Here is a 144,179-nt window from a genome sequence, read left to right on the forward strand (position 1 = left end):
CACGGGATCTCACTTTACTGGGCAAATTATGCAAGAAATATGTAAAGCCCTGCAGATTCGAGAGAACTTTCACTGCCCTTATCACCCACAGTCAAGAGGTGCTGTAGAGAGACAAAACGGGATACTGAAAAATAAACTAGCAAAAATCTGTGCTGAGACTGGTTTAAAATGGCCAGACGCTCTACTATTAGCATTAATGAGCATGAGATCCACCCCTAATCGGAAGACTGGACTCAGCCCACTTGAAGTCCTGATGGGGAGACCTATGCAACTTCCATCCTCCCTACCCTTACCACCTTCTCAGATTAACATCCACTTAGCTGATGATCTTGTATTACAATATTGTCAAGCATTAATGAAATGTGTTAAGGCCTTTCGTTCACAGGCCCAAGAAGCTTTACCCAGACAGCCTAAAGAAGCCTGCCATTCCTTACAGCCAGGAAATTAGGTTAATGTAAAAATCTACCAAAGCAAATCAGTTTTAGAACCTCGCTGGAAAGGTCCGTTCCAAGTTCTTCTCACCACAAACACTGCAGTAAAGTGTCAGAGACTATCTACTTGGATCCATGCATTACACTGCAAAAAGACTGTTCCTCCTGACGAAACCAAGTATTAAAGATTAAGACTCCAAGAAAAGAGTCCATTAATAACCGAACATGGAGTCCCTCCTGCTAACTATTTGTATTGGACTTCTAAACCTGGCCTATGGAAATTTTTTTGGTCTTTAGTCAACCAAATTAGGATAGACTTAAATGTCTCTTGTTGTTTGATATGTAGTCATGTCTCTACCCATTCTACCGGAGGGATACCCATGATACCAGTACCCTTGAATGCAACCCAAATGTCAGCTCCTTATTCACCCTTTCATGGGAACAAAACTTGGCAAGATATAAATTGTAACCAAGCTGACTATGTATGACTAGCTTATGCCACCCCTGGAAAGTTTTGTTGGACCTGTAATAGATCTCATATTGCAGTAGGAGTCAGTAAGTGTGAAGAAGAATTTAAGGTAAATGGTGCTTGGCTCTCTAACGGTTCCTGGATACCCAGTTATCTCCCATTTCAGCTGGATATTTAGGTTATTATTCAGTATGGATGTTAAAACCAGTTTGTAACTTTTCGTTTACTGCACTAGCTGGTCACTATTTTGTATGTGGAGATAAGGCCTATAAAAATCTTCCTTCTGGTTGGGGAGGAACATGCTATGTCTCGGCAGCATATCCTGCCTTTACTATTAGATCTCGCTTACCTAAAGGAAGAATTCGCAATGTTCGTGAACTCACAGAAAATCAAAGGTTTTGGGGTATAATGTTCCCCAACTATGGCGCAGGCTTAGCTACGTCTGAAATAAAGAAAGTTGCAGTATCCCTAGAGAAAATAGCTAATGCTACTGCCATTGGTTTTCATGAAATAAGTAAAGAAATGAAAGAAATGAGACAAATGACTCTACAAAACAGACTCGCCTTACATTATATATTAGCTAGCAAAAGAGGTGTGTGTCCTTTGATAAAAACAGAATGCTGCATTTATATACCAGATGCTTCTAGTGCTATTGAGAACCAGGCCAAAATTATTGAGAAAGAAGCTGCTAAACTACAACAAACCGATCAATGGAGTCTTTGGGACTGGTTTGGCAGACTTGGAGCCAAATTATTTTATATCACAATCATGGTCCTCAGGTTTGTTCTCTTCCTACAAGTATTCCTTTTGTTGCTACGCAATTGTAACCTTAGTGCATCCCACAAAAGACGCAACAGATATGTCTAACGTGATGCAGGGTCAATTGAGATTAGTTTCAGTTGTTCTGAAAGGAGCACTGGAAGATACTCTACCTAAGAGCAAGTTTCACTGTGCCTCGAAGGATGCATAAGTCAGACTGTTCTCCCATTAGCTCACTTGCAGTCTGTTGCCCAACACACGGTTACAAAATCTCATCGGTTGTACTGTAAGTACAAAATGGGGGAATGTGGAAGAAGAAAACCCTAGGCCTTAATTTCTGCTGACTTCTTTCAGCTAGTGCTTGCCTTTTCCTGGCTATTTTGCAATCTGCTCTTTCTCCCGCCCTTTTCCCTTGTTGAGCTGAGTAGGCCTATGAGGTCAATAGGTCAAACCACAGTTTATGCCCTCTTGCAGCTTTCTGGTCCAAAGCAGTTTTTTGTTTGACTTGTAATATCTTGCATCATGTGACCTGAATTGAAACATAAAAGCTTGCTTTAACTGTCTGTTGGGGGGGCATGAGGAACTGATAAGAGGAAGCTCTGTCTGTTCAATGTCCTCCCCTGCAGCTGCTTGTATAATAAAAAGTCTCTGACAACTTCAAAACCAAACAACAAAGTGAAGCTTGTTTCTTCCACACCAGGAGCAATAAACTCTGAAGTGATATGCACCGGTGTTTATTATGTCTCATTAATTGCATGTATAGATGTGCCCACTGACTTCAAAAAGAACAGAAGCAGACTGTCTATACAGCTTCTAAAAATCTTACATTTGAACAGCTCACAGGGCAGGTGAGGTTGTCTGGAATCTCTCTGCTTTCAATCCAAAAAATGCACCTGGAGGAGTCTGAGGCATGACAGTCTTTTCCAGTACTCTGTATGAAATACTCTCTCTTCAGCCTGCCCTTCTGAAGCCCTCAGCTGCTGTGTTCTGCATATGGTACAGGGCCTTTCTTAATAGACAATTTCCATTCTTCCCAAATTTTCCCTTCTCTCCTCCCTCTTCTATCACCTACTCTGTTGTTTGGCTCATTTTTTCCTGCGTTTTGCACCTGGGTCAGCCTAGTTTGAAAGCAAAAGAATTGTTTCATATTGTTAACCCTGTCCAAGATATATGAGACTAGGAGATGGAGTCTTAACCAAAACAAAAACTGAAGCAAACACAGTATATACCTGGGATGTCAGCTTTACTACAAAGCAGATGGAGGTTCTGCCACAATCACAGCTCATACCTTCCCCTCACTATGCGAGGTAGCAGGCAGAGTGCATGTGATCAATGTGCTGGATGCCAAAGAAGGAAAAAGAGAAAGTTGAATCCTTGTACTTGAACTGCAGGAAAACTAGAGTCCTAACTGTATTACATTTGGGTCACTTACCTCAGCAGCTGTAATTTTCAGATGAATGCAGCCTTCATTCAAGAGGGCTGATAATGAGGCAAATCCAGGTACGAAGACTGGATTTTCAACAGACTGGCTGCAGGAAGATTTGGGAGTCTGAGCTGAGATTCTGTATCCTTGAATACCATGAAATCCATCCCCAGAGGAGCTCTGTTCATTCTCTCTCGAGATTTGGAAGAAAAGCTGGGCTTGACCTTCCTCTATTTACAACAACCAGCCATAGCCCATCAGAGAACAGGGTCCCAACAGCCACAGCTTCTACAGTATCAAGGCTGAAGTAGCACTGAGTGGCCTGGGAAAGCTGCAATGTCCTTTTCCCCATTCTAACCCCAGGAAGCACCTTGCTTATTTCAGGTAGGGTGTGGGGAGGAAGATTTGTCTTGACCTGTTTTTATGAGACTGAGAGGACTCACGTGCCAGGCCAACAAATTTAACCAATGTCCCATTCAAGTGAGCAGACACTTTAAGAGCAGCATCCCAAATTCTGCAGATAAAAGCTGGGACTCCGACACAGTACACATTTTATTGTTAAAAAAGCATAAAAACTAATGACATGCTTCCAAGAATTAGATTCTATATTTACATCTGCCCTCCCCAGGAGGCTGCACGGAGTTTAGCCTTCAGCCCTTACAACAAATACATGCACCCCTGCACGGGCTTTGTGGTAAAACAATACTCCTTGTTACATGTTATTTTTTCACCTATGCCCTGGGTTTTCTTGTAAACTGGATTTAAAAATTGAGATTATCTGGTGTATAAGATGATGCACGTCATACTAATGACTGAGTTACTGTTCAATACTTCTGGGAGGCATCGCTAGGGCATCGTTACTTTTGGGCTTCAGTTTAAGTAGATTTAAAAATATGACACAGAAAAGCTCCAGCCAAACCCTCAGATCCAAACTACCCCAAGCTTTGAGTGCTCTAAACCAGGGGTTGTCAACCGGGTGTATGCATACCTCCAGGGGTACTTGAGAAGGCCCAGAGGGTACACGCGGATGGGCAGGGACAGAGCACCACCATGCATCATCCTGCACTGTCGTGCAGGCACCACCCACCCAGCTGGACACAGGGGGCAAGGGAAGCTCACATGCAGCAGCTGCTGCTGCTCCGCATTCGGCCACGGGCAACCCGACCTCCTTCCCCCCCGGCATCTGGCTGCCAGGGGTACATTGCTCCATGTCTGGCCGCTGGGGATACACTGATCCAAAAAGGTCGAAAACCCCTGCTCTAAACCAGCAGTCAGCAATGTTTCAGAAATGCAGGCCAGAATGACCTGGCGTGCGTCTGAAGTGGGCTGCTGTTCCCACCTGATCAATGCCATTGCTTTTCCCCAACACCTTACTGTGGCACTGGTGCAGGTCCCAGCTGCCCAACCCCAGTGCAGCTCCCTGCTGCCTGGTCCCAGCATGCCGCTGAAGCCCCCTGGATTCGTGGACTATATGTTGCTGATCCCTGCTCTAAAAATTGATTCAAAGTAGATCCAAATTTTGGAGTCTATCCCCATCTTTACAATGGGCTGAATGAAAATCTCGGACACCAAAGTTTGGACTGTTCACTTTCTAGATCTGCATTCAAATTATGCATCTTGCTTCCACCATTATCAAGTCATTAAAAATATAAACTGAATTTTGCAGCATTCATTCCCAGGGAAGAGCAACGTAGAACCTTAAGTCGCATGAACCTGTGGAAGTCTTCAGAATGCAGGAAATTAAGAGAAAAAAATCAAGGCCTAGTAAACATTCAGATAACCCGGGTAAGGTGTACTGCAATTTCCCTGCAAGTATTGGGAAATGCTGCACAAAAACACTCACTGATTTACATTAAAATATTAAATTATTAAAAACATACATAAACCCTTCGCAGTTATAATGATCAGACATGCCAATTTGAGGGAAGAAAACCTCATAGTCAAAATACAACTTTCTCCCTGCCTTGATGTTTGCAGTGATACTTGTGAATGCTCCAGTGTCAGGCTGATCTTTTACAAGACGCCAGAAGTCAGGAACGCCAGTGGTTCTCAAATATTTTTCATACTGAGGACTACTTTTTAGATAGAGCTCTCCCCCTTGTTGGCCCCTTTCCCACCAACATTGATCCCACACCTACTCTTCTGTGCCTTCAGTGTTTGGTGATGTGAAAAAATAATCAGGCAGTTAAAAAGAAGATATTTATCTATTCTCCTTTAAAAGCAAATGCTGGAGCCTGCTCCTACTGAAGTCCACACTTGCTTACAGACCCTCATTCTCTCTTTCCACCGTTTCTTTCCTCATCCTGAGTGTAACACTTTATATTCATTAGTACCGTTTCCCCCACTGCTGCCAGCCCCACTCTGCACTACTCTCATTAGATTCCTTTGCAGTTGGATTCTGTTGTCATGCATGTCAGACCCCCAACTTCCATTTTTAATCTCAGCTGAAAGTTTGATCAGGGCTAAAATTAACAGGCGCACTGGGTAGAGAAAGGGGCTGGCTTTTTGTTGGTTTCAATTTAGTTGCTCACAAATGCGCCAGGAAAATCTTAGAGAGCCCTGGACTGGGCTGTGTCTAGCAACAAGTGTCACTGCTCGAAAATGCCAGATGTTTAATGTCTTGGCTGGATAGAAACAGCTCTGCAGAACACAGTTTGAGAACCACTGAGGTAGGTGACAGGTCTAGACAGTACTGCTGAGTGAACACAAGGGGGCTTTTCTTCCCTTATGTCCTGAATGACCGTGTAAATTGCTAGTGCTTCTAGATGTACCAGTCCCAAACTCACACACCTGGAGTGGAAAAAAAACACCCACAAAGTAGTGAGCACTGGTTGACTAGCAGGTACAGTACACTCTGTTCCAGCAGCCAATGAGAATTAGCTGAGCACAAGCTCTCATTGGCTGCCATTGCTCTGAAACCACTCCCATCTGATGTGATCAACCTTTAATCCTACCCCCACATAACCAGAGGGTGAGTATGATTTGTGATCTTCCTGAGCTGTCCACAACTACAGCTCAAACAGATACTGGCAACTTGTGCTCCTTAGAAGCATCCCACCACTGGCTTTATAAAGCAGTGCAACATGGTAATACAGCTGCATACATCCCTTCTTGGGGAAATGGAGTGTCTTTTTTTTTTTTTTTTTTTTTTTTTTTTACAGGCTAACAACTCTTTTCTCCTTCCAACTCCAGCTCATGCAGAAGGCTCCTGGCCTCCCCTTCAGCTGCATCTGAATGTCTTTCACCTTCAGCATCATTCCCAAGGCACAGAGGGCTCATGATGTAACGGTAGTTACTAGTGACAGCAGCAGCTGCTCCAGCAACATTCTCTTCATTGTCCAAATCTCCAAATGAAGTGTGCAGGGCAGGGTCACACCCAGAAGCCTCTTTGTCTGTCCCAATGTTGACATACAGAGGATCTTGACTGGAAGAGAGTGTAGACATTCTCCCCCGAATCATTTCCAGCTGTAATTTCAGCATTGCAAAGCTAGGTCTGAACTTGGGCTCAGGATGCCAGCATCTGCACATAAGATCATAGCTGCAATGCAAACAAAATAAAAGAGAGCTGAAAAGTATAGAAGCCATCTGCCTCCATTCTTAAAGAGAGTCTGTGTTCAATGTAGACTGCCCACTAGTAGAGATTAGGAGCACTATCAGCAAACAAACACAATCCAATTCTTCACTCAGTGGCAGGTATGCAAATACAGTTTAGGGCTTCATCACACTTCTAATGCACTGGACCATGGTAGAGTGATACAATTCTGCCTTATCTCCATGAAAGCCCTGAGGAGAATTCTGATATACAACCAAAAATCTCTGTAGGCAAAATGAATCCCCAAGCAGCCAGATCTACAGAGGAGCCACTCAAAATTCGAAAGAGAAGGTTCACAGAATTTCTCTGGGCAGAGTTTGGGTTAAGTGGATCAAAGACAGGGTGATGATGAAGAAGGGGATATTTTAGTTTTGGTGTGTTAAGAATCTTAGTATGGTTATTTGTTCAATTTGAATCATAGGTATTTTTTAAAAACTAGGCTGGATGTGCCACTACAGCACTGGAGCTATTTAGACACATGCATTTTTGTCAATTGACAACTACAATTAAAACAAAAAAACCCCACAAAACACTGTTCTCCAGAATCTAATCACAAAGGTCATTCTGCTCAAGTTTTGTACAGGGTAAGAGAACATGGCTTCTAATTTGAGGAAGAAAATCAAATTCTAAGTCTCCTGACCTGTTCCAAATTGTTTGCGTTTTAAATAAAACAATTGCTGAGAAGAAGTGGGTTATTTATGGTGCTTAAAACAAAATGAAAAAGGCCAATCAGACATAGGTGTTTTTTAATTAAAGTTTCATTTACTGATACTGATTGGCACAAACTAAATGGAACAGTTAGTAACATATTTTTTATCTGTTAATCTGTTCATTAAAATGGGCATGTTTTATTATCTCAGCAATGGATAAGAAACATTATCATTCCAAATTCTGATCTAATGCAGATGAAACTGTGAGAAAACAACAGAAGCCATGCTTTTAGAAGGCATGAGTTATTTCTAGTAAGAATAATAGAAGGTTCTCTCTAAATGCAGGATGTAGTCATGAAGGCCAGAGCACAATTGGAGTTGCAACTAGCAAGGGATGCAAAGGGTAATGAGAGGTTTCTACAAGTATGTCAGTAACAAGAAGACTATCGGGGAAAGTGAGAGTCCCTTACTGAATGGGGGAGGTAACCTTGTGACAGAGGATACAGAAAAAGCTGTAGTACTCAATGCCTTTTTCACCCTAGTCTTCACAGGCAAGGTCAGCTCCTACACTATTGCAACTGGCAGCAGAGTTTAGGGAGGAGGTAAGCAACCCTCAGTGGTGAAAGAACAGGTTAGGGACTACTTAGAAAAGCTGGACACATGCAAGTCCATGGGGCTGAATGGGATGCACCTGAGGGTGCTGAGGGAGTTGGCTGATGTGACTGGAGAGCCACTGGCCATCATCTTTGAAAACTCATGGCTATCAGGAGAGATCCCAGATGACTGGAAAAGGGCAAACATAGTGCCCATATTTAAGAAAGGGAAAAAGGAGAATCCAGGGAACTACAGACCAGTCAGCCTCACCTCAGTCCCTGGAAAAATCATGGAGCAGATCCTCAAGGAATCCATTTCTAAGCAGTTGGAGAAGATAATGATTAGGAACAGTCAGCATGGATTCACCATGGGCAAGTCATGCCTGACCAACCTAATTGTCTTCTATGATCAGACAACTGGCTCTGTGGATGCGGAGAGACCACTGGATATGCTATACCTTGACTTCAGCAACGTTTTTGATATGGTCTCCCACAACATTCTCGCAGGCAAGATGAGGAAGTATGGGCTGGATGAATGGACTGTAAGGTGGATAGAAAATTGACTGGATCATTGGGTTCAGAAGGTAGTAATCAATGACTTTATGTCTAGTTGGCAGCTGGTATCAAATGGAGCGCCCCAGGGGTTGTTCCTGGGGCTGGTTCTGTTCACTGTCTTCATCAATGACCTGGAAGATGGCATAGAGTGCACCCTCAGTAAGTTTGCAGATGATACCATGCTAGGGGGAGTACTAGATACACTGAAGGGTAGTGCTAGGATTCAGAGAGTCCTAGACAAATTGGAAGATTGGGCCAAAAGGAATCTCATAAGGTTCAACAAAGACAAGTGCAAGGTCCTACACTTAGGATGAAAGAATCCCATTCACCAGTTCAGGGTGGGGACTAACTGGCTAGGCAGCAGCTCTGCAGAAACAGACTTGGGGGTTATAGTGGATAATAACCTGAATATCAGCCAGCGGTGTGCCCTTATTGCCAAGAAGGCTAATGGCATACTGGGCTGCATTGGTAGGAGTCGACAACTAGATCTCAACAGGTTACAGAGATGGGTGGATGAAAATAGGATGGGTTTCAATACAGACAAGTGCAAGGTGTTGCACCAGGGGAGGAAGAACCAGCAGCATACCTACAGGCTGGGGAACCCCCTTCTTGTCAGCACAGAGGCAGAGAAGGATCTTGGAATTGCTACTGATTCCAAGATGAACATGGGCCACCAATGTGGGGATGTGGTCAGGAAGGTTAACCGCACTTTGTCATGCATCCATTGATGCAACACGAGCAGGTCCAAGGAGGTGATCCTCCCCCTCTATGCGACAGTGGTCAGGCCACAGTTGGAGTACTGCGTCCAGTTCTGGGAGCCGCACTTCAGGAGGGATGTGGACAACATCAAGAGGGTCCAAAGGAGGGCCATTCACATGATAAAGGGGCAGCAGGGCAGGCCCTACGAGGAGAGGCTACGGGACCTGAACCTGTTCAGCCTCCACAAAAGAAGGCTGAGAGGGGATCTGGTGGCCACCTATAAACTTGCCAAGGGGGACCAGCAGGCAATGGGAGAGTCCCTGTTCCCCCAAGCACTACCGTGGGTAACAAGGAACAAAGGCCATAAGTTGACTGCGAGTAGATTCAGGTTAGATATCAGGAGGCACTACTTCACTGTCAGGGCAGCTAGGAGATGGAACCAATTTCCAAATGAAGTGGTGCTTGCCCCTACACTGGGGGTCTTCAAAAGGAGGCTAGACAGCCACCTAGCTGGGGTCATTTGACCCCAACATCCTTTCCTACCAATGGCAGGGGGTCGGATAAGATGATCTGCTTAGGTCCCTTCCGACCCTACCAACTATGAAACTACGAGTGCTGCCAGCAGGGTGAGGAAAGTGCTCTATTTGGGACTGATGAGGCCAAATCTGGAGTAGTGTGTTCAATTTGGGGCTCCCCACTACAGAAAGGATGTGGACAAATTGGAGAGAATCCAGTGGAGGGCAACTAAAATAGTGAGGGGGCTGGAGGACATGACTTATGAGGAGAGGCTGAGGGAACTGGGCTTAGTCTAGAGAAGAGAAGACTGAGAGGGGATTTAATAGCTGCCTTCAACTACGTGATGAGGGGTTCAAAAGAGGATGGAACTAGACTGTTCTCAGTGGTGGCAGATGACAGAACAAGGAGCAACGGTCTCAAGTTGCAGCAAGGGAAGTTTATATTAGATATTAGGAAGAATTTTCTCACTAGGAGGGTAGTAAAACATTGGAACAGATTATCCAGAGAGGTGGTGGAGCCTCCATCCTTGGAGGTTTTTAAGACCCAGCTAGACAAAGCCTTGGCTGAGATGATCTAGCTGGGGATGGTCCTGGCTTTGAGCAGGGGGTTGATCTAGATGACCCCCCTGAGGTCCCTTCCAACCCTAATTTTCTATGATTTTGTTTCAGAGGGATGTGAAGAAATCAGCAGAGTCCTTACTGTTGGAATAACCAAGCTGAAAATGGCCTTTCTATTCTAGACACTCTGCAACTACAAAGAGAAGTTCCTCAAGTCATTTATCAGCCACAGTAGCACTCATGATTTTTTGAAGTTGAATGTGGATTAAACTTCAGTTACTGCAGCCAAAGTCATTTGAATATTGGTGTGGATTAAAGTCATTGGCACAATAATTGGGGAGTGGGAGCTATCAGCTCTACTCTAACTTCTGCTTCAGCAGGCAAATCTCTGACAGTTCACTAGCTGAATTACCATATGTTTGCCCTCCATCCTGCTATGCCTCTCCTGGCACTCATTTAGCTAGAGTACAGCCAATTCTATTGTTCTCTTTTCTCCCTGTGCATCATACACAAAATTGGCATTTAAATTTCTATCCCTTTATTGTTGCCAATCCTGCAGGAAAAGGGAACAAAGTGTTATCTTAAAGTGCTGGCAGTGAAAGCCGACACAAACACAAACCAACCTAGTTTAGAGCTGCAGACTGAGCAAATTTGATAGCGTGTTCATCGAGGAAAAAGGACCTAGCATTGTCTGAAGCATGGCAATTTTTACTTGACCAAATCCTGACTACTTTTTATTGTTCTTTATTCTGTAGCACCAGATTATGTATATTTTCTGGCTTTGTTGTCTAAGTTAAACAATGGTATCTACAAAGGTGAAACAATGCATGGAAAGAATTTTAAAAAAGTAATCTGCCAAGAGGACTAGGAAGAATGACTTGTTCATTAACAAGTGCCTAGAGCCTTATGTGGAAAAGACAGATCCCATTAGATCTGTATGAGGGGGTAGGTTTCACAAGCACCATCAAAATATCTTCTGATTTGGGGTTCGTGATGGGCTGGTCCATCAAAAAGATATGGATAAGTAAAGGGGTAGCTGGCAAAGGGATTTAATGGCTGCATAACTATTTATAAAGCACAAATGGGGAAATAAAAAACAACTTTGGGAATTACTCAGCAGAGAGGGTTTCTTATTTCCTTTTCTTAAATGCTTTTCTTCTGAATTAATAGGCAATTATCTTTGGAAAAATACTGGAGGAATTCAAGCTGCAGAGAAAGACAGCTGTGCTTGTGGTCAGCTGTTAGACTAGTTTGAGTGAGGTGGAAGGTACTAAATTTTAGGGGTGAAGCACTGCTCCAATGTTGAATACCCAACCCAACTTGTTATACATTAGGTCTGCTCGTAGACTCACTTCCCCCAATGCTCTGCCTGATTATTATCTAGCCAAACTTTAGGGCATGGCTGGAGGCCCACATTGTTTCTTAGCCATTGACAAAGAGGAGGTAAGGAGGAGTGAGTTTCTGAGACCATAGCTAGTTTCTCAAGAAGTCAGAGACCTCATTAGAGGTCTGAAACTGTGGTCAGAGACTACAGTTTCACAAGAGATCTGAATATTTTGCAAGAGGAACAGAATATCAGCATATTAGAGTGCTGATATTGTTTAAGCTCTTGGGCCAAAGTAGGTGTCAATGTATATACCCTGATCTCAGTTGAGTTATACAAGTAGGAAAACTGGTGCCTTGCTTTTATGGTAGCAGCAACCTAAGTAACTTTCTAGTGGGTGCCATTAAATATTAAAAAATAAATAAAATCTGATCAGAAGCCCAGCCAGCTGCCTCCGTCTGTCTGCCTGTCTCCATTAAGCATGGCTTATTTGGCTCTATCTTTTATTGGACCAACTACAGAGTGGGAAACATGTTAGACAAGCTTTTGGGCACAAAATGCCCTTCTTCTGGTCTGGAAAAGAAGCAAATAGGCTGTATCTACTGTCTGACATATCTCCCAACTCTATAGTTGGTCCAGTAAAAAAGGATAGTACCAAACACACCTTACTTCTCACATATTGCCCAGGCCATCATGGCTATAACAACACTATGGCCCTACTCCCATCACTATTCAGACAAAATCCACTATGGGAATCAAAAGAAAGCATGGGGAAAATTACTCACACATCTTCCAGGCACTCTGGGGGCTGCTTCAGCCTGTTTCCGCTGATGAGGTAGTTGTAGATTTCTGCATTCTCAATGCCTGCATATGGAGTCTGTCCTCGGGTCACAATCTCCCACATGGTCACACCAAATGCCCACTGAAATGGAACAGCAAGCAAAGCTAGCAAACAAACTTCTCTGTTTGCCAAAGCAGGGAACCTTCCTTTTCAAATTATTATTTTTATTACTTAATTAGCTTAATGTCCTGAGCCAGATCCTGGAGAGAGACAGGTATAAATGGAAACAGAATTTGGCCCACAAGCTGAAGATGATGCAGGTAACAAGGCATTTTTGGCTCGTGTTAGCTTGCCCTTAACAGCATAACACATGCCAATGAAAACAGGGGAGCAGTAGTATATCATCTCCCATGCACTCTTCACACGTGGTAGTAGGCACACACTTCCAGTATGATTTTCATACACTGCAGTACATGTATGCAGGGAAGAAAGAGCTAAGTCTAAACTAAAGATACTGGAGGCAGAGGTGTAACTGGAAAGGTTTACACCGTGGGCCAAACCTACTGTAGGGATCAGAGTTGAGGGCAGCAGGGTTCAAGGCAGACCTATCTACTGCAGGGCGGCGTGGGGGGGTGTCAGTGTGGTCAGCAGCTAGATAGTTAAAAGAGCAACTGCTGAGCAAGAGACCCTCTTGTGGCTGCCACCAAATTTTGTCATCAGTGCTGATCACCAAAGGCAAACTGAGCTGCAAAAAACCTGACAGCTGGAGTAGGGCTAACGCAACACCTGGCAGCTGGTCTGTTAACCCCCACACTGTCCCCCATGCCAACACCTCCTGCCATCAGCATTCTGGTGCCCCCTCTAAGTCTGTGCCTGGGGCTCTGCTTGCCGATGCCAAGTTATGCTGACTGGACATATCATCTTAATTATCTAATTAAGTTAATTAGATATGTTGTGTCTAATGAGGTATGTTCCTCAGGAGAAATATCCCATTCAGATGTGTCTGAGCATCAATCATTGTACAATGTATGTGTGGGCTGCACCTTGCACCATGCAATTTTGTAGCCAGACTTCAAGGTACTGTATTTACTCAAATCCAAGATGAGGTTTTTTCCTCCAACCAGCATGGGGAAAAATGCCTCATCTTGAATTCTAGTACCAGCCTGCAATAAGCAGCAGCTCAGCTTGGGGCTGAAGCCAGAGCTGAGAACAAGGGAGACTGAGGGGGATGGGGAGAGGGAGGAATGGGGGAGACAGCATGTGTGGCTGGGGGGAGCATAGAGAAGACCATGCAGCCTGCCTGCCCTTACCTTCTGCTCCAGCTGTGGTTCCTCCAGGCCTAACCCAGTCCAGCTGGGAGCTACCACTGCTTCTCCCTGGCCAGGCTAGGATGGGGCTGAGCTGGGGCTATTACTGCTGCTGACTGCCCCAAAGCCAGACTCCCTCCCCCTCCCCCCCCCCCCCCCCCCCCCCCACACACACAGTTGCTGTCCCTGCCACAGCAGTAGAGGGACAAATTTAAGATGATCTTCCAGTAATTAGATTCTATACATGGAAAATTATACATTTATAATCTTCCTTGTATAGAATCAAATTATTGGGAGGTCATTTTAAATTTTAAGTTTTTGGATTGAGGTAAATACAGTATTGTTAGCCTTCTCTTAAGAGGCAGGGTGAAGAACTGGTAATTAGGAGTGCAAGTTCACAAGCCAAAGCAGAAAACAGTAGGAATCCAAATCAGAGGGGATCTAGGGAGAGAAAGGAGAGAACCAGAAGATAGGTCCAGAGGAAAGGGAGATGAGTTCCAGATGAACATGCTTGTCCTAACCTGCTCAGTGAAATGGAATGAGGATGAGTATCTCTAGAACAAGATGACTTTTTGGGCTGTATTCTATTTGAATTAGGTGCCTAATTGTGATTCTATTCTACCTTGCCTGAGACCCTGAAAATCCATTAGTGCATCTTCTTTTCTAATAATTGCTATCTTAGCTTTAAGATGAGTCACAAAAAAGGCAGCAATAAGTATTGTGATAGCCCTTCCCAACATTGCCCTCTGAAGGGTGAACTATTATTGGCACACTTGCTCAAGTGTGTATGTGTGTGTGTGCATATGAGAGAGAATGAGAATGAGAGAAATTACTTCACCTTCCTGTCACAATGGAAGACAGAAAAAATGGAAAAGAACAACAGTGTGAAAGAAACAGAGAAGAGAAGGAAGGCAAAGAAAGAAAGACAAAAGGTTGGGAAGAAGACAAAGGATGAGAAATAAAGTTATGTAAAAGTATCAGATGACAAAAAGATTCATGACATGCATATATGCAGAATAAACTACTCCCCCTCCAATTTAGAAATATCTCTTGCATTTCTCAAGTTTGGAGAGCATCTCAGCCACAATGCAAAGAAGGACCTGTCCCTTCATACAAAGAGTTGTCACATTCACACAATGCTCTCTCATCAAGGCGCCCCCGGGGGTTACAAGAAACAATGGCCACAAGCTAGCAGAGAGCAGATTTAGATTGGACATTAGGAAGAACTTCTTCACAGTTCGAGTGGCCAAGGTCTGGAATGGGCTCCCAAGGGAGGTGGTGCTCTCCCCTACCCTGGGGGTCTTCAAGAGGAGGTTAGATGAGTATCTAGCTGGGGTCATCTAGACCCAGCACTCTTTCCTGCTTATGCAGGGGGTCGGACTCGATGATCTATTGAGGTCCCTTCCGATCCTAACATCTATGAAACTATCACCAAGGACCTGACCCAATGCACGATAAAGTCAACTGTAAGATTCCCACTGGCTTTTAGAGGACACCCAAAATCAAAACTCACCACGTCACTGTGTGTTGTGTAAAGATTATCCGCGAGGCTCTCCAGTGCAAGCCACTTCACAGGCAGCTTGGAGGCACAGCCTTGGCGGTAATAGTCTCCACTGTAAATTTTCTTGGACAGTCCAAAGTCTGCAACACTTACATTCATATTTTCATCCAACCTAAGAGAAAATGCAAACAAGTAAACTGGAATCTGCGGGTCATACCAAGCAACTGGGCACTGGATGGCTCAGGGAAGTAACAATAAGATCAGGGGCAGACAAAATATGGCCCACCAGGCCATTCTATCCAGCCCGCAAGGCCCCTCAAAATTTTAATAAATTAATATGTATTACCTCCCGGCTCTGTGTGAAAGCAGACAGGAGCCAGAGGCAGTAGGACCCAGAGGGAGCCTGAGCAGGCTTGAATAGCCCAGCCCCGCCCTACCCACAGCCAGTTCCCTGCTTTCCTTCCCCAGCCCTGCTCCAGCACCAGGTGGCTCCCAGCTGCATCGCTGAACTGTGAAGCATGGGACCGCGCTGTTAAGTGCCCGTGCAGGCTGAGAGGGGAACGTCTGTGCGTGCAGGCTCAGGGCAGAGTCTGTGTGCACGTGTTCATAGGGCGAGTCCCACATGTACACCTCACCATACACATGCACCCACACCCCCCTTGCACTGCCATACACAAACCCCAGCTACCCTCCCCTACATACAGCCCTCTGCAGACCCATACGCACCCACACCCCACATATCCACACACACCCATATGCTCCCTCACCCCACATGCACACACCCCACAGCCCCCCACAAACCTATACCCCCCCAACATACAAGAGTAAGACTTCGTTTTAAGCTATTGTGCAATCATCTCTATGTACACTACACAAGCAGATGTAAATCAGGAGAAAAATATTTTTTGAAATCAAATTCATGAATGCTGTAGATGTTCGCTTTTTAGAAGATACAGCAAAAGCTTTGTTATCTAGCACCCATGGGGAATGGGGGGTGCTGGATAACAAAATATGCCAGTTAATTGAGAAGCCTGAACAAGCATCTTTGCCTGTTCAGGCAGCTGCTTCTCCCGCCGTGTCCGGGGCGTCACTGCCCCTCCCACCGCGTTGCCTACCCTCCCACGGGCCCTGAGGGACAGGAAGGTGGGCCTCATGTAGCCTGCTTTGCCCCGGGCTGTGGGGGCTCAGCAAAACCAGAAGTGCCACAGTGGGCGCCTCCAGTTTCGCTTTTCCCTTACAAGCTGGCATGCCAGTTAATAGAACATGCCAGCCTGTAAGGGGCCAGTTAAGGCAGCTTTTACTGTAATATGGTATTTTTCTGATTCCGAGATGGCAAAACACCTTGCCGAAAGAAGTACTTCTGGAGGCAAGGCGAGGGACTTCTGGTGGCAAAGGTCAGGGTTTAGGGAGCGGGACTTCTGGTCACAAGATGGCAACCAGGGGGCAGAGCACCTGTCAAGGGGTGGGGCTACCCATGCGGCCCTCGACAGCTTTCCAAAACACGGTAACAAAATAACTGCCCGCCCCGAACAAGATATAGAGCCTTTCAAATCCAGTTCATCAACAGGTATGGCTCAGGTGGGTGGTGGTGACTAAGTCATCCCTGCCTCTTGACTATTTGGGGGCCAATGTGAAACTATATTTGGTGGCCTCTATCCAGGGAAATTACTGGAGCACTGGCAGTGAAGATGCAGAGTAACTTCAACTAAAGAGGTCTCACCGAGGAACATCTCCCCCGTCTCCCAGGGCATTCAAGTTTCTGCTGCACAATTAGTTTTTAAGGTATGCAGGTGCAAAAAGATGTAGATAGGAACCTTAAAAAATTCCCTTTGATTTCCCCTTTAAGAACCTCATTTAACACCTAACCTAAATGCATTTTTCAACTGTTTCAAAAATCTGGTCTTACGTCTCATTCAGTTTCACTGGCCAGAGGTGGTTTTGTTTATATATGCATGAAGAATTCTATTAGAACATAGTTTGGCTCCAATCTTTGCTCCTTCCCAAGAGAGAAGAAATGAGCAGAAATATCCTCCCCTTCATCAGAGCAGGTATTAAAATCAGGGACGAGAAGTGTCAATTTTATATCACATGTAGCTGCCAACAACTGAAGCATGTCTGCACAGCCTCTGGCCTGTGCTAGGGAGTGCTATAATAAAATGGATGTAATGTGTTGGTGCATGGTCATCACCACTCTGGCAGCTATGTTACATCTATTTCAATATGTAATGTGGCATCCTCACTCAGTGTACACTGTGCTTCACTGCAGTGGTCCAGATGCATTGTGGACATGCCCTCAGTTGTTTCAATAGAGAATTCTTCACCTAAGCCAGTATCTGGAGATAGCCTGAGGGTTTGATGTCTTTTGTGGGAAATTCTGGATTCGTTTTTTACAGCAGCTTTGAAAGCTCCACTCTTTTACTAGATCCCAAATACATTCTCTGCTCCTTTGTGTTGTGATATTGTGGCAATGCCCATTGTTGGTCAGAATGATACTGCATTGCAAAAAGATATTGTGTATCAACCTTGTGCATACCAGCTAGATGCTGCAGGACGGATCAATTTGGATACTTAGTTGAACCTTAGAAGTCTCCCATGAGGACCTGCACTCCTTCCCACGGCCCCCCTGACCAGCACTGGTTTCCCCTTACCTGCTGTCACCTGCTTGGATGAAGAAGTGATATACTGCTGATCTACCACCAAAAGGCAGGCTCCCCCCTTCTGACTTTGGGAGCTTCTAACTCCTTTCTCTCATATTCTGCCCCAGAAGCCTTTGTTTGGTGTGAAAGTGCTTGGTCCACTTACATGCAATTCCGAGCAGCCAGGTCCCTGTGTATAAAGTTTTTTGAGCTCAAGTACTCCATACCACTGGCAATATCAATCATGAACTTGAGTAATGTTTGAAGAGGCAAATTCTGAAAGAAAGCAACAGTTCAAGACTGAATACTGGAATATTCAAGACACTAAGCACTGACCCCTGGCACTCACCTGCTGGTTCATACTAAGGGCAGTGAGAAGCTGGTTCCCACCAGATTACATACAGTCATTTCAAAACTGCATTGGCCTGGAGTCTCCTGGACACTTTGAGACAATCTGAATTTCACATCCCAGAACCTACACCATCACTAGAGAAATGTACAAAGAGAAAAAGACTTACAAAAGGATTTTCTCCAATCCGCGACATCAGCAGAAAAGCGTGAAGGTCTCCATGCTTCATGAAGGGCAGGATCACCATAGGTATTGGGAGACGGCCCTTGGGACGACTCCGCAAGCTGACACCTAGGGTAAGAATATGCACAGAAAGAGTATTTTTCAACTAGATTGATACTGGGGGTGAACCTGTTGCTCCCTTCATCCACCCATTTATAGGAAACATGATCACTTGTAATTTTGGAGGGTTGTACTCTGTGTGTCAAGCCCACTTTCAAGGCCCAACCCCATGGGACATGGAAAAAACTCTACTCTCACTTACTCCAACGGCACCTCTCATGAAGGGCTTAGCTCCTTGCTGGGCTGGGCTCTGAAGTTTCTAAGATCCCTCTAAAGAGGTTTCACCTGCCCCATATTAATCAGAATGGTTTCATTTCTGAGGTTGCTCCATGTTTCCCACTGTTTTACAGCAAAGCAGTAATTGTTCTACTGTCTTCTCCCCAGGGCCAAGGGGCTTTAAAACAAAGGAGGAAGGGTTTCTTCTCTGCTATTCTTTTATTAACCCATCCACTGCGTCTCTTTGTTTCACCACAGTTTAGCCATTTCTCAGATGTACCATCTGTGCTCATAGCTGTTTAATACATTTGCAAAAGCCAATAAGGGCTAGATAAATGGTTTAAACAAGAAAAGGAAATTACAGATACATACACGCACATTTTTAATGTATCTATGTAAATACACACACACACTTCAGCTCCTTCCAAGTCTGGAAAGGAGCAACATCCATGTCATTTGGAAGGCCGTGGGCTTGAGAGTGGATGCTTGCCACTGTAGAGGTGGCTGCTATTCAGTGCCTTGGGACCATATATATAGTTTGTGAAGGAATTAGGGATTCCTTACTCTGGAAGGTACTCTACTGTGACTCTTGTGGAACAGTACCGCTAGCTCACCAATCAATTTAGTAACATGAGGGTGGTCAAACTCCTTCATGCAGGCAGCTTCTCGCAGGAACTCCTCAATGTCACTTGAGGTGAAGATGTCCGCTGAAAAGAAGACACATTAGAATTGGTTCATCAGTGCCTCAGAGTCTCCTGATTATTGGAAGCTTGCCTCGTGAGGCATTACACATTGTCTCAGGCTAGATCAACCATTTCCCAAACAAGCATATCCTGCCTCATTCATCTGGGGCGGATAAAAGTTGGAAGAAGGAGATAGCCTTATATACCCATCAGGGACATCTGGTAAATTGCTTCTTGGCAGAAAGAGGGCCTGTCGATTAGCAGCAATTTTTTAAGCAACAACTTTCCTTGGAAGCCATGGAAATCACACATGGGTTAAAAGTGTGAGACTTAATTAGCTAAAAGAAACTAAATTTAATCAGGGATCCTTGTTTTCTCTGATTAAAAAAAAATCACAAATTCTCTGATTTAAAAAAAATGCAAATTCTCTGATTAAAACCCCAAAATCCATGATTAAAATAAAAGGCCACTAAATATATATATATATATATATATATATATATACACACATACATATATACACACACATATATACATATACACATGTATACACACACACACACAAATACACACACACACACACACACATATATGTGTGTGTGTGTATGTACGTATGTATTAGTTGAAAACAATGTTTTATTGATAAATTTACAGTTTTAAAGCAATTTGGAAGCCTATCAGTGTTTCAATCACTATAGTAAAATAAATTCTAAATACCTATATATTTTGGCATTTGATTTTGGGTTTTTCATCATGGAAAATCAGAGCTTCTGCTGAGGCCAATCTGTACACCCCAGAAAAATGTACAGAAAAATTCAAAATTATGTGCAGGAAAACTCAAAATTATGCAAATTAATTATGATGATGATGATGATGATTTTTATTTTTACAAATTAAACTAAATATAACACTATTTTGATCTTCTTTAGAAATATATGCAGGTACCTTGTATGGTTGGGGGTGTGTGGGGTGGGGGTTGCAGGTCTGGGGAGAGTGTGGGGTTTGTGTGGGGTGTAAGTATGGGAGTATGTGGGGTTTGTGGGCGAATGTGAGGTTTATGGGAGGTTTGTGAAGGGGTGTAAGCGTGTGAGTGGGGGCATGGGTATGAGAGTATGTGGGGAGGTGTGGGGCTTATGGGGGAGTTGTAAAGGTGTGTGTGTGTGTGTGTGTGTGTGTGTGTGTGTGCGCGTGTTTGTGTGGAGTTTGTGGGTGGGTGTGGGGTTTGTTGTGCAAAGCCCCCGCTGCCAGTGGCTCGGCAGCAGCAGGCAGCAGGCCTTCGTGTTGTTCATGGCTGCAGCAGGCAGAGCCCCCAGCAGTGCGCACCTCTGGCTGAGTCCTAGGACCTGCACATGCTGGCATGGAGCTTGCCTGGCTTGCTGGCACACACTTTCACACCAGCCTGGTCTGGCTCCATGCCAGGGCATGGGGCTCACAGCACTGCAGGCAGAAACTGCATGCCACTGGACCAGAAGGGCTCTGTGCCTCCATGAACGGCTTCCCCCTGGAAGCCCCAAGTGGAGCACAGAGCAGGCTGGCCCAGCCTGATGGTGCGTGGACCAGGAGCTGCGCACCATGGGGCCAGGCAGGCTCTGTGCCTCTGCATGGGACTTCTAGCACTCCAGCGGGTAGCTGCTCATGGAGGCAAGCAGGAGCCTGCCTGGCCCATGACTCCATGCCTCTATGTGCAGCTTCCTGCCTGGCCGGGTGGCACGTGGCTCTGGGTCTACATGCCATTGGTTCGGGCTGGCCTTCTGTGTGGGGCTTCCCACAGACACCTCTCTGCTCCCTCAGCCCCACCCATACACCCCTGCCCTGCCCCCCACCTGCCCTGCTGGCTCTTCCCACAGCCCCTAACCTCCGCAGCCCTGGTAGTTACCCACACCTTCCCTGCAGGGCCCCCCAGCCCTGATCTGCAGTCCCCTAGGCTTCCTGGAGGGGGTCCCTAGTTGGCCCCCAGACCCCTGTATATCTCACCTACCTCAAAGGCTACAGGGAAAGTGAGCCTGAACCAAGCCCTGGCTGACAGAGTCTCAGGCCCCACCCTTTCCCCTCTTCCTCCTCTTTGGGACAGGGCTCAGGGTTTGCCACCCTTTTTGCAAGAAGCTCTTGCAGGCTCGAACTCTGTCAGCCTGCAGAAAGCTCTTTGCAAAAGTGGAAAATCCATGGGTATCTCTGTTAAAATGAACAATCTGTTTTTTTCTGTTAAAATGGAAAATTCACATTTTTTTCTGGTTTTTCCATGGGAAACAGAAAACATGGACCCCTGATTATAATGGAGGAGGAGATTTAGGTAGCACAAAAGTTCAAAGAAAATGTTGTCAACTGACTAAATAGACTGGAATAACAGGCCAAATGGAGACAATTTAATTCATGACCTTGGTGACATGGAAGATCAATACTTTTATACCTTTTAGTGTTATTGATCCTTTTAATGCATAGGAGTTATGATTTCTTTGGCACCAGCAGCCCTGGAGAGCTTGGACTGAATTCAGCATGGATCTCAAAAGGGAGGTGAAGGTTACACATTAAGACAACTTCTGATCTCATCACATCATATAAAACCAGTCATTTATGTGATGATACTGCTGATACTGCTGTTACCTCACATTTACACTGGTTTAAATAAGCTCAGGATTTGGCTCATTGGGTCATGTTTCCCACTGCTGATGCCACTGCTGAATTCAGTGGGTCTCTAGATTGAGGGCTGCAAGATAGGCAGAAAAAATGGTAGTAAATGAAAAGTACTAACTTGGCATTACATACATACAAAACAAATATAATGTAAACAGCCTAAGATTCTCGGGGAGATCATACTGAGTTCCAGGTAGAAGCAAGTGTTACTTTTGTTTAAAACAAAAATACCTATTGTCCACTTACACCACAGACTTTGGCTCCAGAAGTGATAGGGACAGAGTAGCAGAGGTTACATTAGGTACAGAACTGCTTTATACCATCCTGGTAGCTGCTTTTCCTGCTCCAGTCCCTCAACATGCAAATTACACTTGTTTTGTACCCACCAAATAGCATTTGAAGTTATGCTATTCTGTCACATGCAACTGACCTGAATTTATACTGCTCGTCGCCTTGCCCCTAAATTTGGCCCAGAGTTTTTAACCTATTTTCTTCAGAATTTGGTCCTGCAGTTGTATCTGAGTATGGCAAAGTGGACTTGACTAGACCATCCCTACCATATAATTTAGCATGATGTAAAATCAAGCAGCTAAGATGGATCCCCCGTATTTCATGGTAGTAGATGCAGTAGTATTTATTACTAGTTTTTGTGTCTCTGTCATGTACTAGATGTTGTGTAAAGACCCAAGCAGGAATGATTCTTGCCCAGACAAGTTTATACTCTCAAAAGTTAGGGATGAAGGAAAAGGGAAGAACTGAGTGAAATAGCTCGGTGTAAAGTGCCCAAGTTTAGGCGTAGGGAGCAGTGGGGATGAAGGTATGGAGACATTTGCTGGATGAATGAATCAACACACTCCAGGCTGGCACTGCTGGCAGAACAGACTGGATGGGGAGAGGAGGCAGTAATCAACTGAATCTTTCCAAGTTGTTTTATATGAAGTACTTCAAGTGGGCCTGCTTGTACTCACCTTTCAACATTTTCACTGCTACTTTCTGGAAAGAGCCATCCTGCAGCTTCAGTAGTGCTTCTCTTACTGAGCCAAACTCCCCTGTGGATTAGTGACAGCAGACAGTCAGGGAACATGTCTAATGCAGAGGGTATGACTCATACCAAGCTTTCTCTCTGGGTCATGAAGGGAGGAGCGCAGTCTATGAAAAGTGTAGCTATCAGCCGCATTTTTTGGCCTTCCCTGTCAGCACCAGTGGCTATATGTGTGTGGGAGGCAAAGGTGACATGGCCTGGGAAAGGAGGAACAAAATAAAGAGGAACAAAATCAGACTGGAGATATGGTAGGCAGGACACAGTGAAAGCAGTTTCAACAGGCAGTCCTCTGATGACCTACTGGCTGAGGATATGCTGAGCTAGAGTGGAGGTTGAAGCTGGGAGATGACAGGAACATTTCTGGGGAAGAAGTACTGTGAGGGTCTCAGCTAGGGTCAGAGACGGGACTTACAACTGCAGAGTTAGGGAGATTGGTCAGTGAGGAAAACTTTTAACATGACAGCTTTCTGAAGTGACAGCTCTCAGAGATGATATTCCAGTGACCATGCCAGTGAGAGGCATTCACATCAGCACTCAGTCAAGTAAACCCAATCAGACCTTTTCTCTCTAAACTCAGGGAGTGCCTTCCATCAGCTGCCACTGACTTGACAATCGCTTTAAGATTATGAGACATGAGCCACATGTGAATTACTTTTCCCCCAACACATTTCAAGGGGAGACAAAGCTCTAGTGTAGATGAAGTGTGGCTGACTGACCCCAGTTATATTCTTTTAGCTTGGAATGATTTTAAATCAAACAAAGATTTTAAAATAAGCGTTAGTATTTCTTCACCTTAGTTTTGCTCTTCCTTTGATCTGCCTGATATGGGACGGTTCAGTTGCTAAATCAACCTAATTCTGTAATTGCTTATCTTGTATTTCAATGCATCTGGTTTGAGGTGCCTTGAATCAAGTCAAAGTACTGCCAACAAAGCAAGACTAGAAGAAGAACCAAGAAGCAAAGCCAGACAGATTTTGCTTCTCTGCCATGGCTATGTTTGCTTCTTTCTGCTAGCTACTCTATTTACTTGCATACCACATGCAGCTTTCTTCCCAAAATTAGCCATCCAGAACTTGGGTATGCATTTTAAGTGAGGAAGTCAATTTCCATACTGGAATGGAGGCATGGGGATGCTGGAATGGTTGCCCAGGGCTGGCTGGCTCCTGGCTGCATAGAAGAGTGAAGTCACAAGCTAGAAATGTAACCCTACCACAGCTGCTGCCAAATTGGCAGCATCCACATGACAGGATTAAACCACTAGGCTGAGTGGGAACAGGAGGGTGAATGATGCTGATAAGTAGACTCTGCTCCTGTTCCATGACGACAAGATTCAGCCACAATTCTGTAAAAATCTTTTTCTCTTCATTCTGCCTTTCCAAAACAAGGTTGTAACAGGGAGCCTACTCAGGGCCAATCTCTGTGGCCCGCCCACCTGTTCTTCGGCTAACCACCTGCCTTCTCCCCCGCCATGCCTTGATGTTAATTGATTCATTAATTGATGTCAACTAAGCGGGAGGCTACCCATTTTGGTCTCCCGATGCCAGGGGGCGCTCTCTGCGGCTCCTTTCCTCCCCTATACCGCAGCCCAAGCCTTGCAGATGGCATCTTGATGTTCACATAATCACTGGCCCCCACGCTGCGCCCCAGAATCCTCCTAACAGGACCCCTCCATGATCCCTCCACTCAGGCGGCCTCTCCGCCTTCATTCAGGCTACCTAGCCCCCCGAAACTATTTTCCCCTCTCGGGTGTGGTCCCCCCGGGACTTCTAGCTACCAGCCCTGGCCCACCTCCAGGCCAGTCGGGACCCCAGGCCCCTGGCTCTTGGGCGTCCCTCGCGGTGGGCCCCTGGCCCTTTTGACCATCCTGGTCCTGGCCCCAGAATGGGCCAGTCGAGGCTACTCTCTCGTTCAGGTTGGGTCTCTAGCCGCTCACTCTCTCCCGGGGTCTGCCCTCTGGGCCCTTCACACAAATGGGGTTACCCATCCGGTGGTGGGACCTGGGGTTAAGGTGCCCCGACCCACCTTTCACCGGGGTGGTAACTGGCCTGGCATTTCCTGGGGGCTCCCGTGCCACTGAGAACCCCACCAGGCCACCCACTCCCGGCAGGGTGCAGTTTTAGGTCATGCCCAGGACCAGGAGCCTCCTTACCATCCCCTACAGCTCCTCCCTTACCTCCAGATGATCTCAGTAGCCCTCTGACCAGGCGATGTTGCTGCCTGCCCTCCAGCAGCCAAACTGCCCTGTTTATATAGACAGCCCCTGACTCCAAAATGGCTGCCCTCATCAAGCACCTGGTGGCTGCCAGCTCCAGGCCCTTAAAGTGGCAGGCACACACAGTGCCCTGCCACAAAGGTACATGTCTTATCTGGAGACATGTTGTACATGAGAATATACGGTACTCTCCAGAGCCATGCTTTATGGTAATGCTGCTCGTTCCCATGCCACAACAGTTAGATCACAGACAGCTTCAAGCCACATTTATACTCTCCTAATCCTGGGAAAAACCAAGATCTGCTACATTAGTGGAGATTACCACTGCAAATCACCCTGTACCCTCTCCCACACCTAAGATTCCCCTCTGCTGAGAATAGGGGTTGAGACCCAGAGCAGGGGAGCATAGAACAGACCACACCAGGGCTATGGCTGCTGGTTTTCTCACACCGATGGTGTCCCCAAGTTCCTTGTCAGCAGTTTTCCAGCTCATTTGCTGCATGAGGCAGCACAGAGGGGTCAGAGCAGGAACTAAGGACCTGGCCAAATGGGTTTATGCAGGGAGGATTCTCAATGGTTGTCCCCCAAACCCAGAACTATAATAGGCAGAAACATCATTTCCATCCCCAATATTTTTGCTTGTAGCTGTTACAGCCCTTTGCTGCAGGTAGGTTATCTTCTACCAAGAACTGACATTTGTTTGGGACTGCTGGGGGAAATGGTCTCCTTGCAACTGGGTTGCAAAAAATTACATTAAAACCAATCTTTATATTAAAAGGAAAACCACACCTCTCAGCTCCCTTCTCCATGGCCTATTCTGCCTAATTTCTATTCCCACCTCAACTACTGGCCTTCTGATTGAAAATTATTTTTTCTAGTGAATAACCTGAATTAAACAAGGAAATATAGTAAAATCTAGTTGTTAAGACACCAGCCTAGGACTTGGGAAATCTCCGCTCTGTCACAGAGATACTCTGCCCTTAGTCTTCTCCAAACTAAATAACCCTCATTCTCTCAGCCTTTCCTCATAAGGCCTGGTTCCTAGGTCTCTAAAATTTTTTTTTTCACTCTGCTGGACTCTTTCTAATCTGCCCATGTCTTTCTTGAAATGTGGGGCCCAAAGATGGACATAATACTCCATGTGAGGCATAACCAGTGCCAAACAGTATGGTTGAATCACTTCTATCACTTCCCTTGATTTGTAAGTGATACTCCTTTTAATACAACCTATTATGGCTTGGCTTTTTTGCAATAAGAGAACCCTGTTGGCTCATATCCAGCTTCTGGTCCTTTTCTGTTTTAGGCTATAGACATGATCAGTGATTCACAGACCACGCTGATGGGTGAAGACTATGGACCTAACAAAGACCTGAGATATGAATACTGTATGTTTCAGCTGATATATAATCAATAATAAATAAGCTTGCATTTAAGTTATAAGCAGCAGCCTGGAAAGTAGAATAAAAATCTGTTTATCAAAGCCACTAATATTAGAATAGGCCAAGAATTGCTTTGTTGAAAGTGCTTAAGGGCAGCTAAAAGTAATAGCTGATGTTATAAGAATTAAGTTGAATTAAGTTAGAATTCCATTGAAATAATTAACCAACATGGCTACCAAGTACACCCCTGAATCATGGAAGATGCCAAATTTTAGCCAATTTTGGATTTTAAACTTCACTGCAAAACAACAAGGAAGTTTTTTTACCTCCCCACCTGCCATCTGACACCTCCAGGGAAGGAATTCTACCTGATCAACACATCAAAGAGCTACTCAACACAGCTCACAAAGACACTCTCATGAACCCAGAGGGACAACCTTCCATCTTCAGCTTCCTCTGTGCAAAAATGAAGTTTATTTCCTACCTATGGGGACTTTTTACTATCTTGTACCATCTACACTTTTCCCAGAGCCTGACGAAGGGACTTTCATCCTGAAAGCTTGCACAAAAAGACAATTTTCTTGTATTTTCCAGTTGGTCTAATAAAAGGTATCATTTTGGAACCAAGAGTTCTAGTTTTTTGTATGTATTGAAATAATTATGCATCTTTGTTAACCTTTTGTCAGCTTTGGCCACTTCCAAGGGACTTATGCTTGGCTGCAAAAGCATGACTGAAGCATGCCTCAAAGCCTGTTTCAGAGTGAAACTTTGCAGATGTTTCAACTAGCCTAATCAGCAAAGTAAAAGAAACAGAACACGGCCAGTAATGCTCTCAGATGGTGAGGGAAAGAGATAAGAAGTCCCTTCTCCCAGAATTGAGCTTTTCACAAGGACATAGACCCCAGTTAACTGGCATCTTCCAAGTCCACGTATAAATATTAGGTGTGAAAATGGCAAGATTTTGAGAAAACCTCAGCAAATTAAAGGCAGCCTGCTGCCAGCCTGAATGCCACCTTTCTTCTCCCTCCTACACCTTCCCCAGTCGGTATAGGTGAAAATCTGTATTGGGCTGTTGCAGGCAGCTAGACAGGCACTGAGGCGTAATCAATAAAAGGTTGGGCTATAGACTTGTCTCTTGCCTTTTTAGCTGACTTGGGTGGTAGTAATAATACCTTACCTGCTAAGAGGAAATGGAAAATCATTAGGACACGTAATTTTATCTTCACTTGGTGTACAAAAATGGTAAGCATTAAGCAATGTGTCCCTTAATTTGTGTTTAAGTTTGCAAAAGATTCCTGATCATAGGCTGCAGTCTTGTCTCTCTAAAAACCAAACAGTACTGGGTTTTCGGTAACACAGCAGTACTGCAGCCTAACCAGCCACTACTTAGTTCATGTCTGTGCATTCAATTATTGCATTTGTGCACGACTTTGCATTTGTTCTTGCTGAACTGCTTCTGGTTGATATTGGATCATTTCTCCCAACTGTCCAGGTCATTCTGATCCTATCCCAACCCTCTTGCATATCAGTAGACCAGGAATACTGTGTAATCCCTGATGTACAGTAAGGTTCATAGTTTGGTTACAAAATTCTTGACAGCTGTAACGTAAGAAGTGCCTGGAAGTGTTTTAACACAGGAGATGGCTAGGTCCATCTAAATTACAACCTCAACCATGTTTAACAGGATCAGGGACAACAGAGTTGGAACTGCTTTCCTGTACTTAGTGGGCACATCTATGTGAGATGCTACGTGGACATAGCTCATTGCTATGGTGATGTAGTGCCAGTGGGCACAAACCATGATGCCAACACTACTGCACAGTAGCAGCAAACTACTGCACAGTAGGGTCGGAAATGACCCTTGTGTCATCAGGATTGCTCAGCAACAGCGGTTACTGCAGTCAGGCACATGTGTAGACGTACGCAAGTGATGGCTGTAAAATAGATGGGGCTTTCCATCATGGCGCATAAAGTCTTGTTCAGGTTTTGATATAAACTCACCCTTGCCTAGCATCCTTCCTAGAGTAAACTGTTGTTCCTGAATTAAGACATCCTTGAGTTTGGTTTTCAGATCATCACTGATCCCTATGCTCTCCACTAGAAAAACAAACAGAAGAGAATCAAAAGGGAGGCAGGATCATAGATTTTGTCACAACATCCAGTGAGTCCATCTTGGTGGTGCCACTTTATAATCCAGCTCTTTAGTCCCACTTCCTATGCTGAAAAATGTTATAGGCAGAATTCTCCCCACACTTCAGCTTCAAAGACAAGAAACCTGTAACTTTCAGGCATAAGAACTTTATTCTTCCAGTGTTATAGCAATTCCCTTGCTGCATCTTTGACAACATTGCTTTATACTGAAGTTTGGGAAGATACTATCCAATGGTTGTTTCTGAAGTGTAAAAAAAATCAAATGGAGAGAGTGTACACACACTATGTAACTAAACAGGTGATAAACTACCCTTCTGTTTTTGCAACCTTTTGTTCAAATCCAATGTGGTGAATTCATTCCAAATACTACTGGTCACTTGTCCACAAGACAGTCCAACTTAATTGCCAGGCTCTTCCTTGGACTGGATTAGGAACAGGATCAGTACTGAGCACCTATGAGAACCACATGAAGAAGCATGCCCACCACCTGCTCACTTTATGCCCAGACCTTCTTTAAATGACTCTTGGCTTTTTATCCTAAAAAGCACACTTTAGGGAAAATGGAGGGAGTCACTCAGACCATTTTACTTACATGTTGCCTCAATAAGCTCTGGGCCTTCCCTGTTGAAAGACCTGGCAGCTCTGAAATGGACCATTGGCTCCCCCCTGCCGACCACACTGCCGAAGGCATGACTAGGTGGCAAAGAAAAGCAGAAAACCATGACAACTAGTCCATTCATTGCTAGAAAAACTGTCAGGAAAGGAGCAGAAATGTTCTACTTCCAACTTCTTGTTATATAAAATTGATGGAATACTACTGATGAGGCCGAGTCAAAAACCATTCTCACCAGCTTTAAAAGCCATTAAGGAATGTCTCTTACCCAAATCGAGTTTCTTTTCTTCTTTTGCGAAGGAGAATCAGTGCCAGGGCAACAGCTGTCACCAGGGCGGTGAGAATGCCCAAAGCTACAGGCACCCAGGATGTCCCATAGGGAGGTTGTCTCTGGCCACCTACATGAAGGAGAAGACACCAGTTAAAGAGACCATCAGTGCCTGACAAGCAACAACTGAATGAATCCACATCATCAAGATACCTTTCCCTATGAGTTAACAGGAGCACCAACATGTTGCACTTTGTGTACATTGGGGATCATTCTGCACTGATATTTGACTTACACAGTCAAACCAACAAAAACTTAATAGTGTAATTAGGGCCATTATATAACATAAATACGACAGAACTGCATCTAGTGGGTAAATTCTGTTCTTAGATATAGACAGAGAAAGACATCATACCAAGTATGATTAAAAGGAAGAGGGAAATACCAGTCTCATCACCTGCTTCCCAGGTATTGTTTTGTGTCTTCGCTCCTTTCCTATGAGATGCGAAGCCAAACCAGAAGTAGTAGTCTTTATTCACATCTAAACTGCTTCCGCTTAACTTCCACTTACTACAAGATTACATACACAAAATACTATATAATCTCACATTCAAGGCACACCTTTTCCCTCCAAAATCAGCCCCCCAAAACTGGGGTGCATGTTTGAAGCAGGGAGGCTGTTTTCTTCACTGGAAAAGGAGAGCTCCTGCAGACACTGTGTATACCACAGAGCTGCCAAGATGGCTGTCATTTGTGCCTGCTTGGGGCAAAGTCCTGCATCAACCCTTTCACAGCCATGGCAATTGGGTGAGAACTGTAATCTGTGCCCAAAGCAGCAACTGAGCTGCTGGTAGTATCTTGATGAGGCTTGCAATGTGGAAACAACACTTTATTTACAGGAACTTATATAAAGAACTACTTGCAGTAAAGAACTAACAGTTTTGCTACTCCCCTTTGGAAGGGGCTAAGGCAGTGCTTCCCAAACTTTTCCTCAGCAAGGCCCCATTTATGGCCCCATTTTCTCAGCATGAGCCCTCACTCCCAAACCACGGCCCCCCACCCATGCAACCCCATCTGCTGATGTTGTGACCCCATTTGGGGTTGCAATCCACAGTTGGGAACCACTGGTCTAGGGCCTAACCTTGTTTGACAGATTAAATCCTCTTGGGAATGTAAGTGTATCCAGGAAGCATGATATTGTAGGAGACAGTCTGCCACACCAGGAAGCTCATGACACTACACTTCCTGGACACACTGGGCACATCCAGACAAGTGGGAATGTCTGTTTCCTCAGGGGACAAGTAGCAGCAGCACAACTTGTGCCACTGCTACTTGGCCTGGAGGAATGCCCATACTACATGCACTCTGGCATGCGGCAGGTTGGGGTAGGAGAGGCTGGGGCCAGCAACTCTGTTGGCCCCAGCAGCCTTACCTGGGGTCCTGAAGGCCTTGGGGAGCTGCAGCTGTGGCACTCCTGCAGCAGGGAGCCTGGCCAGCAGCTGGAGTATGGCTCTGGCCCGGTTTTGGGCAGGGCATGCTGCCACCATGTGCACTGCTGCCCTGCTTTTTTTTTTGGCATGCATTTTTTGACCCCAGGTCAACACCCCCCTCCCCCCAGCCAAATACTGCAAGGTAGCAGCACGGGGAACACCTGCATGTGTGGTGTGTGACACTGCAGATGGGTTTGCGGTGCAACATACCACATGTCCACACCCATCCAGATGCAGCTACTATGTTTTCAGGCCTTACTATAGGTCATGTGACTCTGTAAAAATAATTTTCTCTATGTTCTGACCTCCGAAAACAAGATACGTGTTTTACTGGAGGGCCTGGAGTATAGAAAAGTGCGGTAGATACTGCAGAGCAGCTGCCACATGATAATACCCTCCCTTTTTAAGGTGTCTGTCTGCTCATACCCTTAGCTACCCCAGTGTAGTAATGAATGAAGTAATGGTTGTATTCTAGGTTATACCCTTTTAAGTGAGGTCAGATTGGTTCATCATATTTTGGGACACTTTGGAGTAAAGTCTGACTGCTTAACAAGCGTAGTCACATGTAAATGTATTACTCTGTCTGGTCTTTGAAAGAAGTTTCGGTGTAGTCTTGCTCCTGTCAAAAGAGCCATAGCTGATGTTGATAACATTTTGAAAGACTGAGAACAATTTGATTTATTGCTTCGATTTCTTTATTTTCTATGTGGCAAAATGCAGTGCTGAACAGAGTTATTGCAGTGACTTGAAATAAGCTTGATGCTCTGTTCAAACTAATTAGCTCTAGGGCTAGGCAAAACACCTTGCAAATGCTATTGTACTGCTTCCAGCAACTGACCTATCTTATTCAGAGCTGGCTGTGGTATCCCAAAGCCATTATAGTGTGTCTTGTACACACCCACAGACTCTGGGGAACATGGAATTAGTTGCAACTCCAAGGTATGATAGGACCTAAGCTCAAGAAGCTAACTTTCTGAAAGGTCTCTGAGTATATGAGCTCTTAAGAAATTAACCATAAAACTGGTTCTATCTTCTGTTTCAAGACTGCTTTTTACAGCTTTTTACCTAGGAAAGGCAATATAGGAATCCCTTTCTTTTTGAGAACTGCCTCCAAAAACAAGTATCTTTGTGAATATTCTTGGGGAAGGAATGAGGCCACGTAATTGTGAATGTCCCTGGACACTGAAGAACCTGGAAACCTGCCAATGTGAGGATCTGAATGGTATGTGTATGTAACCAGCCATCAGGAATGAAAGTAGTGAAGCAATACCATACAAGCACTGATATACAGTTACTAAAGTTTCAGTGGTGCCTCAATTTAAATTGTGACATTTTTATTGATTTGTTCATATTCTTAAAATCCAAGATGGCACTAACACCTCCCAACTGTTTGAGGATGAAAAAGAATGTAGAAAAAGTCCCTCGATAGCTCTTCAACCTTGACAGTAGCTTGAAGCCTCCACCAGCTGACTCTGCTCTACTCAGAGCTGAGGGGAATGAGGTAAGAAATTCTATTGCAAGTTCGCGTAGGGCCTTGTCACATGTTTACTTGCAATAGTTGCAAATCCATTGAAATGTTGTGATGTATTAAAGTAAATAGGTGTTAGGGTATAGTCACACATTCACTTTCAAGAGATGCAAATCACTGAAATGTAGTGACCCATTAGGGCATGGGCAGACATAACACTTGAGCTGTCCCGAGACTGTCACTGATTGAGAACCAGTTCATGACTGTCCCAGTCTTCAGGTGTCTGCACATATACTGACAAGGGTTCAAAGTAGAAGAGTCACTTTTTAGGCATTGCGGTTCTATCAAACCACCACCAGGGGTCGATAGTGAATACCTACCCCAGCCTACCTCCCAGTGGCAAGTGCCCCAGCATGCCTTGAGTGGGGAGGAAGACATCAGTTGCCTACAATTTTCTGATCCCTTTCTTGTGAACATTGAGTTCAATAAGGAAGATTCCTGCATTTTACCAAAACCTGCACAGTGGTACCCAGACTGGGGTTGCCCAAGTGTGTGTGTGTGTGGGGGGGGAGGAAGGAAGAGTAGAACAGCTGCCTAGATCTCTGCTTCTAGGTTCCTGAGAGCTGGGTGATCAGGGGCTAAATCAAAGCTTCTGTAGCTTATAAAAAACACTTCCCCAAGCTACTCAAATAATTGAAATTCCTCACAGTGTCTCAGCATTTGGTGCATCACAGGTTGATTTGAGGGTGAAGGGGTGGCCAGCTGGTTGGGGGCAGGGAATAGGGAGCTACCTGGATCCCTGCTTCTTCCTTTTCAGAGGGCTGGGTCCTCCAGGGGATTACCCAAGATCTCTAGCTCAGGCTACTGTCTTAAGAAGACTTTTCCTAGGGATGGCCCTGTGGAAGGGGGCTTGGACCTCTGCTTCTGGGTCCCCAGGGAGCTGGGCATTCCATGCAGGCTGCGCAAAGTCTCCACTACTTTTAAACTCCATTTTCCTCCAAGCCACTTATTGATTTCATTCCATTTGTAGCAACTGGACAGGCTTTGAAGCACCCCAGGCTAATTGGGAGGGGAAGAGGAGTAGGCAGAGGGGGTATCCCTGCTTCTGGGTTCCCACGGGTTGCCCAAGATCTGTCGGTTGCCAGAAATGGAACGAAATTGGCCAGTGACTTGGGCGAAAGTGCTGTTTAAAAGCTGCAGTGACACTGGGCAACTCTCCTAGAGCACCAGCACCCCAGAAACCTAAAAGCAGGAGTACTCCCCATGTATCTGACCCTCTACCCCCAACCCAAATCAGCCAGGGATGGCAGACTGGGTCAAGTGCAAGCAATATTGGTACACAGCAAAAACTCCACTACCCCAACCTGAATAGCCTGTTTCCATGCAGTATTTGGAGCTGATGGAAGAACAGTGCAGTATGGGATGCCTGGAGGACTGACCAGATGCTAGTCCCAGATAGCTTGGTGTCTGCACATAACGCTGAACTGGTTCAAGAAGGACCATTTCAACTAATACCTGACTATCTAGGTATTTGAAATGTTTAAGGAGGTTTAAACCATTCTAAATTGGCTTGTATATCTGGGCATTTGCAGTTTAAACAGCATTTAAAATGTTTTAGGAATGCAGACAGATGTAATGCTTACAGTCAATACATGATAAGGGATAAGACTTGCCTGAAAGGGAACAACTTTGCAACTGCCAAGAGGGCACTTAACACAGGCTAAACTGCTTGAAAGTGTATCTGCTCACATTTTAACTGCACTTAGCAAATGTTAAGTTGAACACATGAAATGTTTATTAGGGCTGTGTGAAGCTTCAGTAGGCGATTAAATTTGGAAGAGATTCGGCCCAATTCTGTTGCTGAATCTCCAAATCCAGAGACCCATTAAAAAGGTTCAAATTGAATCGAAAGCCTCCGAATTGATTCGGAAAACATTAGGTGTCACTTCAGAGATTTGGCCATAGACTAAACAGACAGCAGTCCTCAATGTTGGAGACAGCTGCTTCCAACTGGTAAGTCTGCTGTGGTGGGCAGAGGGTGGGGAGAGAAGGTGTGTGTGGGGGGATGCAGATCAACACCCCCACAGCGAGGGAGGGATTGGGGCTGGGACCTGGGCTGCGGCAAGCACTGCCCGGGGATGGGGTGGGGTGGCTCATGCTGCTGTGTGCCACTGGGCTGGGAGCTGCTCGTGTGGCGGCTTGTCCAGCAGCTCTTGCCACTGGTCTGGGAGGGCATGGGGCAGGGGCGTGTGCCCCAAGATCTGCACGGGGCAGGCAGGGGCTGCACCAGGTGAAACACGGAAGGCACTGGGAGCGGAGGCTATGCCATTATGCTGCCTCCGGACAAGTGGCGTGCAGTGGTGGGAGCCAGCCCAGCCTCCCCATGCCTCATACATGAGCAGCAGCTTTGCCCCGGCTGGGCAAGTGGCAGGTGCCACTTACAAAGTCACTGCAGACCCCATAGCCCCTGCCCTGCCCCAGTCTGGAGGCATCCCTGCCCCCCCGCATGCCCTGCAGCCACTCACTCAGCCAGGGTGAGCCGCTGCTCATCTGGAGGCAGCACAGGAGCTCAGTCTCGCACTGGCCCCGCACCAGCTGGGCAAGCTGCAGGGGGGGGCATAGCCCCCACTCCCAGCGCCTTCTGCCTTTTGCCCAGCGCAGCCCTGGCCACCCTGCACAGATCCTGAGGCACACAACCCTGCCCCATGCCCTCCCAGACTGGTGGCAGGAGCAGCAGTGAGAGCCACTGGACAAGCCGCCACACAAGCAGCTCCCAGACAAGTCACCTCACCCCACTCCTACCCTGGGCAGTGCTTGCCCCAGCCCAGGTCCCAGCCCCAATCTCTCCTTCACTGTGGGGGCACTGATCTGCTTGATGAATACACTTCTAGACCCTTCATACCATTTGAATTGTATGTCTCTGAGATCCATAAGATTTTTTAATAGAAAGAAGAATTGATAATCTACTAAACAGGGGCAAATTAAAGTAGAAATATCAACTCCCGAGTTGGAATAAATAATGGATATGGGCTAATAGTCATCCTCTTGTTAAAAAGCATTGAGTTAGAACTTTAGTGCCCATTTACCAGCACCCATATTTTGTGACGTTATTTAGACCATTCCGCATGTGATGACTCATGTCTGCTGCTTACAAAAGCTTATGCATTTCCCATTTATTTAGTCTATACAAGTGCAAATCTACCCTGGTTTCTGCCAGACCATCTACACCAGTCTCTAGGCACCCTTTTCCTTATTAGCTCCCTAATGAATCTGCTCTTTGAGAGAGGATGAAGAGGGATTAGAGATTTATAAATACAGCAGCAAAAAAAGTCCCTCTCTCTACCTCTGTTCACAAGTCTTTAGAGAAGCTGGATGTTCCTGCCAAATGATCGGAAAGGAAACAGTTAACAATGCTGATGCAAACAGCCAACCCTGAAACCTAAAGATAAGGCCCCGCTGAGACCAACCTTTCTCCAAACTATTGTTTCAGTCTCTGTTTGCAGAGAGATTTGCATCACATTCAGATAGTCTTTTTTTCGCAATCAGAAGGGCTAGAAACTAATCTTTCTTGCTTTAAAAAGAAGAAATCCTGTAGAAACTAATGGGACCATCAGAGATGTGTAGAAACAGGGAACCACCACCCAGCAGCTCAATGTGACCACTCTGCAAGATGGAAGACAAACACTACTGCAAGCTATGACCATCCCCTTAGTTCTACCCAACTCCCAATCCAAACAGTGCCAACCTACACAAGGTACCTATATAGGCTTAGGGGTCGGGGGGAAGAAGAGCCAACTAACCAAAGAACCTGCCTATTTAGATCCCTATTTCCCACATAACTAGAGAGAAGCACTGAAGTCGAATAAGTTAGGTCCTCAAGAGATGCCTCCCCCACATCTCTCTCTAGAACATGCCTGAAGAAATGCTGTACAAGGCAAACAGAAGGCAATATTATACATGTGCTTATAGGAGCATTTGAGGGCACTCTGGTATTGTGAAAATGCTAGTTTATATTAGCTTAACAGTTCTTTCATCCTGAGAACCTACAAGGAGTGCATCCTCTGAGCCCTGTTCAGCACATGATCATAGACATTATGAGTCAGAGAAACCTATTAGCTCAGTCAGCTCATGTCCTTAAAGTGCAGGGCACAGGCCACTACCAAGGGTGCCTCTTAAAGCATTATGCATTCTTTGTGCCCACTTCCCCTGTCAGTGAAAGAGTTGCGTAGAATCATAAAAAAGTAACGTGTGGAAGGGACCTCAAGAGGTAATCTAATCCAACCCCCTTCTCAGACCAGGACCATCTCCAGCTAGATCATCCCACCCAAAGCTTTGTCTAGCTGGGTCTTTAAAACCTTCAAGGATAGAGGTTCCATAAATTCTCTGGGTAGCCTGTTCCAATGCTTAACTACCCCCTCTTAGTGTGAAAGGTTTTCTTAACACTGAATCTAAACTTTTCTTGCTGGAACTTGAGATCATTGCTCCTTGTTTTGCCATCTGCCACCACTGAGAACAGTCTAGCTCCATCCTCTTTTGAACCCCCCTACAGGGTAGCTAAAGGCCGCTGTTAAATTCCTTTCAGTCTTCTCTTCTCCAGACTAAACAAGCCCACTTCCCTCAGCCTCTCCTCAGAAGTCATATTCCCCAGGCCCCCACTATTTTCACTGCCCTCTGCTGGGCTCTCTCCAGTTTGTCCACATCCTTTCTGTACTGGGGAGCCCAAACTGTACACAGTGCTCCAGATGTGGTCTCACCAGTGCTGAATAGAGGGGAATAATCACTTCTCTTGATCTGCTGGCAATACTCCTACTAATGCAGCCTGGTATGCTGTTAGCCTTCTTGGTAACAAGGGCACACTGTTGGCTCATTTTCACTTATTGTCCACTGTAACCCCGAGGTCCTTTTTTGGAGAGCTGTTGCTTAGCCAGTCGGTCCCCAGCCTGTACCAGTGTGTGGGATTGTTTTGGCCTAAATGGAGGACTTTGCACTTGTCTTTGCTGAATCTCATGAGATTCTTTTTGATCCAATCCTCCAATTTTTCTACATCTTTCTGAATCCTAGCCCTACGCTCCAGCATATCTACTACTCCCCCCCCAGCATGGTAACATCTGAAAATTTGCTAAGGATGCACTCTCTCTCATTTTCCAGGTGGTTGATAAGAATATGGAACAAAATCAGCCCCAGAACCAACCCCTGGGGCACTCCACTTGGTACTGGCTTCCAACTAGACATCAAGCTATTGATTACTGTTCTTTAAGCCAGACAATTCAGCCAGTTGTTTTTTTTGTTTGTTTGTTTTTTTAATCTACCTTACAGTCTATTTATCCATCCTGTACTTCCTGAGCTTGCTTGCGAGAATGTTGTGGGAGACTATAAAAAGCCTTGCTAAAGTCAAGGTATATCATGTCCACTCATCTCTCCGAATCCACAGAGCCAGTCATCTCATCATAGAAGGCAACCAGGTTGGTCAGGCAAAACTTGCCCTTGGTGAATCCATGCAGGCTGTTCCTAATCACCTTCTCCAAATACTTGGAAATGGATTCCTTGAGTACCTGCTCCAAGTTTTTTTCCAGGGACTGAGGTGAGGCTGACCAGCCTGTAGATCCCCAGATCCTCCTTCCCTTTCTTAAAATGGACACTATATTTGCCCTCTTCCAATTTTCTGGGACCTCTCCCAATCACCACAAGTCTTCAGAAATAACGGTCTGTGGTTCTGCAATCACATCAGCCAACTCCCTGAGCACCCTTGGGTGCATTGTGTCCGGCTCCACGGCCTTGTACGTGTCCAGCTTTAAATAGTCCTTAACCTGTTTTCACCACTGTAACCTGCTTTCCTCCTTCCCAAACTGTGCTTCCAGGTGCAGTAGTCTGGGAGCTAACCTTACCTGTGAAGGCTAAAATAAAAAAAAGCACTGAGCAAGCATGTCAGCTTTTTTTGTCACTAGATTGCCTCCCTGATTCAGTAAGGGACCCACACTTTCCCTGACCTTCCTCTTGTTGCTGACATACTTGTAGAAACCCTTCATGTTATCCTTCACGTCACTTGGTAGCTGCAACTTTGGCCTTCCTGATTTCATCCTTGCATGCCTGAACAATACCCTTATATTCCTTCCTTCTCATTTGTCCAAGTTTCCACTTGGAAGCTTACAGCCTCCTTTTTGTATTTCCCATGTGAACAAAGCAGAGCTTAAGTTGCCTCACTGCAGTAACACAACTTACTATTTATATAAGCTTGGGTATCTCTACTGCTGTACTGGGAGACGGTCACAAACCACTCCTGGCATTTTACTGTGCAAAGTCTGCCCAGGGATAATTTGCTATTTTTGGAAAATAAGCAACTTTTCCACCAGATACAGGCTGGGACCAGAGGTTGATTATTTTTGCAACTCTCTATTTTACGACCTATTAGTATTTCCATAACAAAGCTATACTTCCAGATGCTAATATCCATGGCTGCTTATGCTTGCTGTGGGCCAACCCTTGGCCAAAGCATAGATCAGGCAGAATTTTATGGTAAAGCAGTTTTTGAAACCAAACCCTAAAAGAACCCAGCATTAGTTTAGTTATCTTAGTCCATTTGAAAAGGATGCCATCCACTGGTAGTCCGTCAATTAAGAAGCAGCTAAACATTGCTTCAGGCACCACACCAGTGGCTGCTGCCAGTTTTGTTGAATTTCAGCAACATTTTCCAGGCCTTTAGGGTAATTCTTTCTCCTCCAGTGTTGTGGAAAAGACTTGTGCAAATAGCGAAGGCAAAATGACTGACTTGAGAGCAATGTCACCCACAACCTGCAGTGAAGAGCCAGCTGCACCTAACTTCATTCCAACTCAAGACCTATAATGAAGGTATAGATGACCTGTGACACTGACCTCTGTCATCCTGTGACACTGACCACATTTCTTTGGCCATGAAGGACCACAGCATTCATTATCAAATGGCTGTAAGAAGGGATACAACTGCCCTTAGAGTTCAGGATGGGTCTCAAATGTTGTTATTCCTTCACTTCTGTGATCACCAGATTGACACAACACATTTTGAATTATAACCAGTCAAAATTTTATTTTAAAATGGGGGGAAAAGGGTGGGGGGGGGGAGAAATCTATAAAAACAAACAGAACAAACAACAATAGTGAAGCAGCATGCAGGAGATGACTGAAGCCAGTAAAAAACAAAGCTCTTTTTTGTCCTTTGAAAAAAAAAAAAAACCAACAACCTTGGACATCACTGTTCAGAACAGGCCTGTTGGCCCATTGCTTTGCATCTTGAACAGTGATTTACAGTCTGATGTGGGTGAAGAATGTCTTCAAAGCAGAACCTACATTGGTCAGCCCTTCTCATCTCACTGGGTCAGGTCTCCACTGTTAAGATCAATACCCCTTTGTGTAAAGGTAAAGGACTGGATGAGATGGAAGACAATGGAAAGCCCTGTGGTTAGGTCTATTCTGTACTTACACCACTGTAATTTCACAGTATACCAGCCAAGGATGTGGCATGGTTGTATACCAGGGCTGCCCAACTTATTTGGCCCCATGGGTCAAATCCAGACTGCAGGGCAGCAGCCTGTCAGTATGGCTGTTGGAACTACTGCATTGGTGTGGAGTCCCTGGAATGCAGAGGGTGAACACCACTGCCGCTCACCCCTCCATTTCCTATGATACCAGTTTGAGTCACCAGATGAGAGTCAAGATCCTGAATTTGGTGGTGGGCAAAGGTGTGTGGGTATGAGCGGAGGCAGCATTTACCCCTGGGTTCTGGAGCTGTGCCAGTACGGTGGATCCAGTGGTTGTGCTGATAAGGCACAACTTAATCCTTCACTGAAACAACTGCATGGGTCAAGTGGAGTCCACGGGCCACCATATGGACAGTTTTGCTTTATACCATTGACATGCTGATTTATGCCAGTTATGGATCTGCTCCCCTGCAGCAATGATTTTGTCCCACATTTATACCAGTATAAAGGCCTGTCTACATTCAGAGTTGTAAAGGCTTAACTTAGAGCAAGGGAGTGCAATTATTTCGGCTGACGGGACACTTAAGTTTTGGTGAGCTGTTGAGGGCCACACACAAAATCTTTCAGAAAATATAAATGTTAACATGTTATAGAAAAAAATATTACTTGAGAAATCAAACACCTACTATAACATTTAATTTTATTTTTAAAAAATATTGTTGTCTTGCTTCTATATATACACTACTCAAAAAAAACATAAATCAATTGCATAATAGCTCAAAATAACATCTTACTCTTGTATATTGCGTGTGTGGGGACAGGGGAGGTGGACACACGTGTGTGGTGGGGGTTGTATGCATATGTATGGGAGGCTGCCCTTGCACTAGGTCCTGGGAGCCAGCGGGGAGGTGGCAGTGGGGGGCAGGGGAAGGCAGAGGGTACATGCAACAGAGCTCCCCCAGCGATACAGTGCAAGTATGGTCAGCCCTCTCCCCCACCCCTATCCAGCCCATGGCTGCCCCTGTAGTGCTCTGCATGGAACCAAGCCCTGCCTGCTCCCACCTGAGGTTGCCCACATCCCGCTCCCATCTATTCCTGCCCCACATCCACCAACAGCACCGCCCTGACCCCAGCCCAGCCAACAAGAATAGCTTCCTGCTGGCCACCCAGGTACTGCTTGGTTCCCCATGCCTCCAGTGGATCCTTCTCCTCCTGTCCTGGCTGCACTGCGCTGCTCTGCCCATCTTCCACCCACAGGTGGCTGCTCATTGCACTGGGTGGGTGAAAGGCAGCTGGGAGCTAAAGCTGGAGCCTCATGTACTGGGGCCAAGTCACAGAACTAAACATAAGGCTGCAGCTTCCCCCCCCCCAAACTCCTGGCTGGGCACATGGTGCCCTGCACGCATCCCTATGGCCACCGCTGCCACATCCTCTCATTACCTGCTGCCTGGAGCAATGCAGCAGGGGCAGGAGGAGGAGCCAAGCAGTACCCAGAGGCTGCAGCAGCAGTGGAAGCAGCTCCACTAGGAAGCCACGCATATTGGCCAGGGCTGTCAGCAGGCACAGGGTGGGTGCGGGCACAAGCGCAGTGCAGGCTGCGCCAGGTGGGGCTCAGCCCCATCCACAATGCCACAGGGGCAGCTGCAAGCCGGATACAATCAATTGATGGGGTGTATTTTTCCCATCCCTGACTTAGAGTATGGTCATCTAAACAACTTATAGCAGAGTAAAATGGGGTAGGACTTCCTCTGCATCAGTAATTCTATAGTGACTATTTATTTGCATGCCCTTATCCTGTAGGAAATGGTAACTAACAAGAGTTTTGTCTTCAGTGAAAGAGAGGTAAGTTACTGCAAGTTAGCTTTCACTTAGCAAGGGGTAAGAGCATGTACATGGACACCTACTATGGAATAGATGACATGTGGTAAAGCCCCAGTCCCTTTTTACTCATTTGTAAATTGTTTCCACGTCCATTGACTACATGCTGGATTGCAAAGATTTAATTTGATGTGTGATTTTAAATTGATTTGAATTCAGGGTCCACACAACTGTCTACACGAGAATTCTTTTGTTTCAAGTAAAATTGCTCAGGAATGACTTAAAACTCAAATAAGGGCAACCGGACAAGGCAGCACTGATTTAATTGAATTCATTACTAATGTGTATGGATAAGGCATAAGCAAGCAGCATCAGGCTCCCATCTTTCTCTCTCGTTCTGCTTCTCTTTTCCGTCCCTGTGCTGCCCACACAGCATCAGTTAAAGACAGGGCACAGCTGGGAGCTGTTTTGCTTATGCCACATCTTCAAGTAATCCCTAAATCCATTTTTGTTTAAATGAAACACTCTAGATCTACAGCAGTTCTGCTCAACTAGAGATTCAGGCCCAGAGATTCCACTATTGCCATCTCAAAGCTTATGCTTGTTATCAACAAATACAAACCAAAATCATCCAGCTACTCACCTAAAACCTCTTGAGCTGCAACCACTAGAGGGTCACTCCAGGGTCCACACCCAGCAGAGTTCAGTATGCACACTCTGATGATGAGGTCTTTTAGAGGATTCCATGTTGTAAGATTGGCTGTTGTCTCCTGCACTATCATCTCTCCCTGAAAGCAGAAAACAAGAGTAGTCACCTATACTCAGAGGAACCTATTTTGGACTTGCCATCCCTGGAAATTGTTAAGAGCAAGTTAGATAGACACTTGGCTGGAATGGTTTAGCCAGGGATTGAACACAGAGCTGGATTAGATGACCTCATGAGGTCCCTTCCAGCCCTATTTTCTTATGATCCTATTTTTTTTTTTTTTTTTTTTTTTTTAAAGCAGATCATTCTGTGCAGAGTTTAGAGTTAGAGCTGGGAATCGGGATTCCCGAGTTCTAGTTCTGGTTCCGCCACACTTCCTTAGGTCAGGGTTTGGTAACCTATGGCCTATGGGCCAGATTTGGCCCACATACACATGGCTTTGGCAACATTTGGCAGCTGGGGATGCCTTCTGCCAGTTGTGGCAGGGTCCTAGTGCCTGCCCTCTTCTGCCCCAGGGTGGGTCTTTCTGATCTGCAGCTGGAAAATGTTGCCTACCCTTGACTTAGGCCAAGAGCTATTGGCCTTTTTCAACCCAATGATCTCCTTGGAAAATGCCAACTCATACTTTTGACCCATCTTTTGACCACAGGGAAATATTTAATAAATTCTGTTGTAAACAACTTGGAAAGATCACAGTAGGTCAGAAGGTTTTTGACACTATAGGTTCCTATTTGAAATTTCTGGGCTGCTCCCTAAAGTCATGCATTGGTGCCTGCACAACTAACAGTGTCAATATTGTATAGCACTGTATCACCCTTAAAAGGATCTCATGGCACCCTGGGGTGCTGTTGCATCCTGATTGAGAATCATTACCTTAGGCTTCTCTTTCTACATTTTCCTTTCACTGTCTCTGAAAGGGCCAATATCTTCCTAGGTTGTAAGAATACTATGTAGCTTAGTTAAATATCTGGGATCTTTGCATGAAAATTGCTATAGAAATGTGTTTTTACCCTTTTAAAATATATGATTCCTTCTTCTGTTTCAAGCACACAAAGCTGGTTTCAAATGCTGCAGAGACACTGCCTGCTTTCATGGAAGAGTAAGTTTCATTTGTTTTAATGTTGCTCAAATTCCAGGACAACATTCATGTTCAAGATTCACTTACAAAGACATGACCAAGGTACTGTCCATAATTTTATAGTTTCATAGTTGGTAGGGTCAGAAGGAAGCTGAGCAGATCATCAAGTCCGACCCCTTGCCATGGCAGGAAAAAGTACTAGGGTCAAACGACCCCAGTGAGGTGTTCGTCTAACTTCGTTTAAAAGATCCTTTTTACGTGCCTTACAACAGACACTTGAAAATCTGAAACCATTTGGTTTCTAATATTGGGCCCAGTTTTCCACTCTCACTGATATAGAAGCCCCACTCAAGGGAACTGAACTCTACTGGGGTAGGACTAGTGCATGTGAGGGGAGAAATATATCCATTTTCCTCTCCCTTTGTCTGCCATTATAGGGCTACTGGCAAAACAAATATAAACTTTAAGAAAAAGCATCTGCTTGGGTTGAAAAGCTACCATAAATCATGTAAGCTTCAAAAGCAGGATCAATGAAAACTAAGTAATGGAGGCTGAATCTGGACCCAGACCCAACAGCTAAGGTCTACGCTAGGGGTAGGCAAAATGGCAGATCCATTTCCCAGATGCCCCTGCCTGCGCCGCTGCAGCTGGTTTCCATGGCGACCCCAGCAGTGGTGGCACCATGACAGTGAGGGACCAGCTTCCAGAGACCAGGTCCCAGCAGCACTGGCAGGGTGTACAGCAGAGCAGGGAGCTGCCCTGCGGCTGGGGCTGGCATTTTCCATACCCCTGCCCAGGGCACACAGGCAGAAGACCGCAGCTCTGCCCCAGCTCCGGACCACTGTCACCGCTGCACGATCCTAGCCCCAGAGCAGCTCCCCACGCAGCTGCATGCCCTGCCAGCACTGCTGGAGCTGGTCTCCATGGAAACCCTGGCCCCAAGCCGTCATGGTTCCACCACTGCTGGGGTCTCCATTGAAACCTACCACAGTGACACAGAAAGGTGCTGCTGGGCAATGGAGTCTGTCACTTTGTCTGCCCCTGGTCTATGCTCTAGTCAGCTGCAGGGATGCTGGCAGGGGCTGGGACAGCTGCAGTGGCTGTAGCAACTAGGCTGGCAGCAGTGGCAGTTGCCATGCATGTGCACCATTCTAAGTGTCCACTGCACATTATACTCCTGCTAGAGACTGTCACCTCACCAGGGACCCTTTGAACTGCCAAGAATCAAACAAATACAACATGTTAAAGCTTTCTTCTAACTTAATTTGCAGTATAATGTGCATTGTTTAGATAATCACTGGCATTTAGGGGGAAAAATATCCGGCATCATAGAAGGGCCAGATATTCCCCTCAGGCTGAGCTGTGTTTTAGGGCAGGATCTTGAGGGAAGAGGTAGTTTTGCATCTTTTCTGTATTCCCGAGGCAGGGAGCAGCTGGGAACAGACTTGGCTCTCAGTATAAAAATTGGAGAGTGGGGCTGCTTTAACTTAGATCATGTACAAATGTTCAATTCTAGCAGTGGAAGCTTTCCACCACAGTGGAAATTTTCCACTGCTGGAAGTGATTCTGGGAGATGAAGCAGTGCAAATGTTCAGTCTAGTCGCTCCCTTTCCCCTGCTCCCTGCACCTTCCTGAGACTGGGGTGATCCCAGCTGGGGAAAGCATGGTCTGATGCAGTCCTCCTGTTCCCAGAGGGACTGGAACAGCAGAGCAAAGCCCTCTACCTGCTACTCACTCTGGGAACTATGGTGCAAGAAGTAGGCATTGGGTTCCCAGTACAACTCCCTCTGCTTGGTTCCCTGTGTTTAGGAGCCAAATGGAGAGAGAAGTGGGGCAAATCCCTCTGCTTGCTTCTCATGCTGGGGATTCTGGAGTGGGGAGTAGGCAGCTGCTGCTCCTCTCCCCTTCTGGTCTTCAGGGGAAAATGCTACCATCTCCACATATTAGGGAAAAAAATCGGACTTCAACCAACCTTAAAAAGAGCAAGCAATCAGTCTGAAGGATGGTGCTTTACCTACCTGCCTTCTAATACAGCCACCAGCCTGGTTTATTCTCCCCCCCACATGCACACACATAGCATGTCTGCACACAAAGAACTCCCACTAATTTCAAACAACTCTGTTTACCAATTTATTTTTGGACATCAAGCCATTTGGGGTGAGCAAAGAATACAGGGCTGAGCCCAAACACACTAAGCCAGATCCTTAGGTGGTGTCTATCTGCGTAGGCCCAGCAAAATCCAGGGGGCAATTCTGGCTTACACCAGCTGAAAACCTAATCCACTGTGTGCATAGAGAAAGTAGCATAGCTGAGGAGGAGGGAGGGGCAAAAATGGGGAGGTGAGGAGGAGAGACCAGGACAGCAGTCCCAGGTGCTGCCTTTGGGGAGGTGTACGAAAGTAACTGCTGCCACAATGCTGTCTGGCTACGCCACCATTATCAGCACCACAGCAGCTGGTACTGCCTCATGCACCCTCACTGCCCTGCTGCATCTCTGGGAGAAAAATAATATGAGAGACAGGGTGGTCTAGAAACCTCAATTTTAACACTCCCAGTCAAAAGTCAGCTGCTAGTCTCTCCACTATTTATTTCTGAAACAGTTACCTGAGTGACATTGTCTTGACTCCACTCTAGTTTGTACCCCAGTAGATCTTCCTTCATCATTTCTGGCGCCACTCCTTCCCACTCCAAAATCAGGCTAGATTCTCCTTGGATGACATGGACATTTTGTGGGATACTGCTTGGAGCTAAAAATTGAGGATAGCGAGTTAATCATTCCACACAGATAAATACCCCTTGCACCCATGGGAACCATAAATTCATAGATTGTAAGGCCAGAAGGAACCTTGGGAGATCATCAGGTCCAGCCCCCCTGCACCAAGAAGGAAAGACAACTGGGGGTCAGGTGACCCCAGAAAGGCATGCGTCTAGTCTCCTCCTAAAGATTTCCAGGGTAGGTGATTGCACCACCTCCGGAGGGAACTTATTCCACAGTCAGGACATCCTGACCGTGAAGAAGTTTTTCCTAATGTTGAACCTGAAATGGTCTTCCAGGAGTTTGTGGCCATTACTCCTAGTTTTCCCCTTGGGTGCCCTGGTGAACAGTTGCTCACTGACCCCTTGATGTAATCCCCTAGTGTAGCAGTAAGCTGCTACCAGGTCCCTTCTCAGCCTTCTTTTCTTCAGGCTGAAGAGTCCCAAATTCCTCAGCCTTTCCTCATATGACTTGCTTTATAAGACTCAGATCATACGGGTGGCTCTTCTTTGGACTCTCTCAAGCTTGTCCACGTCCTTGTTAAAGTGTGGCGCCCAGAACTGGACGCAGTACTACAGCTGTGCTCTCACCAGTGCCGAGTAGAGCGGAAGAATCACCTCCTCGGTTTTGCTGGAGATGCATATCAGAGTATTATTTGCCCTACTGCCTACAGCATTGCACTGCTGACTGCTATTCATACTGTATTGAGCCGTATACTCATATGCCCAGATCACCCCTTCCATGGAAACATACAAGAGGTGAGTCGGGGTGCAAAAAGGGTTTGTTTCTAGTTCTTCTACTGGGCAAGCTGACTTTTGCTCCTGCCCCTCACTCCTACAGAGGAAGCAGACGGTGAGCTCACCATCCCACGGGCAACACAGGCTCTACAGTAGCTACTGCCCCCACTCTCCCCAAGACCAAGTACACAGTGTTTGTCATAGGAGACTCCATCCCGAGTCGGACTGAGGAGGCAATCTGCTGCTCCGACCCCTTAGCCCAGGAAGTCTGCTGCTTCCCAGGAGCCCGCATCCAAGACATTGTGGAGCAGATCCCTAAACTCCTCCAGCCCACTGACCACTATCCCATGCTCCTTATCCATGTGGGCACCAATGCCATGGCTCAGAGCAATCCCAGCCAGGTCACGAGGTGCTACAGGGATTTGGGAAAGGGGCTACAGGGTCTGGGGGTATAGGTGGTGTTTTCTTTGATCCTCCCAGTCTTGGGCTATGGGCTGAGGAGGGAGAGGAGGATTGAGGTAGTGAACCAAAGACCGTGGCGCTGGTGTCATTGGGAAGGCTTTGGCTTCCATGACCACAGTCCGCTCTTTGGTGAGAGAGGCAGTAAGCTGCTAGGAAGGGACGGCCTCCACCTCTCTCCACTGTGGAGGAGGCTCTTCTCAGCCAGACTGGCTGACCTGCTCCACCGGGCTTTAAATTAAGCCCGCCGGAGGATGTGGGGGACTACTGCCACCAATGGCTTGCTGAGCAACCCTTGCAAAGCCAGTGGACCTAGCCATTTAAGGGAGCCCACCCCTGGATCAATCTGTGGCCAAGGCAAGGGCCCCAAGGGGACACTTGCCTGCCTGTACACGAATGCCAAGAGCTTGGGGAATAAGCAGGAGGAACTTGTCCTCCTGCTTAACACAAATAATTACAACATCATAGGGATAACGGAAACCTGGTGGGACTCTACCCATGACTGGACCATGGGAATAGACATCTATACCCTGTAAAGGAGAGATTGAGTACACAAAAGGGGTGGGGGTGTAGCTCTCTATGTCAAGGAGAGCTACACGTCTCTGCAAGCTGATGCTGGCGACTAGGGCGGACAACTGGAAACCCTCTCGGTTAAAATCTGTGAGAAACACGGTACAGGGGACAAGATGGTGGGAGTCTACTACAGACCTCCCACCCAAAGTCAAGAGCTTAACCAGGAGTTCGCCAGGGAATTGGCTGAGGCTGCATGCTCCCAGTCCATGGTTGTTGTGGGAGACTTCAACTACCCTGACATTTTATGGGAAGAGTGCTCGGTTAAATCCGAGCGGTCGCAAAGCTTCCTCTCATGCGTGGATGACCTCTATCTGACCCAAGAAGTCTACGAGCCAACGAGAGGTAAAGCGCTGCTTGACCTGGTACTGGCAACCGGGGATGACCTAATCAGCAATTTAACGATCGATGGGAAGCTGGGCGACAGCGACCACGAGCTGATCACCTTCACCATCCGCTGTAAAACTGGCAAGTCATTCAGCAATACAGAAGTCCTTGACTTTAGGAAAGCTGACTTTGACAAGCTCAGGAAGCTTGTCGGTGAAGCCCTAAGGGACCATGACCCTAAGGGAAGGGGAGTTCAGGAAGAGTGGTTGCTCCTCAAGGGAGCGATCCTTGATGCACAAGCTCAGGCTATTCCGTCTCGGGGGAAAGGCAGCAAAAGGGCTCAGCAGCCCCCTTGGCTCTCCAAAGAACTAGAGGATCTCCTGTGGCTAAAATGAAAGGCCTACAAAGGGATCCACCTCCAAGGAAGAATATTCTGCACTGGTCCGGTCCTGCAGGGAGCAAACCAGAAAAGCCAAGGCTGCGACAGAACTCCAGCTAGCTACAAGTATCAAGGACAATAAAAACTCCTTTTTCAGATATGTGGGGAGCCAGAGGAAAAGCAAGGGCAACACTGGACCCCTGCTAAACCAGATGGGACAACTGACACCCAAGAAAAAGCCAACCTATTAAATGGGTACTCTGCGTCAGTCTTTCACCAGTCCCATGGGACACCCAGGCCTCCCTGTCCTGTAATGGGCATGGGTGAGGGAGATTCCCTGCCCTCATGAAGCAAAACCTTGAGAGGCTGGACACCTTCAAGTCAGCCGGCCCTGACAGTTTCCACCCCAGGGTACTCGGGGAGCTGGCTAGCATCATAGTCCAGCCCCTGGCACGGATCTTCAAGAACTCCTGCCACTCTGGTGAAGTGTCCGAAGATTGGAAGAAGGCCAATGTGGTGCCTACCTTCAAGAAAGGGAGGAAAGTGGATCCGGCCAACTACAGGCCTATCAGCCTGACCTCTATCCTGGGCGAGGTCTTGGAAAAGATTATCAAGAAGGCCATCTTTAACAGACTAGCTGACGGCAATATCCTGAGGGATACCCAGGATGGGTTTGTTGTGGGTAGATCTTGCTTGACCAATCTCATTTCCTTCTATGACCAGGTGACCTATCACCTGGACAAGGGAGAGGAGATTGATGTCATATATTGACTTCAAAAAAAGCCTTCGATCTGGTATCCCATGATCACCTCTTGGCAAAACTGGCCAACTGTGGCCTCGGGTCCACCACAATCTGCTGGCTGGGGAACTGGCTCCGTGGTCGGACCCAGAGGGTGGTGGTTGATGGAAGTAAATTGTCATGGTGCCCTGTGACCAGTGGGGTCCCCCAAGGCTCTGTCCTTGGTCCGGTATTGTTCAACATCTTCATTAATGATGTGGACACTGGAGTCAGAAGCAGACTGGCCAAGTTCACCAACGATACCAAACTCTGGGGTAAATCATCCACACCTGAGGACAGGAGGGCAATCCAGGCTGACCTTGACAGGCTCAGCAAACGGGCAGATGAGAACCTGATGGTGTTTAACACCAAAAAATGCAAGTTCTCCACCTTGGGAAGAAAAACCTGCAGCACACTTATAGGCTCAGCAGTGCAACGCTGACTAGCACTACAGATGAAAAGGACTTGGGGGCCATGATTGACCACAAGATGAACATGAGCCTTCAATGTGATGCTGCGGCTCGTAAAGTGACCAAAACGCTCAGGCTCAGGGGTGATCTGATGGCCACCTATAAGTTCATCGGGGGTGTTCACCAGGGTGCCCCAAGAGATGACAAGGTCAAACAGGTATAAACTCCAGCAAGACCATTTCAGGCTGGACATAAGGAAGAATTTATTTACTGTCCAAGCCCCCAAGGTCTGGAATTGCCTGCTATTGGAGGTGGTTCAAGCACCCACATTGAACGCCTTCAAAACAAATTTGGATGCTTATCTTGCTGGGATCCTATGACCTCAGCTGACTTCCTGCCCCTTGGGCAGGGTGCTGGACTCAATGATCTTCTGAGGTCCCTTCCAGTCCTAAAGTCTATGAAATCTATGAAATCCTTTAAATAGCTCTACTCCTCATTTGCAAGACCCACACAGATCTCGGGGAACTACCAAGGCCCAGATCCATTCATACAGAAGTCCAATAGACTAACTTTTGGGGCCCCTTACATTGTCCACTACCATAAAAGACCTTCAAAAAAGTTATTATGTCTATTAGGCCTACCAGGCTAATGCAGTTAATTGGAAAGTGAATCAGATTCTATTCTGTGTAATGTATTATTAGGGGTGTCAGCCATATTCCAGCAGCAGGTTTTTTCCTCCCAGCAATGATGTAAGAGGCAGAACAAATGTGCCAAATTCATCCTTGATATCACTCCATTTAAGTCAACAAAATGACACCAAAATGAGTCACAAGGGTGATTTTGGAGTTTATAACTTTTACTGCTTGACTTGCACATTGGGCAAATTTGACCTGTAAACAAATTACTGAATGAGTTTAAGTAGGAACTGCCAAGACATCATTTTACAGTCACTTTTCTGACAATAGTATGACTCACTTTGGGCATGTCTGTACAGCTAACCCACAAACACTTGCACCATAGCTGAGAAAATAAAGCTCCACCCACCTTTCTCCCCCCTTCTGGTGCACTAGTGAATAACAGTAAGGCAGGAGAGGTGGTTCAGGAGTGGCCTCGAAAGCTTTGAAGCAGCCCCAAGCACTCCAGGCCTGCACTCTGGCTCTCCCAATACAGAGAACCTGGGCTTGGCCCTGCCTGCCTAGCAGCCAATCTTTAGTGCACTGGAGCAGATGTGAGAAATGAGAAGGGCCTGTTTTTTCAGCAGAGATCCCATGAAGACATGTCCCTCAAGACAAATGAGAGCAAGATGGTAGGAGACCTTCAATGCAGCAAGCAAACTAATAATCTATAGGTTCCCTGCATTTCTGAATTAACAAGCTGTTCAGTGAAGTGGGTTAATGGTTCTTTCTGAGCTTTCAGGACCAATTTATTATAGAGTAAAATTATAATTTCAGCTTTTCCTGATATTTGCTTACCTAACCCCAGAGTCTGAAAATAAATCCAGTCTGTGAAAGGGGAGCTGCCCATTTCATTGGTGCACAGTACACGAACACTGTAATTGGTGGAGTGCTGTAATCCTTGTAAACCGTAGGCAAATGAAGGGACAGGAATCACTTCTGTTGAGATGTCTTGATCATCATGGGACTCCGCCACCTGTTTCAAGAGGGAAAGCAAGTGGATGTATATTAGGATATACCAGTGTGACCAGCCAGTCTGTGCAATAGAAGAGGGAGCACTTTACACAAATGACGAATAGGTCCAGGTTTTGTACGAATGCATGACGAATAGGTCCAGGGAGGTGATACTTCCCCTCTATAGGGCGTTGGTCAGACCGCAGTTGGAGTACTGCGTGCAATTCTGGGTGCTACACTTCAAGAAGGATGCGGATAACCTGGAGAGGGTCCAGAGAAGGGCAACTCGTATGGTCAAGGGCCTGCAGACCAAGCCCTACGAGGAGAGACTAGAGAAACTGGACCTTTTCAGCCTCCGCAAGAGAAGGTTGAGAGGCGACCTTGTGGCTGCCTATAAGTTCATCACGGGGGCACAGAAGGGAATTGGTGAGGATTTATTCACCAAGGCGCCCCCGGGGGTTACAAGAAACAATGGCCACAAGCTAGCAGAGAGCAGATTTAGACTGGACATTAGGAAGAACTTCTTCACAGTTCGAGTGGCCAAGGTCTGGAACGGGCTCCCAAGGGAGGTGGTGCTCTCCCCTACCCTGGGGGTCTTCAAGAGGAGGTTAGACGAGTATCTAGCTGGGGTCATCTAGACCCAGCACTCTTTCCTGCTTATGCAGGGGGTCGGACTTGATGATCTGTTGAGGTCCCTTCCGACCCTAACATCTATGAATCTATGAATCAAATGGTCAATATCTGATCCTACTGAGGATTTGGCAGCAACAGATGCTGAATCAGCAGCACAGTATATTTAAAAGGAACACTGCCAAATTTAAATTCATGAGCCACGTCCTTATTTAGTTTAATATGGCAGAGTTTCATTGACTCCAATGCTACTAATTATTTTACACCAGCTGAGAACGTAGGTAAAAGATTCTAAAGTCTGAAGGCTATATTACAAACACACTAGATTGCTAGCACTGCAAAGAATTATACAAATCTTAAATTTTCTTGATGCCATGAATTCTATCCATTAACTTTCTTCATTTATCTAAGCTAAGATAATGAAAACAGATCAGCTTTGCTTCTGGCTATTATCAGTTCCTAATCAATACCCCCTTCAAGATATCCTGATCTAGCACAACAATTTCCAAACTGTGGTACATGTACCCCTGGGGATATGCAATACATCTCTGGGGGATATGCAGGAGAAATTGCATAATGGAGGGTTTAATTTTCATAATAATAATTGGCATTTAAGGGGTTAAAATATAAAATGTATGCTGGTAGGGGTCCATAGGCAGCTGGTAAATCTGGAAGGGGGTACGCAATAAGAAAAAGTTTGAAACCTCTGATCTAGCATAATGCCACTGGGGGGCAGATTGCAAACATCTCAAAGGCAGGTGTTTCGGCTTTAATTATGCAACTCACTTGACTAAAATTAAAAAGAAATGTGGCATCATTTCTATTGGTCACACTTTTTTAAAACATGCATTCGTACAAAACCTGAATTTTGGTTCAGATTTGATCTGACAGTGTCCCTTTCTTAAGCAAACGCTGAGCCTCTCTTCCAACCCAATGACAGCAGGAATCTAGAGATGCACCAATATATTGGTCCATATCGGACTGGCACGGTTAAAAGGAAAATTGACAGCATCTGAAATTTGATTTTTTTGGGCCGATGTAGCTAATAATGTCACCAATAAACAGGGGAGGGGGGGTGTGCGCGCGCGCACAATGGCAGCATGCACATGGCCAGGAAAATGCAGCCTGTCAGCTTGGAGAGGAGAGCAGAGCAGAGCAGAGTCCAGCCGGTAAGTCTGTGGCAGGGAAGGGGCAAATCAAGGCCCCACAGTGAGGGAGGGAGTTGGGGTGGGGCTGGGGCATGGGACAGCTGCAGGCAGCTCATCTAGGGGAGAGGGGGGCACATGCCCCCAGATTTGTGCGCAGGGCAAGGCAGGGAGCTTGGAGCCAGGGGCTTGGAGCCAGGGGCTGCACCAGCCTCTTCTTGGTGGGGGGGCTGGGCTGGAGCTGCACTCAGGGCGGGTAGCAGCAGCAATGCTGGGAGCGGGGGTTAGTCACCCCAAAATTCCCCATAGCCCCCCACTCCCAGCACCACTGCTGCCCTCCCCATCTCTGCCCACCCCAAATGCAGTCCCAGCCCAGCCCACCCCACCAGGAAGAGGCTGGCACAGTCCCTGGCTCTGAGCACACAGCAGGCAGCCTGCCCTTGTCCCGTGCACAAATCTGGGGGGCACATGTCCCCATGCCTCCCCCAGGGGTGTGCACAGCAGCAGGGAGCCACCCCCTCTCTCCAACTACCAGGACAAGCCACCCGTGGCTCCATCCCATGCCCTGCCCCGGCTGGGCAGTGCCTGCCCCTCTCTCTCCCTCACCGTGGAGGGCCTTGATATACCCCTACATGTCCCACAGACTTACCAGCCGCATGCTGTTCTCAAAGCCGCTAGGCTGCATATTGCTTATTGGATCAGTATTGGCTGATATGGCTGGTTAATAATTGGCCACCGGTATTGTTAAAAAAAAAAATAAAAAATCTTTATCAGTGCACCCCTAGAGGAATCCACTGGGTAGCTTGCAGAGTCAGCACACAATTAGAAAAGATGGGAACAGAACTTAGACATTCTGATAAAGGTGAAACTGTATTTGCCAACTTTATTTTCATTAATAACAGCTCCCCATCGCCCTCCTTCTCCCCCATCCCACCACACACACACTCTTCAGACTATAAATTTGCTTAGGTACTAAAACAAAGGAATCTTGACTTGTGTACAGTCTATAATAGACAAACACATTGCTCTTATTGTCAATCAGTGTCATCCTAACCCGGGTAGAAACTATCACTTATTTTTTTTTTTAAATGTACAATTCTGCCATTCTGGTTAGGCTTCTCTTCAACTTCCTGTGGGGAGGCAAAGAACCTACATTCATTCCCCACCCTCACCCTCTGAATACTTCCAGTGCTGAAAGGAATGAGATGAGCAACATTTTAGCCTCTTCATGTGAGCAGCTCCATCCCTCTGAGTCAATGGTGCATTGACCCATAGTGTGCCAAACAAACAAGAGCCAACAACTCCCTCCTTCTGTACCCCTCCTAGTAGAAGTACAATCGTTCACTCACTGGGGGCCAGAGACTGCATTTTCACATGGAAATGTGGGTCAATGGCTCTTGCAAGAATCAGAGCCACGGGGACAGGGAGACAGGGAAGGATGAAACATAATATTTCTGGTGCCAAAACCACAGCAGGAAGCTCAGCTCCCTTGGTCTAACACTTTTCTGTAAATGGAGTCTTATTGTTGAGTTCACCCGATCCGAGATGCAAGCACGGAGACTCCATTCTCCCAGCATGGAGGGAATGGTCTGCGTGGCTTAGAAAAGCAGCTAGAGACTGCTGAGTGGATGGAATCTGAGCTCCTTTGATTCTGCTCTCTCTCTAGCTCTCCCACTCCAAAACGGAGAGGAGGAGCTCACAACCCAGAGAGATTAGCATTGTTGAGGCTGATGAGCATGCAAGCCAGGAAGAATAGGCTGTACCAACTGGGGCCAACTCAGCACTGTGAGTGCAGGAAGAAATTCATTTTGGTTCATAAACAAGAACAGCAGCCAACACAAAACATTACCCAAGATGAGAATGATCAGCTGTATCCAGCTACTCTCTTCTGCCAGGGGGTTAAAATAAACCTCATTAAGACAACGCTTGCTTTTATTTGGGATATAAACATCAGAGCATAAGCTCTCCTCCTTCCCATCCCTCTCCCCAAGAAAAAGCAGGTTAGCTTGTGCTGCACTGGTGCTTTGGTTTATATTTGTGCTTCTAATCACCCCTCTCTCCTCCAGTACCAGCTGTCAGCATCACAAAGGGGATCCCCTGAAGCTCACCTCAATGCTGTAATCAGGGAGGGGAGCCAAGGGGCCTGTGTGTGAACATTGCCCAACATTCACAGCTGTTACAAACCGCTCAGTTAAGGACCATGGCTAGTTTCACAGGCCTGTTCTGTTGTAGGAATCATTGCTTCATTCTGCTTGGTTCACTGTCACTAGCTCAGTGATCCAGCTTCCAAACAAAGCATGCAACACTAGGGGCCCCACCACATGTTCAATAGGCTCCTGAGAAGCAGCAAGTATTCACTTTGGATTCAGCTGATTCAGACGGACAGTGATCCGAATCACTGTCCCAATTCGATTTGGCCGATTCGGATTCGGAGTTTCGGCCATAAACTATAATGGAGAGTCACTAAAATACCTATAACTGTCATTTCTTTGTAGATTTGGACGAAAACAGCAGGGACGGTAGCCCCTTCTGAGAGCATGAAGCTTGCTAAGTTTAAAGGTAGGTGCAGGGTTTTCTGTGAAAGTACACCTCAAGCTATGCCTTTTCCATATATGGAAGATCACCCCATCTCCCTCCCTCTTCTCAGGTTCTGTTTGCTGCAAGCCTTCTGAATCTGCAAATCTCTCTGAATCAATCTGGAGGCTTCCAATTCGATTCAGACCTTTTAATGGGTCTCCTGATTCGATTCAGATTCAAAGATTCAACCACTGAATTGGGCCATATCTCCTCTGAATTGAATCAGATACCGAAGCTTTGCACAGTCCTAATGATCAAGTTAAAGCAGGATAGAAACCAGCTAGAGTTGTTGCACATTTTCAAGCATTAATTTTGTAGCTGGTTGGCTTTTTTTTTTTTTTTTTTTTTATGGCTGGATAGTCATTTTTATGGTGTAATAAAAACTTTGCACATATGGCTGGTCTAAATTTATTGCGTGATTAACCAGTTAACAGTGTAATATATGTAAAGTGTAGCAGGGGCCTAAGGTTACATTTTGCCTGAAGTTAAGCACCTGGAGTTGTCTTTAGTAACCTAATTAAATGGTCTGATTTTCAGAGGTATTGAACACACAAATATTTTGCTCAGCTCAACTAGAACTATAGGAGTTCATCACCCCTGAAAAATCGGGTACCTCTCTAGGTGTCTAAATGGGACTTCAGTTCTCTCCTTTAGGCTCCCATGTTGTAAAACTAAGGCCTACAAATATCTGAGAGAAGGCCTAGCCATGAGACAGATCAGAGAAATCCCACTGTGCATACAGGGCAGGGAGTCTCGAAGGCCATACCTGAACAGTGCAAGAGCGAAGGGGAGAGCGACCATCAAATCCTGGAACCCACGTAATGCTGGCATTGTAACTGGTGACTTGGGTTACCGTCACATTGACAGGTGGGAGAGGCATTGCTACAAGAAAAGCAGGGAGGGAGGGGAAAACTCTTTAATACACACAGAACTGAGCAGATATGCACATAGAGGAAACTTGGAGCTTGGATCTTAAACTCAATGAAGCCATGAACTGTAATGAAGCTGAACCAAAGCAGGCCTTTGGAGATAGTCCCCGATTGTTGCCAATGGAAACTTATATGCCTGTTTGACAGGGATTCCTCCTTAAAATAATCTTCTACTTTGTTCTCTTAAACAATTCTCTCTCTGAATTGACTTTTATATGGAAGAGTGGTCTAATGTGTCATATTTCAAAGGCCTGAGAGTCCATGGAACAAGAGATATATTTCAGTTTAAAGGCCAGATTCTCCATTTCTCTTGGACTGCACTCAGTGGTGAGAGGAAGTTAGTTTTAAATCACCTTTATACCTACAATGTTCTTTGTACTCCCAGAAGTCAGTTCAACCACGCGCATTAGTAAAAGCAGCCTGAAGTCTGCTCTAACATATGCTCTCTAGAGGCCATTTCTCAGGTGACAATAGTTAAGAGTGCAGCATATTCCAGTCAGGTCCTGTCCATCTGTATGACTCCTACACTGAAGGCTATGAGAGAAGGTGGCATTAAGCAAGTCTTCATCATCCTACAAGTGTTACAAGGTCTCAGGGCAGGAACGGTGCTTTCTTAACAGAAGAGGGGCTTTGAGGTTGATATTAGGTTGGTACTCAGGCTGAGAGATAAAACGCAAGTCTCCTTTCTATGGACTTCCTGCATGAATAAATAACTTAAGTGCTGTGCCTTGGTTTCCATGTAATAAGATAGTAACTTTTTGTGTCCTAGCTTTTGTCTGTCTTTACAATTTAGGCTATAAGCTCCTTGGGGAAATAAATGTCTGTGGGTTTGTTTTCACTGCAAAGTGAGCTCAGATTATAATTCAAATGTTGCCTCTAACTCAAGCTTTTGCTACATGCAAAAATCTTTAACTCCAGCAAGATAGTGCTTCAAGATGGCAGGTTCATCAAGGGATACAGGCTCTAGCTCTAGGGAGCACAGACTGCCAACTGTGAACATGCTCACTATATAGAATGAATGCAGGCTACCGCTACTCGAGCACAGTAAGACCTCCCACCCAAAGTCTTCCCCTTTCAGATCAGAAAGGGACAAACGTTCTCCCCAAAAATCCCTGAAAAAAAATTCAGTGACTCGATTTACTGCATCATGAAGAACTATGGGACAGAACCCCAGAAATGTCAGTGTCACGTAAGTGAGTGCAACACCAATGGAAAAAGAAAAAGCTGATTGTTAAGATAAGTTAACTACAGTGAAGACATACCCTCTTATTCTGCGGTTTTAGAGTGCCTAGAATAATGAGTCTTTAAACTTGATTGCTGCCTGTGGGAGCTACAATAATAGTAATTTTCTTTTGGAATGTACCCAGCACATTGTGGGCATCACTGGGAGTGCATAATGAACCACAACAATGAAACAGGAGGGGGAAGGAGATTTTAACAGTTTGTAATTGTCCCATCAAAAAATGTTTGTCCATGCAGACATAGGAGAAGAGAGTCAGTAATAAATTAGAGACCCAGAGACCCCATATATCTGTGAAACAGCAAGACCTGATCCATAAACGTACCTAGCTTTCCTCACACAAGCAGCTTCTTTAAAGTCAATGGGATTACTCACATGCTTCAGAGAAAGAACGCATATCTGTCGGATCAAGACCTAAATATGCATTTCCTACATGTTCTGCTCTGTCTGAAGCCATCAGAAGTTTTGCCCTTTACTTAAATGGGAACAGAGCCAGATCAGCAGCCTGGATCATTTGTTAACAAACAAGCTTCCCTCACTTTATAACTATTCCTTTCAACATATTTTTGAGGAATGGAATACAAGAGCCTATGGCACACGGTCGGGAATATGAAAGCTTGAGTCCTTTTCTCCTTCAGTGCAGCAAATTTTGTGACTTCTGGCGAGCCCCTGAACCTCTTGGTGCCTCCCTTCCTCTGTCTACAAACTATCACATCCCAGGGGGGCTGGAGAGATTCATGTGTTGCTGTCTGATTGTGAAATAGTTTGAAAAGAGCAACTAAATGCAATTATTACAAAATATATGAAAACTCTTATCCTTGAAGTCAGCCTGCTTCTTTATGTTCAGTTTACTGAAAAAGGAGTCTGTTCTTTATTTAGCTTGTCTATACATTAAATGTATTTCAGATTAAGATACAGCATGAATTTAAAGGGCAACAGATTTGTGAGTTAAGCCAAGTAGGAAAAAGGCACTCATATCCCAGAATAAAAGTGGCCGCAGAGGGAGCTATTCTGCAACAGCTAATTTCCATGTATAAACAAGCTTTTCGGGTGACAGCACCAAATGTTTTCGAATTATGTTATACATAACAGCAGAAGAGGCAGCTGCATTGAGGGAGGTCACCATAAAGGAAAACATAACCCATGAAGTGTCGGTCTAAACTTGGCTATTAAATTTTAACGCATTAACCAGCATGATAGTAAATTCTGGTTAGACACACCTGTTTGTTCCCAATTGTATTTAGCCCTAGCTGGGAACAAATGTGCATGATGCGTCTAGGCCCAAATTTTAAAAAAATCAGGTTAGATATTGTGTTGTTAACATACAATTAAAAAAATAAAATGCCAAACACAAAGGTGCCCTCAGAGGAAGGTTGGGGGGGCGGGGGGAGGAGATATGCAATTATTTCTCTCTTGTTTCAGTTATTTGGCTGAAGGGAGAACATGACAAAGGCTAAGGGACTCAGAGAGATGTTTGTTTATGGAAGGCCTAGAAATCCTTCATTTAAAATGAGATTTTAAAGGGTACCAAACACAAAAATCCATAAAAGCATTGTCAATCTGTGCATTTTAATGGCCCCTAGCGATCTCTTTCCCTCTCTCCTTTCAGTGTCTAATGAGATACCAGTACATTGCAAAAAGGAGGGAAAGGTCTCTCCAGCTCCAGAGACTCATCTGTCTCTGGGAAGGAAGATTTCTCATTACACTTTTAGATTACATCCAGCCATATCTTTAACAAATGATTCTGCTGCCTTGACTCTCTCATTTCTAAGGAAAATCTGTTATTTTACACCATGTTTCCTGACTCAGCTGTGGTTTGTTTTCAATTGCCAATTTCACTGCAGGGATATGGGCCTGCATATCAAACAGTGAGAAGCCATTATAGCACAGTGCATTGTTTCATTTGCTCAGAGCTGTAACCAGCACAGCTCTAAGGCAACTCGGAGACAGCCTGTGAAGTCAACATCACCCCTTCATCCCCTCCCAAATATGGGACTCCCCCGGCCACTCTCTCACACAGGAGTTCTCTCACCTTTAATTTGGACAGTGGCTGTCCGGGATGAAGACAGTCCCTTTACATTGTGGGCTTCGCAGGAGAAAACTGCGCTTTGATTAATACCTGGAGATAGGCCAAGGAAAGAAAAACAAAGAAACACAAATGGCTATATAATCCTGCTTCAACCTCCAGCAGAATTTCAATTATGTTTGACATCCAACTCATACCATACATGCAACTGGACCTGAACTGGATGCAAGTGGATTTTTTTTGTGTGCAATTAACATGTCATTTGCTTCGTATAAAATGAAGACCATGTGGGATTGTACAGGAGCCCCCCCCACTGGTGTTTTACACAGAACACCAAAAGCAAGAGAAGCTGGAAGCAGTAGTGTGAAGCTGGGAGCTCTCTCCTCATGCCTGCTGTTTTGTTATTACTAACCTCAGCCTCCTGCCCCTGCTTCCCTTTGATTGTTAGCTGCACTCACTGATTGGGAGTTTTGTGGGCAAGGCCTATGTTTACCCATGTGTTTACTCCCTGCCTATTGCAGCAGATACCTGATGCTCATCAAGAGCTCTGGGCACAACTGAAATCCAAAAATCTAATGCACAGCAAACAGGCTATGAATCTAGTTTAAGTCACAAGGAAACAGGGTTTGGTGCTTCCAGCCTAGAGACAGGTTGCCCCTTGCCCTTCACCCTGAATAGCCATACACAACAATGCAAAATGAGTGTGAAGTGGACACGAAATGCTAGTGAAGCAGAACAGTACTGACACCCAGCTCGCCTGGATATAAGTCACTAGATGATGGACAGGGCATGGCAGGGTCAGGCCTCTGCATCTCAAAGCATACTGCAGGACTGTTGTTGACAGACAACTCTGAGAAGCCCAAGATGAGTGTTTCCAAATTAATCAGATTTAAGATGCACTGGCAAAGTCACCTGGAGAAGAAAATCCAGCACTTGCCATCACTGTGCTTTCCCCTAGCCTGCTCTATAAGGCTCTGTTCAAGACAGGCCAATGATTGAAATGGCAGCTGTGCTTGCAGGTTAGGTGGGAGATGCTTTCTTCAAGCTGTGTGCAGCGAGTAGCTTGCACCATGCCTGCCTTCGCTGCATCTGACTCATCTTCAGCAGGACTGAAATTGACAGAGAATGAAAAGCAGGAGGGATGGTGGAGAGGAGGTGGAAGAAAGGAGAGACTGCAGGGAATAAAAGAGTGAAGCATTTTAATATCTTCCATTTATCCCACCCAACCACTGAGAAAAGCATTCCAGCTGGCAACAGACCAGGCAGTATTGCTATTATTCAAAGTGCAGTAGTGGCCAGATTGTAGTAGGCAGAGAAACACATCATCTTTGCCCCAGAGGGGTTACAATAGACCTTGTGAACCCAGATTCCTCTCCTCCCCCCACCCAAATGCTTGCTTGGCAGCCCTGCTTTCCCAACACAGCAGTCTGCTCCCCACATCAGCCAGGGGCCAATTGTTTGTTTAGATCAAGACATTTGCTTTAGTTAGTTACCGCTTTAATAACTATTATTTTCTTTACTAATTCCATACTTTCTTCTACCAAACCAAGCTCATTCTCTCACCCTCTCTGCCCCCAAAATTTACCTTGTTCTAACAGGCCTGGGCACTGTGACCACTCGTTACTGGGATATGCAGCTTCAAGCCCTGAAAGCTGTTTGCTGTTTCAAAGGCAAGACCAAGAGGCAAAGCCCAGGGACTACTAGAATGGGATATGTTCTAAGTAACTGCTAGTTGAATTTCCAGTACAGAGGATTTATTTTCCTTAATCCTCCTCCTGGTTTGAAGAGGACAAGATAAACATGACAGACCATTCACTATTTTAGATCTAAGTACCTCTCTGCCTGGCAGGGGTTGAATCCCTAGAATGAGAGCGCATCCCAGTTGGCCACCACCCCAGGACTCTGCGGAAGGATAGTAAGAACGGACTTTCCACTAGCTAACAACATTGTTTCTTAGGTCTAATGCTCAGAGCAATGTCAGCTTAGACCAGGAAAAGCTAGCCTCATGGAGCGTTTTCATATGTGCTTGGGGGGAAGGGCGTGCGTTAAATAGAGCAGCTCTGAGAGCCGCTCTCATTAAAGCACCCAGAGCATCTCATGTATCAGTGTCCCCATGCTTCAAAATGGCGGTGGGCTCACTTTACCTAAAGCTCATCGAACGAGTTTTAAAGTGCCCTCGGCGCCATTTTGGAGAACAGGGACCAAGGGCCGGACACAGGCGTGGGTGAACTGGGCAGCCACCTGAGGCCCCAAAATGGTAATTTTTTCCATTGTCTGATTATTATTTTTACTACCTCTGGTGAAGGGGAGGCCAATACTAAAAGTTCACCTGGGGCCGTCAGGAGTCTAGGTACAGTGCTGGCAGGGCTGTGAAGGCTGGCTACAGCATGCCAATTAGCACACTCCAACAGACTAGATTAATCGAGCCCGCTCTGATGTGCTGTAATTACAGTGCATCAGAGCAGCCTCTCGGCATGTGTACAGACACCCTTGGCTCCCATATGTTTAGGGTATAGGAGGAAGAACAAATGCACCAAGATTCCAGTGCAGACAACAAGGAAGCAATTTACAGCACAAAATGTAAATTGTTCTCAGTGCTATGTCCTTACATCAGGATAAAAAAAGGTGAGGTTTTACCATATATCAGCTGTTCTACTGTAATTGCCTGTGTACATGCCCTTATCACAAGGCAAGTAGCAGCTTACTCACAGCAACTTAGCATTACAGAGCTCTATTAGCTCTACCAAGGATAAAAAATACCTCTGTTTGGCTTTGATTTACCACAGTATAAGACTCTGCATATGGGCAGTTGTGTGGAGCATTTGACATGCAATAAAGCTCCCATCCACTTTTCCCTCACAGCACCCTTAGTGCCATGATGACTAACCAGCCTTCTTCTGTGGCCCTTTGTCATTTCCCCTACAAAACCAATTCTCTGAGAAGTCATAACATCAGGATAGTGGGTGAAGAGAGACTGCTTCCTGGGCATCTTTCCCCTCCTGATAGTGTATCACTCCTGTTTCCACTCTGACTGACAGATTATATCATACCGGAGCAACTTGAACTTCCTTCTTGTAACAATACAAAGTAGCTCCACAAAAGAGAGAGCGGATGACAAAACCACCACAAACTGCAACCTGAATTTCGATTTACATATTAAGTCTTCCCATTGAACCTAATTTATATGACTGGAAGGATCAAGGGACGGTCAGAGACGCACAGAACCAAATTCACTGTTAGTGTAACCATATTAACTTTAATGGAGATGAATTTGGCACATAAAAAGTCTTTTGTCTCTAAATTGCCAATTCAGATTTGGCCCAGGGGTGAACACATCATAAAACATTATCACCCAATGGTCGTCTGGTTGCCAACTGAAAAGAAGCGGACAGATGCAGAATAGGTTCTAGGGGCCAGACAGTCACATTCCAGTTACCCTTCCTTTGTTGGCAGTCTCAGCAGAAAGGCCAAATTACCTATTCATTTGACTTGTCCCCTTCTGGCTCAGAGCTGATACACACTGATGGGAAAGGTTGCACTCCTGCCATCTGCCTTGTGCCTGCTCTGGGGCAGAGACAGGACTCTGCTCTCCAAGGCTGTCAATTCGTCACCTTCCACAATAATGCATTCACACCATTTTAATTGTGAGATTAATTGTGCAGGTGTCCAACATGGCTGCAGGGGACAGGGAAAGCACAGCATCCACCAGGGTTCCCAATGGAGCGGGCCACAGGTTTCAGTAGGAACGTAGGCAAGAAAAAATGGTCTGGCTGCAGGGAATGATATCTCCAATCATGTTGCATGCTATTTGGACCCATAGACCAGATGTTACAGCAAAACAGTTTGCTAAAAACAAGAACATATATACTCCTTGCAGTGAAGTTAGAGTCCCTGACAGGTCATCTTCTAGTACCATGCTTACCACAGTCCCCACTACACCACTGTAAGCTCCATCTGGTTTGTGCCATGGAAAGTGTACTAGGGAACGATTACACCATTGAGTGGCCTCTGCTGTACAGACGAGACTTATTTGCACCACAGCTCAGCTGAGGCCTAATCTCATGTTACACATTTATCCAGTATCACTGCAGACTTTGCTGTGCGTTAACAAGAGAAATCTTTCCCCACTTTTCCTTTCTGCACTCTTTACACTGCAGGCAGTCTTACCTGACACATTCAGGATGGAAGGAGAGATGTCGGGAAGCCCCACTCTGGAGTCTCCCATCCACCAAACAATGGTTACTGGTTCAGGAGGGCCAACAGCAGCACAGGCCATGTGAAATGGGGCGTTGGGGGAAACAGATGCATCCTGAGGCTCCACAGTAAAGTAGGGCACACCTAGAAAAGCAAACACCAAGCTACTGTATCTTCAGTCTTTCTTTCTGCCTCTTTGTTAGCTTCCAATAACCTTTGTATGCAGCACTGACAAAGCACCCACCATCTGAGCACCTCTAAGCATTTTGCAAATACAAAGGTTCACATTTCCTAGAAGCCCACCAGGACATAATGACCCGAACTCCAACAGAGTAAACAGGAGTCAGGTACCTGCTCCCTGAGGTGCTTTTGAAAGTCCCTTAGTAAATAGATTAAATAGCAAAATGCCCCAATGAAGTGGATTTTTTTATGTTAATATTATCCACCCCCCTTTACAGAGAGAACTGGGGTCCAGAGAAGCTAGAACCAATATTCTTAGATGTACCAACTGTTTTTATTCCATTTTATTCCTGCTTCTAGGATTAAAAATTCAGTCCAATGACTACATTGAACCAGCAGTTTAACCTCACCCAAAGTCTGGAAAAGAATTAGCCAATGATGGCATGAAATAATGTATCGCTTGCAAGAACCAAGGACCTTTATTGTGCCCTTCCTCCAAAGCCTGAACTGACAGGCCTTACTGGCTTTGACGTCAAAGCCAGTAGTGTCAGGCAACTTCAGGATAATGGCGAGCATTGATTTTCCAAGGTGAGGATGCTTCACAGATACTGCTTTTGGCAACCCTAACATAGTCAATGGAAAGACTCCCATTGATTATGAGTTTTGGATCAGGCTCACACTGAGGAAAGGACAACTTGATCATCTCAGTGGACTGTACCTGGAGCACTCTTATCTTAGTGGCTTATCACCACAGTATATCAAACTGCAATACAGCTGAGAAAGTGAGAGATGTGGTCTCTTGCATATCAAAGTCCCAAACCACTCAGGGCTTTTTATAAATCTAAAACAGACAACCCACTTCAACCAGTCACCTAAAGGCAATAGAGCTGACACATGCTTCTGGTGAGCTACATCACCTAAAGAAGGCTATTATAACCTGCTTGAACTTCAGTTTCTTGCCTGATTTAAAAGTGCAGTTCAATACAGACCACCGCTCAGTACTCAAATCTTGGAGGGCCAAGCATCAATAGCAGGGGCAATATTTGCATCCAAAAGCAAATGACCCACTCTCCTGACCCAAAAATGGAAAAAGGACTCCGAAAATTGCTGCAGAACAATCACCTAAGAACAGCTGTGGAGTCAATGATATTCCTGCTCTGGGAACTTGGATGCTGAAGTTATAGCACTTTAAATCTGTCCTTTGCCACGTAGACAACTGGCCTTAATGACTGGGAGCTGCAGTTGTTAAACCCCTCAGAAAAATCAGAGTATTTATAAAGGTGATTAAGGGTATGAGCATACAAACCATTTACCATGAGATAAAAGGATTCAGGGCTTTATCACAAATCAGGTACTGCTTAGTAAGTACCTAAGTGCATGCTCTTACTCTGTGGTAGATGAAAGCTAAACTATGGTACTTGGCCTTTCTTTCACAGGCTAAGCTGCCACAGTTTAGCTTCCACTTTGGAACGTGTACACAGGCAGTTCCATGAAGCATGTGATATGGTAAATTCCATCCACTGTCCTCTCCCCCTCCTTTTAAACTCATGGCAAGTTGTTTGTGTGCTTATACCCTGAAAATGTTAGATGCCCAACATTTCACCACTCAAGTTTAAAATTTTGGTTCCCAATCCTTCTTTTCTATCCATCAAGCAACTCTCCTCATGTCTTGCTTACCCCCTTTCACACTGTCCTTTCTGGAGTGACAGGAGCAGGAATAAACATTTCATTAAAAAATAGATCATCTAAGTTAGTGTTTTCATTTGTGAGGCAGAGGAAGGAAAGAAAGGGCTTAACTGTGCTGTTTAGTGTGCGTAGCGGGAGTGCCCATCAGCACACTTTATCTTCTCTTTTATCGTAGGCATAACTAAAGAAGAGCGAGGTCAGCAGCCGAGTAAACCTCCCAGCCTGCAGCCAGGGTCACTCCTATGCCCCTTTGCCTTACTTCTGTTGGAAGTTAGATTACAATGCAGTGACATGCCTGTCCTCTGCATGAACAGAGTCCCTCCCTACTGCCATTTTTCCATGGGACTCCAGGTAACTCTAATGACCTGCACAGGTTCTTGAGGGGAGTACTTCAGGATTCTCCAGGTTTTCCCCACTTTTGCAGAGATTATTGCAGTTGAGAAAAAACAGATAATTAAAAAGAACCAAACTTACACTAACAGTAGCGTCAAGCTGCCTACCTATCTTGCGATATAGAGCCTATCACCACACTAGCCAAATGCCAGAGCCCGTAATGGATTTATCCTTACAACACCTTGATGAGGTAGCTTCCCCACATCATATATGGGGAAAATGGGGACCAGAATAGTTAAATGACTTGCCCACGGTCACACAGAAAAATTGGTAGCAAAGCAAGGAATTGAACTTTGATCTTTCCAGCCCCAAGCTGGCAGCCAAACTACTGGGCCAACCTTCTTCCATAGCTTGGCCTGTAGATAGGGTTAACTCAATGGAAAAGTCTTCCAGATACAACAGTCACTTATTTTGTGAACACATCAGAGGCCAGTGCTACTATCTGTATTAGTCACATTGTGAGATGAGTCATTTCAAGGAGAGAAAGTTCTAGAGGAAACTTAACCCTTCTTTTTGAAGGAGCCACACTGACCACAGTGAACCTATTGTGTTACCTCTCCAGGTATCAAATACTGTCATGTTTTATGTAAGACAGACTTCTATATTCTAAATAGGAGCCAGTTTCAAAGCTGTTTTTCTAAGTTTTGAAGAAAGTCTCTCATAAGGCCAAACACTGTAGCTTGAGTATAGGAAACAACACACATACGCACAGTATTTTTCTGAGAAAAGATTACGTTATTTCACCTTGAATTTTAGATGGGGAAAAAAAAAAAAATCAATTGATCAATCACAGGAATGCATTCAAATTTGTCTCAACAACATAATCTCTGTTTGCATAGTAGTTCATACTGAAGGATGCTAGAGCTAAATGAAGATTGTATATTTAAGGCTCAGCACCCCCCCCCCCCACAAAATATCAATGCAGTCACCTCTGGAGTAGAACATGACAGCCACTGAACACTGAAAAACTACAGAGGAAAAACTAGGGGACAAAATGCATCCCTATTCTTGTGAAAACCTCTATGACCACTTTGTCAACTATGAATGACTAGAATCTTGGTTTAAAAATGTCCATCCAAAACAATAGCACTTCCAACATCAGTACCCCAGAATGCTGGGACCCCAGCCCAGAAAGAAGAATGCTGCCTATTGAATCAGCAACAGTTTTGACTGCAAATGGGCTGCTCCTGCAGATTTCCCATCTAAATACTGAGCAACCCTATTACTTTCCACTTGCAAGACATAATAAGATCACAGCCACAGAAGGCTGCAGGCTGTAAAGAGCTCCCAATCTGGCTAGGATACAAATGTGCAGAAGCTGTCTCTTTACAAGGCCACTTTGCTGTGTAACACACATCCAAGATTAAAAACTCAGGTTGAGGAGACTCTGCTGTAGTCAAAAAACACTGCTACTTGAAGCAATACCACTTATGGAAATTCCAAAGCTAAACGCTTCCCCTAGGACTAAAACACTGATGCTAACACTGTAGACTGTGGATGAGCAATGATCCATGGAGCTCTTCCAGGTGATCTGCAGAATGAGCCAGTTGAAGACCCAAGTAGCAAGGGAGGAAGGGGAGGTATATTCATGAGGCCAGGAAGGGGAGGTATGCTCATGAGAGGATCTTTCACTCACTTTGTGCTCTACAGATTTAAAAAATGAGAAACCATAAACCAACACATTCTCTCTTAGTTCATCTGTTACCACTCTCACTTCCTACTCCTGCTCCATAGTTAGCCCTTTGTGGTAGCTTATATTTACTGTGACTGTCCACTGCTGTGAAAAACTGTAGCAAATCTTCTCTCACCACTTCTTGACAACAGCAGATTAATGTCCCCAACACAAGACAAAATCCTGAGAGGAAGCCAACGCTACTCCTCCTTACCTTCCACTATGAGCCACACTTGCTGCGATTCTTCCTTCTTCCCCCTGTACTCAACCTGGCACCAGTACTTCCCAGAATCTGTCCGTTCGACGGATTTCAAGCTGAAACGAGTCAAAAACCACATTGATATTTTACATTATTAAAGCACCTGTCATCCCTCGCACTTGGCAAACCACATATGCACACTGCACCACTGATATGCAGCCAGCTCTGAGGAGGGCACTAGAACCAGCACAAAGCATGCAGCACAACAGTGGAGAGAGGAGACTCCTACTTCTTAGGAAGGTGTTTAAGGGTCTTACATCCCTACAAAACAGAGCAGACAGGCCCTCATCTGAAATATCCACAGAGGAAAAAACAACATGGCACTTCATTCAACTACCTTGAAAACATAAAGAAGTTAAGAATTAACTGGCGACTCCAGGGACCCAAGCTTATCTGCAAGGATGGGTACTGGGACAACTAAACAATTCCTAGCCAGCAGCTCCAATCCATAAGCCTACAGAGAACACTGTGTTTTGCTTGGGCGATACGAGTTGTCCCCCACACGTTCGTATAACAACAGATGAGTCAGAACTGGATTGTATTATACTCAGCATTATTCTTACCCTAGGAATGCTCCTAGCTAACTGCTCTACTCATACCACAAAATGCACAGGGACAGAACCTCAACTAGTGACTTCAGTCATTTGCCGATTTATGTCATTTGTGCCAAATTCTATCCTCAGAGAGTCAAGCGGTTGTCAAGAGGATTGCATCTCTGCCAGTGAGGCCACAACTGGAGCCTACTTGATATCAAACTAATGGACTTCAAATCCAGGGGAGAAATTCTGCTCCCTACTACTGTAAATTTGAGGTAACCACATTGATTTTAACACCATTCCCCCTAGATTTACACAGGTGTAACCAGGGGCAGAATCTGGCTCCAGGAGTGAAGACTCCATAGTCTCCTGCACCAAGGACCCCAGTCGCAAACATCCTTTTATCATACAATTACAAAATGCAGCCTCGAGATGTTGTGGCCATGCATCTGCTGCCATGCAGGAAGATCCAATGCCTGCTTTTCTGATGGCATCAGTTGGTCTTGGGGATAGGGTGAATGTGCAGGGGTGGAAGAGAGGATGGGGAGTGTGCTTGATGAAATGCACAAAGTGCTCCTACTATGGCCTGATTTTCAGAGCTGTACCTTCAGATGAAGTCAGCTGTTCTGCCCATCTAGCCGCATGCTCTGAAACAGTGATTGTAGGAAAGTCACAAAATGGCGTGAGGTTGAAACAATCACTTCAGGAGAAGAAAGGAAACAGAAGGAAGATATGGCCACATCTAGATCCAGCATTCAGAATTGGTGCTGGAGGTGCAGAATTTTATTTTCAGTTGAGAAGGGTGAAAGGATGAGAAAGGACTCTGGAGATCAGGCCATGGGAATGACAGCGCATAAGGAAAACAGACAGGTCCCTCATCCAGGCAGGAGGATCCTAGGCCAACTGCTTATGCGATGTAATGTATGAAGTGGATTACTGTACATGGATTTTTCTTATCCAAGTAGTGTTTACTGGAGTCTACATTAATCATAGGGACTCTTATAGACTGTTAGTGGAGACTCCAAGGCTTTTTGGATTAGTTTAGCTTGAGGAGAGGGGCCCCATCTTTGGGAAGGGGCAATTCTAGATTGAGTCTGGCAGTTCCAAATACTCATGCTTAGGGCGCACAGAGACAGAAAAAAACATCCATGTGTGAGACAGAGCTTGAGATCTTGCTTAAGACAGCAGTATTCCTAGAATAAATTAGAGGTCACCTTCTGCTGATGAAAAGGTATGGAGGACCGGCTCCAGAGGCAGTATTATGAGCCTCTGCGTAGAGCCAGCCTGGAGTAAGAGCGCTACTTTGTGGAATGCCGAAGGGACGGCGTGCATGATAAACACTCTGCTCCAAATAAGAGTGAAACCTGGTCTTGAGAGTCAGATTTTAAATTAGGGTACCTCACCTTTTTAATCAGAAAGAGAGGAGTGACTGAGGAAGAAAAACATTAATGAATGTGAGAGAGAATATATTTATACAAGTCAGACTTTAACCTTCCAGCTGCACTGCAGAGTTTATTAGAACAAATGAGGTGAAAATATCTTACAAACACTTGTTGTTTGCTTTTTCTACCCAGTGCTCTTAAAAGAGCCTGAATGAAAGCCACAGAAAGTAAAGTCTGTTGCACAGAGAGCACAGACAGAAGTAGCACCAAAGCATGGCACACAAAGGTATTTTGCTTGGCGAATGAGCTTCAGGGCAGACAGTGGGAGAGAGACAAGGGGCCCAATCCTTGTTGTGGCAGTGCAGCCTCAGCCACTTCCCCACCATCCACCTTGACCTGCCACCAGCAACAAGCAACACCAGGGCTCCACAGACCCTGGTGCAGCTGCTTTCAGCCTCTCTGCTGCCCGCTGCGAGAAGCCCAGGCTCCCTGGTGGGCGCACATGCCTAGGGACAGACGGTGGTGAAAGGGCTGGGGCTGCACCACCACAACAAGGATCAGGCCCCTTGCAGCTCCCCCCGCTGTTTACCCCACGGCACACCAACATCTTACAAGTCAAGGTTGCAGGTGTTTTTGGTACTCTGTCCAAAAATGTTGCCAACCCCCGGTCTACTAAGACGCCCTCAAAGTATAAGGCTGGCCTACGCTGACAAGACATCACGCCCAGGACTCCTGTTGTGCAGCACACCCTGTTTACTGGCTCCCACTCAGCATGTGCCAGATTCCAAATACGAGATAATGTTGTTGCCTTAAGCAGTTCTGGGCAAGCGTCCCACCAGACTCAGACTTTCTGTCTTAAGTGTGGTTACTGATGTGTGCTCAGTGCCACTCTAAGGACGATGGATGCCTTGGCCTCATTCTGGGATGTCACACGTGCTGAGTGGTAGCAAGTACATGGGAACGGTCCGTGGTGCCTGTCCAGGGCACAGCATGGAGGTGGTGCAGACAAGCACTCATTTCTCTCACCCATTCCGGCCTCTACTGAGACTGCTAACAAGGCCATTAATTCTGGTGGTGGATAGCTATTTACTAGGAACTGGGCTGAGACCATCAACCTACTTCTGACCTTGGATGAGACTTTAGATAACAATGACTTTTAGCCTAAATGGAGTGAAGCTGGATTTGAATTGGAGCATTACAGCAAAAGACTCTGCTTCCCATCACTGATTTTTTCAGCCATTCTGTTGCCAGTAATGATTTGTTACAGTATCGACACACCATTCAGATACATACACAACCCAGAACTGGAGACAGGTTCTTAAATTATTTTCTTCAAAAAGGGAGAGGAAAGAAAGATGGCTAAAAACATCTTCACGATTTCAGCCCACAGACAGGATAGCTGGTAGGATAAAGAATGCCTTTTACCTCGAGGTTTCCTGTCTGTCTATTGTGGTTATTTGCAAAGCACCCATCACCACAGAATCTAGGAACCTAGTCAGATTTCACCAGCTGAAATTTAACTCATCCTTGGTGATCAACACTGTAGGTCAAATTCTGCTCTCAGTTACCCTTGTGCACTGCTGCTATAACGACTCATCCCCAGTGTTGTGTGTGGGGTTGCACAGATGCACCCAACAGCAGAATGTGACCAATTAGCTTTCATGATATTCTTTCTTCTCCACACATGTTGTACCTGAGAAAACCGATCCAGTGTTCTTCATCTACTGGAATGTACACCTGGTCTACACCCTGCACCACAGCTCCATCCTTCATCCACAACATCTCTGGGTCTTCCATTCCCTCGAGGGTGCAATTTAGTTTCACGGGCTGACCCTGGGACACCTTTAATTTGATTGGAGATCCTGTAAATTTCATACCTAAAAAAAATACTCCTCCTCCCCACCCCCAAAAAGGCGGGTTGGAGTACAGCAAATTAATCTAGGTTGGTGGGCTATAATGCAACACAGTACAAGAACACACTACAGAGTCTAACTGCCTTGTCAGAGCTTTAATAGGCATGTTTAATGATTATGATTTATAGATTTTAGTTACCCCAAAATGAGAGAGGTTTAATCTATACAGGGCATTCTCATAGCAATGCCAGTTGGGATAGCAGCAGGGCAAGCTTCTACACACAGCAGTACCAGGTCAGAGTTATACAGAAACGCTGTAAGCATCCCCGCAGCAATAAACCAGCTGTGTTGATTGCTTTCCTGCCACAGAGCCATTCCTCCCCCAAATCCCCTCTTGATTTGCAGCTTCTATGATACGTTCCTGTGCTATTACTAAATAGCAACTTTTGTTCTGTTGAACACATTTGTAAAGAACTGGGATTTTAGACTATCAAATCATTGCAGGTTCTTCCGTGTATGCTGCGCCACTGCACTACAAAAGCTCCAGTACAATTTATAAAACCCATGAAAGTGAAGCCTGCTTTAAAGCATTCCCATGCCATGAACAAAAACTATGTACAGATCATGCTTTTTCTGTAGTCTGTGGCAGGGGAATACTTCAACCAGTAAGTACATCCCATCTCCCTCTCCCCGCCTCCCCTTTGCCGGGCCAGAGACACAGGGCCAGATTTAGACCTCAGTTATACCAGTGTAATCTCAGAGTAACTGAACTCAAATCAGTGGGATTACTCAGGTTTACACTGATGTGAAATGATTAGTATTTGTCACACATGCATGAATAAGGAGCACTGCCTACCGTCAGAAGCAAATGCATGAAACGTATTGCCATGTAAAAATATGGAAGCCGGTATCATAAGTATATGTAGAGGATGCATGTATATGAAAAATGAAAGTATTAAAGGAAGTCATAATAGAAAAGGGACAGTAAAAGATAATAGGCAAGTGACTTTTTCTTGACCAATAGCACAGGGACCAACTAGAACAGACCACTGATTCAATATAGTCCAATATCTTGCTTTTGGTAGCAGCCTACACTGGATCCTCCAGAAAGGTGAGTCCTTTCACCACCTGACCAGCTGTGTGGCAATATATCACAGTACACAATGACCCTAGCTTTTCTCATACATAGATCACTTCCATAATAAAAGGTGGTTTACCAGCTTACAGTGCTTGAAAGAAAACACCTGTGCAATCAAGATTACACTCAGACACAAAGCCCTCTGCTTCTCAAACTTTTTGTACAGCCTGTGAATAATCTCTCACACACCACTTTCCTTTTTGTTGTCACATCAAAAACCTCTGGTAACTGTGGCAATTGCTCACATGACAAAGCAACATCAGGGAAATATTTTGTGTATTTTCCGATCTGTTTTAGGAACTAGAAGAAGTCAGGAGGATGTGCCATAGCTGTGTGACAAGCCAGCTTTCTACACATCTACAAGTCCTTTATGCTGTGGGGAAAAGCTGAGAACTGCAGAAGAAACCAGTTAAGAGCTGGTTTCTAACCTCAAATCTTTATCCTTCTCCTATTTGTTATTAATTTAATAAAATTTGCCAAGAGCATGGAAACTGATAAAATACATTTTATTTTAGATGTAGCTAGGCTAAAGAATTAATTACCTGAATAAGGATGATCTAATTTGAGATTACTTAACTCATCATGTAGCATAAATTACACGTCCCCATGCATAGCAGAAAACATCCTTCTTTTTTGGGCATAATGTCACAACAGGACACTAAACTTTCAGAACAAATCTCTCTGTTATATAAATCTAAGGTAGCTAGGTGGTTAAATGTTCACACATATTGACAAATGCTTATTCATAACATCTGCCTCAACAAAACAGCAAGCTACACAATTTATAATCCGCTTTGCTGAAAGTGTTAACCATAAAGTACATAAAGAGATGATTTCTTTGGAAGCCTTTTAAGGCTTCAGTTTCCACCCAAGCTGATGATGCAAGAAATCAAAACAGTGCTAGTGTATGCTTTACTTGGCTGTTTTCAACAGCACTTCTAGGTAACCCACAAGTACAGCTGAACTGAAAGGAAGAAAAAGGAAAAGGAATAGTAAACAGATTTATACTTCTGTCATCAATAATACAATGTTCAAATTGCAGTGCCCTTTTCTGGTGATGACAGGAAGGTACACATAGGCAACTTGGTAAGGACTGAATATGGGTTTTTGGGGGTAACATTTCAAGGGTTCACTATGAATGCTTATTTCCAACTATACTCCCTACCATCCAATTCCAATTTTTATCTAAATATGTTTCTACTGTGCAGGTTACAAAAACTAGGACTCTAGTTTTTCCTTTTTTCCTCAAAGCATGTGGAAATTAGTCAGGAGTAGAAATTGAGATTAGTACCTGGTTAGAAAATAAAATCGTATCACATTCTAATTGACTAATTGTCAGGCAGACGCGAGAACGACAGGGTGCTGGGCTGTCAGCATATGCAGCATTCCTTGTTTTTTAGCTCACTATTGATGCATGTTTGATTATAAATGACAGAACTTTTTTGAAATTGCTCTTGGAGTTGAGAGAGAAAAATTGAGAAAGGCCAACAGGTATTTCCATTCTAAAAGCAAGAGCTCCTCATTACCCCAGCCCAACAAGCAAATCCACAAGACAGATCCTTGAAATCAATGTAGTCAGCCTATGTGGATCTAAATGCAAAACCAAGGGCCAGATTCCCAATGAGGTCAGTCAGCGCAAAATTTATATGTGCAAGAAATGCAGGATTAGGCATCTATACCTATGGCTGGGGTAAAACTTGGGAAAGAAATCAGGTGAGAAGGAAAGCAAACAAAAGTTAGGAAGGAAAAGATTATCACCTGGCCTTCCCATGTAGCAACTCCAGCCAGGCAAATGGGGGGGGGGGAGACAATGCATTTGCAAACTCTCTCCCTGAGTCACCTAGCATTTGCTACTTCTTTCATTCAGAGCCAAAACAAGTTTGCTGCTTGACGCAGACGACTAAGCAGCAAAGATTCATCGAGGCTAATGTGGGACCTGTGCTCCCAAGACGACTGGTGCCAGAAGTGCTCTCATCACCATTTTGAAAGGGCTCTTCTGACACCTGACAGATTGGCTTCCCAGGCTCAGCAGCTTTTCCACCCCCCTTAAAAAAAGAAGAAAGGTCGGGGTGGGGGCTTCTTTCTGGCTGGGAAGCTCAAGGCCAAGAGTGTCAGACACCGGTAAACTCAAACCTGGAAATAAGCTCCCTCCCTTTCCAAGAGTGATGGGTGAACACCCCCCCCAATTCAGTCGCAACTGACAAGAGCCGTGGCATTTGGGAGACGGGGACCTCGTGGTCCAAGTGTGCGGTGGCCTGAAGGTCTCCGAAATCCAGGGGCTGGTGGCCGGATCCGCGCGGGGTCTGACGGCCAGGCCCTGCCGGCTCCCGCGGGGATGCTGGAGCCAGGCCACTTCCCCAGGCACCCCCCGCCGCACGGCCCCGCGGGGGCGGCTCGGACCGCGGCCAGGGGAAGGGATCGGGGGCCGGAGCAGGCCCGAAGCCCTCCAGAAACACACACAAAAAGGATCCGGAGCCACGTCGCCGCGGCTCTGCCAGCACGATCCGGGAGCCCGAGCCCGAGCCACCCCGGCGGGCGCCTGCCCCAGCACCGCACTGACACCGGCCGGCCGCTGCCCTCCCTCCACCCCCGCGCGGGCGCCGCAGCCCCGGGGACCCGGCCGAGCCGCCGCTGCAGCCCCGGGGACCCCGGCGCAGCCCTACCTGCCACGGCCGCGCCGTCCCGGAGCAGCACAGCCCATAGCAGCGGCGGCAGCAACAGCAGCAGCCGCGGAGTCCCCATGCTCTGCCTCAGCTCCGCGCCGGCTTCATCCTTGCCCGCCCCGCGCCCCCGGGGCCCGGCAAACTTGGCGCGCGCCCCCCGGCTGGGCAGGAGCGCGATGGGGGGTGTCAAGCCGCCCCCGGCTCGGCTCGGCTCGGCTCGGCTCCCCGCCCGCCCCCAGCCAGCGCCGGAACTCGCGAGGAGCCGGCGGGCGGGACCGTCTCCCTCTGCCGGCGCCCGGCTGCAAGCGAGAGCGCCTGCACCCGCGCCCGGCTCCACCTGCAAATGGCGCTTCCCGGCGGCCGCCGACCTGATTTGCAGTCGCCGCTGACATCACTTGCTCATGAATATGCATGACGGCTATTTCCGATCCCGGCGCCCTGAACTTTTCAGCAAGTGGAAAATAACCGAGCTGCCCCCACGCCGCCGCCCCCCGGGAGGGGCGGGGCGGGGCGGGACGAGGCGAGGCGAGCGCCGGCCCGCGGGTGACCTCCTTGCACAGCCCAGCCCAGCCCAGCCCAGCCAGGGGCTCCCCCTCACGGCTCGCCGCGCCCCCTGCTCTCTCTCGGCTTGCGTCAAACGGCGGGGCAATGCCCCAGCTCTCTGGGGAGGCCCCCCACACCCTTCCCGAGGGCCGGAGGGGCACAGGGCACTTCCCAAGGCTTAGTCCATCCGCTACGCGGGGGGGGAAGAGGGGGGAAGCGTGCGACAGACGGAAACCCAACCAAACAATCAGGTGGGAGCGGAGGGGGAGGGGCTCCTGGTGCGCGAAGGGAGAAACCCGGGCAGGGATGCCCCCGGCTGGTTCCGAGCCGGCAACCAGGGATCCCTGGGCTGCAAGGGCATGTCTGCACCGTCACTCCATGTGCTTTAGGTAATGCACTTCGATCTAGTGCCTCCAATTGTGCGGTACTAGAAAAATGCACATTCACCTATTTTCATATGTGATAATATATCATACGCCTATTTCAATCTATGAATCTATTAGCTAAGGAGCACGTTGTTGTGATGCTTTAATGCGCGTTCAAATAGGCTAATGCACATTAAAGTGCAGGTGTAGATGTACCCCCAAGTGTCTAGTGCAGAGCCAGCAGCCTGGCAGTGGGGCAGGGCCCTGGGTTAGGCAGCAGGAGGCCGAGAGGAGGCAGCTGGCCATGGTCAGGAGCATACCGACTGGAAGGGGAAGAGCCCACGGGGTATAAGCCTGGGTCCCTGAGGCAGGGGGTCAAGTGTAGCCCTACAAGCAGCCTGAGGCCAAGAGCCCAAGCCCAGAGAAAGGCAGGCGGTGGCTGATGAGAAGCTAAGACTGAAAGGCTGGGTCAGAGCAAGTGAGGCCAGGCTACAAGTCTAGAACCAGAGTAACCTGTAGGCTAAGGTTAATTGGACCAAAGCTCATACAGAAAGGTAAGTGAGGACAGAATGGCTGGAGGCCACAATTAAAAACCCTAAGGTTTAATTGGGGCTGATAATTTTGGTTAGTGGGCAGAGGGCCCAGAGACCACAAGAGGTCTGTTAAATACCAGGGACAGCACTCTGGCACTCAGGGGCTGCATCTCAATCTATCAAAAAAATATCAAGGTGTGGAAGGTGAGATAAAAAGGGGAGGTTATATAGAAGGCTGGGAGTATGGGCGGGATTCTGGTGGCCCCTAGGGGATGCCCCAGCAGTCCCAGAGTTTGTCCTGCTGCAAGTGACCAGCAGGGTCTTAGGGCCATATTCAAGCTCCCACATCACTGCTTTCATTTTCACAGAAAAAAAGAATTCATGAGTCCCACTGGAGCTGCTGGGTACTTACAACAGAGGCATAGAGAAACCAGGTGAGGAGGGTCCAGCTACCTGCACCAGGCAGGTAAGATTGTCCCTGACATGAGGCACTTAAAAAGTAGATCCGTTAGTTACTTCAGAGCCTAAACATGGATTTAGGAGACAAATGTTATTAGGCTGAAGGTTCCCACCTGGATTCCTTGTGACAGCTCTGATTTGCACTGAACTTATAGCCCCTAAATGCGAAGATCTTCCAAGATCTGCAGTCCTGAGTCATCTATGCAGCAGATCGGTGCCTCTGCACTGCTTCCTGGACTTGTGTGCCCTCATCTCAATACTTTCAACCCTCTCCTCTCCTTCTAGTAATACTGGTTGGTTAGGCTTTCTGCAGTGGAGGCATTCCCCATGTGGCTTGTGATGGGATTAATGACCAACCTCCTGCCAGTATTTGGCATCCAATCTCTCCATTTATTTGCAGAGGAGCTTTGACAAGGTTGGGACATTTTTCTGTGTCCTCCAATTCAGATTTGCTTGATGTGGGCCCCTGTAATGTGGAAGTCTAGGGCACTTTGAAATATAAACTTTGAAAATAAAAGAGTTTAGCTCCAAGTTTCCCTAGAGCTATTACTGCGATGGTGAAAGGACCTTGTGCTGATTATCAAAAACTCCCTGACATTGGCTTTTCATAGTAATCACCTTGAGAACCAGAGCTGTAAGGCACCAGAAGGGGCAACATATCATTACAGCACAGTACAATTTTCAGATCCATAATACTACTAAGTTAATATGAGGCATGGCATTAATACAATACCTTCCATCTAGAGCTCCTGCTGTATGCTGCAAATTTAATGAATGAAACCCCGGATGCGGGTGGGGAGTGTTGTTATCCCCCTTCAACAGATGAGAGAGCTAAGGCCGGGCTGCCTTACAGAATTACCCCATTATCTTCCAACCCTTGGCCTCTGGGCTGTGGATTCAGACTTATCCACATCAATTTTAATTTCTGTTAGGAAATCCTGAGGTGCTGAAACAATGCCAAGACGACTCCAAGACTGGCATGAAAAATCTGTTTCTCCCTTCTCTGTTTCTGCAGACTGAAATGAAGAGGCAGGGAGGAGGCACTGACAAATCGTGTATCCCAAACAGCTAAAGGAAGACCTTAGCACTCTTGGTGCTTCTGACTATGACAGAATCCATCTGCAGCAACTACAATGGGATACTTGGGCAAGGCTGCCCCGTGCATATGTTTACTAAAACCCTAAAGCACTTCCACTGTAATCCCTGGACCCTAGCTCAGTCTCCCTTATAGTCTAAGGTACCAATCTAATAATATATTCTGTGTATTTATACATCTGTTTATTTGAGGCATCACTTATTTTTAAAAAAAGTAACTATGTTCCCAAGGTTTAGCAGTCTTGTGGAACGTAATGGATGTAAACACTTTGTTTTACTACAGTGTCTTTCATGTGAGGATTTCAATGGGCTTTACAGGGAATACAAAAGTCACACCAACCCTATGGCAATGCAAATGTTACATTGCTCCTGTGCTGTGAATAAATGTCAGTACCCTCAACTTAGAAATGAGGAAGCCAAGGCACAAATGGATGGACTGACTTACTCCAGGTAAGAGAAAGTTAATGGCAGAGTTGAGGGCAGACTCACATTTTCTGGTTATCAGTCCCATGATGTAACTATGAGATAGTGTTTCACATACAGGTATCATAGGAGCCATAGGTTAAGATCATTGAAACCAAGTGGACCACAGCAGAATAACAAGAAAACTGAGAGGGATAGATAGATAGAGCTTTCATAGAAATTAAGACCAAAAGTCCCCGTATGTCACATGCTATTAGGTATCACCCAAACATTAAACAAGCCCAAAGATTCTAGTTAGCCATATATTTCAGTCCTCAAAACTCAAATGAGTGCCAGAAGAAACAGAAGAGACTCCAATTCTACCATGCCCTTTCAGTAGTGTGGAACTGCTGCAATTCCCCCAGTTAATTTGGATAAAAGTAATTCTCCACAAACACTTTTATTCAGTATGCCATCTTACACACTGCCTTGTCTCCTGATGTTGGCAGTTAACTTAGAGGTGACCAACCTGTGGCATGCGTGCCACAAGTCGCACGGGTAGCAGTGAGTGTGGCATGCGGCAGATGGGGAAGGGAGCAGGCAACACACTTGTAGACTGGGCAGGAAACACAGGGCAGGAGGGAAAAAGCAGAGCAGAAGATCAGACAGGGAGAACTGGACAGAGAGCAGAAAGCAGGGCAGCCAACTGGACAGAGAACAAGGCACTGAGCGGCAGACTGAGCAACAGAAGGGGATCAGAGTGATGCATGAGGAGGGTGCAGGACTTAATTTGTGGTAAACCTGCCAAAAAAGGTTGGCTCCCACTGATTTAGACAAAGGCAAAGAAACCTTTATAGAAGGTTCCAAAGAGCTGCTAGGAGATCTGAGATTGCAACCTACCCTTTTACTATTGTTATTTTAAAAAGAAAAGATATTTTCATCCCTCCCATTCCTCCTCACCCCCCAATGTTCAGTCAACTACAGAGCTGGCCCAAATTTTGACACATTTTTAAAGATAAGGGGGGGGAAAAGTTCCACAGACTATTTTCCTGTTTTTTTTACCAGCTCTAATTACCACAGTCTCTTAAAAACAAGCCAGCAGAAACAGCTTTATCTGCAAAGATGAGTATATGATATAAACTTTTTATTAAGTGCCCAGGGCCAGACTCTGCCATAAATTAGTGTAGCTCTGTTGAATTCCATAGAACTATGCTGAGTTATGCTAGCTGAGGATCTAGCCTCAGATCTTCTGAGAAGTGGATTATATCAGCAATCGTAAGAATGAAGAACCGTGTGAAAACTGGACTGACATCCTGGATGCCTTGCCAGTTGGATTGCAGAGGGCTGTGGGAAATCTTACAGAGGAGTGCTATATTACTAGGAAGAAATCAAAGGAACCTGTGACTTTGGAATGCTTTTAAGAACAAAGAATCATAAATAAATGTTCCTCTCCCTTAAGTATTAATGAATTAGGAACAAATGCCGTTGTGCTATTGGCCCTAGACAACCAGTACCAATGTTCATTGCACAGATTTATAAAGGACACCCCAACATGACTCATAACTCATCTCTTTCTATCTTTATGTCCTTTCTCTATTTTATTAATGTATTTTATAACTTACCTGCCTCATTGGATTCTCTAAACACATTCTAGCAAAGGCATAAAGAGCTCAACAATATAGATGGCTAATTACCAGTGGACAGACTTGAAATTTTCCTTTAAGATATCAAAATGCTGAGAAAAAAATTGATGATGAAATTGCCATGACTTTTCTCCTTTATTTTTCAGTCCACTGTAGAGCTGGTCAAAATTTCAATATATTTCTAAAGATAAAGGAAGCTTATTTTTAAAAAAAGTTCTGCCCACTTTTTTCCCCAAAGAGCTCAGAGCTAATTGTTGGTAGAGCTGAACATCTTGTCTTCTCCAGTCTCTGACTTGAATTTCAAAGAGCACAGTTGTTCCCTTAGTTAGAAGATATCCCCATCAACTTGCATTAGTAAACTGAAATGGTGGCAGGAGTGACAGTGAGGTGACACTTCAAGGGACACAGGACTAACACTGTTCTGCTGTGTAGGAGATATAGGATGACTGATCAGATGCTCTCTGAGCTGGCAGTGTGTTAGAACCACCATATTCTGCTCCAGGTCATAAGACAGCTACTCCTAGTTTTCTGGCAATCATTCCCAGCTGTTTTGACAAGTAACATGAACAAGCTCTGAAGCTATACCACTTATTTAGGTTTTGGATTTTCAATATATGCCCCAAGGCAAGTTCACAGCGTGGGGAGGAAAGTTGTTGAAAACCTGTTGGTGGACATTCTCGTAGATGTAGCACAGACCTAACAAACATATTCTTTGAAAAGGTTAAATATGTTGGCTGAGCAGTAACTGGCTCCCACGATCTGCCCCGCCCATGATAATAATGGGGTTGTTAAGGCTTGTTCAGATCAGATAAAAATACTATAAAATAGGGACAGTACCTAAAGACCCACTTATAATACAACTTTCCATAAACACAGTTGAAGCACAAGTCAGTCTGATACTGCAGATGGGACAAAAAGTTCTTTTAACCATAACCCCAGAGTGACTGTGCTAAAGCTGTTCAGAGACAAAGCTGCAGTATAAGACTAAACCCCATTTTGACTGTGTCACAGGGTAAACACCCAGTAATTATAATTATGATATATGTTGCCTGGTAGAATTGTGATTGTACATTGAGAGCTATCTTTTTCCATATTTGAATCCCTGCCTTTCTTTTAATTGCTATGCCCTCTATCATGCTTTCCTATCTTTTTCATGTTTTATTTTCTCTATCCTTCATCTACTTCCATCAGAAACAATGTTGAAATGTCTCCTCCAGTCCTTGTGTTTCCTGAAGTTGCAGCCTCCTCCAATTTAAATTTTCCATATGCCCATAGTTTAATTTTGTGGCCGTGTGTGTAGGGGAGGAAGGGAAGTACATTAGAGAATCTCAAGTGCTCCATCTAAAACAAAACAAAAACACAGGGATAAATCAGAGCTGTAAAAGGTCAGAGCTGACTCAACCCAGATCCAAAATTTTGCCAAGACCTAAGTGATGGCAGGCTGGGGTGTTGGTCATATCTAGGTTTGGGGTTTGTTCAGGATCTATGCCCGAGTGTGGATCTTGGTCTGAGTTTTTTCAAAGTTTGTGGTTTCTCAGATTTGGGATTTTGGGATAAGTCTATGTCTAAAAATTCCTCCAAACCCAGACCTTTCTTCTCCAGTTATCTGAGCAGAAAATTAAGTCCTTTTGTCAAGGTAACAAGCTAAAAGCATCATGTATGCCTCTTAACTTTTAATGTCTAGCTGTCAAGGTGATAGGCACTTACACAAAAATTACATACATAAATGAATTCATCCAGACCAAAACAACCTTTCTGATTGCAATTACCATCATTTACAGTAGGTCACATTTAGGTTGCATAAGTGAAAGCAATCCATATGTCTCTTGTAATGAAATAAATGCAGTATTACAAAACGGAGAGTAATTAAACCAAAAGAAAATGTATTGCATGTGATGCAACTGTCAATGCCATAAGAAATAACTGTATATGTATAGATACATAGAGCTATATAATCTACACATACTAACCAGACTTTACACGTTCCAAATTACAAGTGGATATATAAGAAGCTGATTAGGGAGCAAGCAGTGTTTGACAATTCCATACAGGTCATTGTTTCTTACTTACTTACCCTAAAGGTTAAAACACTTTGTTTTTTGGAAGATATGGTATTGTATTCTGATATTCGCTACAAACCAGGAATGATCAAGACATCTACCCTCCCCAATGCAAAATTTCAAAGGCTTGTGTGCTATGTGACAGCCCTTTACTGGGTGCAGGTTTGCATTCTGAGATGGTCCCTAATGGTTCCTGAGAAGGATCAACAGCCTTTGCTTTGGCTCTTGGAGCTAGGAAATATTTCAGATACTCTGACTGCCGAGTGGGGAGAGCAGGAGTGTCACTGATAGGCTTAGAGTCCCATCTCCTGTACCTAATGCCAGGTCAGCACCACTGATGTTCACCACATTGGACTGCCTGTTATTGAGGAGTCATTAGATCTAAATGTAATAGTGGTTAAGACACTTGCTCTGAGCAGTGAAAGATGACATGGGAGCCAATCCAATATTATACATAATGCTGAGACCCATTTATCACCTGCAGCAAGCCTTCTGGCCGGGGTAGAACTGATATAAGGGCTCAATGGCAGCCTTAATGCAAGTCCCTGGTGTAGTAGACATGTTGGTGGTTTGGAGTGGCATGGCAAAAATAGAGTAGAGGTGCAGCCTAGTATATAGTGCTAGCAAGGGTTCCCTGGGCTCACACAGAGCAAAATGTAAATCAGAGTCACTCTGGGGTCACTCATGTACACTGTGGGGTAAATCAACCTCCAAACAGCTCCAGAATACAGGGTCTACAAAAAGTAAACTATGGCTACATTTGCCTCAGCCACATCACTGCTATGCTACTATAAGAATGGAATAACTGGGAATCAGGGCTATGCTGTTGAAAACAGTAGTGCCAACCAGCAACTGGTCTACCCTAGTGCTCCTAAATTTGCTGACTTTGATGGTGCAGAACTGGGGTTAGCAAAAATAAGAAACATTTGTAAAATTTCATAGGGTAGAAGACAAGACATAAAAACTGATGAGAAAAGGACGGGTTTTTTTTCCTTTAGTAGTAAATTTCTTTTGGTGTATGATCCTTCAGTGAAAGTTCTGGGTGCTCAGCCCAGGAGCAGGATTTTTGTTTATACAAGTGGTCAGTTACCCTTGTGTGGCATACTCATTATTTCTAACCAAGACATACTTCCAGTAACTCTGCAAGCAAGATGGATACTTTGATAGGGCAAGACCCAGAACTCTTAAGACTCTGTGATGGAAGGAATGAAAACAACTTGGGAAGCAAAACTGAGAGAAGACAAAAGAAAGATGTCTGGAGAGATAAGAGAAGGAGGAAGCAATAGAGAAGGAAACTGAAAGAGCTTTAGGAAGGTTGGCCTCATTTGGAGGTTACAGCAGGAGACTAGGAGTCTGTAGCTTTGAGTTCTATTTCTGGCTTTGCCATTGACTTTTGCGTGTCCTTTGGCAAAGTCATTTCACTGCACTGTTCCTCAGCTTCCTACCTTATGAGAGACTGAGGAAGGTAAATACATCAGTATTTGCAAAATGCCTTAATATCCTGAAATGGTAATTGCTTTAGTGGTTTAAAGTATCTTACCTGAAATGTGAGAGAAAGATAGAGGTGGAAATGAGAAGGGAAGAGTAGAAAGGGTTGTTTGCTGAGAAGAGAAAAGAAAGGAGAAAATAGAGATACAGACAAAGTGGTGGGGAAATAGAGGGAAGGTAGCCTTTGGACACAAGGTCATTTACTTTGCCACAACATACATATTTTCTTGCACTATCAGGGAAGGAATTTAGAATCAGAGGATTGCCTTGTGGAGCTACTGTGCAGTGCCTTGATATGTATGTTTTCTTTGTTAGTAGCACCTCTGTCAAACAGAACTAGAACCATGGAGCTAAGGTAGCCCTAGGGGAGGGAGGCTCTAAAGCCCATAGGGTCCTATCACAGAGAGGTCTCCAGGCAGGATGAGCGTCGAATGTAGAAGTGTCTTCTGTCATGCCCTTCAGGCCTGTGCACAATTAGCACGGGGAAGAAACGGGCATCGTGGTAGGTTGGTGGGTTTTCATTGATGGCCAGCTGGCTGGAGTAAGAGCAACATTGTTCATCATGGCAGCCCCGGTCTGCTATACTGCTGCTGCGACTCCTCCAGAGGCCTGTCCTGTGGGAGCCATGGATGCGGCACAAGGAGAAGCGGCTGGTGTTGAGGGAGAGCCGGGAGTTCCCACTACAACTGTGGAAAGCATGGCGAGAGAAGATGGAGGAGGTGCTGGAGGTATGATGGCACTGCTCACAGCCATGAGCAATTTCACTGTACCGGCATACAGAGTAGCTGTTGTACATAGGGGTCTCTGTCAGATCCATTAGCATGGCCTCTGAGTAGCTGGGGATCAGCTGCCGGTTGGTACAGATATGCCACTCCAGTTCAGTACTATCCTGAGTATTGTCTCTGGGCATGCGATACCTGTATAAGGGCTCCTCTGCTGTGCTTGGTGCTGTGTACTCAAGGCCAAGGAGCTTCTCTACATGGTAATGCACATATGCAGTCTGATATTCTATAAGCACTCTCAGTGGCCATGAGATCATCAAGATAGCTGCCACCCAGAAAGTATAGTGGGACACGTACCATGGGAGATGGTCTGGATCCCCATAGGCCATCATGAGCTCTTTGAAATCTACGTTTTTGAGCTGCATACCTTCCCTGACCTCCATGTAGTCATCCAGTCCATCAATCTCTGTGAAAAAGTGAGCTCTCTGGGTCAAGTAGGAGTTCTCAGACTCTAGACTGGCAAAGCTGAAGCACTTGGTGAACTTCAGCTTGGTGGCTGTGTAGCATTCCAGGCCTAGCAGTTCCTTGGAGATGTCCTTGTATCCACAATGAGAGTAGTCAAACTCGGCTTCAGCTACGTGGGTGTTGACCCGCTCATGGTAGACTTGCGTGGTAGTATAAGCATCTCCATTACGGTACCGGGTCACCTGCCGGGTGCGTCGCACAAAGTGGTAGCTGATGGCTTTCCACCAGATACATGGCGTGGCTTGTTGCATGCGATTGATGCATTCATAAACGCTGTCCACATCGGCCTTGTACTGGAGCTGGCTTTTGACATGGCAGTGCCAGCACTCCACCAGGTAGACCACATACAGCATGGTTAGGAAGGCTAATGGGATATAGACATAGCCATCAGAGCATGGGCTGTCATGGTAGATCATGGACTTGCCTTTGAAGGAACTATCAAAGCTGAGCTTGGTGACTCGGGCAAGCTGACACCAGGCCACAGCACCCAGGCAGCCGTACATAAGGATGGAGAGGAGGAGGCATTTCCAGTGGGATTCTCTGCACATGCAAGCACTCAAGGACTGCTTGATGGGGCGTTGCTTGGAATCAGGCAGCAGAGGCAGAGGTGGGGGGAGGAGAAAGACAGAGAGAAAGAGAGAGAAATCTGTGTCAGTGACACTGTTTTACATAATGCACACAGCATCCTTGAAAATTTTATTAGTTTAGCCCTTAAATACCTTGAGGCTAGATTGAGCCCTTAGGCACAGCCCTGAGCAAGGGGTGCTATATAAATGCCCAGAAAACAGCATGCACCAGAGAGAAGTGTCTAGGGCACAGCTCCTCCCTGTTTCATCCTTGCTCCAGAGACAGTGATCATTTGCTGCTGTTCCATCTACCAGCAAATTGCTATCCTCCCTGCCCTGACTGCAGGGCTAACCTGTGTGTTGGGGTGGGCTTAAGCCAGCCTCCCCTTCCCCCCTCCCCTTACTTGCTTGCTCAGGGGTTGGGATAGGTAGGTGCATTGACTCTGCTTTCAGCTGGATGCCTGGACCCAAGTTTCAATAGTGCATACAGGGAGGTCTATGAGGTTCCTATCCTTCCTTATGCTCCTGTATGGACCAAAGACCACTTTCATTACATGCTATGCAGTCCTGCAGAAGGCAATTAGATTAGGCTATGTAAGAATGAAGAGGTGGTCTGACTGTTGGCTTGACACTATTGTACAAATGCTGAATTTTTGTGTACCCGCTTACTCCTTGGAGGAGCTTTGTGCTTATGCCACACCCCAACGTGGGCAGGGTAAAGCAGGAGGAATATAAACTAGAGTTAGGGCCCATTTCATCCAGCAGCAGAGAGCTGACTCAGAGGTAAGAGTTACACCTACCAAATTATCAACACCATGTGCTGCAACATTTTCCTGGAACTCGCCCATCTGGAAACTGACTAGATTCAATCCTGTTTACTGTCAAACCTGACAGGACCACAGCAACAGGCAGCATGGATACAAGCTGATAACAATATTAGTTGGCAGCAAGCAAAAAGGTTTAAACTCTGTAGCTAATAGGGTATCTGTAAATATGTAGAATCCAGCACACTTCTGGCAATTAAAGATCCAAAGTCAGGTTGTGCAGCTAGTTCACACTCTTGTTTCTCTTGGCACAAATTCACCCGCTAAAAATAAAATGTCGGAGGTGATTTAATTTACCACGATAAAAAATTACTAACATGATAAAACAAAGTGACAATGTGGATCTTCAGATGCAATTAAGCTAGCAAAATGGAGATTTCTGTCACGTGGAAACAGGAAAAGCACAATGTGGACAAGGGCCCTCAAACTTCCACTGTGTTCCCTGAGAGGATGTGATTACAGTCCTCTCACCCTGATGATGTTAGAATGAATCTGTTGCCTGTGATGTTGTATTACAATAATAACAATTAAAAAAATAAATCAAGTCAGTCAAGAACAGAAGCAACCGACTTGTCTCTTGACAAAATGCATCACCAGTGTAGGTTAGAGTACTAGCTAGCTGCAGTGTACAGGCTGAAAGTGCGCATTTCAAACTCAATTGTTGATCTGTATTATTGAGGCATATCTGCCTACCTGTTGCTATTTCTACCCCTTGGCTGCACTTTGTAGGAAGAGTATGACAGCAGCAAACAGGCCTCAGGACTCACTCATCATCACTCTGCTTTTCTACCTCTTAGGCAAAAATAATTCATCTGAAGAGACCATTTTTAACATACCAAACTTCTCAGCAGTTTCCAAACAATGCCAGGTCTTTCAAGCAACCTACTTGCTTTAAAAAGAAAGAAAAGTTTCCTTTTTCTTCCCTCAAGTATAGAAACTTCCCCCATCACAGCTTACCTGAGGCTCACAAGAGATTAGATTCAATTGTTTCAATGAGGAGTTTAAGTCCCAATGCTCTATGACTCTACAAAGCTATAAATGGGAGCTTTATGCTACAGGGAAGAAAAGATCAGTTTTTCCAGTGGTAGGACAGTGGCATTTGCTTATTACTTGCAGCTCTGTGAGATCTAACATTGATTACATTATATTTAAAAGCACAGAAAACCTATTTTAAGTCATCAGCTTGGTTCTATAGCTTCCTGTGAGCTCTACACAGTTATTCAGGGGGTAATTTCTGTTTTCAGATCCGACACTCATAATAAACCTATATTAACTTAATTGATTTCAAGGAGTTACACCAATATAAACCTGCAGCAGTTGAGAGTAGAATATGACCTCTGGTGCTTCCAGAAGAAAATCATGAGAAAATATTATTCTTACTCTAATTGTTAGCTATGGGTATATTTGAATGAAAAATAATAATACTGTGTCAGATTCTCAGCTACACTAAAACCCCTTACTTTGTTCTGGAAGAGTTAGGAGACCAAACTGGATATGTATGGAATTTTATGCTGACTTTATGCTGACACAGAGGTCTTCTGGCCTTAAAGAGGGAAATGAGAGTCAGTCCTAGTTTTACTAGTCTCCTTCAGGGAACAGTGAAGGGAGCAGAAAAATGGTTGCAGGCAGTCTCCCAAACACCTGAACAATAGCTGCTGTCACAAAATACATGCCTGAGTCCAGATGCGGTCACTAACTGGATAAAATATTCTGGCAGCACTCCTTTTAAGACCCACCTTTAAACTGTGACTGTTATCATTATGGTAGGTTCCTCTGCACCATCCTACCTTTGGGCCCAGCAAGGCTCTGCAGGGATGAGGGAATGTCTGCCTTTTGTTCTATGTTTGTACAGCACCTAGCACAATGGGGCTCTGGTCCACAGTTAGGACTCTTGGGTGCTACAGTAATACAAGTAATAGTAACTGTAGAGACTCATGTCTTTCTTGTCCTTGTGTTTAATGTTGGTCTCTTAGCTTTTCCTCTATGAAGAACTGAACGGGGGGTAGGGGGGAGTGCTGCAACAGTAAACTTCTCTAAATCATTTTCTAGAGTTGGACAGAAGAAGCAGCTGGGCTCTACTTCTACAGCAGAAGGCTGTGGGAGAACTTAAAATCGGCAGTCACATGCTCAGGCAGGCTGTAAAATGGGTCAGTTACATGTGGGCGATACACCAAAGGATCCTGGCTGAGATTGTCGTCGCACTGCGGGGGACTTAACCATCAGCTTTAATGTTAAATGTGTGGTTAAATATTTGGTAGAGGTATGGGGATCTCAAACTTTCTCCCAGTAAAGTAGGGCATGGTGTGTGAGGCACTAATTCCTGTTGCCATTTTAAAAGGGCAGCCAGAATAGCAGCCAAAATTAAAGTTGAAGGGTGCTTGGCACCTGCCTTCCCACCCACTCTACAGTACTCAGAACCCTCCTTTGCTCACGATGCCAAAATTACTAGCTAGGCTTCTGCTTTCTCCCTACCCACCCCTGAAGTCTTCAGTCTGGCCCCGAACATAGTGCTCTGAAGCGGTGGTTGAGGACTGTTTAAAGGTCAGTTCTGATGCTGGTCAGCCAGTTATGCTTCCAGGAATGTTGGGACAATGCTAACCAAATACAACAAGTATTCAGGATTTTCAGCAAGTGTAATATTTAGTTTGCCCATCCTGACAGCCTTTAACCCTCTTTACACCATTGCCCAGGTATGCCATTGCCTTTACAGAACCTCAGCTGCAGACCCTCACATCCTTCCATCTCTTGCCTATACAATGTTGCTTTCCTCTCCTTCTCACATGCCCCAGAAAAGTGCAACCATATTAGTTCTATCCCCAAACAGCTCCAGTGACTCCTCACTTACCCTGTCATCCTCTCTCTCTCTCTGTTTCGGCTCCTTTTGCTACCTCTTCATCCCTCCTACACCAGATATCATGGATGCTAGTGAGTGAGCTTTCTCCTCTGCAGGCTCTGCCATGTGAAAAGCCTTGCCTATACACTATTATTTCTCCCTCCCATTTGGTTATTTTAATTCTTTAATATTGTAACACTATAATCTAACACTGTAAAACATTTTGGCAGAATATGCAGAGGAAAGATGCCAGCAAAAATAAATAATACCAATAATAGTAATAAAGCATCACCTACTCATGAAATCTAATAAACACACCCATCTTTTTCTACAAAACTAATCAATTAAAATACTAGAAAAATGGTTTCCACACTTTATTGGCTTCTATAGCTTTTTCTTAAAAACTTGAAGACCTTTGAAGTACCGCAAGTCATCATCTCCTCCTGGCATGCATTTGTTTAGGTCAAAAAAGGGCATAACTTGCAAATGTTTCTGAACCTTAATTCTACTATAAAAGTGCCCAAGATATCCTTTAATATATCAATTATTAGTAGGACTGGCCAGAAAGCAAAAATTCCATTAGGTGAAAAATATTGAGGTTTCTAAATTTGTTGCAATATGGAAGAAAACCATAACCTTTTGGAGATTAAGGGCATTAGAAACCACAAACAAAAACAAGAGAGAGAAAGACTAAACCCCAGAATACACAATAGGGCACCGGTCAGGACATTTACCTGGGAAGTAGGAAATGCCAGGTTCAGTCCCTAGCCTTGATGAGGCAATGTGCTCTAACTGTGTATTGGACCTGAGGAAGAACATCTGATGAGCATAAGAACACAAGCCCAAAAGCTTGTCCAACAGCAGTTGCAACTATACAGTCAGGTCAATAAAAGGTATTACAAAAAGTTTGCAGCTCTAAGTATCTGTGAAGTTATTTGAAGAACTGGAATTTTCCAGTGAAAAATGTGTCACCAACCTCTAATGCTATCACTTTTAAGCATCTCAGGTTTTTAGACAGTGCATCGAGAAGAAACACATTAAAGTGTCCTTTATTCTTATTTAAGAATGTTGTGTTATGCAAATGAAAAATATGTGCCACAAATAGCATAGTGTTATACTTTGGCATACCACTGAATTGCAGGCAAGGGCTTGGCTTTTTAATCTTGTTTAATTTCAAGTGCAAAGTTTTTATCTGCATTACTGTTGAACATGAGCCAAAGTTTTCTCCATCTCTTTTTTTACATATAATCAAGAGGAACACAAATCTATATTTTATATATAATCGAGAAGAACACAAAACATTTTGAATTGCTCTCATAGAAATTGAGAAACGTGCCTTTAATGAATAGAGGGGGGAAAAAGAAGAGGGGTGGGGGGCGGGGAAGAGAGAGAGAGAGAGAGAGAGAGAGAGAATGAGAGCTTGTATGTGCGCATGTCTGCCTATGTATGTTTGTTTGTCTGTCTTAATTGAAAGGTGGGGCCAGTGGATGCATGTGAGTTCATACTTTCGTGTGCACAAAGGTCAGGTACGCCTCTGTGTCTATGGATGTGCCCCAGAGCAGGCAAGAGCTATGCACGTGTATATGTATAATGAAGTGCAAAGCCTAAGAAGCAAGGGGAAAAAAGGTAAGAAGGACTTGACCGGAAGAGGGCACAGATTTCCCTGGGGCAACTTGTCCTCCCAAGTAGGGCCTCTAGATGCCTGTACAGTGAGACAAATAGCGTGAAGGCTGCTTGTATTAGAAGGAGGCACTCAGTTGGGAGCTGTGCTGTTGGAAAGCCAGGTACCCATGTTTAGATCAGTGATTTTCAAGTAGGGTGCCACGGCACCCTGGAGTACCTTGAGATCCTTTCAAGGGTGCTTCAGGATGCCACACAACGTTGGTACTATTAGGTGCACAAATATGATTCACAAGATAAACCCAGAGATTTCAAATAGCAATCCATAGCTGTGGTCTTTCAGAGTTCTTTACAACAAAAGAAACTGCTCCATTATTTCTCTGTAGGCAAAAAAGAGTGAAAACTAGGAGCTGGTATTTTCTGAGGGGCCTCAGTTCTATCCAGGAGTGTCACAAGGCTGTCCAGGGGTGCCTTGAGTCTAAAAAGGTCAAGAACCACTGTATATATTACAGTGCAGTGCTGTGTGCACTCTGGCTCTGGGCTAATCTATCTTGATCATCTACCAGGTCAGAACTAGCACAGGTATCTCTACTTGGCATTACACTGTACAGTGTAAACATGGGAAATGTTATTTAAATGGTTAGTGGGGTCACTGGAAAAGTCTAGAGAGTCAAAATTGGCAGTTCAAAACTGGAATTTCTGGAATTTACTTGTACCATAAGGTTTTACCAGGCTGGCTGTTGAATAAAACCCTGAGGTGGGACTGGTGAGTCAATGCACAATTATGTTCGCTTTTCTCTCCAAGGTACACCTGGAGAGTTCTGTGTGCAACCTTATTTGCAAATGATAAAATCATCAAAGCCCTGACTAAATGGATATTTGCTTCTACTAGGGAGGTGGCAGGTACCCAGGTTCAAGAGCTGGTATGAAATGCTTTAAGATATCTTTTGCCCAGGCACACCCAGTGCTTCAAATTAGTTTCTGAACTGCAGTTACATCATGTTATTACTTTTGCTTCAGCAACAGCCATTCAACCCCCGCTTGATTTTTTTTAATACTTTGGGTAGTAACAGCTTGGAGTGAGAATTTGGCTTCCACTCCTGCATAGTAATGAAGGATGGAAGAGAAAAGTATGAATACACAAGCTGGTATATACTTCCACCTGCCTATCAAGGATGGAGCCTGCTCTGTTGGCTAGAGAAAGAAGCTGGTACAAGGATGCCTGGATTCTGTTCCCAACTCTTCCATTGATTTTGAGCAAATAACCAGGATTCAGGGGCAGCCAATTAAGTGTGCATCTTTATTTCTATTCTACATGTATTTAGAAGACATGGTCTCAGGTGTGCCCATTCAAGTCTAAAGGGTAACTTTTTTTCTTTCACAGATTTCATAGACATTAGGGCTGGAAGGGACCTCGGAAGATCATAGAGACCACCCCCCTGCCCCAAGGGCAGAAAGTCAGCAGGGATCATAGGATCCCAGCAAGATAAACATCCAGATGTCTTTTGAAGGTGTTCAAAGTAGGTGGTTGAACCACATCTGGTGGCAACCTATTCCAAACTTTGGGAGATTGGACAGTAAAGAAGTTTTTTCTTATGTCCAGCCTGAAATGGTCATGGAGGAGTTTGTGACCATTTGACTCTGTCATTCCTTGGGGTGCTCTGGTGAACAGACGTTCCCCCAGATCCTGGTAAGCACCCCTGATAAACTTATAGGTGGACACCAGATCACCCTTGAGCCTGCACTTTTCCAGGCTAAAGAGCCCCAGGGCTCTCACACTCTCTTCATAAGGTCTGATTTCCTGACCTCTGATCATGCGCATGGCTCTCCTCTGCACCCTCTCAAGCTTCTCTGCATCCTTTTTGAATTGTGGAGCCCAAAACTGGAGGCAGTACTCCAGCTGTGGTCTCACCAAGGCCGAGTACAATGGGAGAATGACGTCCTGGGATTCACTTGAGAAGCATCTGTGGATGTAAGCCAGCATCTTGCTTGCTTTACTAGCAGCAGCATCACACTGAAGGCTCACGTTCATCTTATGGTCAATCATGACCCCCAAGTCCCTTTTGTCCGTAGTGCTAGCCAGCGTAGCACTGCTGAGCCTATAAGGATGCTGCAGGTGTTTCCTCCCAAGGTGGAGAACCTTGCATTTTTCGGTGTTAAACACCATCAGGTTCTCGTCTGCCCATTTCCTGAGCCTGTCAAGGTCTGCCTGGATCACCCTCCTGTCCTCAGGGTTGGATGCTTTACCCCAGAGCTTGGTATTGTCGGCAAACTTGGCCAGTCCACTTCTGACTCCAATGTCTACATCATTAATGAAGATGTTGAACAATACCAGACCAAGGACAGAGCCTTGGGAGACCCCACTGGTCACAGGGCACCATGATGATTGACTTCCATCAACCACCACCCTCTGGGTCTGACCACGGAGCCAATTCCCCAGCCAGTGGATCGTGGTGGTCTTTCTTTTTAGACACAGGAGGTCTGCTAGTTCCCTGGAGAGCCAAGGGGGCTGCTGTGTCCTTTTGCTGCCTTTCCTCCAAGATGGGATAGACTTTGCTTATGCATCCAGGATCGCTCCTTTGAAGAGTAAACACTCATCCTGAACTCCCCTCCCCTTTGGGTTGTGGCCCTTTAGGGCCTCCCTGACAAGCCTCCAGAGCTTGTCAAAGTCAACTTCCCTGAAGTTGAGGACTTCTGTATTGGTGACTGACTTGCCAGCTTTACGGCGGATGGTGAAGGTGATCAGCTTGTGGTCATTGTCACCCAACTTCCCATCAATCATTAGGTTGCTGATTAGGTTGTCCCCCGTTGCCAGAATCAGGTCAAGTAGTGCTTTACCTCTGGTCAGCCCATCAACTATTGTGTCAGATAGAGCTCATCCACACATGAGAGAAAGCTTTGCGACTGCTCGGATTTGGCCGAGTGCTCCTCCCATGAGATGTCTGGGTAGTTGACATCTCCCATGACAACCATGCACTGGGAGCGTGAGGCCTCAGCCAATTCCCTGGAGAACTCCTGGTCAAGCTCTTGATTCTAGGTTGGAGGTCTGTAGTAGACTCCCACTGTTGTGTCCCCTGTGCTGTGCACCCCACAGATTTTAACCCAGAGGGTCTCTAGTCATCTACCCTGGGCGCCAATGTTAGTTTGCAGGGATGCGTAGCTCTCCTTGACATAGAGAGCTACACCTCCACCCCTTGTGTCCACTTGATCCCTCCTGTACAGGCTATAGCCGCCTATATCTGTGGCCCACCAGGTCTCCATTATCCCTATGATATCATAGTTATTTGTGTTAAGCAGGAGGACAAGTTCCTCCTGTTTTTTCCCCCAAGCTCCTGGCATTTGTGTACAGGCAGGCAAGTGTCCCTTTGGGGGCCCTTGCCTTGCCCACAGGTTGCTCCAGGGCTGGGGCAGGGGTGGGCTTCCTTAAGTGCCTTGGCCTGCTGGCTTTGCAAGGGTTGCTCAGTCGGCCAGCAGTGGCGATAGTCCTCCCATCCCCCAGCAGGCTCAGTTTAAAGCCCAGTGGAGCAGGTCAGCCAGTTTGCCTGAGAAGAGCCTCCTCCACAGCGGATAGAGGTGGAGGCCGTCCCTTCCCAGCAGCTCACTGCCTCTCTCACCAAAGAGCGGACTGTGGTCATAGAAGCCAAAGCCTTCCTGATGATACCAGCGTCACAGTCTTTGGTTCACTACCTCAGTCCTCCTCTCCCCCTTCAGCCCATAGCCCAAGACTGGGAGGATCAAAGAAAACACCACTTGTACCCCCAGACCCTTTAGCCCCGCTCCCAAATCCCTGTAGTGCCTCATGACCGGGCTGGGAGTACTCTGAGCCATGTCATTTGTGCCTACATGGATAAGGAGCATAGGGTAGTGGTCAGTGGGCTGGAGGAGCTCAGGGATCTTCTCCTCAATGTCTCGGATACAGGCTTCCAGGAAGCAGCAAACTTCCCGGGCTAAGGGGTCAGGGCAGCAAATTGCCCCCCTCATTCCCCCTCAGGACGGAGTCTCCCATGACAAACACTTTGCGTTTTGTCTTAGGGAGAGTAGAGGTGGTAGCTACAGTAGAGCCCGTGTTGCCTGCAGAAGCTGGCAGCTTGGCAGGCTCTGCTGGGGCTGCAAGAGGTTCATACCTGTTGCAAACCTCCAGTGGGGCAGGGACCTTGGTGCAGCGGGCCTTGGGGCCCTTGACCACCTTGGTCCAACCCCTTGGCTGGACAGCAAGGGAAGTACTCAAGTCCTCCCTTGTCCTGGAGGGCGACCGTGGTCTACCCTCCGCCTCCCGGGGGAGAAGGGCCTGGCAGCAGGAGTCTGTCTCCTGCTTGCAGTCCCTGATGGCACACAGTCTCTGGACTGCGGCCTGGAGCATCTCCAGCTGGCATGCCAGAGACCCCAAAAGCTTGAAAAAGCAACAGGCAGCCCCTGCAGCCGAGAGCCAGGACCCATGGGCTCCTTCTGGGTGGAGACCTCTGAGACACCAGAGAGGGGGGCCGCAGACCCAGAGGGGACCCTCGGGGTGCAGTGTGTGCCCATCCGCATCATGCTGCTGGTAGGCTGGCTACGGCTGGGAATGCCTACCCAAGGGGGCTCACAGGCAGGGCCATGTGCCCTCCTGTTCACCCTCCTGCACGAACTCCCGTGCAAACTCCCGCGCCAGGCCCAGAAGCGTGCCTGTTTGCGCGGCCTGTTTGCAAGGCTCTGGTCATGTGGCTCCCTAGGCGGCTGGGCCAAGTAGGAGCTGGGGCGGGGCATGACCCTCTCCTCCTCCACTCAGCCCGCTCCCAGCTGGCTACGTCCCTCCCACCATGGGCCCTTTAAAAGGTACATTCAAAAAATGAAGTTACAGGTTCAAGAAAAATACTTATCTATGATTCAGTCAGGAAGTGTATTTATAACACTTTGCTTCCTGACTGTCTCAGGAAAAGCAGAGTTTTAAAAGAGCTCATCAGTTGCCGAGAAGAATGTCCTTATTTTCATATACAGTCTGAGCTATTAGAAGTAGAAATGTAGGACAACCTTTTCAAAAGCATTCATTGATATTGAGAATTCCAGTGTTTGGCTGGACAATTTGAAACAGTTTAGGCCTAATCTTCAGAGGCACTCAGTTTTTGCCTTTGTTAAATCCACTGCACTTCAGACAAAAAGACCCACTGTGTGTCAGGCTGCTAGTAGACCACTGAAAGAGTTGTCCCAGTGATCACATGACTGGTCCCAGTTAATCATTAGCTAGGAATTTTTTCACACATAAATGATGACCAACAAAGTTCTGGTTATTCTTGGGCAGTTGGGTAGTTCTAGATATCCAATACTTAGGGATACTTCTGGCTTTATAGGGATATTATAAACCAAGGAACTTAATCTTCCATTACAATTCAAACTAGATTTATAGAGTTTAAGATCTGAAGGGGTCAGTAGGTCATCTACTTTGGCCTTCTGTGCATCACGGGCCATTACATCTTATCCATTTATTCATGTGTTGAGCCCAGTAATTTGGGTTTGGCTGATGCACGTCACCTAGAAAGGTATCCAGTCTAGATTCAAAGATAATGGGTGCATCTACAGGTGCAATTAATGTGACACAAGGAACTCCAGAGCAGTTTGATCTGGAGCGAACTGCTCCCAGGCAAAGCCTCTACACGTGTGCCTGGGACAGCAGCAATTTGAGCCAGGGTGGAGCAAGCCCCCAGCTCAGTGGGCTAACTGGGCACAATTTACGCCCATGGTCAGCATCTATATGGGCATTTCAGTGCTGTAAATTACTCTGCTGTAAGACAGTATTGCCTCTGATGGTACTATCTCACAGAGGAGTTGATTAATTCACTGCGCCCTAATATCAGCACACACATAGACAGTATGCTTTACTGTGCAGCTAATTAATTTACTCTGCAATAAAGTGCATGTGTAGATGCACCCAATGAGAAAGAGAATCCACATTTTGTCTTGATTGCTTGTTCCAGTAGTTATTCATCCTCATCGTTAAAAATGTGCATCTAATTCATTATTTTAATTTGTCTGGCTCCAGCTTTGGGTCTTGCCCTGCCTTTCTCCACTAAGTTTGACAGACCATTAGGATCCAATTTTTCTCACTGTGATGGTACTCATATGCTGTACAAATTACCACTTGATCTTATTTTGAGAAATTAACCAGATCTCTCATTGTCAGGGATTTTCCCAACCCTCTACTCTTGTTCTTCTGAACTTTTCCCAGTTCCTTCTTAAAACATACACCCAGAAGTATACACATCACCCCAGTCATGGTTTCACCAGTATCTCACATAGAGGCAAAATGATCTCTTTTTTCTTCCCTACTTGGCCCTTTTTCTGCTACCACATCACACTGGAAGTTCATGTTCAGTTACTTGTCCATTATGAAGTTTAATCCTTTCAAGTCACTGTTTTCCAAGATACAATTCCTTGTTCTTTATGTACAGCCTGCGATCCGTGTTCCTACACGTCTGACACTGTATTTGGCTGCATTAAAATGCATTTGGTATGAATGGGCCTGGCTTATCAAGTGATCCAGATTGCTCTTTGTGATTATCATGTCCTCATCATTATTTTCCACTCTGCCAATCTTTGTGTCATCTGCATATTTAGCAGCAGTTATTTTACACATTTACTTTCAGATCATTGATAAAAATTGTTGAAGTGCCTAGTAATGATTCCTGCCGAACCCCACTAATGTAATTTGTAATTAACTACTCATTTATACAAATGCCGTCGCAAGATTAAGTGTCTGAATTACTTCATCACATGGGCCTTGTTTAGTCATAATAAAGTCTATGCCCCTTTCAGTACCAACCTACTAGTGAAATGACCATTCTGGATAGTAGCAGTTTTACACAAATCCTTCCTGCAACTTCAGTTGAATAAGCTATACTTTAGTTTCTGTTCTAAACTGCGAATGCTGCTGTATGTTAAACAGTGGCTATAATCTACTCCAGAAGCAGCTTCATTTCAATTCCTTTCTGTATAGCATTTTCTAGCCATCCAAGTGTGGATGATAGGCACTTGTTTTAAGCCTTATATTTAATCCACCTCTATCTTTGACTGGCAAAATAAATTTGACCTGAAAAAACACCATCCTTACTCTGACATCCAGGATGGATTTTCTGTAAAATTCAAAAGAGATTGAACAGGTTTTGAGTTACAGGTCATTATCCTGACATGAAATTTTGACATATATTTGCTATTTCTTTTTATCTTTCTAGTTAAAAAGGATTTCTTACTCTCCCTTCAAACTTCGACATATTCATGGCACCTTCAATGACTAGATATGCAGCATATCTATAGCATTGGCTATATGTGCAGAAAATATGTTGTAATTATATTACATTATTTTTAAGTTTGAGTTTGGGCCAGTCCTTGTTATACTATGCCTGGCTCCCAGCTAGGCCCCTTGGTTCCGTATTTTCAAAAACATTTAAATTCACAAGTAAAAGAACATTGCAAAAGTATTCCCTGTCCCTTTCAAAGCCACATGCAAACACATTTGCCCTTGATGGCTGCCCTGGAGAGCTGCGGTTTTGCTAAAGCAGAATGTTATCATATTTAAAATGAACAAATGAGAGAAAACAGAGGGTAAGCAGGATGTGCCCTGAATAAAAATAGACAAATGACATGGAAACAGAGGAGAAAGTGAATGAGAGAGGGAGGAAGAAAGGATCACTTAGATGTGGTCAGAATGTAAATGGTACAAGGGCAAGGAAACTGTGATGACTGATGGGGTTTGTGTAATTGCCAGAAGAGCAATTACTATGGAGAGCTCCAGTGGTGCATCACACATACCCTCCACAATCCGCTATACTCTGAAGAGACATCATGTTGCCAGCCTTGCTTACGGTTGTGTTAGAGGCTCATGATCCCCAAAATGTAGCTCTTTCAGGAACCACCTGCAGAGTTTATTGATGAGGGCACCTCAAAAGAAAATGGGAATATTCCTTCAAATTCCTTCATAGCTGCCTGGAGCTGTGGGAAGAGATTTGTGCTAAATAAATGAGTTAGAGAAATGCACATGCTGCGATGGTCAGCAATGTATTACACTTTGCACTGCATCAGTAAGAATATATATGCATTGCAGTGACATAACGCCACAATGAAATCTTAATGCAACTTCAGAACCTCATCCCACAGTAACTTTATGACTCCACTCCATGACAAAGTGGATTAACAATGCAGGAAGGTTGAGGATTACTCATAGGGGCAATGATTCAATGTTGTTATTTACACAGGCTTTCATTTTCTTTTTTAGCAAAAAATTTCCTGCCGGGGGAAAAATGAGTAAAAATTGAGGAAAACCAATAAGGGAATCACAGGTGAAGCAATGGAAGTAGAAAGAGAGCAAGGAAATAAAGAGAAAAATCATTATCTAAATTTCTCACAGGTACAATTCCATTGGCTTTAGTGTCTTTACGCCTGGGAAGAACATATTCCAGTGATGTAAGTGAAATAAAAATAGTGCTAGAATATCAAATATTAGACTCTTTGCTATGGCGTGGGAAGAGTGCTCGGATAAATCTGAGCGGTCGCAAAGCTTCCTCTTGTGTGTGGATGACCTCTATTTGACCCAAGAAGTCTATGGGCCAACGAGAGGTATAGCGCTGCTCGACCTGGTACTAGCAACCAGGGACGACCTAATCAGCAACCTAATGATTGATGGGAAGCTGGGCAACAGCGACCACGAGCTGATCACCTTCACCATCCGCTGTAAAGCTGGCAAGTCAGTCAGCAATACAGAAGTCCTTGACTTTAGGAAAGCTGACTTTGACAAGCTCAGGAGGCTTGTCGGTGAGGCCCTAAGGGACCATGACCCTAAGGGAAGGGGAGTTCAGGAAGAGTGGTTGCTTCTCAAGGGAGCGATCCTTGATGCACAAGCTCAGGCTATTCTGTCTCGGAGGAAAGGCAGCAAAAGGGCTCAACAGCCCCCTTGGCTCTCCAGGGAACTAGCGGATCTCCTGTGGCTAAAAAGAAAGGCCTATAAAGGGATCCACCTCCAAGGAGGAATATTCTGCACTGGTCCAGTTCTGCAGGGAGCAAACCAGGAAAGCCAAGGCTGCGACAGAACTCCACCTAGCTACAAGTATCAAGGACAATAAAAACTCTTTTTTCAGATATGTGGGGAGCCAGAGGAAAAGCAAGGGCAACACTGGACCCCTGCTAAACCAGATGGGACAACTGACAACCGACGCCCAAGAAAAAGCCAATCTATTAAATGGGTATTTTGCGTTGGTTTTTCACCAGTCCCATGGGACACCCATGCCCATTACAGGACGGGGAGACCTGGGTAAGTGAGCTTCCCTGCCCTCCATCAATGCTGACCTCATGAAGGAACACCTTAAGAGGCTGGACACCTTCAAGTCAGCTGGCCCTGACAATCTACAGCCCAGGGTACTCAGGGAGCTGGCTAGCATCATAGCCCAGCCCCTGGCACAGATCATCGAGAACTCCTGATGCTCTGGTGTAGTGCCTGAAGATTGGAAGAAGGCCAATGTGGTGCCTATCTTCAAGAAAGGGAGGAAAGTGGATCCAGCACACTACAGGCCCATCAGCCTGACCTCTATCCTAGGCAAGGTCTTGGAAAAGATTATCAAGGAGGCCATCCTTAACAGACTAGCTGACGGCAATATCCTGAGGGATACCTAGGATGGATTTGTTGTGGGTAGATCTTGCTTGACCAATCTCATTTCCTTCTACGACCAAGTGACCTATCACCTGGACAAGGGAGAGAAGACTGATGTTACATATCTTGACTTCAGAAAAGCCTTTGATCTGGTATTCTATGATCACCTCTTGGCAAAACTGGCCAACTGCGGACTTGGGTCCACCACCATCTGCTGGCTGAGGAATTGGCTCCGTGGTCGGACCCAGAGGGTGGTGGTTGATGGAAGTCAATTGTCATGGTGCCCTGTGACCAGTGGGGTCCCCCAAGGCTCTGTCCTTGGTCCAGTATTGCTCAACATCTTCATTAATGATGTAGACATTGGAGTCAAAAGCAGACTGGCCAAGTTCGCCGATGATACCAAACTCTGGGGTAAATCATCCACACCTGAGGACAGGAGGGCAATCCAGGCTGACCCTGACAGGCTCAGGAAATGGGTGGATGAGAACCTGATGGTGTTTAACACCGAAAAATGCAAGGTTCTCCACCTTGGGAAGAAAAACCTGCAGTATCCTTATAGGCTCGTCAGTGCTACACTGACTAGCACTACGGATGAAAAGGACTTGGGGGTCGTGATTGACCACAAGATGAACATGAGCCTTCAATGTGATGCTGTGGCTAGTAAAGTGAGCAAAACGCTGGCTTGCATCCATAGATGCTTCTCAAGTAAATCCCGGGACGTCATTCTCCCATTGTACTTGGCCTTGATGAGGATGCAGCTGGAGTACTGCATCCAGTTTTGGGCTCCACAATTCAAAAAGGATGTGGAGAAGCTTGAGAGAGTCCAGAGAAGAGCCATGCGCATTATCAGAGGTCAGGAAAACAGACCTTATGATGACAGGCTGAGAGCTATAGGGCTCTTTAGCCTGGAAAAACGCAAGCTCAGGGGTGCTCTGATGGCCACCTATAAGTTTTTCAGGGGTGTTCACCAGGATCTGGGGGAATGATTGTTCACCAGAGTGCCCCAAGGAATGACAAGGTCGAACGGTTATAAACTCCAGGAAGACCATTTCAGGCTGGACATAAGGAAGAATTTCTTTACTGTCTGAGCCCCCAAGGTCTAGAATAGCCTGCCATCGGAGGTGGTTCAAGCACCCACATTGAACGCCTTCAAAAGGAATTTGGATGCTTATCTTGCTGGGATCCTATGACCCCAGCTGACTTCCTGCCCCTTGGGCAGGGGGCTGGACTCAATGATCTTCCAAGGTCTCTTCCAGCCCTAATGTGTATGAAATCTATGAAATGGCTGGGTAGACATGGATTTTAGCCATAAATCTTAAAACTTTTCCATCTTGATCTAGAGATCGCTGTGGAAATAGAGTCACAAAAGAAAAAGAAAGCTAACATGAATGATCAATGTATTAATAATATGTTATTGTCCAGCACTGTGATACAGTATGGGCAGAAGGGTGCTGCAGCATTCCAAAGTCAGATATAAATGTTCAGTTTGCCTGCAGTGGGCTTCTGGAAAATAGATTTCCTAGTTAAGTTGCCAGTGAGAGTTGTTCCACAACTCACTTTTCTTCTGAGCATTTTGGAGCCTCCATGCTTGAGTTCTCAGGGGCAGTAACTCCACAGAAGTGAGACCTATTTGATCCCTATGCATTGGGCGCTAGAAAACCAAAAGGACCTTCCCTCAGGGGAATGACAGAAATAAAATGGAGACCAACTTATTATGAGGGACAGGTAATGAGAAAAAAGGAACAGGGGTGAAGGTCACAAGCTTGAAACAAGGGTACCAGAAAGGGATGACCACCACCTCTCAAAGGAGTCCAAGGAACCAGTAGATGTTATCCACTGGAGCTCTGCCTGGATATGTGAACAGAGGAGAAAAGAAATTGTCTCTATCCATCCCCTGAACTGAGAAAGTTGTGGAAAAAGTATAAACCCCAACTTTGGGGATGCAGAAAAGGGGCTATAACTTGATGCAATGCCTGTAAATGCATGCATGGGTAACTCTATACCACTGACAGAACAATGTCAGGAGAGTTTGTAAATCACATCCAAATCATGGTCACGTGCATGGATCATTGAAAAAACTGCCAATTTACATCTTGTTGGACTGTGGGACCAAGGTAGAGGCTGTCTTAAGGGTTCTTACCTCTGTAGACGATAAAATATTTTACCACTTAGTATTTGAAACATGAAGGGTGTGTCTACATGAAATACTGACTGAGCAGGAGCTGAAAAATACTGTGCAGTAGTGCATCACAGCATAGACAGTGCCAATATGCTACTGCACAGGATTATTAGGCTACTGTGCAGTAGTGTCACATAAAAGATGTTCATCAGCACTACAAGTACTAAATAAATGTGCAGTAACAAGTGCACAGTAGCATCTCATGTAGACACACCCAAAGGGGAGGAAATGAATAATATGGTGCACAAACAGATACAGCTGTTCTCATGATGGGACTTCGAGACAGACTGGCTGGGTATCATTAAGTCAGCTTGGATGGTACACTGGAGGTTACCTGCAAGCACGGGCCTGACATCAAGTTGTACAGCTCCAAGAGGCATAGTATATATGCACAAGGAGCATACTCCTGTAGACTCCAGTAGTAAATGAAAGGGCAGCTTTCACTTCTAAGACCATATGTGGAATGGCCATCCCTTGGAGCACCACAGATTCCACCACTGACCCAGGAGGTAATCAAGAAGGTCTCCAGTTTTGGTGATATCAACCAGGACCAATCTTTGGTGCACCCAGGGTCCTATACTGCCTGTGTATGGATCTCTGAAGATGTGGATTTTGCAATGTGGGCTCAGCAGGGAGGTTTTTAATTTCAGTGATCTACTTACAGAGGCCAGTTTCCAGGTCCTGGACAATGGAAGTGGTGGTTGGTTGGAAACCACCTTGGGTGGTGATGGTTGGAGTCTCCCTTCTGTGGGGGATGGAGGCATCTATATGCCATCCTGACCTATTGCTGGTCTGCTGTTTGCCCAGAGTCTGGATCTGTGATGTTATGGAAAAATTACTGAGACTTATCTGGTCCTCTGACTACTACCCCATGCTGCTCATCCATATGGGTACCAATGTACTGCCAGGGGTAACCCTGAGTAGATCAAAAGTGACTATAGGGCTCTGGATGCAAGGGTGAAAGGACAGTGGATCAGGTGGTGTTCTCCTTGATCCTTCTGGTCAAGGGGAAGGGCCTGGCAGGAGCAGATACATCCTGCAGATCAGTACATGGCTGCACAGACTGCAGGGTGTTGTTCCAAGAAGAAGGATTGCTAGGAAGAGACAGGATTCTCCTGATAAAGAGAGGGAAGAGCATCTTCACAGACAGACTTGCTAATCTAATGAGGAGGGCCTTAAACTAGGTTTGCCACGGGATGAAGACCAAAACTCTGTGTGGCAGGGGACCATCTCAAGGCTGGTCCAATCTTTGGCCCACCCACCTGTGTAGGGCAGTCTGCCCACCTGACTCACCTACCATGCCTTTGATGTAACTTAGAAATAGTTGTTCTTGGCAGGAGACTGCCCATTTAATGCCCTGATGCCAAGGGCATAATACGCGGCTCAGTACCATCCCAACATGGTGTCCCACGTTTCGCAGATGGCATCACTGTATGGCTCCAGCCCCACACTGGGCCTCACTATGTTTCAGTCTGACATTCTGACCCTATCCTGGATCCCTCCTACTCAGGCAGCCTAACCTCCACCATCATCTGGGGCTGTAAACCCTGCTAAACTCCTTTCCCGCTTGGCAGTGGCCCCACTCCGGGACCTTTGGCCTCACAGGGTCTGGCCTCACCTCAGGCCAATTGGGACCTCAGGCAGCTTGTTCTGGCCATCTCTTGTGTTTGGCATTCTGTCCCTTCGGCCCTGGCTTCAGACTAGTCAAGCTTCTCTGGGTAGGTTCTTGGCAGGTCTGCCTTCTGAGCTTGTGGACCACATAGTTACTGTGGACCCCTCCTGGGCACGCTGTTCCACCCTCCCTGCACTCACTTTCTCTCTGCTCCTTAAGCACAGCTTGTGCGTAATCCTTCAGGCTTCCCACAGACCCTACTCTACACAGCCTTGGGCTCTCAATCCGACCCCTCACTGGGGCTTCTGGGCCTTATGCCCCATGGACTTCAGGCCCCACTCTATGGGTCTTAGCCTTGTGTTTTTTTGTTGGGGTGTGCACCCCTAGCCTTTTCCCTCCACAAGGCAGTGGGGGCTGAGGCTTTCTGGTGCCCCATACTCACCTTTCACTAGAGAGGCACAGGTGTGGCATTTCCTGGAGACTGCCTTACCACAGGCAGTCCCACCACACCATCCTCCCCAGCAGGGTATAGTTTCATGTCAGTCCTCAGGACCAGGAACCTCCTCCATCCCTATAGTTCCTACCCTTGACCTCCAGGTGTTCTGGAAGCAGCAGTACTCCAGCCAGGAGATGTTCACTTTTCAGCTCCCCAGTTGCAACTGCCCATCTCTGCTCTCAGGCCCTGTCTTATACCCTGACTGCCTACCCCTACACCAGTCAGGCAGCCTCCTGGGTGCCATGTGACCCTCCTGATTGGGTCTGCTCCCAACTGCAGGCTGATCTGCAGCCTACTCAAGCCCATAAAGTGGCAGGCAGAACCTGTGCCTTGCCACACTGAGTTAAGTGGGAAAGCAGGTGACCTGGAGGAAGCACAAGCAGGAGGGGACAACAGAAGAGGCCTTCTCATTCTTCCTGAGAAAGTAGGGCAATTGTCTAGTTACCTCAAGTATCTGTACACTAATGCATGAAGCCTGGGAAACAAGCAGGAAGAACTGCAAGTCTTCACACAATCACAGAACTATGATGCAATTGGAATAACAGAGACTTAGTGGGATAGTTTGCATGACTGGAGTACTGTCACAGATGGGTATAAACTGTTCAGGAAAGACAGGTAGGGGAGAAGAAGAGGAGGAGTTGCACTTTATGTAAAAAAGCCTTATGATTGCTCAGAGCTCCAGTATGAAACTGGAAATAGGCCTGTTGAAAGTCTCTGGATTAGGGTCAGAGGGGAGAGCAACAAGGGTGATGTTATGGTGGGTGTGTGCTACAAGACCCAGAGGATGAGGTTGATGAGGCTTTCTTTAAACAGCTAGCAGAAGTTTCCCCATCCCAGGCACCAGTTCTCATGGGGGACTTCAATCAGCCTGCCATCTGCTGATAGGGCAATACAGAAGTGCACAGGCAATCCAGGAAGTTTTTGAACAGTGTTAGGGACAACTTCCCTAAGTGTTGGAGAGGCCTACTAGGGGCTGTGCTTTTCTTGACCTGTTGCTCATAAACAGGGAAGGATTGGTGGGGAATGTAGTAGTGGATGGAAGTTGCGCAGCAGTGACCATGAGATGATTAAGTTCAGGATCTTGAGGAAAGGATAGAGAGCATCAGAATAAAGACTCTGGACTTCAGAAAAGCAGACTTTGACTCACTCAGAGAACTAATGGGCAGGATCTCCTGGGAAGCCAGTCTGAGTGGGAAAGGAGTCCAGGAGACCTGGTTGTATTTTAAAGAAACCTTACTGAGAGTGGTGGAACAAACCATCCTAATGTTCAGGAAAACTAGAAATTATGGCAGAGACCAGCTTGGCTTAGCAAGGAACTCTTCAGTGAGCTAAAACATAAAAATGAAGCTTACAAGAACTGGAAACTTGGACAAACAACTAGGAAGGAGTATAAGAGTATTGCTTGGGTATTCAAGGATGAAATCAGGATGGCTAAAGCACAATTGAAATTGCAGCTAGTATGGGATGTGAAGGGTAACAAGAAGGGTTTCTACAAGTATGTCAGCAGCCAAAGGATTGTGAAATCTCCATCCTTGGAGGTTTTTAAGACCTGGCTAGACAAAGCCTTGGCTGGGATGATCTAGTTGGGACTGGGCCTGCTTTGAGCAGGAGGTGGACTAGATGTGACCTCCTGAGGTCCCTTCCAACCCTAACTTGCTAGGATTCTATGAAAGAACTGGTCCTGGTGACAGGCCAAGGTAGTGATGCAAGGTTATCTAGAGAAGCCATGTAACTGACTGAGAACCATTTTGAATCCATCCACGTTCTCTTTTTGCATGCTTGTGCCAAATTAATTCCTAGGTCAGGTATTCATCTAGCATCTATACAGCCAGGGATGGGCCCAAAACAAAATTCCAGATGCTACCCTCTTGGACTTTAGCAAGCTGACCACTTCTGAATTTCAGAGTGTAGGTTTCAGAAGGGCTGAAAGCATGGCATTAAGGACAATTCAAGGGGAGAATGCAGTAAAAAGAATTTGTTCAGCATTAGAGAGATTTTCCCCACAGCACTTGAACATGTAGCATGTTTGTTACTGTGTGTATGTTCCAAATGTGTGTTTGCTCCTTTGGGATGGAACACCTGTCAGAGTGAAAGCTCTGGGCTATAGCTGTTTTTATAGGCTGTTGTGTCAGATGCTGCACAGGAGAGTTCTCTTCTTGGCTCTGAAAAAATCTTGCACTCATGCCATGCCTTTCATCATATCGCAACAACAGAGGTATTTATTCCTGAAAAAGATTTAATCTCTATCACTCCCACCTCCTTCCTGTGAACACGAATCTCATTTTTGCTTTTTAACTCTTTGCAGTGCTTTCTATTTTTCCATCACTACCTTGTTATCACGCTGATCAACTATAGATAGAAAGACATGCACAACAAAAGGGATCAAATTCTCTCCCCAGTTTAGACCTGTATCAGGATGGCAAGTAAGACTCAATCTAGGAAAGCAAAGGATGACTTACCTGATGTCAGATTCTAGGACCCTGGAAATGAATCCTAAGCAGTTCTGCTATTTCATGCTGGCAACCATAGCAGGTGGGTCTCTAACTTCAGCCTGGTTTATAAAAAATATTTGAGCCTATTTCTGAAGAACAGAGAGCTAGAACCAGGAACTGAAGGCGACTTCAGTCTTAAAAGCAATTATTTTTGGAGGGCAATGCTTGTAAAAATAAAGGAACCCTGAGGGAAGAAGGATGTTTGAATCCTAGCTAGCATATATGTGGCATATTAAAGGCAGGAAAGGAATGTCACCACCTTTAGAACCAAGGGCATGGAGAGAAGTGAGCATAAGTGAGAAAAGAATTTGGGCCTGAATCCTTCAATGACCAGAAGACATTCAGATTGTACAGGTATAAGCACCACATATGAGACAGCTTTCTAAGCAGAGGAGCCCTATCAGTTTTCAAAATTTTCAAAATAAAAAACAAGTCCACTGTTGTGCTCATTTTTTTTCAGGTTTACAAAACATTCACCCAAAAAAGCCTCCCCTTTAAGAAAAAGTGCTGATGTTGCTGCTGCTGGCTTCTGACTCAGCAGCAATACAATGGGCATATTCTAGGCATGGAGGATTTTTTCCAGTAATTCTGTGCTCTGAGTTCATCATGATCCAATGAATATGTGTTATTAACTTCTATTTTGAGTAAGGGGGTACCACGGATTGTTACCACATACTTTGAGCCTTTCTCTTCATTCCAAACTCTAGTTATCAAATTTAAATCTCAGTCTATGGGACTGTCTGTTGCTTTGGTAAACACAGAGTAAATTCTACTTTGTACAGCAATGTGTCTTGAACATACCGTTTGATTTTTTTTAAGTTTTCCAAAAAAAACTTGCAGTTTGATCACTGCAATGAAAAGTCAGAAAACATCAGGTGTCTTGAAAGAAGTTCCTGACAGGCCAGGGCATGGTAGGAAAAGGTAGCACTGTTCTAATAAAATTGGGATGTGTGGTCTGTTTAGTTGTCAGCATCATACAACTCTTTACTCAGTGTTATCACTCCGAAATCTGAAGAAAGTGACATTCTCCAGCGCGAGCTAATGGTGTTCACAGAGGTGTGAAAAAAAGCTGCAAGAAAGAATCTGTGCCTGACTTTGCAACCCACTCTCTAGTTACTTTTGGACCAGTCATTTAACTATTTGTGAATATAATAATATCCTTTTACTCCAGAGGGATCCTGTGAGGCTTAAATGGTGAATGCAAAGCTCTCTGAAATCTTCAGAATTTTCTTAGGATTTCAGGCCCAGCAAAGTCAACAGGAAACACACTATGGATTTCAACATGGGCTTTAGATCAGGCCTGTAAAAATAATACATCCTTTTCTGTTTTTCCTTTCAGTGAGTAGATGTGACATGCAAACTGAACAATATGAAGTTCTGGTTAGATTACCCACAGCTCTGCCCTGTCAATCCATTTAAAGTACCAGCAGTGTGAGCTTCCTCGTGGTAATAACCTGTCAGCAGCAGCCAGGACTCCTGAAAGGGAGTTTTTACTGCTGATCTGCTGCCAGTGACAGTTAGGCTCTGGCTGTGCTGGCTTTTGCATAACACAAACCAGTGTATTCCTCACAATAATATCCAGCAAAGCTTTAGGGCTTCAGCAATGCTGCCACAGACAACTGGGATTCAAGGAGTACATTTCCTGACAGCCACACCTTGTCAGACATAGCTATGACATCCAGCTTGTAATGGTGCCCCTGTCAATGCTGGCCAAGATCCCAGCTGTCAGTGCTTCTTTGGGAGAGAAGGGGACTGAAGATAAACATTGCTGCTTATAGACTGATCAATCTCTCTCTCTCTCTCTCTCTCTCTCTCTCTCTCTCTCTCTCTCTCGCACACACACACACACACACACACACACACACACTCTCTCTCTCTCTCTCAGAGAACTGAATTGGATGCAATACTGCTGATATCAGAGTTTAATTTAGCCCATTGCATCCAAGGGTTAAAATGGGGACAAGGAGCCAAAACTACAGGGTTTTATTCCCTGATCTGCTGCTGACTCATTTTGTAACCTCAGAAAAGTGGTTCTCTTTGTAAAACTCAGTTAACCTTTCTGGCCCTGTATCTGTTCCTCTGTACACTAGAAATAACAGTTATCTACCCTATAGGGATGCTGAAAGAATTATAATTTGTAAAGGTTTAAAGAGTCAGATTAAAAAAAAAAACTATCAAAGACAAGGTGAAAATATGATGCAGCAGCTGGTGGAGAGAAGCAGCCTAGGAGCAGTGGCTCCCCCTTCAGTGTGGTTGAACATACACATGTGGTAACAATATTTGAACTCACATCCCTCAAGAAACTAGACCCTGTGGCATAGCCAATGGCCTGCTGGAAGTCATCCCTTGGTGAGGAACATCCAGTCCATTGCAGATCTTGAGCATAAAGGTAGGTGGTCATTCTTCTGTCCCCCACCCCTGAAAATACCTTCATCAACCTTGCTGCAGGTGCTCCAAACACTAGGGTCTTCCAACTCTGGCCTCTGAGAACATGTTGCTAATGGAGAGAATTCCTTTATTATTAAGGCTGCCAGAAATAAGATGCAGAAACCCTAGGCAAAATTATTTTACACCAGGGGCATCAAACTTAGCCTGTGCCCTGGGCTGGATCCAGACCACGGGGCTCCTCGAGGGCTGGATCAGTAGGCAGCAGCTGCAGTGGGGCCAGTAGCAGCAGTGGAAGCCATGGAGCAAGTGGCTGTGGGCCAAACTTTGGCCAACTGGCCAAGGGTTAAGCAGGGTTGTGTCATACAGCCCTTTGCTCACCTGCCTGCCACCCAGGGCTATGTCCAGCAGGGCCCTAAGACCCCAGATTCTGTAGCAGGCTCCATCCTTCTTAGCTCTGTCCCCAAATTTCCTGGCCCACTAGTAGCCCAGCAGGCCAGATGAAACAGCTCTGTTTGACACCCAGGGTTCATGCTAAAACACAAATGTAAGGCTTCAGCCTCAGTTCCTAATGCAGTCCTCAGGGGTAGTCCAATTCAGGGTTATAAAGGGGCACTTTGCAGGCCTAGTGTCAGGAATAACCCGTGAGGGCCACCCCTCCCCTGTAGACAGGCATAGACAGATCTGCAGAACCCTTTGCCAGAGCCTGCCTCCCAGTCTGGCACCTACAGTCTTACTCAACCCACAAGGTCCTCCTATTTGCAGTTCACACTTGGCTATCCACCAGCTGCAATACCATGAGCTCCCTTGCAGCAAAGGGTGCTTTCCAGATTGCTCTCAGCCCCTTGTATCATTTCCAAAACTGCCCATCCTCTTCACTGATCCCAGGCTGCTGCTTCCACCCTGCTGGTCTGGAACCTGGTCTCCTTAGAGGTCTGGTCGTATTTCCCTTTCCTAATGGAGCCCTCTGCTGCCTCAGTGCTGAATTGGAGGTTAGCTCAGACCTGTGATGGGTCAGCCAGTGAATAAAAACACTATTTTTGTGCAAATTACCATATTTCACAGTGTATAAGTCGAGTTTTGAAGCCCAATTTTTGTCTCTTAAAATTCAACCTCAACTTATACACCATGCCCTGCGAGCAGTGCTGCCTGGGCCATCTGGGAGCTCAGGCAGCACAAAGTCTGCTGGCAGCCTGCCTAGCATTGCCACTGTGGAGGGAAGGACCAGGTCCCCTTGCAGCTCAGGTGCTGCCCAGTGGCAGCTCACCCCCCAGCCTCAGAGTAGGCAGGGTGGCTCTGCTGAAAGCAGAATTGGGTCCCTTGATGCTTCTGCCTTTAGTAGGCACCTGTGGCTGGCAGGACACCTGGCTCCAACCAGGAAGGGGCTGGCTTGCCCCAGGGGCAGTGCCAGGCGTCCTGCTGGCCTCAGATGCTTTCTGAAGGCAGAAGTGGTGAGGGACCCAATCCTGCTTTTGGTGGAGCCTCCTTGCCTGCCCCAGGCTGGATGGCAAGCTGCTGCCAGGCTGGGCAGCCCCTGAGCTATGGGGTTGTGGGGGGCGGGGGAGTCCTTCCCTCCATGGCAGCAGTGCCCCTGGAGCTAGTCGGGTGGGCTGCCAGCGGGCCATGTGCTGCCTGAGCTCCCAGGGGCTTGATCCAACTTCCCAGGAGCCCACCAACATGCTGCCTCTCCCACAAGCCCACCCAGGCTTCCAGTGCCTCACACACGGAGGCAGGGTCAATTTATACAACGGACATACAAAAATCCTAACTGTTTTTTACAGAAATATGGGGTTGACTTATACAATGTGTCAACCTATACACTATAAAGTACAGTATGTAACTTTGTATTTCACATACCTAACACAGTACCACAGAAATAGAAGATTAAGATGTCTATCATGCCCTCTACTCCTCCCAGAGATGCATATACCCACTGCTAGAACCACCACCACGTATCAGACAACTCATCACAACCTTAACTCTGCTCTAGGAGGGATGACAGACTTCCAACACTCCCTACTTAATCCTATGAGGAGCCATACTTCTCTCTGCCTTTCTACCTACCCACTTTTCTGCTCATACCTCTCATATCAAACTCTCATGTTTAAGGAAGGGGGTTGTAACAAGGTGGTCTGTTTCTGTAAGAGGGAACAGTCAACCTTGCTGAGACAGCCCAGTTGCAGGGCATTTGGATAAGGAGGGAGTATCCCTCTTGGAGTTTAAAACCCCAAGGGAGAGAGTAGAGGGGCAGCAAATGGTGGGAGAACAGTTTGCAAGCAGGAAGCAAGTGGTACGCAAAACAAGCATCCTACCAAGAATGAACGAGGCTGCTATGCTGTTGTCAAACCAAAGGGCTCTTTCCTAGTGCCTGGAACAGGGCAGACCTGTTTGATTTTGTTTGTTTGTTTGTTTGCTGGGCAAAGGCTGTGAAGCCAGCAGGGCTGGTTGGGAAGGTCCTCAGGGAACAAAACCCACCTGCAGAAAACAGCAGTTAGGCAACCCCACTTTACAGGCCTGCCAGAAGGCTGCTATTCCTGACCGGGTAAAGAGAAGATTGTGGCAGGTGTTGTCTATATGGCAACATGATGGTTGTGCTAGTGATGGGGGCTGTTCTTAAGGAGCAGGAACAGAAGGTGTATTGTGTTAAGTGACTGGATGTATCTACTTCTTGTTCATTCTTTTGGTGGATTTGTTTTAGTTCTGTTGGGTACAGAACAACCTCGATTCACAGACTACATAGTGGGTTTTGGTTTCCCTGCAATTCTAAGATAAAGAACTTCAAACCTAGCAGCGCCTACTTTCACAGGGTGCCCAGCCATGCTGAACCAACAGCTGCTGCCTTCTAGAAGACTGCAGTCATCATAAATTCTGGTCTCTTTCAGCAAACTGCCGCATAAGCTAACAATTCTGCTGTCATACCCCAATAATTTTTTAAATAAAAAACCCCAATTCTATCACCTCAAAGACCCCTTCAAGCTCTTACTATGTGTAATATTTTGACTTTTTACATTTTGTAACTTTGAAGCTAGATGAAACAGAAAAATCACTCAGAATGTGAACTCTTTTGTGGGCTAATTATTTATTCACTGGTTATCACTTGGGAAGCAATTAACTTAGCTTCTTGAAATTCCTCAGGAAATTTAAGCTTTAGGTGAAAAAATGACCATAACTCTGGCGTTACAGTAGTGTTGCCATAATGACTGAATACATCTTAATGTCCATGGCTTGTCATCAGTGTTAAGACTGCTACACTAACTGTCAGTGGCAGTATACTATCATGTATTAGAAACCTAAAACTTGTACCACACTCTACATTTTCTTCAGAATTTTTCAGTCTTGAGAATCTCATTTTTGCAATTTCTCCAGTCCTGGTCAGAAGAAAAATCTTAGCTATTCTCTTTTGAAAGGCACAAAAATGATGACAAGAAAACTCACAGTATTCTGTTTGGGGGTTGGACTAGATGACCTCTCAAGGTCCCTTCTAGCCCTACTTCTTTATGATTCTGTGATCCATGCCTCTCAAACCAACCTGGCTAGCAGGGTTCTAGTACAGAAAAGATCAATATACAGCCACTCTAAGAACAAAGTCTTGGACCCTGCCATTGAAATAGGCAAATGTTGGGAGTGCCGCAGAAGTGTTGTGTTCTGCTCCCTGGAAAGATGGATCTTATGACACCCTTTAACAACAACTTCAGCTGAGTAGAGAAGCCTTGATAGGCACCAAAGGGAGAATGGTCTAATTCCTCCTTATTTGATAGAGGGTTGTTAAAGGATGGTGCCTCTGATGTGTTGGAGGAAAGCAAATACAAAGAGGATGCTTGGGAGTCCAAAACTGGCTTGAAGAATCCTGTTCCTCCAATGGAACAGAAATGGATCCAAAAGGAAACAGAGATCAGCAGGGCTTAAATACAGTCTTCATTTTTGCCCATTGTCAGACTATTTCAGGGTTGATAAGCCACGATAATTCATGACTGGGAAATGAGGCTTTCCACAAAGGTCATACTGATAATGCAATGCTGGATGTGATCCACTCAGATGATTCACTGCTCCTCTGAGTATTGAGTAAATAGCAGTTATTCCTTTCCATTGTCACACAGCAGTTACAATAAATGTAATTCATTCTGACCCATTTAAAATGACATGCCACCTCCTCAATTGGAATAAGCTGGCATAGATCCCATGAAGTCAATGTAACCTTATCACTGTGATATGTACTTAACAAACCTCATGTATATGTTCCTTTGAGTCTTATGTTGTAATTTTTTTTTTGTAGTTTTAAAATGACTGCTTTGTTTGGGAGCATTTTGAAAGTCAACTGGAAGGGCATGAAGTTGATTAGTCCTAAATAAGTCAAGCTGGTAAAGCAACAAATGTGGTTTATTATGATAGTTACCATATTTTCCCATATGCAACCCACTCCTTTTCCTTCAAAACCTGCTGCAGATGCACATTATATGCTAGGAAAAGGGCTCCCCACAGGTCCAGAAATGTGGTGAGGGGGAGGGACAGAGTGGTGGCAGCATCAATTGCTGCAGCTCTGGGAGTCATAGCAATTAACACTACCAGCGCTCCCTCTTTTCCTTCAGCAAACCCCTTCCCCAGCCATGTGCCAGATCAGGACAGTGTGCTGGGTTGGTCTGCAGCCAGAACTAGCATGTTGGGTCCAACCCAGCAAGTGGCTCCAAAACCAACTCAGAGTTGGTGTGTGGCCCAATCCCATGTGGCCAGTGTGCAGAGATGGACCCAACATGCAGCTCCAGCACTGACAAGCCCAATTGGGCCCCACCCGCACCAGTGTGCTGGATCAGGCTCCAGTCCTGACCCATGGCCCCAGAATCTATATGCCAGATTTAGCCCCAGCCCCAGCATGCAGCCTCCAACCCCAAAAGACCCAGACTTCTGGTACCTACCCATATTGCATGGTGAAATTTTTCTCCCATTGTTGGGGCCTTCCAAAAACAGGGTACATGTTATATGTGAGAAAATACAGTAGCTTTTCAGGCATCAGAGCAATGCTGATATTGTAGTCCAGTCCACTAGTTTCCCAGACCATTTTCTGAGTGATGTCTTCAGCAAAGCCTCCCACCCCCAACCCTCTTTCTGAAAGAAAATCCAAATGGCTGGAATTGAAAAGGCACTAACAGCATACTGCTAAAAGGAAGTTTCCCCTGTTGAAGTCTTAGGCCTCTGAGATATATTCACTTTAAGGCATGATGGAATCTGACCCCGGGGTTCCCAGTTATGAGGATATCAGAAAACCACATGTCCAGGCCACCTGCACATGCAGTTTTTTAAGGTTTGGGGTGCAGTGACCCTGAGATTGGAGACATACTCGCTGACATTGGGCTCACTGGATCCCTCATCTGCTTCTGATGGTCAAATAGGATGTCCAAAATCCAGGGACTAGCTCTGCTCCCAGCCTGATTGGGTTGGCCCATGATGGATCCCAACACTTATCTGATCATTGGGATCTGTCATGGGCCAGCCGTAACTGGACACACCTTCAATTCAAGGTGATAGAAATGAGCCACACAGTTGTTACATATGATATCTGGAATAACTGTGTGGCTTGTTTACTGTATTATCACTAGGACCTGGTTTAAATTGTGATTTTGCTTTTTGAGTCAAAATCACTAAATTAAGTGGTTTTAATGAAAAATGTGATTTGCAATGCAATGCCAGGGTATGGCCACTTGCTGGGGAGTTCCCCAACAATCAACTATATCATGACGTTTTGTTGTAACAAGATGGTTGCTGCAGGCTGGGGAAAGCATTCCCCAGCCATCAGCTCAACCCAGGAGAGTGGGGAAGGGGTTGCAAAAGGGACAGGGTAGGAAGAGAGCTTTGGTGTGGGTGAAGCTATTGCTGTTGCTACAAAGGCTGAGGTGATCACAACCATAAAAATGGTGCTGGCCTCACATTTCCTATAGCTTGTGAATGCCCAGGAGATTATTGATTATGTTCTACGCGTGGAGCTTCCCAGCTACATTGAGGCAATGGATGAATGCACATTCCAGTTTTCTGTTTCTCTCCACCAGGCCTCAGAGTTCATTAGCAGGAAATGTTTTTTTCCTTCATCATGCCGCAGGGAGAAGGGAAATGGTTCAGAAATGTACACGGTATACAGATTTTCATCAACTCCATCTCAGTTTTGCTGACAAGGAAGGGAAGGTTTGCTAGTATTGCTCTCCACAGTTAAGTGCTACTATTTCCCCTCCATAGGTATTTGATAGCCCTGCCCACCTGTTGCTTCCATGGCCAGTGAAGCCTTATATTGGGCACCTTGATTGCAGAAAGGAAAAGAGCAGCTGCAGGATGATGGTTGCCTATGCGCTTAGGTGGGTCTAGACCAGGTTGTGCACCCATTTGGTGGCTAGCTGGAGACACCATACAGTCCTTTTCCAGAATTTTGATGAAGTGCTGTATTTTGCACAACATTGGCAAGAGCAAAGATGAGGGCCTAACTGAGTTTGTGAGCAAAATCTGAAAAAACTTGCTTAACAGTTTGGGCAATCATAGCCATAAACAATCGCCAGCAGCAAACAACAGGAAAATCTCAACTGTCAGAGTGGCCACTGGCACCTACAATGAGCAGCATGTGTGAACATAACTGTATACTGCTGCAACATATGCATGACCACAGCACTGCTTGCAGCCCTTTTTGTCTGGGGAATACTAGTGATAGATGTTTTTGCATGCTACTTTTGTGCTCTTTCCACTGCTTATCTTGTAAAAGCAAGCCCACTGGCTTGCTTGGACAGAGAGAGCCTGTGGGCACTTAGCTGGTTTGGGTTCAAGGTAATCATGGTCCCCTGGGGCACTAATGGGACCTCCAGACCACCCCTCACAATCTCATCTACAAACCACAAAATACAAAATACAAAATACAAGCTGAAACATTAGCCCACTAGCTTCAACTTAATACTCCAGTCCACTGCCTGTCTACAATCTTCTGTATGAACAGCATCTACTTCGCCATAAGACATTAGTTCCTTTATGGACTCTGCCCAGGAAAAAAGAACCTCCCTCTGGCTCTTCTCAGCAGTCAGGTCGCTATAGGACTCTCTCCTCTTCTGTCTCCAGGGCCAGACTGCCCCCTCTCTGGCTTAGGGCCTGCTTTTATGACTCCCTGGCTTCGCCCCCCTACTGGTCACCTGTCTCCCTGAGCTGCTACAAGTCAGTGCTTTTGTTAAAAGTTGCTTTAATTTTTTGATAGTCACGGGTTGATATCCCCCCCACTGCCCTCTCTTTGAAATGGGATGGGCTTGTTTTGGGCTTGTTTTTAAAGGCAATGCTGCTTTTTTTTTATCATGAGACTTGGCAACACTGCTACAAGTGTTTTCTGATTTGGTTTGCTGGAGTAGGGAGGTCCCTTGCTGCTGAGCCCTGTAGTGTTTCTCTGCAAGCCCCCGGCCCCTGACATTGCTGTTGGCTCTGTAGTAAGTGTTCACGTGTGTCTTTTCCATTCTTAAGTCTGCACCTGGGGACTTGTCTGGCCCAGGGTTTGCTCGCCCTTCTAAGCAATGGGTAGGGGCCCTGTTACAGTAACATTAAAAGAACAGCAAATTTTTTGAACTAAAAAAAATTTATTTTGTTGTCAGAACAAATGCAAAACCAGAGAGCACAAACTGGAGTAAAACTTCAAATCTTGGGCATAGGGAAAATGAAGTGCAACAGGGCCTTAGGAATGTGAAAGCAGGGAAAGGTGCTAACCCACAGGAGTTGAATGTGAGTGAAAGGTTGGAAACTATGTACATGTTCAAAAGTATTTATAAGTAATGGATGGTACGCGGGCCAAAGGGCCCTTCAAAATGAGGCAACAATCACTGCTGCTGAGGACAGACTGACTGTTGCACTGACTGACTGTTATAAGGCTGAGGTGCCTGAGAGCTGGACTGACAGGCATTAAAAGCTGGCATGGAGGTAGGATACAAAAAGATACCAGAATAAAGTGTTCTCCAGTGGCTGCTCTATGTTCAGTGAGTGCAGCTCTGCTGGGGTCATATCAGTTAGGTAGAGGGGTAGGTGTTCATTATACCAGAGGAAGCTAAGTGCTGCAGCTGTTTCATTGACTCAAGCAGTGGCATCTTGTAGACTGTATCTCCTACTAAGGAGGATTGCATTTGCATCTCAAACTGGATGTTCCTGCAGATTGTGCCCACTGAAATGGCCTCTCTATCAACTGTGAAGACTGCCAGGCTCTTCCCAACCAGTTTTCATGCCTGCTTTACCACCTCTCCACAGGTGTCAGAGAAATCCACCAGCTCCTCCAGCATCTTCTCTTTCCTTCTATATTTGCTAGGTGCTTGGCTGCTGTCAGCACTTGTGAGTGTGAGGTACTTGAGCTGCAGGTGCCAAGCCTAGAGGGTGAAAAATACAGTAAATGTTGTCCTTGTTCTCGTCTCAGTTTCAGAGATAAAGCCTCAGTCTCCCCACAGTTTCTTGGATACAATCATGACTCTCCCAACATTTTTGAGGAACCATGGTCCTGTCCCTGACTAGCTTCAGGTGCCCTGGGTAAGTGCTCAGATGCCTCAGAGTGGGGGAGGAGAGGAGAGTGGGACATCTCTCTGATTCATTATTCCACCCTTGCATGTGCACCACTCAGTCCCCAGAACCAGCAAGCACCAGCGGTGGGGGTGGCCTGAGATGGAAAGCAGGGCACCATGTTGGTGATTATTCTTGTAGTTTCAAAGGCAGTCCAAACTCTGGAAGACACAACCCTAGCCTGTGTGGTGTAAGGACAGCATAAATATTGTTTTGAAAAGGCTAAGGGGAACCCTGCAAGATATGCCTTCATGCTATTTACTAGGATGGTGACCCAGGGGACCTTCAGGGAAGAGAAGGGATGGCTACTTATCTGGAAACCAGAGACAAGCCAGTCCTCTCTGGCAAAGGTAAAGCTTGGGTGTAATGCTACCTGCATTTCAAATGTGAGTTTATATGATCCAGGCCCATGGAGCTATAAACACCAGCTTAGAGTGACTGGACAGCAAGCATGCTTTTGCTCTCTGGAAGTAGCTATTTAGGGCTTGAGGAAGTGTTAACAGCATGTGTGTATCCAGACACAGGTCTGCATTAGTGAGTCTATGATGCAGTGAAATTCTATTTCTTGCTGATGTTATTATGCTCATAATCCCAAAAAAAGCTCTTTAACAACCAAAAGTACATCACTGCATGAATTACTTCTCCCTTTTGAGTTTGGTGCTCCTGGAAGGGGGAGGGCAGCAGCCATGCATTTGGGCCAGCTCTCAGGGTGTCTGAGACAACCACAGGTAGCAGCCTACCTAGACCAGTCAATACTTTCCCACAAGCCTCAGCAGTCAGCCTCTTCAGGAGGCAGAAGAAGGGAGAGTTTGTGAGATGGTTGTGGAATGATGAACATTGCCTGTATCTGACCCAGATGACACTGCCAAGGGTCAGCAACATAAATAAATGCAGGCTGATCCAAAAAGCATGCACACTTACTACCATTGGCTGCATCTCCACTGCTGATGGGGCAGGATTTGAGGGTGTCAGGCTGGCTTGCAGGGCACTGAGCTGAGGTGAGTTGGGTTTTTACCAGTTGGAGGGGCCTCCAGTTCCTCCCTGGAACGCTGAGATGAGTAGCTGGGATCCTGGTCTTGGCTTTCTGCGATCACCTTGCTCTCACCGTCTGCCATGTCACTGATGCAGGTCTCATCCAGGTCAGTACCAGACCCAGTTGTGAAGTGTGCCCTGATACTGCTGTGCATAGACAGCATCCTTTCAAAGTCATCACGATAAGGAACTATCATAAGGTGTCTGAACAGCGTCTGGCCTCTGGATTATTTGTATCATTGCTTAATGTTCTGTGCCCTGTAGTGACTTTGCTGACTCTGCTTGGTGGCTCCTTGAAGCCATCTAGACAGCAATGAAGCCATAGATAGCCTGACTTTGGTGATTCATGTTCAGGGTCTGCTGTATCTGCCTCTCCCTGGAGCATAAGGAGACTGAAGACCATTGCACGGTTCCAGCTGCTGGTAAGGCTGGAAGCTGCTGGTAGGCTGGAGCAGGTATCCTCAAGAATGCACACAAAGTGGTCTTGGATGTTGAAAAGAAGAAAGTATAGGGAAGGTGCCCAGAGAAGGTCCTTGTTGTATTCAGCCCGAGTGTAGTGAGAAACAAGATGACTCAAGTCACTGGTGCAGGTAAGAGTGCCACCACCACGCTGGCTGGCACAGAATGTCATGTGGACATAAAGTAAAAGTGTACATCAGTCGGGAACCATAGATTCAAGAACGAAAAGTTCAACCTCAGATTCTCATAAGCACATTCAAGTATCTCACAGACCTTGCCCCTAGAGCCTCCTGTCAGTATTTAAAGGGAGAAGGTTGTGTCTGGTTGGACACTAATCCCAGGGCAAAGGTGACCAGAGCTTTTGAAAGGATGCAAAGCAGGGTGGGATAGCACCTGGCTAACAAACTGGCTGCAACAGGAGGACCAAAGACAAACTAAAACCTAAAATAAAACTTATGAAAGTGAGATGGTTTCAGCCCTTAAGTAAAATATGCCACTAAGGGGACAAAGCCAAGTCAGCTTTAGGTGCCGGGTCACAGATCACACACCTTTTGAGGGGAAGCTGTCTCAGGACTCCCCAGAAAGAAGCTGTGTCCGGTTTCCCTCTCCTGAAGGATCCCCCAGGAACACCTCTTTATCCTTGGCTTCCCTGGCAATCTGTAGCACCTCCACCTGAGAGAGCTCCTTCTTTGCTCCAAGTGGGAGTGTTTCCTGTTCAAGGAGGAGTGTCAGGAGTGCCGGCTTCCCAAAGAGCACAGCAGACGACCCTGCTCCACACCACTCTGCTTTATTGCTCCCTGTCCTCCCTGAGACCACTCCTTTTTTCCCTCAGCTCTCAGAACCTCTCACCTCCTCAAGCGCAGTCAGCCACACTTAAAACAAAACTGTTGTAAAGCTACTAGCAAATTGCATGTCAAGAATGATGGGCAGGGACAGAGGTCTGCATCTGCTCCGCCACTCCCCCCCCCCCCCCCCCGCTCCACCCCCCTCGGCCTGGGCTGGGGCCACTCCCCAGCTCCACCCCTGCCGCTTCAGGCCAGGTCCGGGTCCACTCCCCTCCTCCCCCCCACCACTTTGGGTCAGGCCAGAGCTGGTCCCCCCTCTCCCCGCCTGGGGTCGTTCCCCCCCTCCTCGCCCTTCCCCTCCACCACTTCAGGTCAGGCCAGGGCTGGGTCAGGCCAGGACTGATCCCCTCCTCCCCCCCGGGAGCCATTTCCTGCCTCACCTCCACTGCTTCAGGCCGGGGCCAGGGCCAGGGCCAGGGCTGGGGCTGGAGCCAGGCCCTACCTCCTCTCACCACTTTGGGCCGGATCGGGCTGGGCCGGGCTGGGCCAGGGCTGTGCCCACTCTCCCCCTCCCCCCCTGCTGCTTCAGGCTGGAGCTGGGCCCTTCCCCCTCCCACCCCCCGTCCATCAGTCACCTGTCACCTCAGTCCGCAGGGGGGCGAGGCCAGCTCCCCTGGCTTTGCCCCCCACTCCGTGGCCACCATCACGGTGGTGCAGCTCCCGTCTGAACGCTCACACTCTGACTGGTTGTTTCAGACAACCAATCAGAGTGTGAATAAAGTGTTACGGACAGACAGACTAAGGCTTTTATAATATTAGAATAATACTAACCCAGGGGCTAACACTCACCAAATCAAATGAAACATGTTATGGGGAACCAAACAGAGGGAAGTCTCTGTGGCTTGGTGCCAGACTGTGACTGCCATCTTCCTTGGGGCAAAAGGGCGTCTAGATGCTCTGCTTATGAAAGTATTTACAGTAACTATTTACAACCAAGCACGCTGACACTGAGACCTCCAAATGCTGCGCACCAGAAGTCCAGCCTAGAACTCAGACCACGCAACCTCTTTGGTCACGGGCTGCAGCATGAGTCTATGGCTTTCTGGAGGCCATGCTTACCTCTCTCTTCATGGTTTAAAATTTTTGTTCATTTAAGCCGTTTATCCTTTGACAGCACATCTCTTTCAGGAGAAGGAGCAAGACAGGAAGGTAGCAGGAGAAAAGGTCTCTCTGTGCAGCTAAACCAGGTCTCTGTCACTGCATATTTGGGAAATGACATCCCAAGTTACTCTGAAGTTCGTGTGAGCCTTCCTCTGGCAAGGGAGATCTCACACAAACTCTATGAGGTGACCTTTGCTTAATTTCCTCACCTTCTGGCCACCTTCCCACCTATGAGTATGATCTTGTTCACAGGCAAATCTCAATTTAGGGAGAACCACAAGGATACCAGGTCTAAAAAGTTCTGGGGAAAAAAAGAGTTGACCTTATGCTTAATGTTCCCAAAGCAGTGAAAGGATTGTTAACATCAGTGCAGTGTTTAAGTGAGGTTGAGAAGCCCACATGTGTTTGGAAAGAAGGTTGTGACATACATAAATAATAAGTAATTAAAAAAGCAGAAGACTGGGATTCTAATAACCCCCCTATGGAAAGTGTGTTAGGTGGATTGACCATTTATGTACCATATTTTCTTGCATATAACACATCCTATGCACCTTGTTTTTGAAAGGCAGAATGAAGAAACAAAGATCTTTTCTTGTAGTAAGTGAGCAGCAGCAGCTGGAGAGCTGAGCCTGCTCATTGTTCTGCTCCTTGCCCAACACTAGCAGAAACTGCTCTTTCTGTTTTTCTCACAGATAATGCTCACTCTAATTTCCAAACCATGTTTGTTTGTTTGTTTGGTTTTTTGGGGGGGAAGTGTGTGATGTCTGTAAAAAATCAGTATACAAAAGGAAAGTGTCACCCAACATGCTGGTGGAGAGTGTGTGGTATATGTGTGTGACAGTGCCTGCAGCTCACAAACAAGCAAAGTTTTTAAATGAAGATGTCATGACTGTAAATGGCACTTTTTGAAATAAGCTCTGTTCATGTTCCTGCACTGGCAGTGAGAGATGGATGAGGTGACTTAGAAGTCTCTTTTATCTGTAACATCTATGAGTGTCACACAGCCTGCTTGCGGCAGATTTCAGTAGCATCCACCAACGGCTTCTTGTAGTTCTCTCTCTTATTTGGACAGCTTAGCTTAAATGTTTTTGTACCCAATTTAAGTTCTCAAATGCAAAAGACAAGTTGAGAACAGCCTTGGACAATCACTTTTTAAAATCAGCAGGCAGAGATGAGACAAACACATATTTCAAAATGTCAGCTACCTGCTGGTTTCTGCTTTCCTTGGTGATTATGTAGCTTTGGAAGCATATAAATGACTAGTTTGTTCATAAAATCTAATTTGCTGAAATAAAATTTCCAATTAAGCTTTTACAAGGGAGATGATATTTAGGACCAGGTCCTCAAATGGTGTAAGCCTGTGTGTCTATACGAAAGTCACCTATTTATACCAGGAATGGGCCTGGCTCTCAGCAGAAACATGGCCAGCTAGCACTTCAATGTTATAAGCTAATATAAGGTCCTAGCAAGGAGATGGTCAAGAAATAAGGTAAATCAGAAGGAAAAATATGTTAGATAATCCACATATGTATCAAGTTCCCCTTTGAAATAGCTGTAAAATAATTTCTTCCTCCTTGACTAAACAAGATGATTCAGGAGTAATTTCTTAAAAAAAAAAATCTGCAACACTTAATGGCATTGTTAATCCTTAAAACAATGCAGTATTTTAGATCCTGGTCATGCTGCTGAAGTTGTCAGTATCTCAGACAAAATGCAGAATCGTAGTCTAATGTTTTTGGGCTTGCCCCTCAACACACTGAAATCAGCGGTGAAGCTCCTGTTGGTCTTCATGGTACAGGATCAGTTTCAGAATTGGTAACCAGAAAAGAAACTGATGTTTGTCTGTCTTGTTTGAAAAAGCATGTATTTAGTAGTAGCTGCTCCAAACATCTATTCTGCTACTTGGGATTTTACAGGTTTCCTTCGCTTTATGCTGTATATGAATTCCTGGAAAATGGCGCATAACTTGAATTTGCATAAAGGAAACCCACTTTACAATGTAACAATAGAGATACAGTCCAAGACCTTGACTGTACTGACCCCCTGACCGATTTCTACTATTTTTATGAGGCAATTCTGGTACTCGCCAACAGCAGATGGTACACACAAGTACAGGTTGGTGGTGAATGTTTAGTTGGTGTGAAGAGAGGGTGGTGAAGGGTCTTCAGTATCAGACTCCACATCACTGGTGGACCAGGGAGAGGGGGAGGAAATAAGATAGCGGGACACTTAGAAGCCATAATGGGGATGGCAACTACAGAAACACGTCACGGACAATGAGCAAGGAGCGCAGATCCATGCAGGAGACTATATTTTGGTGCGTGTCATTCCCACAATGCACTGCACAAGCAGCTGATTGCAGGCTTCCACCACAATGACTGCATAAGAGTGAATTTACCTCTCACATAACAAATTTTTGGTATAAAAAGAGTCATTGCATAAGAGCGAATTCGCACATACAGAACTCGCATACAATGAGAGAAAATTGTACTTTGTTTTTTGAAGTGGGGGAGTTAATAAAAAGAATTTATAAAAATAAAAAGAATTTCCATTAAGACTTTTCTTGTATGGTTTATAATTATATACCCATAAATGATATGATGATATGAATAATAGGAAAACAGCCAGGGACTAGCAGGAACTTAAGAGGAAGCCTGGATGTGTCTACACAAGACGCTTTACTATGCAGTAGAGCTAATTACTGTGCAATAAATGTCCGCATCTACACATGCAGATGCTTACTGCACAGTAATTGACTCTATCACAAGTAAATTTGCCGCCTGCATATGCAAGAAGCAAATTTACTTGAGATTACTTACTGTGCAGTAGTGCCTGACCAGGAGAAAATGTGCTCCAGGTCAGCTGGGCAGCAGGGGGCAGGAGATTGCTCCCTGTTCCCAGGAGCTTCCTGCTGCTGGAGCAGCTCTGCCACCGGAGCCCTGGTGGGGACAATGTCCCCCTGCCCCGGAAGCAGGGAGCTCCCAGCCCCTGCTCTGTGGTTGCAGGGCTGGTTCTGGGAGATCTTTATTTCCCAGCCAGAGTCCTACATTTGTGGGGCTCAGGCTGGGAGATCCTTATCTCCCAGGGCCCGCCCCAGGACTGCCCATGGGAGATAAGGATCTCCCAGCCTGGGTCCCACAACTGAAGGACTCCCACAACTGCGGGACTTAGGCTGGGAGAGAAGGATCTCCCAGTGCTAGCCCCAGGACTGTGGCGCTACCATTGGGAGACGAGGACCTCCCAGCCCGGGCCCTGCAATCACAAGGCAGGAGCTGAGAGCTCCCTGCTGCCGGGGCAGGGGGACATTGAACCCACCCAGGCTCCAGTGGTGGAGCCCACCTTGGCAGCGGGCAGTTCCCAGAGGCACGGAGCAATGTCAAAGCCCCTGCCAGGAGCCAGCTGTCTTCTGGCCCCTGGGCTAGCACGCAGGAGGAACCTAGGAGAGCTCCCCTTGCTGCTGCAGGGGCCCATTGCTGGGCTACAGGGAGTGGGAGCAGTCTCCTGCTAGGAGCATCAAATCTTCTCCCACATCCCTGCATGTGTAAACATGTGCCTAGAAGAGTTTACTCTCCGGTAGTTCACTCGAGAGTAAACTGCTCCTGGATTATTTGCACGTATAGACATGCCCCCTGAGAACTCTATGCAGAAACTGTATTTACATGGTGATGGCAGAGGTGAGAGGAAAGGACTAAATTACATGAGATTAGAGTAGTAAGGCAAGGGGTTATCATCTAAAATTAAACAGAGAAACATTTGTATTGAACTAGAAATAAAAGCTAAGAGTGGGGATGAGTCAAGCGTGACATAACTTTCTCGGTTCAGAGATCAACTGCCCTCATCTTCAGAAGTGTTCAAGAATAGGTTAGACATTTTTATGGTGAGATTAATATTTTAGAAAACCTTCTGTGGTTCATGGACATAGACTAAATAAATCAAAAAGTCCTTTCCAGCCTTGACCATCTACAGATCTTCTGCACAGCCTTAATTACGTCAGGGAATTCTAGTAATATCAACAAATGTATACTGAAATAAGAGGAGACATATAATGGTAAACTATGCCAGACAGGTTGAAAAAGATTGACTGTGAGGATGAAGTACTTGAAGCCACACATTGAAAACACCATTGTCCTTTGACACAAAATGTTTTAGCGTGAGCAGAAATGTCAACCGTATGTTATATATTATTTAAAAGTGTTGGGCTTTTGTTACGTTTTACTCTAACAACACTGGAACTTAATTTAGTCTTGGAAAAGGCTGCTGTTTTTGAAGGAGAGGATGACATGACTGTTGACCAGTGACATAGCTTCATCAGTACTACCAGTAGCCTCTGGAAGTGTGACTGCTAGTTTATATCCCTCATTTTCATTTTTAGAGTTCCTTTTTACTCCTGAATACTTATGACCTTATCTGTGTTCCTGGGAGTGTTTAAAATTGTTTTTAACTTCACACTACTTTAAACCTTTGTTTACCTCCATGATTTGTATAATAGAATGTGGATGGCAAACCTATGAAACAAAAAAATGTACTACAGATACTGAACTAAGTGTGGAAAAAGTTTAAATGTCTCAAATATGGGGTTGCTTAGCCCCAAACCTATTGTAACAAAGGATACTCTGACACTCCCATTTACAACCCTTGAGAAATACAATTGAATCTGTTTCAACCAATGGCTCCAGAGTTGATATTATGTCAACACTAATGCCATACAAATCAAGTAGAAGAGATCATCTGGGAACATCTGTGTAGGCCAAATCTTGAAATTCAGTCAGAATTTTGCCCACCTAACAATTTGGTGAGTTCTGTTAGAGAAATGACTTCAGGATTCGGACATGTATTATATGAATGCATATTTCCACTTGAAACTAAAATACTTATTTTTTAAGCTTTCTGGTCAGCATTTCACTCACCAAATAAATCATGCCACTGTCACTGTCATGTCCTAACAACAATAACACCAGGGTATAGCGTATGGCTTTGGGTTTTTCTGTCATCCAATTTTAGGAATTTTTTAATAGATCCTTCATGTTTTTAGTGTCTCCCCAGAATGGTATCTGCTGCATTCATGTAGAGCACACCATTACATATACAAGCCTAACACAAGCTGATCAGCAAGCATGAAAGTTGGCAATGCTTGTTCCGCCTGGTATACAGGGTTAAGTCCGATCACAGCAAGAGGTGCTGAAACATTTGCAGGCTGGGTTGTGATTCTGTCTGCAAACACTGATTTGGTCCATGAAAGTGCAGCAGCCAACGGTTAGGAAAGAGATCAATTGTCATGTCAGCCAGACAACTGCAGAGCACTACTTCTGACTTCCTTATATGAGAGCACAGGCTTGCTCCATGGAGCTGAAGAGAATCCCATGTATCAACGAGCACCTGGATCTAGCCAGTGTCTGCCAAAGAGCATTGGGCAGTGCTGAGTGATCCTGTGTTGTTCTGCTGGGAGGGGACACAGCCCTATCCGCAGCTCCCTGGACCTGTGGGATGCAGTGGTGGGTAAATCCTATGCCGTCATAGGGAGAGCCTTGCACCCTGGACCTGCTGTGCATTGATGAGGCTATTGTCTACTGTATAGGGATGGATTAGATTAGATCTCCCTGACCGACTGGTCCATTTATACCAGGGACTGGTTACTGCCACAGCGATGGGAATGCAAAAAAACTCAGATGGGCTACATCACATTTACTTATTTTATTCCCTCTCCTTTGCATTCAGAATCAGCATCAGACAGATGGAGTTGGGCAGATTTCAGCAGTGCCAGCTAATGACGTTCTCTGGGATTGCTTTTTCTGGCTTTGAAATGCACTGAGGGGGCTTCGGTTGGGTTTTGGGTTTTGGGGGTTTTTTGGTTAATGTTTGTTTCAGTCTCAAAGACTACGTTTGTTGGAGTCGGTTCAGCTTAGTAAACACGAAATGCTGCAAGTGATCGAGTCCTGCATACAGTCCGGTTTTCCCCTGCAGAGTTCAATTTAGGAAACCCTACTGCTCACTGTCCTATTGTGTTTGCACACAGTAAGTATGTGCTTCCATCCACAGAGCTGTCTCTGAATATACACACAGACACACACGCATACACACTACACAGACACACACACTACCCCTCCCCCCCGCCCTCCCCGCGCAGATAGATATACATGCCCTTGATTGCTCACCTCCTCTCGAGCATCTGCAGATGCAGGTGTTCTTTCCTGGGGGGTATTTGCAGATGTTTCAGCAGCTGGTTCTGTATCCACCTCCGAAGACATCCTTTGCCATAACAGGGCGCTCAACCCCCCGCACGCAAAATAAACCTCAGGGGCAACGGGATTTCAAAGTTTCTTCTCCCAGCAAAACAATGGGGTTTCTTCCCCTGGAAGGAAGCTTTGGCACTGCAGGCTTCTTCTCCCCATCTTCAGAGCAGTTCTCTGGTCCTGCAGGAGCTACAGGATCTCCGTGTCTGGTCCCCAGCGCCGCACTTCACACACCAGAGGCGGGAGGGGGGCTCAAGTCACTCACTGTCCCTTCATGTTGCAAGTCTACCTTAGCAGCAGAAGCCAGAAGCTGCACTTCGGGAAAGTGCCTCCCAGCTGGTCGGGAATGCGTCCCTGGCAATGAGTGAAACCCTGCAGCTGATGGGTAACTTTAGGGATCAAAAAGCAGAGAGAACAAAGGCAGCTCTCAGAGATGAAGGGGCTGCTTTGCCAACAGCACCAGCCCCTCTCCCTCTGCCGGTGCAGCCTCCCTGCCTGCGCTCCCTGTCAATAAATCCTCAGCCTTTGCAGTCCACAACTCTGCAGTGGAGCTGGTGCCTGCCAACTTGGACTCTTCCTATCCACAGCGGCTCACACCTTTCACCCTAAGACCCACCGTAAAATCCTTCCGGGGGGAGGAGGGGGGGGGGGTCTCTTGTGCAGGCTCCTAACAAAGCCCTAAATGCATGCCAAGAAGAAAAAAAAAAATAACAAAGAACGAACTTCTTCATGTGACACCTGGAAACCACCGTGGAGTGTGAAGGAATCGTCCCAGTGCAAAGTCAGTGTGGCACAGAAAGTGAGTAGCTGTTGTAGCTGTTTCTCATGTCCTGCTGGGCAGCAGAGCATCCCTGTGCGCAGTGCCTCCCAGCCCCTTTAGTTCATCCCAGAGTGAGGGGAGGAGAGCCTGGTCCTCTTTGGAAGGTAGAAAACTCAGCCCAAGCCTTTGCATTGTGTCCTTGCCGGGTGTCTGTGTGAGCTGTTCCAGGCTGCCCCGATGCCCAGGAGATCAGAGGTGAACAAAGCATCTGTTGCTTAGAGTGGTACTAAAATATTTTCCATGAAGAGCCCATGCCTGGCTTTGGGGGTCACAAACCTCCCCCCCACAACAATAAACAGACAAGCCCCAGCATGGGTCTTCCCTTCTTCCCAGGGCCAGTGCACTTAATTCCTTAGCCAACACCACTCAAGTGTCCATCACCTCTCTCTTCACTAATACACATTTGCAAAGGAGATGAAGCCCTTATCAGCTTCTTTCTCTCTTTCCTTTCTCCTTTCTCCCTTCCCCCTCTCCAAACCTCCCCAATTCCTTAGCCTCTCTTTTGTTCACATTTATTTCCAACAGATCCCCATCCCCCTCCACAACTGCAACCTCCTGCAAACTCTCCACCCTGTCAATATTTCTTCCCCCTCCCTGCATCCTGAGCTCAGTGCATTCATTCATTACCTGCCCGCATGCAGACCATGAATGTTATGCTGCACCATCTTCTCTCTGCATGTTTGCTTCATGTTTCATTACCCTCTCTGCCTTGTGAGATTCATCTCATTTGATCTGTTTTTCCCCTTATGCTTTGGAGAGATATATCCCTAAATGCTTTTCAAAGTCTTGCAAAGAGGTGAGTGAATGCATACCCAGCTTCTGCCTTAGCTTCTGAATTCTCAACTCCAGCCCTCTAATGTCCCTTTTTTTTGTAATACTGCACCAGGCTCAACAAGAGTCCACACCAGATTAAAGCAGCTGGTTGCTGTCACAGTACATGGCCATGAAGATCCTGGAGCTTAGTGCATGAATATGCTTGCATAACAAAAAGCAGGGAGCCCAGAGCATGCTGGAGTTTTTTAGACTTGTTGGTATCTGACTGAATGGAGTGTTTTAAGCACATTCATTCAGTTGGGGTCAAAGTCTACCTTCAGGCTACCTCTACTTGTAAAAAGATGTTGCTGGAAGGACAGCTATGAGGTGGAACTGTTTTATCCTTGGTGGACCCTTAGCTCAGGAGGGATTTTCCAAGAGGGGGAGACCTATCTAGAACTAGGTCTGATTAACTCCATGGAAATCTCTTTATAACAGCTACAGCTGATGCATATGTCCTGCAGTGCATATATGCCTGATAGCTTTATAGTCCCAGGTACCTTTTCCTTCCCTGGCAGGATCTTTGTTTGGCTGGATGTCCAAGTGAAAAGTAGCCTGGTTTTTGCTCCCATCAGTCTGAGAGAGGAGGTGTGAAAAGCACAGCCTTATCAATGGAGGAAACATATAAGTAGGTGTAGCACACAAACAATTATAATGCCATGCTCTGTTCCTGCAGACCACATGGAAGGAAATGAGAGCTGCCAGCTGCAGGAAATGGTATAGAGCAAGGGTTGACAATCTATGCCCCATTGCCCAGATTTGGCCTGCAGATCTATCAGAGCTAGCCCATTGAACCAGGGGATTTGGTAGCATTCCAGTGGTGGGGGCTTCAGTGGCATTTGGCAGCTAGGGGCTTGGCTCTGCTATAGCCAGGGAGCTTCATCTGTGTCATGGCCAGGCAGCGGGGGAAGCAGTGGCAGCAGAGGCTGGGTCCTAGCCTGGGCCACCTTGGACCTGAGCTGTCATTCCAGTCTGCCACCAAAAGATGTTTCTGACCACTTGTGTAGAGGGGTCAAAAATGGGGTTTGGCTGGCATGTGCGTGGTGTGTGTGTATGTGTATAGACTCTTTCACTGGTTATATATAGTGATATAAAATGATGTATGGAAAATAGCCTGGGGATGTGAGAAGTATTGTGGTTAAAGGAACACGTAACCATTAGACCTGTGTGTTGAGGTACTTTGAGTGAATCATATGGGAGAGCCCAAAAGTTCATTTGCAGAAACTAAATGTACAAGGGTCACTGAAGGAAAAAAGATGAAGTGAGGTGGAAAGTTGCCTGACAGAAGGCAGGAGGAAAGATCAAATCACTCTGAACTGGTCAGGCAAATGGGAATGAGAACTACTCAAACAGTGGAGCCCATTACCATGGATATCAGGAATGAGGATGTTCAATGTCCCCCACCCATTCTTTGCCTACAGGTATTGAATATGCACCTGTACTAAGCAAGAACCTTCCCATTGTGGCTTGGTGCAGTCTTGGTCCAAGACTGCACCAAGACTGCACCAAGTTTCATACCAAAAGCATGAAACTTTTGACTCACTCACAGTTCCACAGATCCTTAGTATTTGTTGTTGAATAGATGTTGACTCTAAACAGGCTCATTGGAGGATGATTGCTCAAGCTGACTCCAAGGACTGCTAAGGAGAGGTGAAGTACGGGTTGAGATTTCAAACCTAAGCCCAGTTTAGGGAGAGCATAGGCTTCGGGTACCTGGCACATCATTAGGTGCTAAGCCTAAAGAACAAAGAACAGAACTGAGGTCTAAAAGGAGAAAAGGAGGGTTACTGATTTGATAATGAAGCTTGAGGACAGGCAAAGTATCTCCACTTGGTGCTTTGTGTCTGCCTCCCTGGCTGCAGACTGACTGCATTACTTTAAGTAACCAAGGTTGTCTTCTGACCCAGAAGGGACAGAAAAAATGAAAGCTTAAATTCTAGGCAGTACAGCAAAATCCATGCAAAGAAGCTCATTTTGCAGTTCCATAAATACAGAGGATCAGTGTCACTGGTGCTATGTGCCTGAAGGGGCTATTTTTGTTCTTTATAAGCCTTTCCCTCTTTCCTAACAGACATTAGTTATGAATAATTATAATTATGTGTATATATAGAGAGAGACAGAGACAGAGAGCATGCACCTAAAATGTGAGAAACACCACAGGTAGACACACAGAACGCATGCTCTACCCTAAAGTTCAATTTCTACTGTCTGGGCTCAATGCCTAGTTACCCTCTCTTCTTATAAAACTAGGAAAATAAAATGCAAAATACATTTTCACTGATGCTCCCTCTTTTCAGACTAATAAGAGATTGGTGTAATCAGTCTCCATGGTTAATGTAAGGTTAGAAACAACCCAGTTTTTTCTGAGAGCATTAATACAGAACATGAGTCAATTAAAATATTCCTCTAAGCATGGGGAGGGCCATTTCACAATGTATCAGGCAGCATATGGTTTTATACCTTAGTTAGATTGTACTGGGGATACATTTGCAAAGCTGTTGCACTGTTCGAAGTCAATCTGCACGTGGGAGCTTGTGTGACTGTCTTGCAGATGAGACAGAAAATTGGGGTCTTGATGACTTATGACTATTGGAGCTCCTGCAGCACTTTATCAAAAAGGGGTCTTTACTATTCTTTCCTGGAGAAATGCCGACTTGAGTAATTACATTATAACCCCTTAAAATTATCCCTCCCTGGAAGAGCTGTGTGAACTTTCCTGGCACTGTTAAACATCTGCCAATTCTGCCCTGGAGGTGGCTGCATTTCAGCAGTGGGCAGAATAATTCTTATATGGACGGGTGATACAGTTACTTATGTAAATAGGTATGTTGGGATCAAGCTGGATGAGAGATATTGTTGTTAAATGTTAAGTAAGTCACATTATCCTAGGATAATTGCTTTATGGTTGTCTGCCATAGGAACTGGTTCATAGCTGCTTAAAGTCAATGAGAGTCTTTCCCTTGACATCAACAGGCTTTGGCTCAGGCCCTAGTGTAGAAATGAATATGCTATTTATTTTCTTAGTTGTTAAAAAAAATCTATTTGGGTGATATTGGAGTTTCCTTAACTTATATCTGCTCATGAGACTATAACCCAGAACATGTCACTTACACTTTATAAAGTGTAAAAGGAAAAGGACATAGCTTCAATATTATCACTTAGTGCAGTATTTGTGAATCAAATTGTGGACACAGCCAAAGAGGATCTGTCTGGACCATTTACAAAATGATATTTGATATCCTTTTAGGAAGTAAAAAGCTGAAGAGGGACATAAATAATTTATGAGGACAGGGATTACATTCTCTGGTTGCTTGTGATTTGCTGCCTTTTTGGAGCAAAAGAGGACAAAGACAGTATTCCCTCTTAGTTTGCAAAGTATCTATTTTCTAATGGGCTGACAATGATAAGGGATGCATCGCTGATAAGGGATTTTCCAACCCCAACATTAACTATTCTGAATGGTGAGGAGCTTTACAGTTTAAAGAATTGGGAAGGGCATAAGATCATGGGGTTGTGCACTAACCGTTTTTCAATGGCCTGTATAAAATGAACTTGGAGATTTCAGTCTGGTTGACAGGCAACAAGGTATCTTCCTTGCAAAAGACAGTGACTGCAAGTTTTTTGGCTTAGAATTTAATAGTGATTGTAATAAGACACACTATATCTGAGACTTTGAGTGACTGGGCAGCCTTTGCCCAGGGAGAACTAAGGTCCAAAATAATACTTTCCCTGTCCATTTTGGAGGGTGTAGAATGCTCTCTTTTATCACTTCCAGCATCTGCATTTCTCTTTCCTTTTACCTTTCCCACTTTACTGGTCATAGAAATGCTACCTTCTCTTTCACCCTGCCACTCCTCTCTTCTTTCCTCATCACCCCCTACACACTTCTAGTCCATCTCCTCATTCTTCTTTGCCTACCCTTCTTTGGTTCTAACATCTACTCAAACTCTGATTGATACTCCTTTCACTTTCATCTCTCTGGCCCATGCCTCTCAAAATATATTTTATGAGCACCAAGAACAATTTGAGTAAAACTAAATCAATGCTTCTGGATGTAAAAAATTGAGCAGCACCAACAGTGCTAGTAACAAATGGGGCTCCTAAACAAAATGGCTCACCAGAGGAATAGCTCTACAGGCACATGGCTCCAGGCACCAAAACCCAGCGGACCTGTCTGAGAGAGTGAATATTCATCCCCAGTTTTTCATTTTAGGGGGGAGATGCTCATTATATGGATTATACAGCGTGCTCTAGCTAAAAACCATCCCAAACTAAACATCAGGGGCAAATTCATCCACTGACCTCAGCGGAGTTACACTAGGGATAACCATGGTTCAAGGTTTCCAATGCAGAAACAGCCATCTGGCCAATACCATCCTGTAGCCAGGTTGGCAGCTTGGAGTGTTCCCAAGACTGTCCCATGGGAAGAAAAGCAGGGCAGTGACTGCTGCTTGTATTTCTCTTGAAGGCAATATGCCAGACTTCAGAGCAGTTCACTGCCAAACAGACTTTTTAAATAGAATATCCCTTAGTAATAAAATGAGATTAAAAGGCACTATTTAATCTTGCAGACATCTGAGCATTCAGGGCTCTAACAGAATTACATAGACTAAAGCAACATGTGGTTAGAAGGACTATATTCTCTGCTGCTCCCACAACTGCAACACTATAAGGAAAATGTATTCCTAATTCTAATTTTGAACCTGCTGGAGTTTCTCTATAACCTTTCTTTTACTTCTCAAGTATAATGTGTAATGGTAGTTCATTTTTTACGTGAGGAATATGTAGATCATCATGGCTATGTCTGCATCTAGCAGGAAAGAAGTGTTTCCTGCACACTAGAAAATGGAAAAAGGCATTTACTATCGTTATTTGGGCAGTTATGAGGCAATAAAAAGTCTAGCAGCATCCTGAGAAAGTGCACCACGCAAAGGAATAGACAGCAGATACCATTCATGGTCATATAGTATAATTTTGGCAGTTTCTTAAACAAATTTCTTGCTTCCTACCAGCCCATCCATGTTGTATAGCTTTTGTTTCTAGCCAGTTGTTTTGTATTCAGCTGCTTATCTTTTCTAGTATCAGAAATCAGGGTGATGGCATTATGTGCATGAGTGATACAGATGCACATCACCAATTAACTGTTGTTGGAGTCCACAGTATCACACATTGTCCCTAAGGAGACTAACATGCATGTCAAGCAGAATGGAAGGTGTCTTGGGGCTTATAAGTATCCATGGGTGAGTGCCCATGAGGAGGAGACACAGTTGCCCATCACAACTGGGGGGAGTAGTAGATATGTTAGAGGGTAGGGCTAGGATTCAGAGTGACCTGAACAAATTGGAGGATTGGGCCAAAAGGAATGTCATGAGGTTCAACAAGGACAAGTGCAAAGTCCTGCACTTAGGATGGAACAATCCCATGTACCAGTACAGGCTGGGGGCTGACTGGTTGGGCAGCAGCTTTGAAGTAAAGGACCTGCAGGTTACAATGGACAATAAGCTGAATATGAGCCAGCAGTGTGCCCTTGTTGCCAAGAAAGCTAATGGCATACTAGGCTGCATTGGTAGGTGTGTTGCCAGTAGGCCAAGGGAAGTGATTTTCCCCTTTATTCAGCACTGGTGAAGCCACATTTGGAGTATTGCGTTCAGTTTTGGGCCTCCCATTACAGAAAGGATTTAGACAAATTGGAGAGAATCCAGTGGAGAGCGATAAAAATGGTGAGGGGACTGGGGGACATGACTTACGAGGAAAGACTGAAGGAACTGGGCTCATTTAGTCTAGAGAAGAGGAGACTGAGAAGGGATTTAATAGCAGCCTTCAACTACCTGAAGGGGGGTTTGAAAGAGGATGGGGCTAGACTGTTCTCAGTGGTGGCAGATCACAAAACAAGGAGCAATGGTCTCAAATTGCAGGAAGGGCAGTTTAGGTTAGGTATTAGGAAGATTTTTCTCACTAGGAGGGTAGCAAAGCACTGGAACAGGTTACCTAGAGAGGTCGTAGAAGTTCCATCCTTGTACGTTTTCAAAACCTGGCCAGACAAAGTTTTACTTGGAATTATCTAGTTGGGGCTGGTCCTGCTTTGAGCAGGGGGTTGGACTAGATGACCTCCTGAGGTCTCTTCCAACCCTAACTTTCTATGATTCTATGATTCTATGAGGCCACTGTATTCTCAAAGATGAACAACTGTAGTCCACTTTGTGTGATTGCACTCCACTGTAGCAGGTCTCTTAAATCAGCCATGCCTAATAAGCAACTGAGGCAAAATGTTTAGCAGAGCTGATAACATTAGCAGAGCCATACAGCATTAAATACTAAGTTTTGAGGCTGTCACACTGGGGATCTACGTTTGCTACTCAGCTCCCTGGATTCAGACCACAGCAGAAATTGGCTCCTCTCAGACCACTCTGGTTTATACTCTGAGTGGTATACTCTGATGGATTATGGAAGGAACAGTGTTGAGGACTCTTAATTACCCCAGTGAGCTCAAGAATTGCTATGATGCAAGAGAAGATGAAAAGAATCATAGAATCATAGAATCAAAGGACCGGAAGGTACCTGAAAGATCATCAAGTCTGGTCCCCTGCCATGGGCAGGAAGTTATTGGAACAAGCTTAACAAGGTGCTTATCCAGACTTATCTTGACTGCACCACCTCTGCTGGGAGTGTGTTCCAGATTCTGGTAACCCTTACGGAAAAAAAGTTTTTTCTCATGTCCAGTCTAAATTTTCCCTCTTTTAGCTTGTGCCTATTGATCCTCATCCTCTCTTGAGGTGCCTTCCTGAAAAGTTGTTCCCTTAGATCTTGATGCTCACCCCAATGTACTTGTAGGTGGCTATCAAGTCACCTCTTTGCTTTCTCTTACTCAGACTGAACGGGCCCAGTTCCCAGGGTCTCTCCTCATAGGGCCTATTCTCCAGGCCCCTAATCATACAAGTGGCCCTTCTTTGTACCTTCTTGAGCTTAGCCCTCCTCAGCTCGACTCAGCTGCCGCCCACCACTGCTCCTGCCTACCTGCTGTGGTCCCTGCTTACCTCCCAACTCTGTGCTGGGGGGGTCAGGGTCCATCAGAGGGTCTGCCAGGGGTCTTCTGCTCTTGGAGGGTGTAACGGGCTTCCACCCAAGCATGTCCATGGAGAGCCAGTCCAAACTGAAGTTTTTTTTCAGTTGGGACCCTTTAAAGGCTTGAAATCTTGTGGACTCTCGGAGAGAGTCTCAAGAAGAGAACGGGGAGAAATCCTGGAGTGCCTCCAAAATGATTAGTTCTCTGAAAGATCCCCCAAGAGAATAAACTGATATAAGGAGAAAGCCTGAAGCTTTCAACCATTTAAAATATGTAACATTTCAGGCTTAGGCATTTAGCAGGGTTCCTTCAAAATCAGCTACAAAATACCTAATCATGTTTTCTAAATAGCCCACAGTTTTGACAGACAGGTCCAAAAACACCAGCAATGAGGGAAAGCCTCCTAGCTCATGAGAAACTCAACTTTAGAAGCATCTCTAGGGTAGTTTGCCAGTCAGTAGCATGACTTTTAATGGTCAGTTCCCAGATTTCTTCCATTAGTCATTCCGTGCACCGATGTGTATTCCATTTGCCATCTGTGCAAACTGTAAGTTTCACCTGTAATACTCTTCAGATGTAATGCTTGAATTATAATGTATAGGACATAAGAAACCAATATGCTTGACAGCACCTTCTGGTTTCCAAGGGGGTCAACTCTCAGGAATCAAAGCTGCGGGCTGGCATTGGGAATAAAACCACTTTTCTAACTGGATTTTATTTTCGTGCTGGGTGGCTGGGGGAATAGCCATTTTAGTGCATTGAGAATACATGTTATAGACCACTTTAGAAATAATCTCTTTAGCTTTTGAAGGTTTGCATTATTTCCTTGTTTTCTGATAAAACAACAAGAAATCGATTAAAGAAACAACAAAGAGGAAATCCCACACTCATTCTTGGGAGCCAACATAATGCTTGGCAGATGCATTGGTAGAGCTAAGCAAATATTGTGGGTTTTTTTTAAATCCACAAATCCCCATTCATATGTTTAAACGGGCATGGATGTGGGATTTTTAAAAGCAGAAGGTTGACTTAAAATATCTCTAGCAGACTGTACCAGGGTACAGCTGCGCTCGGCCATTTGCCTGTTAGAGAACCCTGGTAGGATGTTCAGGCCCCAACTCCAGACTCGTTCACCATGACTTGTTGTTGAACTGGAGAATTCTTGGTCCAGGATCTTCCTATTCTGCTAGGGGTGGTAGTGCTTGTCCACTTGGCTCACTTTAATTCATGGAGTCCACCAACAGAGAAGTGTGATGTCGCTGTCTCTATGACGCCTTGTTGTATGAGGGTGTATTTTCTCCCCTTGGATGCAACAACCCACAGGGGAGGACCCAGTCTCTTCGATCCCAAAAAACACTGTCCAGGACCTAAGGGCCTCAGGGCCTATTAGGGGCTCCTCCACCCCTCCACTCCCTCCACAAACCTCTACATCTTTCTAGTCCTGGAGCCCAGGATCTGGCTGGGAGCACTTCAAGTGGCACTCAATCTCCATGCTGGAGCCAGAGTGCTTCCTGGGAGGCCTAAGAGTCCATTTAGAACAAATATACAAAAATGTGGGTAGAATTGTTGCCCCTCACCAGTCCTCAGTGCTCACTCAGCTTCTTCTCCAGGGCTGCTCACTCTCCTGCTCATCTCACTTTTGTAGTTGCTTCTGCGGTGCTCCAGCTGGCCAGGGTCAGGTACTTCTGGTGCTGCTGTGTTCCTGGCTCCTGCAGGTAAGGGGGAACCTGCTAGCTGGGGAAGTCCTCACTGGAGCCAAACTCCCAGGCCTCCCCCAGGTTCCACCCAGGGCTTCCCCTGGGCTGTCAGTGCAGCCCTGCCTCCACTCTCCAGTGGGTTTAATTCTGGGGATGGACCAGTTAGCCCTTTGCCCCAGCAGAGGACACTCTCTATTTGGAGCCAGCTCAGGCTGAGCCCTGGCGGGACCAAGAGTGTTGGCTTTGACCCTAGTCCCTCACGGCAGAGGAGGAAAGGGCTTGCCCCTCATTGCCTCAGGCATTGGATCGCATTCACTGGCAGGCTCCGGGACTTACTCCAATAAAGGGTAGGTTGTGATCAAGTTCATTTCCTGCTCCTTTTCCCTTACCCTATCACATATCTCCCCCCACCTTAAGCTGCGAACATCTCTTGGACGTTTACTTAGCTTTTACTCCCTTGATGTTCTTTCTTTCTCCATCTCTCTCTGGGTTTGACTATGTGTTGTCCATGTGCTGCCGGGAGAGAAAATCTACCACAACTTTCTTTTTGCCTGGCCTGTATTCTATTTTGAATCAATAAGGCTGTAAGGAAAATGCCCACTTAGTGATCTGTTCATTATCTGATTTGCTAGTCTGTAACCATTTGCGGGGGGGCATGATTGGTTACTAATGCAAACTCCTGACCCAAGACGTAGTATTGGAACAGTTCCACGCCCTAGTTAATGGCCAAGCATTCCCTTTCTATTGTTACAGTAGAATGTAGTATGTTTCAGTAGTTTTCAGCTCACGCAAACTATAGGTCTAGCCCCTCTGTTGATTCCTTATGTTAACACTGACCCTAGGGCTGTTCCCAAGGCATCTGTTTCCAGGATGAATGGTTGGCTAAAACCTGGCATAAACAAAATGGGTTCCCCGCACAAAACCCTCTTGACTTGTTCAAATGACCTTTGTGCTTCTTGCATCCACTGAATTTCCTTACCCTGTCGACCTTTCATTAAGTCTGTCAAGGGTGCCATGACTTAGGAGAAGTGAGGGATATATTTTCTATAATGATTGGCCAGTCCTATAGAAGATTTGAGTTGTTTTTGGGTCCTTGATGGACTATAGGCCTGCAGGGCCCCCACCTTGTGGATCACTGGCTAGACTCTCCCCTGGCCCACGAAGAAGCCCAAATACTTGGTTTCTTTCTTATCTTTTTAGTTGGCTGTTAAACCTGCTGCCTTCAGGTTTGTTAGTACTGCCTTCAAGTCATTCAAGTGCTATGGCCAGTCATTCAAGAAGATTATGATAGATATGCTGCCATGTAACTCTGGTGTGGGATCAATATCTTGTCCATCAGCTGTTGAAAGGTGGTGGTGGCCCCATGTAGGCTGAAGGGCATCCACTGGAATTCGAAAGACCACAAGGAGTACCAAACACCTGCTTTTTGTGATCTTCCAGAGCCATTGGTCAGAACTGTCCCTAGGGTATGGCGAATCGAAGCGACTGCCCTGGGCCCTGCGCTTTGGGGGGGCCCCACAGAGCCGGGTGGAGCAGCCGTGGCCCCTCCTGCAGGACCTGCCTGGAGCTGGCAGCTCAGCCCTGTGTCGCGAAAGAAGTACGGAGACCTGCCCCCCCCCGCCTTTGCCCCGGGCAGTGTTAAGGGGGCCCTGCACAGGCTGATTTACCCTGGGCCTTGCATTGCCTTGGGTCGGCTCTGCCACTGGTATTTGCCAGTAATCCTTTGTCATATCAAGGATAGTGATGTAGTTGGTTTGTCCTATTTGTTCCAGCATCTTTTCCACCTGGGGCATGGGGAAGGCATCTAATTTCACCAGAGCATTAACCTTCTTGAAGTCTATATAGAGTTGGAGGGAGCCATCTGGCTTTGGCATGATCTCTAAGGGGCTATGCCACTGACTGTGAGACTCTCTTATAATCCCCCTGGCCACCATACCTTTGATTTCCTTATATAAAACTTGAGGCAGACGCCTCCATTGCTCCTAACTACTTGTCTGGGAAGTATACAGCTATCCAGGTTAGGTAGAGCTATCCAGGCTACCCACTTCATTAACTCTGTTGCAATCTTGGGTGTTGTCACAGAGTATAAAGGTACTGCCTTTGGAAATCAAGTTCCATAGTCTACGATTAGTAGTATATATTGGTATCTGGCGCTGCACTTCAGGAATGGCCTGGCAATGTCCAATGCAATCTGGTCAAATGGTCCTTCTAGATTCATAGATTCATAGATGTTAGGGTCGGAAGGGACCTCAATAGATCATCGAGTCCGACCCCCTGCATAAGCAGGAAAGAGTGCTGGGTCTAGATGACCCCAGCTAGATGGTTATCTAACCTCCTCTTGAAGACCTCCAGGGTAGGGGAGAGCACCACCTCCCTTGGGAGCCCGTTCCAGACCTTGGCCACTCTAACTGTGAAGAAGTTCTTCCTAATGTCCAATCTAAATCTGCTCTCTGCTAGCTTGTGGCCATTATTTCTTGTAACCCCCGGGGGCGCCTTGGTGAATAAATCCTCACCAATTCCCTTCTGTGCCCCCGTGATGAACTTATAGGCAGCCACAAGGTCGCCTCTCAACCTTCTCTTGCGGAGGCTGAAAAGGTCCAGTTTCTCTAGTCTCTCCTCGTAGGGCTTGGTCTGTAGGCCCTTAACCATACGAGTGGCCCTTCTCTGAACCCTCTCCAGGTTATCCGCATCCTTCTTGAAGTGTGATGCCCAGAATTGCACGCAGTACTCCAACTGCGGTCTGACCAGTGCCCGATAGAGGGGTAGTATCACCTCCTTGGACCTATTCGTCATGCATCTGCTGATGCACGATAAAGTGCCATTGGCTTTTCTGATGGCTTCGTCACACTGCCGACTCATGTTCATCTTGGAGTCCACTAGGACTCCAAGATCCCTTTCCACTTCCGTGCCACCCAGCAGGTAATTTCTTAGGCTGTAGGTGTGCTGGACATTTTTCCTCCCCAGGTGCAGCACTTTGCATTTCTCCTTGTTGAACTGCATCCTGTTGTTTTCTGCCCACTTGTCCAACCTATCCAGGTCTGCTTGCAGCTGTTCCCTGCCCTCCAGCGTGTCCACTTCTCCCCATAGCTTTGTGTCATCTGCAAACTTGGACAGAGTACATTTCACTCCCTCGTCCAAGTCACTGATGAAGACATTAAAGAGTATCGGTCCAAGGACCGAGCCCTGCGGAACCCCACTGCCCACACCCTTCCAGGTCGAGACCGACCCATCCACCACGACTCTCTGTGTGTGACCCTCCAGCCAGTTTGCCACCCACCGGACTGTGCAGTCATCCAAGTCACAGCCTCTTAATTTGTTCACCAGTATGGGGTGGGATACCATATCGAAGGCCTTCCTGAAGTCTAAGTATACGACATCCACCCCTCCTCCTGTGTCCAGGCGTTTCGTAACCTGGTCATAAAAAGAGACTAGATTGGTCAGGCACAATCTGCCTGCCACGAACCCGTGCTGGTTTCCCCTCAGCATAATTTGTCTTGCCGGGCTCTCACAAATGTGAGCCTTGATAATTTTTTCAAAGACTTTGCCAAGGATGGAGGTGAGACTGACTGGCCTATAGTTGCCCGGGTCCTCCTTCCTCCCCTTCTTGAAAATGGGGACCACATTGACCCTTTTCCAGTCCTCTGGGACTTGGCCCGTGCACCACGAGCATTCAAATATTCCTGCCAGTGGCTCTGCAATGATGTTGGCCAGTGCCTTTAGCACCCTCGGATGGAGCTCATCCGGGCCAGCCGACTTAAAGGCATCCAGTTCTTCCAAGTGACTCTGCACCATCTCAGGGTCTACGCATGGAAGTCTGGCGCCTTGCTGCTGCCTCTCTACAACCCCAGTGAGAGACTTGTCATGCCCCTCGCTTAGGAACACTGAGGCAAAGAACTCGTTGAGGAGTTCAGCCTTGTCCCCCCTGTCTGTCACCAATTGTTTCTGCCCATTTAGCAGGGGTCCTATTCCTCCCTGGGCCTTCCTTTTACTCCCAATATATCTAAAAAACAATTTCTTGTTGTCTTTTACTTGGGTTGCCATCCTCAGCTCCATGGTAGCTTTGGCCCGTCTAACTGCCTCCCTACAAGCCCGAGCAGAGGAGGTATATTCGTCTTTGGTGATCTCTCCCTGTTTCCACTTTTTATGCGCTCCCCTTTTGGCCCTTAGGCTGCCCTGGATTTCTCTGGTCAGCCAGGGAAGCCTCCTGGCCCCTTTCCCTCTTTTACCTCACACGGGGATCGTCTTGCTTTGTGCCCGAAGGATTGTTTCCTTAAGGCACAGCCACCCTTCTTGGGCTCCCATCACTTCAAAACTCTTACTCTGCAGTGCGTCCTTGACTAATCGCCTGAGTTCATTGAGATCAGCTTTCCTAAAGTCTAGCACTTTCACCCTACTAGTTACCTTACCCACTCGATGTCTTATGGTGAATTCTATTATTAGGTGATCACTGTCCCCCAGATGGCTACCGATCTGTAGGTCCCCTACCATGTTATCCCCCGTTGCCAATACCAGATCCAGTATGGCATTCCCCCTAGTGGGACCGTGTACCTCCTGTGTCAGGTGGAGGTCCTGTACACAGGTTAGAAACCTGTGTGAGTGGTGGGACTTTGCTGTCTGAGACTCCCAGCAGATGTCCAGGTAGTTTAGTTCCCCCATGACTACCACCTCTTTAGCTTTTATGGTCTCTGAGAGTTGCCTCAGGAGCCCTGAATCTATTTCTTCCCCTTGATGTGGGGGTCTGTAGCAGACCCATTATTACAGGTATTGGGATTAAAGGGGCTGGTTTAGGTCGAATCAGGGAAGCCTTCTGACAGACTGAACATGTCTTGCACAACTTTTCCACCTCTTTATAAATCCCCAGCCAGAACCACTTTGTCAGCTGCGCTTTGGTCTTGTCATGGCCTAAATGGCTTCCCATGGCTAGGGAGTGGGCTATCCACATCAG

At 45.9% G+C, this 144,179-nt stretch overlaps 2 protein-coding genes, 1 long non-coding RNA gene and 1 other non-coding gene across 5 annotated transcripts; 1 reads left to right on the plus strand and 3 right to left on the minus strand.

The window, feature by feature from the left end:
* Positions 1-3,616: 3,616 nt before the first annotated feature.
* Positions 3,617-77,079, minus strand: TYRO3 (TYRO3 protein tyrosine kinase). The gene is made up of 20 exons (XM_059721347.1): positions 77,047-77,079; positions 76,176-76,560; positions 72,215-72,398; positions 68,559-68,659; positions 64,387-64,557; positions 60,226-60,312; positions 56,791-56,906; positions 51,517-51,694; positions 46,234-46,376; positions 42,490-42,634; positions 29,620-29,749; positions 29,331-29,431; positions 28,589-28,684; positions 22,923-23,003; positions 19,255-19,347; positions 18,312-18,433; positions 17,960-18,069; positions 15,170-15,329; positions 12,354-12,490; positions 3,617-6,620 (listed from the first exon to the last, which is right to left on the minus strand). The coding sequence occupies exons 1-20, from the start codon at positions 77,077-77,079 to the stop codon at positions 6,245-6,247; spliced, it is 2,949 nt and encodes a 982-aa protein (XP_059577330.1). The 3' UTR covers positions 3,617-6,244.
* Positions 77,080-77,113: 34 nt separating this feature from the next.
* Positions 77,114-79,348, plus strand: LOC109285461 (uncharacterized). 2 transcript variants are annotated; one of them, XR_009460187.1, is made up of 3 exons: positions 77,114-77,637; positions 77,985-78,082; positions 79,091-79,348. It is a non-coding gene; the product is annotated as an uncharacterized LOC109285461 (long non-coding RNA). The 2 variants fall into 2 exon arrangements; XR_009460188.1 differs by having other exon boundaries at positions 77,985-78,050.
* A 3,505-nt stretch (positions 79,349-82,853) lies between these two features.
* On the minus strand, positions 82,854-90,253 carry LOC132243328 (transmembrane protein 151B-like). Its single transcript, XM_059721348.1, has 2 exons — positions 90,246-90,253; positions 82,854-86,670 (listed from the first exon to the last, which is right to left on the minus strand). Exons 1-2 carry the CDS (start codon positions 90,251-90,253, stop codon positions 85,161-85,163), a joined length of 1,518 nt encoding a protein of 505 aa, XP_059577331.1. The 3' UTR covers positions 82,854-85,160.
* A 27,940-nt stretch (positions 90,254-118,193) lies between these two features.
* Positions 118,194-129,287, minus strand: LOC102558835 (uncharacterized). The gene is made up of 3 exons (XR_002093211.2): positions 128,764-129,287; positions 120,096-120,820; positions 118,194-118,987 (listed from the first exon to the last, which is right to left on the minus strand). It is a non-coding gene; the product is annotated as an uncharacterized LOC102558835 (transcript).
* Positions 129,288-144,179: the final 14,892 nt, after the last annotated feature.

Source organism: Alligator mississippiensis, chromosome 2, assembly GCF_030867095.1.
Source record: "Alligator mississippiensis isolate rAllMis1 chromosome 2, rAllMis1, whole genome shotgun sequence".
In the NCBI taxonomy this organism is placed as follows: Eukaryota; Metazoa; Chordata; order Crocodylia; family Alligatoridae; genus Alligator; species Alligator mississippiensis.

Bases quoted from the DNA above. Each gene is read 5' to 3' on its own strand.
- TYRO3 (XM_059721347.1), bottom strand. From the start codon at position 77,079: ATGCCCTTGCAGCCCAGGGATCCCTGGTTGCCG. The intron at 42,635-46,233 runs GTAACTGTTTCA...TTCTGCTTTCAG, and splicing joins GTCAAGACAATGTCACTCAG to GGAGAGATGATAGTGCAGGA. The intron at 29,432-29,619 runs GTAAGAGACATT...TTTGCCACCTAG, and splicing joins AGAAAAGAAACTCGATTTGG to TCATGCCTTCGGCAGTGTGG.